Genomic DNA, 144179 nt, shown 5'->3' on the forward strand with positions numbered 1-144179 from the left:
GCTAGTTATACTGGCATAATTTCGTTGACTATACCTTATGCAAAACCAAATACGAAGTAAACAATAAGAAGCAACCAAACTTATCCATAGGATTATTCTCAAAGTCAACCAAAATTAGGAAATAATTATTAATCGAACAGATGGAAATATGAAATTCTAATACTTCATAATGTCTACTCCATAAATGCATGACAGACTTAAATTATACAAAATTCAAAATACTTTCACTGATTAACTCCACCAATAAAAATCCAATAAGAAAAAAATGCATATCAAACACAATTTAAAGGGGTTGGTAATATAAAGTAGCTATCAAAGTATCAAGTACAATAAAAAAAATAGGTTAGCGTTACTGAGCCGCAATATTTAACATAACAATACGATTGAAAAATTACCACAAATACATGATCGATCACTCACAACAATTAACAAATTATAATGACTTGTTATACGTTACCCTAAATCTATAATTATATTCCCTCATTTACGTTTCTTGATAGGGGCTAACTGGGTAGGGCAATAACACAACAAAAAGATGCAACTCAAATAAAAGAAGAAATCATAAAGAGCCAAAGATCCTAGAGAACTCTGAACCGAACCATGCTTTCCACAAACACAAAATTAAAAATAAAGTAAAATAATAATAATACGAGTAGGATGATACGGAGTATATGCGTATCTAAACATGGGCATTGTGCTGTGCCGTGCCGCGGTGGGGCTCGTGCCGTGCGAAATTTCAGCACACCCCAGCCCACGACACGGCACGATCCATGTGCCTGGCGGGCCGTACCGTGCCGGGCCGCAGGCCAATCCGTTTTTTTTTTTAAATGTAGGATTTTTTAGAAAATAACACCATAAATTTTCACAAATTTTGATTATAACACCACATTATCTCAAATTTTTATTATAACACCAAAAAAAAACTAAAAAATTTGATTTCACCTCCAACTAACGGATTTTTGGATGAAATCCGTTAGTGGGACCCATTATGGACACATTTCAATACAACATTGGTTTAAAAAAATAAAAATTCATTTTTTTAAAAAAAAATGAAAAAAGCCCTAAAACCTAACCCAGCCACCAGCCCACCACCGACAGCCTTGACCCCACCACCAGCACTGCCACTGCCGGCATCCCAACCCCAGCCGCCGGCGCTCCTTTCCCTACCTACCCCAGCCGCCAGCGTACCACCCTAGCCCAAATGCGTACCTTCCCCACCTACTCCGGCCACCACCGCGCGTAAAACCACCCCATTTCCCCACCTTTGAAACGGTCAAATCGACCATCGAAATCCACCATCCTGGGTTTCCATGGTCGATTCCGTGATTCTAAGCTTCAAAGAGGAGATTACAAGTTCAGGATCTCGCTCTTCGCCGGTGAATATCGTTGATTTAGCCTCTCTCATTCTCAATCGCGAAAACCATAACACTCCCTGCTCTTGTTCCTTCTCTGGTTACGCCGGCTGCGCGCTCCGACATCTCTTTTTTATGGTTGTGGTGGTGGGAGCTAGGGTGGGATTTGCTGGTGGGCTATTGGGCGCTAAGTCCAACGGTGGTTTGAAGGGGAAGAGGTGATTATTTGGGGAGAGGGACGGGGGTGGAGTACGCCTGGACGGTGATTTCGCCGGTGAAGGAAAGGGTCCCGATGGTAGTGACTGTCTCCGACGGCGGGGTCACGGTCGCCAGTGTTGGGCTGGTGGCTAGTTTTCGAGGAGGGCGAAGGGGTGAACGGGTAAGGGTGGTGGTCGCTCAGTTTCTCCGGTGTAGAGGTGGAAGACGCTCAGTTTTGCCGATCAAGGTGGGGGCAAAGGTGGTTTTCGGCTGGAGTTGTGTTGCCAGCGATAGGTGGTGCGGCGGTAGGGTTGGCTAGATTAGGGTTTAGATTTTCTTTTTTATTTTATTTTTATTTTTAAACTAATCAATGAGTTCTACGTGTACCTTGGTGGGTCCCGCTAACGGATTCCATCTAAAAATCCGTTAGTTGGTGGTGAAATCAAATTTTTTTTGGTTTTTTGGTGGTGTTATAATAAAAATTTGAGATAATGTGGTGTTATAATCAAAATTTGTGAAAATTTGTGGTGTTATTTTCTAAAAATCCTTAAATGTATACAAAAAAAAAATCAATATATATATTTTTTTGTACAACTTAAGTTTATATAAATAATGTTATTAATTTATGTTTATGTTATTGCTAATATATTTTTTTTTTTGAACAACTTTATTTTAATTAAGTTTATATAAATAATTTACGTTTAAGTTTATATAAATAATTTTATTAAATTAGCAAAAAACAACAATGAATATATTAAAAAAAAATTACGAGTGCGATAAGCCGAAAACACAAAAAATTGAAGAATAACTTATTTTATTATATGCCGATAGTCAATACGATAAATCAATAATACAAAAAATTAATGATAATCAAAAATCGTATAATAATTGGTGAATAACTTCATTTTATTATACAGAATACAAGGTTTGAAAATACAAAATTGTACAATAGTATGTAATGTAAATATGTAATTATTATTCTTCGTCTTCGTCTTCTCTTGGTTCAAGTTCATCGGCCAATTGAGTTGATTGAGAACTAATAGAACCTGATGTTCATTCATCGTCGTCGTTTTCTGCATAAGTACGATCTTGGGAACGAGTTTCGGCATCCAACCAATCCTTGAATCAAACACACATGTTTCGTCTAAAACCCGTCCCGACGCACTAAAAGCTCTTTCGGAGGCAACAGAGGAGACTTGGATAGCAAAAATATCACGAGCCATTGCCGCCAAAATTGGATGTTTCATGGCTTGTGATTTCCACCAATCAAGGATGTCGAGGCCGAACTTCTCTTCATCGTCCATGCCTTTCATGAAGTCGTAACTTAAGTACATTTGCAACTCCGAAACATCGCTTTGTGTTCTCCTAGATAATGATGATTTCGTACCTGAAAACTTAGACATCATGTTAGCAGCTTGTGCAAATAAACCTTTGGCCCTTTTACTTACGTTTTTGGATGTTTGAGAAGGGGAAATCGAGACACGGTTCCATATTTAGATTCATAAACTCTATATAAAGAGAAAAAATCATTACTGACCTTAGTTTTAAAAGTTTCAATATCATCTTCAAAATCCATGTTACAGTAATAAATATCAATTAATAGAAAAGTGTCATCATACTTTTGCCTTGGATCTAAAATAGAAGCAAAAATATAAATCATAGGAATATTAGTGTAATATTTACGCCATTTATCATCCATAGATGGAAGATTTCCATGATAATCTTGTTGTGATTGGTGTTCGGCAAAAAGTTGTGCAAGTAAACATGCATTGCTCAGAAAAGAATGGGAACAAGGATTATATACAGAAGAAAAACGATGTGTCATACTATATAGTAATTGTAAAAACTACATATATTTTTCACAATTAGCCCAATCATCTTCTAGTAAAACAAATTGTGGAAATTTTTTATTATAAAAAAGTGTTAAATGAACCTTGTACTCGATTGCCCGACTCAACATTTCATAGGTGGAGTTCCACCTAATTGGACAATCCGGTGCTATTTTTATAGCCTTTTTCCTTTGTTGCTTGCAAAAACCTTTCCATTCTTGATATCTCAAGTTAGAGCTATTAATAGACATAATAGCATTCCTTATTTTGTGATAAAATGGACCAATTGCTTGTGTTCCATCCTTCACACACAAGTTAAGAACATGACAAATGCATCTAACATGAAGTGCATCTCCATCTAATACTACATCGGTCAATTGGGGTTTAACTAAATTCGCACTATATGTCATAGAAGTTGCATTATCGAAAGTCATAGACATGATTTTATCCCTAAGACTATATGCATCAATAGCTTGCATTAAATGATGAGAAATGTTAAGACCGGTATGAGGGTACTCAAGCATTTTAAAATGAATAATGCGTTTTTGTAACAACCAATCACTATCCAACCAATGACAAGTAACACATAAATAGTGAAGTCCATAACCACTATCCCATGCATCGGCAGTTAAAGAAACTCTACTAGGAAGATTACTCAATTCATTTTCTAATTTCAATTTGTGCTCTTGATAATTCTTCATGGCAGCAGATCGAACAGTTTTTCATTCGGGAGATTTTTTTGTGTTTGGGTTGTAGTGCTCGGTTTATGTAATTGTTAAAGGCATCATTTTCGGCGAAAAGAAAAGGTTGTTCGGCATATGCTATCATTCTTCTAAGTTCATCCCTATCTCGCTCATAACTGTAAGTGAAGCCTTGTGGATGGAATTAAGAAATTTTAGGTTGGGTTGGATCACTAGATGGTCCACCACATTTTTTTGCATGTCTACCAAGGTGTCCCGTCCCCCCGGTTTCGTTCGAGTAAATTCTCTTACAAGTCCGACACCGGGCTTTGGTTCCATCTTTACTTAATTAATAATGTACCCAAACTTCACTCTTTTGGTTGAATTGGGCATATTCCTCTTCGGTACACCACTGTAATTAGGTGTTAGGCATTTGGGTGGATTGTTCACTCGACCCGGAGGCTTGTATTTGGCTACCTTGGTAAGGAGGAATAGAAAATTCATGTTGTGATCCATATAAATGAGGTGAGAATTGGGTTTGTTGAAATTGGGTCCAAGAAGCCATATCATCCATTTGTTTGTGCCCTCCCGTGGTTTGGGGATGAAAGAAAGGGGTGGAAGTGTTTGAAAAGGGCATGTTAGGGGAGGGAAAGGACCTGTTAGGGGGGGCATTGAAGTGTTTGGTTTTGGTGATTCCCTACGTTTTGACTTGGCTTTTCTAAAGGAGGAGGAAACGTTCGGGTTTGATGCCATGATTAATATTTAATAATAATAACAATAAGTCAATAACAATAATAATAACAACAACAATAATAATACAAATAACAATAACAAATTAATAATAACAATAATAATAACAATTAACAACAATAATAATAACAATAACAATAAGATTTAGTAAGTAGTTTTTATATAAATTAAGTTTTTAAAAATAATTATAATAATAATAACAATAGTAGATTACTTGGGTCAGTGAGATCCCAGGTAGGAGAGGTTAGAAACAACTTTGTCCTGAGCCCAAGTCCTGCCTTAGACAGATTTTACTAACAATCCAAATTATCCACAACAAAAATAGAAAGTAGTTTTTATATAATTAAGTAGTTCCAAGAAAACAATAATAATAATAATAATATAATAATAATAATAATAATGTAGGGAATATTTCAAGTCATCCTACACTTGAGCCCCACTGTGATCATACACTAAACCATGGTGGCGTCCAAAGGGAAGGAAGCTAGAGCAAAAGAGTCGCCAATAGGTTTTAGGAACTTGTAAACCTCTCACATGGTGAAGGTTACACCCCTTAACGATCCAGGAGATCGTCAACTCCAATAGGTCTGGAACCATGACTGGAAGTTCGGGAATGAAGGTACAAATCCAACCTAAAAAAGATTGAACCTGCCCTAAAAATAGGCCTCTACTTTATTCTTCTCGTATTCATGTGCGCTTTCTGACTAACATGCACGCAATCAATAGATTAACCCTAAACCTATTTAATCTATGTTGGTTAAATATTAATGCACAAATAAAACTATTACTGGCGATCACTTGAATTATAATCATATTAGCCTAAACAAGATTATTAATTATCTTATTAAGCGTGATTACAAGTACAAATTCCCTTTAAACATGCATAAAAGGTGTGATCAAGCAATAACAACAAATAAATATAATATCAAGTGACATAATAACAATCATCATCATAATAATAATATTCTCAATCTCAAAGCATAATAATATTAGCAAGATCCTAGGCATGATACTAACAAGATTAACAACAAACCCTGGCATGTCACTAAACATTAAAGATCAAAGCTTTATCCTAGCATGATACTAACATGATATTAGGAAAGAAAATAGGAAGCATTCTTTTAATCATACTTGATATTAGAAATTACCCTAAACATGATACTAGGAAGCAAAAAACATCCTAACATGATTTCTATATCAAAAGATCAATGAAACAATTAAATTACTTGCTTCGATGTCTCGTATCTCTTTCTAATAACAAAATACACACGTTAGTAACTTCAAGGAAAAATAATAAAACAATAAAATTAAATAATTGAAATAGAAATTTGGAACAAAACCCTCAGAAATTATCAACCTTTCACGTCTAGGGCGAAGGCAACTTCGAACTTGGCTAGGCGTGTCTAGAACTAATGTATGAGGAATTTTGTAAGAGGGAAGGTTTAGAAAAAGAATAGAGAGAGAAAGCTTCTAGCTTTTAGAGAGAGAATAGAGAGAGATGATGATTGTTTATTGTAGATTGTAGATGAGAGTTGATGATTGAAAACGGAGGTCCATGGACCCTATTTATAAGAAAATAGTCCGAAAACAGATAGAAAAGAGTCAGAGTTTAAAAAGGAATAAAACACGCTTCTGTCGCCAACGACAGGACTTGTCGCGCAGGCGACAAACCTGTCGTTTGGCGATACAAGACAGTTTTTGTGGATTTTGTTTTTATCATAACTTTTGATCCAGAAGTTCAAATAAGTCATATAATATGTCGTTGGAAAGATCTTGAAGTCTGCTTTCCAACCCAATTAGAATCCGATTAAAATATTGTGTAGATAAAAAGTTATGGCCGAAATAGTGGGACAGTGTCAATTTTGGATAGAGTTTCGTATTCTATTCATATCTTTTTCTTTATAGCTCGGAATCAATATTATAATATATCATTGGAAAGATAATTTCAAGATCTATCCAACCATATAAGATTTGGATAAAAATTATGAGGCACGAAAATAATATCTGACTGTCTTTGAACATCTTTAAATTCGAATAGAATTAGGACTTAAAAAAGGAAAGTTTTATTCAATTTCAAACTCTTTGATTTTATCTTTTCAAAAGGATAATTAAGATCTTTTAGAAACTTATGGAAGCTTCTAATTAATCCTAATTTTTTTAGGAATAGGATTAAATCTTTGGACCCTCCACATGATCATTGGGCCATAGGTAAGATCTGGTTTGAGCCCAATTTAGTATTTTGGCCATAACTTCCTCATTATTCATCGGAATTGGGCTTATAATATATCGTTGGAAAGGTCTTTTCAACCCCATCCAAATACACTATTATTGGACCCATATCATGGACCAAACTAAACTAGAATGCACGTTTTTCATAAATAGGATAAGAAAAGAAATATTTTCAAAAACAGAAAGAGAGATATTTTAATAAAAAAAAACATCCTCATCACTAGAATTTTCACATTTTCGCTTTGTTCGATAATCAAATGATATTAAAAGGTATTCATCACTGGGTTTGGTTTTGGGGAGACACATTTGGGTGTCTACAGAAGCCCTTACTTTGGCTGAGTTTGGAGAAACACAAGTTTCGAAAACAAAAGTCAAAGTAGCGATAGGGACGGAGAATGATTCAGAACGTTTTGCGATCCTAAATCATTCTTGTAACGCCGATACCTGCAAACTAGCGTTAGTTAATACAGATAAAAGAGTTAAGAAACGCGTATCTTGCACCATCGAGCACACGTCTCTGGAGTAACCGATTTTTGTTGTTGCATTGTTGTTGTGACAACCTTCCAAAAGCTAGGGAATGCCATCTTGCCGTTGTTGATGTTGTGGTCGTGCTTCGTCGCCATTGATGTTCACTCGTTTCTGAACAAAAGAGCTTCTTTTTTAGGAATGTTCACTCATCACTGAACAATGGATCTTTTAGAGGGATGTTCACTCATCTCTGAACAAAAGAGCTTCTTTTTTAGGAATGTTCACTCGTCTCTGAATAAAAGAGCTTTGATAGGATGCCCACATGTCTCTGAGCAAAAGAGCTTGAAAAGCAATGTCCACGCGTCTCTGAACAAAGAGCTTTTGAATGATATGCCCACGCGTCTAAGAAAAAGAGCTTTTTGATAAGTCCATGCGTCTCTGAACAAAAGATCTTGAAACAATATGCCCACGCGTCTGTGAGCAAAAGAGCTTTGAATGATATGCCCATGCGTCTCTGAGCAAAAGAGCTTGAAAAGAAATGTCCACGCATATCTAAACAAAGAGCTTTAAATGATATGCCCACGCGTCTCTGAGCTTAAGAGCTTGAAAAGAAATGTCCACGCATCTCTGAACAAAGAGCTTTGAATGATATGCCCACGCGTCTCTGAGCAAAAGAGCTTTTTGATATGTCCACGCGTCTCTGAACAAAGAGCTTTGATACTTGAATGTTTGTTGCGATCGTTCGGTTGGCTGTGAACAGGAGCTTTGATGAATGGTTGTATCCTGTAGAAATCAAAAGATTGCCAAAAGACTTTGCTGGTGTTTTTCTTAGGGTTGACCTAAGGTGATTGACTGACTTGAGGTTGACTCAACGTGTTTTGACACGTGTGTGACTCTTATGTGATTTAATGTGTTTTGACACGTGTTAGACTCAATTTGAGGTGACATGACTCAACGTACATGACTCGTGTGTGCATTATAATGTGATTGTGCGACTCGAAAAATGCAAAAAAGCAAAAAAATTTCCGTCATTTTTTGTGGAGGGTACCGACTTTCTCCCGAAAAAGAAAGACACAAAAATGAAGAAGTGAAGTGTTGGATGGTATGTTGAATGAGCTTAGTCAAATGTATGCGCCCACGTTGTATCTCATAGTGAAAGGATTAATTCATCCTAGGCTATCCTAGTTGACTCGATAATGGAAGTATTTAGGTAACTTAGGCGCGGAGGCTAAGTGATTCATACTTTGTGATGCAATTATGATTATGATTGATGAGTGATGTTGATATGACAAGGCATGCTTCAGCGTTGTGCTAAGATTTCATGACAAAGGGTTCCTAAGGGAAGTATATTTGGTCATGTATCTGTGATGTGTGTGATAGTGACACTAAAGTTAGGCCGCAAGGCTAAGTGTGTAGAAAAATATATTGAAAAGAGTCAAATGGTGGTGACTCTTAGGCTGGGTAGGCTAATAATGTAAGGATCAAGCCCCCAAGTCTAGCTCTAAATGGAAAAGGATGAGCATTGGAAATTCCTTGATATGATCAATTATGAATGTAAATATGAATGCATTTTTATTACGGTCGCACCCCAATGTGAGGTTGCCTACGTATCCGTTAGGAATCAGGCCGTACGTAGCTCTAGCCGAACCTCATACAAGTATGTGTATACCTCAAAGAGGTCTTTTAAGGGTTGTAACGTGGTTAGGCTAAAGGTTGAAGAAGAAAGGGATAAAGGCTCAAAACCCTAGATAAGCCCCCCCCCCCAAGGTGTGCAACATTGCTTTTGAGTCTTTGTATTATTATACTTGAGGTTTCTCACTTTTGAGCTCTTTCTTTTTTTATTTTTGCTCTCTTTTTTTTCTTTTGCATTTTTTTTTATTTTGAACCTCTTTGATAAGTGTGGGCAATCCCGATCATGCGGTCTATCACTCACTTGGCATTCATGTTTCTCAGGCACAGTACCGAGCACTCGACCAAGATCATTGCTCTAATAAATAGGGTTGCTAAGCTCGATGATCCCCAGTGTGAGTTGTTGTTGCTTAGGGCATGTACTGGAGTTTCTAAACTCTACTTTTCTTTGCATACTTGTCCTCCTAATACTTTTGAGGTGGCACAACGCAATTTTGACGAGGCTCTTCGATCTTCATTGGAGCGTATCGTTACTTCTTTAGGGCTTGGGTTTGGCGATTGGCAATGACGGCTTGCCACCTTACCATTTGCGTTTGGCGGACTTGGAGTTTATTCCGCAGGTGATGTTCATCATTATGCCTTTCTTGTTTCTCGGTTGTAGTCTGCTGGGTTGCAGACGAAGCTTCTGCGTCATACTGGTATTGTCGGTCTTGGTCACGCTTTTGAGGATGCGTTGAGTCCGTTTAATGGAACGGTGGAGTCTGAAATTTTAGGTAATCCTTGTGAGGTCGCTGCCCCTAAAATCATGAAGAAATTGGCAGATATATATTTCACAAAGGTTACCGCTTCTACAGAATACGCCTTTTCTTTGTCTCCTCGTCAGTCGGCATTGTGGAAGTCGCAGCAGGGAGACCACACCTCTGCTTAGCTTCGGGTAGTCCCTATTTCTGGGTTGGGTCAGACGATGAACGCAAAGACATACCGATGTGCGCTGTGCTACCGGCTGTCTCAACGTCGTGCTCTGCTTGCTCTCGGGTTTTTACTGGGGATATTTTCAACGACCACGTGGTGTCGTATGCTGATATTGTAGGTATTAAACACCGGCATAATGTTGTTCGAGATACAATTGTTGATATTTGCTACAGATCTGGGATTTCGGCAAGAAAGGAGGTTGACATAGGGTTGTCTGGAGGGAATGACGAGGCCCTCAGACCTGCTGATGTGTTACTTTATTCATGGGATCGTGGTCGTGATGTATATGTCGACTTCACTAGGTCTTCTCCTTTGACATGGACAAGGCTATCTGACTTTTTTCCAAGACGGGTTGTGGCTGATGCGGCTCATCGGAAGCGGGTTAAGTATGAAGCTCGTTGTCGGGCGATTGGCTATGGTTTCATTCCCTTCTCCTTTTCTTTGCTTAGCTTGGGGAATTGGAGAAGGAAGTTGTTGCGTTGCTGAAGCGGATTCAGAGGTTCTTGACGACGCAAGACATTGGGGCTCGTGCTGCAGCTCATATCTTCACTAGGGTAGGCTTTGCTATAGCTAGAGGAGTGGGGGCCCAGATTATATCTCGGCTTCCCACTAATTTATTGTAGGTTGTATGACATTGGGTCTTATTTAGGTGAAGTTTTGAGCGATTTTTCGGCGACTATTCAGGCTGTTTCTGGCGGCTTTTGGGTGCGATTCTAAGGTGGTTTTCAAGGGGACTTTCAGGCGAAATTAAAGTGGCTATAAGGTGTTTTCCGCCGGCGGTTTTTAAGGCGGTATTAGGGATTATTTCGGTGCAGTTGGCAGGCAGTTTTAAGGGTTGTTTCTGGTGATTCTGATAGTTTCTAGGCGTGTTTCTGGTCGTGTTTCAGGTCGTTTTCTGGTAGTTTCTGGGCGTTTTTTCTGGTCATGTTTCAGGCGGTAATTTGCTAGCGTTCCAGGCTCGTTTGTGGTGAGCGTTTTCGGGGTTATTTCCGGGCATTTCTAGGCAGGTTTTTGGGGCTATTTGCGCGCTATTTTCAAGTTGGTTTTCAGGCTAAATTCTGGTCGATTTTGAGGCGAATTTCAGGTTGTTCTGCTTGTGTTTTTTGTTGTGTTTTGCGGAAGTTTCTAGTGCAGCTTCGGCAGCTCTTGGGTGCAGTTTTCTGTCTGTTTCTAGTGCATTTTCTGGCGTGTTTAAGGTCAATTTTCAAGCATGTTTCGGTCGAAATTTCTAGCAATTATATGGTCTATTTGCTGCTGTGTCTGGTACATTTTTGGTGTGCTTTTCTGCTCAGTTTAGGTGCTGTTTTGGGTGCGTTTTGGGTGCAAGTTTCTGGTCAGTTTGGGTGCTGCTTTGTTGTGTTTTTGGGACATTTTTTGTGCAGTTTGCGTGTGGTGTATTGTAATTCTCTTGTGGCAAGTTGTGGTGGATGTTATGCCTCCTAGTGTTCTCTTTCATTGCCCGTTCGTGGGTCTTAATGTATGTCAAGATGGTAGGGGTAATGGGCTCACTAAAACTTCTTTGATCACTCATCTCTATGACCGCCATTGTTGTGCGAATGCACGGGATTTGACCCGAAACTCTCTTACTTCTGATTTGGCAATTTTCTTAGAGGCGGAGTCAACTTTTCGTCGTATGGGCATTCGGCTTTGTGGGGAGTGTTTCAAAACACATTCTCTTCATACGAAGTGTCAGCATGGTACTGGTTCTGATGACTTCGTGGCCCCTCCTGATTCTGGGATGGTGTTGTTCGGTTTGTTCTTTATGGTTTCCCTAAACTGCAGGGTCCTGCTGTATCTGATCAGGGTGCCTAGTGAGCCTCATTTTGCTTTTGAGGTTGCTCTTCTTGATAGTTTTCTTTCTAAGCGGTTTCGTTCGGTAAAATCTATCCCTCCTAAGTGTCGCTTGGGTTTTTCTCGGGTTCTCAAAGGGGCCCTTGATAAGGTGATTGGCAAGCCCGATGACATCTCTTGTTGGGTTCAATTGCTTATGTTGCCTCTATGTGTCCTTAAAACCTTTTCTCCGAGGAGTAGTCGAGAGTGTTCTTCGGGTGTCAGGCGATTGCGGCAGGAAGAGAGCATCACCGCTGCTATTCGTTCTTGGTGTGATCCTGGTGGTTCTGTGTAGCTTGTGCGTGACACGTTGGCTGATGTGTCTCCACCTTTGTTAAACGTTGATGAGTTGTCCGAGCGTAATATTAAGCAGTGTAAGAGAAAGATTTCTAACGGGCATTTCACTGCTGCGGTTAGGGTTCTTCCGTCTTCTGGTCTTGCCCCTTACAATGATGCTACTCTTGCAGATTTACAGATATTCCCGTTGATCAGTGCCTTATTGCACTCCTGTTGTTGTTTTGGATCAGATTAGGGGTTTTCCGCGAGGCGCGTCATGTGGTAGAGACGGCCTGCGTGCTCAACACCTTATGGATTGTTTGAGTGGTGCTACAGTTGCTATTTCAGACGAGTTGGTGGACTCTATTACGCAGGTGGTTAATCTTTTTCTCGTTGGGAAATGTTCTGCTGAGTTGGGAGAGTATATTGCTAGTGCTCCTCTTACGCCGCTTGATAAGCCTAGAAGTGGTATTCGGCCTATTGTTGTAGGTACAGTTTGGAGGTGTCTAGTTTCAAAGGTTGGGGCTGCTTTAATTGGTCCGCGTCTGGGAAGCTATCTAGGAGGTCTTCAGTTTGGTGTTGGGGTGCCGACGGGTGATGAGGCTATTCTTCATGCTGTTAATCGTTTGGTTGAGGCACGTGGTGGTGATGTTGGTTTCTCTATGTTGTTGGTGGATTTTAAGAATGCTTTTAATTTGGTAGACCATTCGGCTGTGTTGCGCGAGGTTCGTCTCCGTTGTCTAGCTTTCTCGCGATGGGTTGAATTCTGTTACTCTACTCCAGCCAGGCTGTTTTACGGGGAGCATACCTTGTGGTCATGTCAGGGAGTGCAACAGGGTGATCCTCTAGGCCCTTTGCTTTTTGCTTTGGTTCTTCATCCGTTAGTGTGCCAAATCAGGGATTCTTTTGACTTATGTTTGCAAGCTTGGTATTTAGATGACGGGACTATTATTGGTGACACCTTAGTGGTAGGAAAGGTTTTGGAGTTGATTTTGGCGGAGGGACCTCGTCTCGGACTCCATGTCAACGTTGAGAAAACGGAAGTATTCTGGCCCTCGGAGGACCCTCGTAGCTGTCTCGTCGGTGTCTTTCCTCCGGATATTGATCGTCCGGTGCATGGTGTTAAGTTACTAGGTGGTCCTGTCAGTGCTGATTCCACTTTTTGTGGTGAGCTTGTTTCACAGAGAGTGTCGAAAACCGTTGTACTAATGGATGCTGTTGCTAAGCTCGATGATCCCCAATGCGAGTTGTTGCTTCTTCGTGCGTGTACTGGGGTTTCAAAACTCTACTTTGCTATGCGCACTTGTCCTCCAAGTCTTTTTGAAACAGCACAGGTTTCTTTTGACATGGCCCTTCAGGCTTCTTTGGAGCGCATTGTAACAGCTTCGGGGCCTGGTTTTGGTGATTGGCAATGGCGACTTGCCACCTTACCTTTTTCTTATGGTGGTTTGGGTGTCTATTCGGCGGGTGATGTTCGACATTATGCTTTCCTTGCATCGCGTCTGCAGTATTCTGGTCTTCAGGCTGCGCTTCTTCGCAATTCTGGTATTGTTGGTCCGGGACCGGCCTTCGATGGTGCTTTTAGAATTTTTAACAGAGCTGTGGAGACTGACCTTATGAGTAACCCTAGTGAGATCGCTGCCCCCAGACTCATGAAAAAGTTGGCAGATATATATTTCACGAAGGTCACTACATCTGCAGATTCCACTTTCTCCTTAATTCCGCGTCAAGTAGCCTTATGGAAGTTCCAGCAGGGGATCACTCTTCGGCCTGGTTGCGGACGGTCCCGATATCGGGTTTGGGTTAGACTATGAATGGTAAGACTTACCGTAGTGTTCTTTGCTACCGGTTGGGTGTTCCTTTGTTCTACGTTTCAACACCGTGTTCAGCTTGCTCAAGGGTTTTTTACGGGGATATTTATGGGGATCATGCAGTTTCTTGTGCTGGGATGGTGGGTATTAAACATCGGTACAACGTTGTTCGTGACACCCTTGTTGATATTTGTTTTCGGCCTGGGATTTCTGCTCTAAAGGAGATTAACGTTGGGTTGACTGGAGGGAATGACGGGGCTCTTCGACCAACAGATTTGTTGCTTTATTGCTGGGATAGAGGCCTTGATGTATGTGTTGACTTGACGGGGTCTTCACCTTTAACGCAATCAGGGTTTTCTGACTTCGTTCTTGGTCGTGTTGTGTCGGTGGCGGCTCAGCGAAAACGGGACAAGTATGGGGCGCGTTGCAGGGCTATTGGCTATGGTTTTCTTCCTTTCTCCTTTTCTTCGTTGGGGGAATTAGAGAAGGATGTTATTGCGTTGCTGAAGCGGGTCCAGGCATTCGCTAAGACTCAGGATATTGGTGCTCGTGCAGCTGCTCACATCTTCAACAGGATCGGGTTCGCTATAGCTAGAGGGGTGGGGCCCAGATTGTATCTCGGCTCTCCACCAATTTCTTGAAAATTGATTGACTTTGTAGGTTTTTTGAAATTTTATAATAATAATAATAATAATAACAAATTAAAATAAAGTTAAGTTAGATCTTACAATGATGCTTCAATTGCTTTCCCAAACTTATAATTTCCCGAATTTAAATATAAGAATTTTTTTTTTTTTGTAGTAGTAGTAGTAGACTAAGACTAGTAGAATTTATAAGAGAGTAGGAATTTTTTTTTTCTCTGCACAAAAGAAAGTAGGATTGTAGGAATTAGAGAATAAGAGAATTAGATAATAAGAGAGGAGAGATGAGTTGATGAATTGTGAAAATTTTAGGAGGAAGAAATGGGGTATTTATAGGATTTTTGGGTGGGAAAACAAGCCAAAATCTAGCCGTTTATGGCTGTTGGAAGCAACGGCTAATTTAACAGCTCTTTTGGCGCGGGTCGTGCCGTGCCGTTCCCTGGCGGGCCGCGTGCCATGCCGGGCCGTGCCGTGTCGGCGTGCCAACCCACGGGCCGGCGACTGTGCCGCCCGTCGTGCCCGTGCCAAAATTCTTGTTTTGTGTTCACGGTCGTGCCGTGCCGATGGCCGTGCCGGGCCCGTGCCGCCAGCGTGCTGGCATGGCCCGTGCCCATCTTTATGCGTACCTTATGATTTCAATCAATATATCAACAACACAAATAGCAATTTAGGTAGACTTTCTCTAATTATCTATACTAATATATTGAAAGACGTTACTAAGAATGTCTTTATGCCACGTAGATCACGCTGCGTCACCTACTCCATCTTTCATCATACCACATCATCAGAGGATTCGAACACCCAACCTATTAATTATAAGAAGGATGGTTATTTAACCATCTAAACCAATTGCCAACTATGTTATAAACATGAAAATATATGTATATAATTGATAATCATAAGCATTAATCTTTTAAAAAAAATAAGACATTAAAGTAGCAACTCGGTACAGCGTCTGGGCTACACACTAGTTTGGAGCTTAAATTCCGATTGAGTTCAGGACAATTAATTGCCTAATTCAATTTCGAATGACACGTGGAAAAACCGGAAAACACTATAAGAATGCCTTTAAGATATTCATCATCAATTTCATCAAACTAGATAATCGTCAATCGAAATTTCGATCAGATCCCCAAATTCACAAGGCTACGATCCTATTGACTCGTCTATATATATGGCTAAATTTCTAGAAAATTTGACTTAGAGCCACTTATAGAAAATTGGTCTTTAGTATCGGAAATTTATCGATATTAAAGAGATACTTTCCGATACGAAAGGTCATTAGTATCGGAATTAATTTCCGATACTCAACTGATACTCGTACCTCCGTGGCTAATGTGTTGGTATCGGTTTTTAATTCCGATACTAAAAACGGGTGCCTATAGTATCGGATATACCAATAGTATCAGAAAACTGGTAACCGAAATTCAAATGCAAATATCATGTCTTGTGGTATCAAAAGATCTTCTGATACCATAAAGATACTATGTGTCGGAAATAATTGATACAAAAGAGTTGAATCTTTAGTATAAGATTGGTATTTGATACTAAACTAACCCTATAGTGTCCGAAATTACTGATACAATAATTATTCCTAGCTTTGAAAAATCTCTTTAGTATCGGAAATTTCTGATACTAATGATTAACTTTACAACAATAACAATACTCTAGTATTTGAAACGTTTCGATACTAGACTAAATATAGTATCATTATTAACTTTCTGAAATATTAACTTTGGTGCTGATAACGTGTTATGAAATTAACGAGAAAGAGGAGAAAGGAGGGGAAAGAATAGATTGATATTCTTATTCAATAATATGTGGAACTATACATATATTTATACTGGTGATGCAACTAGGGTTTGCTTGGACAACAATAGTATCTAGAATATTCCTAAATAATCTTAAGGATATAATGGACATTCACTAATACATATATTATAACAAAAACTATTTTATTAATACTTTTCTCTTTTAGATTCTTATATATAGCCCTTAGCTTTATATATAGCATTTTTCTTTACTATAGCATTCAATAAAAAAAATTTAGAAACCCCAATAATACAAGGAATCTATATTATTATTGCACATTTTTTTCCTAACTTCTCCGCACAACACTTGAAAATCAATCTTTAAATTATGTATTCTTCATTCTTTTAAAAAAATAATAACATAATCACCATAAGGTCCACTATTTTCAATCACAATTGTTTTTCTTTTATATTTTTAAAAATCACTCAATAACCACCATTTATGAATAATCCGACCACATATGAAAATTTGTGAAGCATAAAATGTATACTTCATGTTTTTTATACGATTAGCCACAACGTGTGACTACTTGCAAAAGAACAAAGTAACCTTTATAACATTGACTAATACTTCTTTCGTTTATATTTACTTAACTAACATTCCTTAAATGGAAATGTCATATTACTTAACTCATACTATATGTGGTAAGCTTTTGGTGGATAAATTCTCTAAATTACCCTCAAAAAGTGCACATGGAGGGAACTTTTAAGGGTAATAAGGTAAGTCATGTGCAACATGGGTCACAAAACTACAATTTCTCTATCCTCTTCTTAAATATTGTGCCCAATGCTATGGGTAAGTAAATAGAAATGGAGAAAGTATATCAAATAATCATTTAGTAACTACCTTATTATTAATTCAATAATCATCAGCACACAATAAAGTAAACAACACCTTTTTCGTATGATAAGACACCAATGTGGCTGCTTGCAGAAGAACAAATTCACTCTTACAACACTAACGGAGTAACCCTTATCAACTTCCCGTATTTAAAATACAATTTTTGTTACTTCCTTCGTTTTTTTTTTATTGCACCATAAGAGTTGGGCACAAGGTTTTTGGTAGTGCAAAAAAGGATGAGAGAAAAAGGTAAAAAACGGAGGAGGGTTGCTTAAAAAAAAAAAAAATCCGGAGGAGATATTAGATATTTGTATAAGGATATATTTGATATTTGTAGTGTGATCACAAATATTTCTTTTCCTAAAATAGAAATGGTGCAATATTTGTGATATTTCCTTAAAAAGCAAGTGGTGCAATATTAAAAAAACGGAGGAGGGTTGCTTTAAAAAAAAAAAATCCGGAGGAGATATTAGATTTATTTTTACTATCATTTTGTAAAATATATATCCTGTGCATTTTCCATTTTGTATGGGTACACTCTACTTAATAACAAATAAGTTGAAATTTTATTTACTTATTTATTTCCTTTTAAATTTTTTCAATTTGAAATTTGAAATTTGAATTTGGGATTTTTTTTGTTTTTATTCTTGCGGATATTCTTAGATTATTTTCAAGTTTCGCCTAACCCTAAACTTAGTTTCCTCAAAAAAAAAAAAAAAAAAAAAAACAGAAACTGGAATAGACTGGAAGAGAAGAGAAGAGCGAGAAAGCCGAACAAGGTATGCAATCGTAGCCGAATAAGGCTCATTTCTATCCCTAACCCTAAATCAAGTTTTATTTCGCATTTTCGACCGATTGTGATTGTTTCATCTTGATTTCTTCACCAAATTTTACCCTAAACGGTTTTGCAGGAATCAACTGTGAGCATCATGCAAACAAGATCAGCATCTAGAAAGAATTTAACTGATACTAGGTATGTTTTCTTGTATTTTATACTTAAAATCAATTCAATCTCAATTTTGTTTCTCAACTGATTTACCTTTTTTGATTAAGCATTGAGGTGAATCGGAATTTTGCTGAGGCATCGAACAAGAACACCGTGAATCAGAACAAAAGGAAGACCGAGGCTGCTCAGGTTTGATAGAATTTTGTGTACAAAGTCAATTATCTTACTGGTTGTGGAAATAAATATGGGTGTTTGAGAGGTCTTATACATATCAAACTCAAGTAGAGGTCTCATTACTCTACTTACTTGAAGATTAACAAGGATTTTGTTTTTAATGTGGTGCTAACAGTTTATGATTCTTTGTTTCTTGCTTGTTTGTATTACAATGATTCTGTTAGTTGTTGCAGGCTAACATTATTACAGATTTCTTAGGGACTTTTTCTTTCATTTTGCGTTATACATGTTCTTGTTTATCTTATAATGAATAATGGTTGCCCCTGTTTGCTGAACCAATTTAATTATGGGGTTTACACAAATAAATATGTTTTTTTGCTTGTTTATTTTCTACTTGAGTTTGAATTCAGGCAATTATTTCTTTGCAAAGCTCAGAGAATTTTACTTTTTTTTTTTTTTAATTGTTTAAAAAAGGTTGGGAAATTCTAAAAATCCAAGTCTAGTAAGGAGTCAAAGCCAGTTTTGAAAGAGAGACCAATGACAGAAGGATATTGCTCGAAACGAGTACATGTAACATTCTTCTTTTTGTGTAAGTTCATTCATTTTGATCGAATCGATTTGTGTAAGTTCATTCATTTTGATCGAATTGATTTATTTCTGTTTTTTTACAGGGAGGAGTATCTCCGCAAAAACCCTGATAGGCTGGTAACTTCTCTTTTTTCTTTTTTTTTTTAATTAGTATATAACAAGTTTTTTGTAGCAATTGTTGTATTTTTTTTGGGCGTCCTTTCTGATAACTTTGATTTTCTTTTATTGTTGGATCTCATTAAAGCTATCACGAGAGGAAATTAAAACAGTAATCGATGAGTTTCATCGACTAGTGAAGATGGTATGTTGTTGTATATGCTTTTAAACCCACCCCACCCGTAAAACAGATATATGTTGCTTCTTTTATTTTCATCAAGTTGATCGATCAGATTTGATATTCCATCCTACTACTTGCTTATTAATTAATTCTTATTATTGTGTTTCAGCCTGGATCAAAGATTGTTGAAGAGTATTTTGACAAGCACATTGCTGAGAAGGGAATCGACTTCACCGCAAAAATCTTGTTAGATGAGCGTAGTAAAAAGTGATCACCCCTTTCTGTGTTCGTGCGTGGATTAGAATGAATGGTGTGACAATCTCTTTTAAAATCAAATAGCTCAGCCTGACTTCTTGGCCTTTGATATATGTAGTACCCCTTTAATGTATGCGGCTATGGGCATGAGCAATAGAACAAATCTCTAATGAGTTTGTTCACTTGCCACATCATCATCATACAAACTCCCCATTTAACAAAACCTATTCAAAGATTTATGTATGGGACTCATTGTCAATATAATTCATCAAAATAAAAACAAAGAAGTTAAATGTTTAAAGCAAAAAAAAATTAATAATTAAAAAAAAAAACTAAAAGTGGGCCATGGAAGCCTCTTTGAACCGGTTTGTATAAACAAACCTGTTGAAAACAAATCTCTTTTCACAAACCTCTAATTTATTCCCACAAACCTCTAAACAAACCTCTTATTGTGGATGCCCTAAGCTAGTGCTACTTAAGTAGTTAAGTACTTAACTATCGATTTGTTAATTTTGCAACATTCTGGAATTTGGATCCTTGGGACAGAATTATAATTTCATCTACGTTTTAGGACCCGTTGGATATTAAATTTACTCCTTAGCAAATATATATATCTTATTATTATATTCAATCTGTGGTCAGCCCAAGGCTAATCTTTTGATCAGGTGGCGTGGTGCGGTCACTGAATACATTACAGGGTGTCTCAACATCTGTAGCCAAAATATAAAATTTTTGGCAATAATAAGTAATCTTGGGCAACGTTTAGCACTTGAATACACATCCACAATATATAAATTACATGGAGTAGGAATATATACAAGTTTATTACAGAATATGTCACATGTTTATATCATACTAGTTTGTGGATTGAAAACAAAGGTTAGCATATGGAAACATAATCACTTGGAGTTGGCCTCGAGAGATACTCCCTCCATTTTTAAATACTTGCTTCACTTTCTTTTTTTTTTTTCGGCCGTTTTAAATACTTGCTCCATTTCCTTATTTAGAAAGTTCTTACAATATTTAATTCATTTCTCTCACCTAATGGACTCAACATAAATCATATTTTATTAATTTCATATTATCTCTCCTCTAATTCTCTAAACTACTTTTGTTTTTTTACAATATTTTATCCACCATCTACCTCACTACTTCCATCTTTTATTACCTTTTTCAATTTCTCTCAAAACTCCGTGCGTGGAGAAATAGAGCAAGTATTTAAAAACGGAGGGAGTATTTAAAGGAAAATCAATTATGAGATATAGTCTTGAAGATATTACTAAGATTAAGGGCATGTTCTGATTGACTGAGTTGAACTGAAATGAACTGAATATTTTATGAGAGAAGGAAATTAAGAACTGAACTGAACTGAAAATAATCTGAACTGAACAGGTCCTAAAGGCGGGAAATTATTTTCAGTTGTCATATACGGGGTGCAGAGTAATACATTACATATATCGAGAAATCAATCTTACAATAAATTATGCTGTAATTATCAGTTATCAACAACTTATTGAATAACTAGAGATTCCAACGCGCGCGATGCATGCGGTATAGCTAGGCTTTTGACAAGAATTATTATCGATGTTTTTTATGCCTTATGCTTGTTTATGTAATATTTTATTAAAATTATTTGCATATACACGATAAATGTGTTGGATGTTGTGTAGTTGTGCAATGTTCTAAACTTTAGGTTTTTTTTTTAATGATGTTCTAAACTTTAGTTAGACTACTTTGATTTAGTGATTAAACGCTAGGAGAATTAAAACAAAATGAACTAGAGAGAGTAAAAGATGGATTTAAATATTGAAATAAAACATACGAAGCATTTTTTTAAATCAATTTAGGGAATTCAAGAGACAATAATTATAAGGCTTTTGAAATCAAATTGGAGTAAATATATAAAAGAACATTTTTAAGCATATATATAAATGTCCATGTACTATTCATAAGAGTTTTTTAAACTTTTTTATAAAGGTAGGGAAGATGTTAGTTACCAACAAGTTAAAAATGCATTAAATCGACACTATATATAACGATATGGCTCTATTATGAAAGTCTTAATGAATTTTTTGTACTATAACTTTCATTGTAAAGAGCATGATGATATGGATCGGATTTGAAAAACAAATAAAGTTAAATATAGTGAAAAATTCACCTGCATATGGATGAGATCATAAAACTACTTAAGCCATGTTTAGGGCCTGTTCACATTTACTGAATTAAGCTAAACTGAACTGAACTGATTGGAGCTGAACTGAACTGAATAGAGCTGAAATGAATATTTTATGAGAGAAGGAAATTAGGAGCTGAACTGAACTAAAATGATTGGAGTTGAACTGAACTGAACTGAACTGAATAGAGATGAAATGAATATTTTATGAGAGAAGGAAATTAGGAGCTGAACTGAACTGAACTGAACTGATTGGAGCTGAACAAACTGAACTGAACTGAAATTAAGCTGAAGTGAACAAGCCCTTGGTTCATCTTATTTTAACTTATTTCAAATCAGGTTGAAAAAAATAAGTTCAGATAATATCAAATCAGAAAAGAGACATAATTTATCGTTTTAAATGTGCTTTTTTCGCTAAATATCTTAAATTTTGTAATTAAGAAATTAAGAAAATTACATATTAATAAAAATACAATTTATTACAAATCTAACAAGACTCAACTTAATATATATTTTTTATATAAATTATTGTACACAAAACGATCAAATTATATAAGACCAGATCAGATCAATCAAGAATAATTCAAATTAAATCCGACAAATAAAAATGCGGTCAACTATATAAGCCCATAGTTCTTTCAAAAAAAAAAAAAAAAATAAGCCCATAGTCATTGATAGTTTTAAATCGAGTTACAATTGCCGAAAGCTAAAAGCTAATTGTGCAACAGAGTAGCCATTTGTCATCTAGAGTTTGGAGTTCCTACAATGCATTTGGATTTGAATTTTTTTTAAAAAATACTGGGTTAATCTCATGCGATGCACGGTTTATATAATTAAAAACTTGTATGTATGTAATATACATATTTTAAGCAAATCATAATACATTGTGATCGATCCCTTTAGTAAGATTAATTAAGCTAAAAAATATCCTAATTAACTTCATAGTTACAATAAATTTTTTAAAATGTTAGCATTTGTTTTTGATTCATTATACAAAATATGAAGAATTAATAAAGAGGGAAAAATATTCCAAACTCTACTATCACTAATAAATTGTGTAATTAGCCACCCCCATTTTAGTCATAAAAGCTTTTAGAAAAATGTATAATTAATCAATAATTTTTAAATATTAGCTTTATTTTGAAAAGGAAAAGAGAGAGAGAGAGAGAGAGAGAGAGAGAGAATGATGTCACAAATAGTTTAGGAGGGAAAACATTTTATAAGAAGGTGCGTGACACATGTATAGTGGTGATGTCAGCGGTAATTACTTTAGTATTTACTAGACTAGATTAACCCCGTGCGATGCACAATTTTAAAATAAGAATTGAACTACTCCGTATAAACTTTTAACCCGTACTAAAAGAAAATAACTTCCTCATTTTTCCTAACTAATTTTAATTAAATATGAATGTACAATTCCCGAAAGTGCATAATTTTCATATTTAACAACTCGTAAATAACTAAATAGCATATTTGTAGAAAATCTAAAATTTAAATATTCAAATGGAATATAATTTCAAAGCTATGGTAAATAGGGGAGCTTAAAAAGAAAAAAAAAATAATGACATCATCCTTGCATTTTGGAGGGAAAAAATTAAATAAAAAAGTGACACGTAGGCAATGATGATATCGGCGGTTGTTATTTTAGTATGTATATAGATTGGTTGACCAGATATAAAATTCGTGCATGTAACGGAGACAATATAGCAAATCGGCTCCAATTAGGGATGATAGTGGGTCGGGTTAAATGGGAGACTAAGGAGGGGATGGAGGGAGGTTTGGCGGGTGATGGGGCGGGGATGGGTATAAAATGTATACCCGCCATGGGTGATGGGGCGGGTATGAATTTTAGAGTAGACCCGCCCCATATCCGCCCCGCCCCGTACCCACCTTATACCCGCCCCATATCCGCCCCGCCCCGTACCCACCTTATACCCGCACCATATTTCTTTTAGAAGAGTTGAGAATTTATGAAACTTGATACCCCCTAAGACCCAATAAGCTTGAATAGTGAAAGTCCCAATTTTCTTAACCTAATTTGATATAATCGTCATTAATGTGATACAATAAAGCATCATGGCAAAGGGTTTGGGACGATTTTGGGGCAGGTATGAGGTGGGTATGAATATCCAAGTGGGTGATGGGGCGGGGATGGATCCTATCTTGTACCCGGTGGGGCGGGTATGGATGTGGATATTGTACCCGCCACGGGTGGTGGGGTAGGGATGGGTATAAGATTCTTAGGCAGGTATGGGTATGGAGGTACCATCATCCGCATCCGACCCGCCCCATTGCCATCCCTCGCTCCAATTCAATTTCATAAGTGCATGACAATTGGCCCTATCCGGCGGTAGTGATTTTTGGTAGAGTGATTAATATTTTGACCAATTTAAAATCGGAAAAATTGAAACTAATAATCTTACCTTTGTCACTTCTGTTTAAAATAATCTCACCTTTGTCACAAAAATATAGAGTTTTTTAAATCATGTAAAAATTAATGGCATTTAGCAAAAATTAAATTAGGTGAAGAGAATAGGATCACAGAGATCCGAAAAAGGAGCAATCTGAAATTAATTTTCCCCCAAAGTTTTCTTGCTTTGGCTGAGATTGATTTGATTTAATAATATTGTCCAGCTAATGTTTCTTCAAAAAAAGAAAAGGCGAATAGGGTCGCAGAGATCCGAAAAGGGATTAATCCTAGGCTCGTAGCTATGGTAGTCCCATACTCCTATAGCCATGTTCTCTTTTTCTTATTTTAAATATACTATTTTAAAATAAGTTTTGTTTAATAAAAACTAAAGTTTAATCAACAAAGATTTGCAATATCAATGAACAAATATAATATCGAATCACTGAAAATACACTTAAATCGATTAAAAATAACTATGTATTCTGTAGTAAAAATAATTTCTCTTTCAAGAAAAGTTATTTAATCCTAGTTAAAAAAAAAAAAAAAAAAAAAAATTTAAATTAGATTTAAAGTTCAATACGTGTTAAGTGAAGAGAACATAGACATAATATTGACTAGCTAATTAAGGTCCTTAATCAACAATAATATGGTCTATGCTAATTAAATGCTATCTTTAATAATATTCAATTATTGGAGAAAAGAAAAGAAAGAATAGAATTAAAGATACACTACAATAATTCACCACCAAAGCCAAATTGGTGGCCAGAATGAGTTAACAAGTTTGGTAATATTGGTAATTATTTAAAATCATTTTTGATACATTTTTCAATAATTGAGAATCGAAACAATAATTTCATGATATCTGTTTACAAATCTTGATACATGGTATAAATTCATGCTTTATTTTTGTGTCATTTTATGTAATATGCATTTGAGGTAATCAATCAACAAAGATATCGTTATTTTAAGTTTTAATGGCAATAAATCATATTAATCTTACATATATAGTAAGATATCAATTGTATTGTTTTTAGTAAATGTGAAACGATCACAAGTAGCATAATTTGACTTAACACTAATAATGACACGCGGATTATCTTGCATTATTTGATCTTAATAACTAAGGATACAATTATATACAATAAAAATAAATAAGCACTCTTAAAACAAAATGGAAAATAATAAGCCTTATGAATTTGCTTATGATTAAATTGAATTGATACTCGTAATTTATTTTCTTGAATTAAGTTGTCACGAAATTGACATTAAAAAAAAGTTTAGTAACAATAATTGTCCTACATCTTTTATTGGAACAAATTATAATTTAAACGGTTATTGATGTGGAGTAAATCTAATATTAAACAACACAATTTTAATTGTACAAATTAATTAAATAAGCGAATCCTAAGTCACTTCACGATTTCCTTAAAGAACTTTAAAGTAGCTAGAGATCCACTAAATTCACGTAATTTTATTTTTGCTATTTTTTTGTGTTGAGATCACTGAATGAGACACGGTATATACTTTAGAAAAGTAGTGACAAAATCTATCTTTTATGGCTTAGGCAAGTTATGCAAACAAAACTCTATTTACACTAACAAGAGACTTAAACAACAAGATGTAATTAAGACAATTTTTTTTAAAAAAAAAAAAGATATATAAGAATTTTTAGAGTTGTATATATAAACTCTTGCCAATGGGTGAAAAGTGTGACATACATGTGACTTTTTATATTTGCATTAACATATCCAAGTAACGGAGGATGGGTGACCTTAATATTTTAATTTTTAGTTTGACACCAATAATTTTCTCATCATGGTAATTAATATATCAAATTCATTATATATATCATTTTACTAAAAGACCCTTAGCCTTATATATATATTTTTATATAAGTCTAGACGTTTCTTATGTGTTTTCCTCTTTAATCCTTCTTTTCCATTCTTACTTCACATTTTTCATCCTACTATCCTTCTTTCCCATTCTTACTTCACAATTTTCCATCCTTCCATCATTCTCTCATCCCATTCTTACTTCATATTTTTCATCCGATCCTTCTCGATTTTGAGATAGCACTTTTACATCTTAAAAATTTATATGGGGAACCCTAAAGAAATTTCGCCCCCAATTGAATGCACCTTGTATGAACTAGAAGACCTACAATTTTTGCCTATGGGTGAATTGGTATGAATTTTTAATTCTCCTATTCAAATTCAAATCCCTATTAAAGAGTATAATATTTTATGTTTATTTTTTTTTTTTTTTGTATATGTTTCAATTGAAAGATGGTTTAGTTTGGGATAACTATTTGTTTATGAGCTGGATTGGTATCTACATGCATATATGCTTTGTTCAACTATTCTTTTTCTCTTATTAATCTCTTCATTTGTTGTTATTTGTCCAATTTGATGATGTCAATTTGAAGATTAATGTTTGACGTTTCAATACCAAGTGCATTTATCTTAAACATGCTTGTTCTCTTTCTTTCATGAGTGCTCTCTATTTTGATTTTTAAATTGATCTAACTTTAATCCTCTCTTATATTGATAGATCGATGAATTATTGTAACAACCCAATTATTTTTAATTTCTTTTAGGGATAGTTCAACTAATCAAATTTTTGTAACATTTTTATGTCACAAATTTTTTGCTATCGCGTGTAAAATTAATCAAATTAAACTTCACTTTCTTCTAGTGATAGATCAATGGATTGTCCCAATTATTTTTCTTTTTTTTTTTTTGGTAACGTTTAGTTATCTGCTATTGAGTGGTAGACCAATCAATTGCTTGTACTTGATTACTTCTAGTGATAGATCACCGAATCAACCAATTTTTTTATCTGTCAACTTTATTCGTAACGTTTTAAGTCATGATTTATTTGCTATTGCTTGTTAAACTAACCAAAGTTTTTGCTTTCTTCTAGTAGAAAATCGATGAATCTATCCGATTAATTTTCGATTCATCAACTTTATATTTGTGACATTTGTGTGTGTATGTGCGTTTGTGTGTAAGGTGTTTTTTTTTTTTTGGACAACTTTGCGTGAAGCGTGAGTTACAAAGATTAAGCATTTTTAAAGTTCTTTTCGCTTCTGAATTTTGGGCATACATGCTCACAAAGTCCGTTACCACACTGTTGGTTCATTTTTAAACACGTTAATTACATTGGCTTACCAAAATCAAAAGCAAGAGATTTTTCTTTTTTAATAATAAGATGCAAAGTAGATGCGTACATCAGAATATATAGTGATGATTTTCATAGATATACAAATGCTTTTGTCTCGTAAATCATGGATGTAAACTTGTATTAAATCGACATTCCAATATACCTACTCTTGTCAACTTTTCTTGTCACATTTAACATTTTTTTTTAATTTAGATGTTATAATTTTTAAAAATGTAATCTCTCTTCATCTCTTGTACTACTTATATAATTATTAAGATTAAATTGATGTTATAAATTTATTATATGTAGATATAGAGTTGCATTGAATCAATACTTAAATTTTCTTTTTTGTTGATACATAAATTCAAATTTTAAAATCCATTTGTATGGATGGAAGAGATCCCTTTGGGTATATATGATTTTGTAATTGCTGATTTGAACTCTTTGGCTGATTAATAAATCTCTTTGCTCGATTTTTGTCAAAAAAATAAAATAAAATCCATTTATGTCAATGTTGATTACTCCAAAACAGGATTAATAGGAATATAGTTTAATTAACGGTAAAAACGAACATATATAGTCAAATTATTTGAATTTAATGTTACTTAGATAGTTATTCTCGTTGAAATTATTGTCTTTTTATTACTCTACGTTTTTATGACACTCATCTTTAAAATCCATTATTTTGTGACTACTAAAATAAGATTACATTGCATGTAATATATTAACTAAATTAACAATCATAACGAACATATATAGTCAATCATATAAAATTAATTTTTTTTGTTATTACAGTTACTCTTGTTCAATTATTGTCGTTTAGTTACTTTAATACACGTGTGTTTGCATGACACTTATCGTTAATTCCGTTAGTGATTATTACTTGTCATTATACTCTGTAATTAATCTTATAAATAATTAAACCACATGTAACTTTATTATATATTGAATCCATCATTTTTGTATCCTCGGTTGTAAGTACCGAGGATTTATTTCTAAAATCTATGTGTATTTGATATCTATTCATACATGCATTTACATAAAATATCTATGTTTAGTAAATTATGTTGTATTGTAATAATTATTGTGACAATTGCTATATTTAATTGACACCGTTATTCATATTTTCGCATAATAGGACCCATCAACGGAAGTATTCACAGAAGATTATGATATTGGTATGAATATTCCGCCCTCTAATGTTGCCTCACCCGAAAAAAGAAATGATAATACCAAGGTAATTATTCATGTCATTGGTAATTATCTTGTGTTAATAATTTTTTAAAAATAAATAATTTTTTAAGAACACTTTAGAAATTGATACTAATATAATATTAATTTGTTTAGGTTAAGTAGAAAGTAGAAATTAATAACATTTAAAAATTAAACTAACTTTAAATCAAAAAATTTACTATATGTTACAGGATAATATCACTCAAGCGGATGGTGATGCTCTAAATATGTCACTTATGGTAATCGAGCTTACAATTGAGGAAAATGCTAAATCTTTTGAGGAAAATGTTGAAGTTGTTACTAATGCTATCGCCACAGCTGGATTGGTATGCTTTTATTGTTTAATTGTGTAGGTTACCTACAAATTACAATTAATTACTTTCTAAGAATTTTAAATATGATTTTATAAAAAAAATTCACGTTTATATAGGCTACTGTCGCCTAATTTAAAATAATGGTGATACCTTAACTATATGGCACTTTTGGTAATTAGGGCCACAATGAAATATAAAAAAAAATGGCAATTAACACCCTAGATAAGGACATCTTGATAATTATAATTACTAGCCCCAATATAATTATAATTATTGATGTATTTATTAAATGATTAGAGTAAATAATTTTCTAAAAATAATTAATTTTTAAGAACTTTAGAAGTTGCTACTTATATATGTTGCAACATCACAACTAAAGCAGTAATAATTCTAACATTATATTGTTTAGGTTAAGTACAAAGTATAAATTAATTACATACATTATAAAAAATGAATTAACTTTAAATCAAAAAAATTACTATATGTTACAGGATATCATCACTCAAGAGGATGATGATGCTCTAAATATGACACTTATGGTAATCGAGCCCACAATGGAGGAAAGTGTTGAATCTTCTGAGGAAAATGTTGAAGTCGTTACTAATGCTATTGCCACAACTGAATTGGTATGCTTGTATTGTTTAAATATATAGTTACCTATAAAGTATTAAGTAATTATTTACTAATAATTTTAAATATGATTTTTTTTAAAATCTTATTTGTATAAGGTAGCATCGCCCAATTAAAAAAATGGTAGTGATTCCCTAACTATATGGTACCTTTGGTAGTTAGGGCCACAATGTAATATAAAAAAATGTCAATTAATACCCTAGAAAAGGACGTCTTGATAATTATAATTACTAGCCCTAAAATAATTATGATTATTCATATAGTTATTAAATGATTTGTGTTAATAATTTCTAAAAAATAAATATTTTTAAGAGCTTTAAAAGTTGCTACTAATATAATGTTGCCACATCACAACTAAAATGGTAATAATTCTAACATTAAACTGTTTAAGTTAAGTACTATACAAAACATAAAATAATTACATTTTAAAAATGAATTAAACTTAAATCAAATTATATACTATATATTACAGGATATCATCACTCGAGAGGATGGTGATTCTCTAAATATGGCACTTATGGTAATCGAGCCCACAATGGAGGAAACTGTTGGAGTTGTTGCTAATGTTATTTCCACAACTGGACTGGTATGTTTTTAATATTTAATTGTGTACGTAGGTTACTTACAAAGTATCAATTAATTAATTTCTAGGAATTATAAATACAATTTTTTTTATATCTAAAAAAAAATTCACAGTACAGTTATTTAGGGTACCATCGCCCAATTAAATTAATGGTGATGCCCTAACTATGGTAATTTTAATAGTTAAGGCCACAATAGAATATAATAAAGGAAAATGTGTCAAAATAATACCCTAAAAAGGACGTCTTGATAATTATAATTACAATCCTAAAAAGTTTTTTTTTAAAGTATCCTTAAAAGTAAAAAAGCTACTAATTAATGTCCTTATAATAAGTGAGTAATTTATATGATTATTACCTCCAACTACGTTATGGTGACTTAGCCTTATATTATGACGTCACTTATCAACCTAAATGTAATTGATATATAATTTCATTTTTGTGACCTATCAAAAGGTTTATTAGCTTAAAAATGTAATTATGACGTTACTCATCAGCCTACAAATGTACTTTATGTCATTTTAAATTAATCCCATTTACAAATGGTTTTTCCTTACTAGCCTGAATTTAAAATAGATTTAAGGTGATAAGTGATGTCATAAGCTAATTCGTCAGAAAATGGCTAAATTTATTAATCGTACAAATTAATCACTTGATTAACAACCTTTTTAGGGATAGTAATTTACAATACACCCTTTTCCGGGTTGTAATTGACAAATTTTCCGGAATTGAATGTTATACCATTCATAGCAACTTTACACTGTTTAAGCATGCACAAATTACAAAGTATGAATTGAAGTATAATAATTATTTTCAAATAATTTTCTAGTTTTCTTTCATTTACATGTCTATTTTCAATTGATTACTACTCTTATAGTATCAGTTTGGTAATTTGGAGTAATACTTTTTATTGTAGGAGATGACTATTACTAATGATGATAATGTGCAAGATGTTGAAGTTATTATACATTTAGCTGCCGCTACTGCTCAAAACTCAGCAATGGATAGGGTAAAATGCAATGTGGTTGACTTTTTATGCATGCCTATATATTGACTTCTTACACTTACTCTCTAATGTTCATAAATAATTAATTAAATTATCAAAATTTATTATTTTTACTAAAATGGATGGATCATTATATAATTCCTAACCTTCATGAAAGTTAATACTAAAAGAAATAAGGTTAAAATAATTGAAGTAATAATGAAAATAAAAATAAAACACGTGGATTAGAACTGAAGAAAATTTGTTATTTCTTGAAAATCATTTTTATCCTTTTGTGCAAGCTGTTTAATTTATAAGTGTTAAATTGATAACAATATAAGCGTTGTTGTTGTTGTTGTTGTTGTTGTTGTTGTTATTATTATTATTATTATTATTATTATTAATATTATTATTATTAGTGTTGTTGTGTTATTTTTTGTTGTTATTGTTGTTGTGTTGTTGTTGTTTTCTCTCTCATTTGTTTCGTAATCTACTCTTCAACCAATTGACTATTCTTGAAAACTATGAAGGTTTATAATTCAAACCAAGTGCAAAAAAAGCTTTCAAAAATTTCACTAGAAGGACGTTTACAAGGTTGGTGGATTAAGTATGCTCCGCGTCGAAACAACAACAGGATTGATAAAGTATGAAAATAATTCTTCTTTCTTTTCAAGATACTCAGATGTATTGCAGTTAGTTTACTAAATTATATCTTCGTTCCTTTGTAGTTTTATATACATATAGGGTCCAATAATCGACATTTTAGATCCTTGAATGAAGTCGATGACTTCATTTACTTCAGCCATCTCCTTACAAGGCCAGAGAAGATTGCGAAACCAGTTGATAATGTAAGTTTATAGAAGTACTGTTATTAGTTTCTATTAAGTTTGTTTTAGTAGTGTTAGGTTAATATAATGGATGTAATAATGCTACTAAAATTTTATTTTATGATTGATATATTAATCATATTTTTTTTCTAATTGTTTATGTATGTAGTCTGCAGAAGCTAGCACTTCCAAGAGAAAGCGCTCAATTAAAAGGAAAATAGATTGGGAGTTTCAATTTAGAGGACTTTTAGATCTACCTGATAATGGTATCACTAAAGTTTATGATATCAGTTTTCTGAAACTCAATGCCAACCAAGATTCAAACAACGTAAGTAATTGTTCTTTTTAATTAATTAAATGTCGTTTTTGTTGCTATTATTATGTATTGTGTGTCTAAAGTTACGTGATGACTTAAAAGTTATAAAAGTTGAATGTAGAAATGTAGAATGCAAATATATGTGACAAGTTTTTTATTTGTATACATTTTTAATTTCTATATTGTTTTTTGGAAGTTGCAGGGCTTTATGGTGAATCAAGAAACATCATATGCTAGTGAACAAACGATAAGTGATTCTGAAATCAAACCTAGGCAACATAAGATAAGGAAGACAATGGTGCAACTTGTTAAGGAAAGGGTGGAGAAATTTCCTACTGAAGCATATCAAAATCTTATCACTAAAGAATAAAAGGTAAACAAAGACGAAGACAAGGACGAGGATAAAGGCAAAAGAGGCAATGACAAATTAATGAGAATAATATATGAAAATCAAGGATAGCAAAGGTTTGCATGAACCTTTTGACAATCGACTTCTTTCCAACTTAAATTCCCCAGCTTCAAGCTCTCTTAACCTCTTTTTAAACCTCTTATAATTATCATGAGTAAATTGTAATGCAAAATTTTGAGGCTAAGATTAGTAATTTAATTATAATGAACATGGAAAGTAATTATTTAGTAGGATAAATTAAGTAAAGAAAAGGGATGTAAAACAAGAAAGCAACTCTGAACCCTTATAATTCGATCTTAACGTAAAAGAGATATAAATGCGCTCGTCACTCTTTTTAAAAACCAAACTAAAATTAATTAAACTAAGTCTTCAACTAGACTAGGATAAAACTTAAATACTCCCTCCGGTTATTTTTATGTGCAACAAAGGGGGTTGCACAAATGCCTAAGAAATTTTTTTATAGTGTTGTTTAAAAAAGTGAAGGGTATGTCAAATAATCACATCCAAATCCTCATATAAATTGTTTAATGCTTGTTTGACATTAATTTTTTTTTTTTAAATTTTAGTTTTTCTTTATATATATAAAAAAAAAAAAAATTAGAACAAGAAAAAGGTGTTTTCATTTTTCTGCTGCCAGCTTTCAAAATTATCATGACTTTAATAAGTTTGACTTATTTTTGATTCATTAATATATGACATATATAATAAAATTTTGAAAAACAAAAACAAAAAAACCACGACGATACCAAACAGTCCCTTATATGAAGCAACTAATTTGCCCTCAAATCACTCAATATCCGATATATAGGAAATGCAACATGATCTTCACCTTGAGATGACCACTTACCTATAAATATCATGTGACTACTATAGGTAAGTGACTATCTCAAGACGAGCCCTATTTCCTGTGGCTACTATAGGTAAGTGGCTATCTCAAGACGAGCCCTATTTCATGTGACTACTATAGGTAACTAGCTTACTAACAAAACAAGCCCTATTTCATATGACTACATATAGATAAGACTCTAAGGTACAAAGTGAACCCTAAATTTTGTATTACTTGTCTTCCATAATTTTGCAAAAAATCTTATCCTTCTTTCTATTTTAACTCTTGATTTTGAAGATTGCATTCTTAAATTTTGACATTGTTTTATTTTTTTTATTTTTATATGTACATTCCATCCAAGAGCAAGTAGATGCGAGTAAGGTAGAAAATAATGTTAATTCTAATGCATGTGAGGCTTAATGTGGTTATTAACAAGTGTCAATACTACAAATTTGGAAAAAATTTAACATGCTAAATTAACGATTACATAACTTGTTGTGTTCCATGGGGTTTGAAGTGATGACAAACATACACTTTAGTTGATTGCTACTTGCTTTGTATTATCATCTATTTAGCATGTGTAGTAACAACTATCCCAAGTCCTTGAAATGTTTCAATCCTTTTGACGATGATGAAGAAAGAAGTACGTGATTTAAAGTGTTTTTGACAAGTGAAGTTTTAAGACTTGAATAAACATGAAGACTTCGATAGGGCTTTTTATCTTTGTTAATGTGATTATTTGTAAGTGTGCATGAATGATTAAGTAAATTGGCGAAGTATTTTCCTTAGAGGAATCAAGTGTTGTAAGTACCAGAAATAGTTGAGCAAGTACTCTAGAATCTAGACAAAGGAGGTACTCTAGACACTACCAACTTAAGAAATAGAATAAAAAGTTTGCTTGTTGAATATATATGGCCAATTGATTGGCGAATACTTAGATTTTCCAAAGCATACGTTAAGTATTTTAATTAAGCAAGCAAGATGAATATTCGCTTAAGGAGATTATTGCAATCAATTATTTTGCATACATCTTAGGTAATTAGTCAGGCCAGACTCTTTTTTTTTTTTAGAAAAAGGTAGAATGAGAAAAGTATCATGTCTTAGGCAAAGATACTTTCTGTAATACACAAGTTGCACATGGAAAATACCTCCTAAATTATTTTGTTTCCATAAATAGAACCTGGCCTGGGGGTTTGTAGTCAGGCCATGTTCTATTTATGAAAACAAAATAATTTAGGAGGTATTTTCCATGCATGTGCGGCTTGTGTATTATAGAAAGTATCTTTGCCTAAGATATGATTTTCTATGTTACGAAAAAATTCATGTCGCAACTCTCAATGATAAATTAACACAATTGATTCCTCCAATTTAAACTTAAGCTTTTACGTGCAAATAATAATTACATATTCTAAAAAATCTCAAATACTTATGGAGTTATGGGAATTGAATCAACACGTTAGTTTAACAATGTTAAGATTTTCATTGTCTCCTAAGCTTAGCTTTGTGAGAAATTGTTATTGAGAGAGTTTACGTGTTATAATTGGATCACGAAGATCACGAAGAGGGTAGTGATTAGGTAGCATTTATGAGGTCGAGTGCGGTAAGGTCAAGTACGTACGCAGTGCATAACTCTAGAGGGCATTCCTCAAATATAATCCTTAAGGGTTAAAGTGACCCCAACAAAAAACTTTAACAAGCAAATTTTCTCTACATGCAAATGGCATATGTTAATTATCTTTGGTTATTTCATGGTTTATTTTTTGAGAGAAATATAATCACATGAGATCTTGTTAGATTCATCTCTATTTAATAAATAAATAAAAATTAATTTACAAATACATAATGATATATATTTAACGGTTGAAGTTACAACATTGTCAAACGTTGTAAAAAAATAGTAATGTTACACCCCCCATGAAACCTTTACCCCCCCCCCCCCCCCCACCTCCTATCGATCTAACTCAAAACCCTAACCCTATTCCCCATCTAGACATAGAAGTATAGAACCCTAACCCCACCCCTTTACCTGATCTGAGTCCCCAACTCTACCCCCTTTACCCCTTGCTCAAAACCCTAACCACCAAGCACTTACTTGATGCAAAAGAGCAATAGTATAGTAGTGAGGAAGAAAGCAGTGCAGCAGCGCGGAAGAGTGAAGCTGAAGGAGAAGATAAGTGTAATAGTGACATATTTGACAGACATCTTCTTAAAATAGAATTAAAAACTAATAACATGTTTAATAGGTTAAAACAGAACATGTATCGCATTGTGATTAGTTAGAATTTTTTATTTTTATTTTTACATTTTAGTGTTTTAAAATTGTTTCTTAATTAATTTTTTTTTTTAAAAAAAAACTCTTTCTTCCCTGTGACCACATGAACCCCCTCCCCACCACCACCCATCACTTCCCTAGCCTCGCCTCCTTCTGGATCATCTCCCCTTACCGCTAAGTCACCGACCACCCTTCCCCGCCTGCCAAGTAAACCCCATCCACCTCCCCACTAGTTGTCACAAAAAGTCCCCCTACCCCTGACCATTGCAGACCCTCTTCTCCACCCAAAACCAATGGATCGGGTGAAGCCGCAAAAAAGACAGCAGCGATACTACTAGAAAGAACGATGATTTCCATCATCTAATCCACAACAAATCGTTTTTAGGGTGTGGGAAAGGGAGGGGGGCGTGTTTTGAGGTGCAGGGAATGGAGAAGGACGCATTTAGGGTGGGGGAAGGGAGGGGGTGGGGGAAAGGGAAGGGAGACGATGTCAGGGTGGGGAAAAACAGGGCGACTGACGAGGGAGGGGGTCTGAAAAGGAAGGATGACCGGTGGGGGAGGGGTTGGGGGCTGTGAGGGAAAAGGGTTGTTCAAGGGGCGGTAGGGGTGCTGTTAGATGTGTGTTTTTTTTTTTAAAAAAAATATGTAAATAAAAAAAATTAAAAAAAAAACTATCATTCCCATTGCTAGAGGTGTCACAATTAACCAATAAACAGGTTATCAACCAGCCACATTCTACTTTAAGCAGTCTATCAAAGATAGTTTTAGTATGGAAATACTCCCTTTGTATTTTGTTAGTTATTCCATTTCTTTATACACGGAGTTTTAAGAGAAATAGTAGAAAATAATAAAGTATGAGAAAATGGGGTTGGTGGAAAAATTAAGGGCATGTTCACTTCAGCTTATCAATTCAGTTCAGCGCCAATCAGTTCAGTTTAGTTCAGCTCCAATCACTTCAGTTCAGTTCAACTCAGTTCAGTAAATATGAATAGACCCTAAGTATTATAGTTGGGAAGAGAGGGAATTTAAAAATACTAAAGTATGATAGTTGGTAGGAATGTCAATGGGGCGGGGCGGGGCGGATGTTGGCTCTTCTTATCCCCATCCCCACCAAAAATTTTATCCCCATCTCCACCCTCGCGGCGGGTCCAAAATTCATCCCCATCTCGCCCCGACGAATACAATCCTAAAAGCATCCCCGACCCATCCCCCACTTGGATATCCATCCCCACTTAATCCCCATCTAATATTCGCCTAATCCCCACCTCCCAATACACAATCCAACATAATTAATATAGATTACAAAAAAAAAAAATATTGTTAATATTACACACTCTTTTAGTTATAATATTAGTGTATTACAAATTATTATATGTAACACCCTAGAAATTTCTTCCCTTTAAAATACCTGCTTTACTCTTTTTAAAATACGAAATAGGAAATTCTAAGATATTACCGCCACCGTGTATACGGCTAAGACAATTATCAAAGACACACAACGGAAGACTAATTTCAAAACCATTCAAAACAAGTCAACTTAAGAAGTCAACCAAACGAAAGTAAAGTCAACGAAAGTCAAATAAAATCAACTTACATTTTTGAACCATTGTAGGCCCTTTTTAAAACCAATTAAATATGTAAAACCTTTGCGTTAGTCTCATGAGTATCAATAATATAAAATAATCAAAACATTAAACACATCATAAACTAATAGAAACTAGCATGATTCGCTCTTCACTCATGCCCAGTCATAAATATGCTTCAATACCTGAAAAGCTTATCTCTACTTGTTTTCCACTACTCTCCATTAAAAATGGGTCATCATAAGGCCAAGATAAAGACAAGGCCAACAAACACACAAAACACACAATCAGCAAAGCTGAGTACATAAGCGTAATTAACACACTAACATGCATTTACCTATCAACACACAACTTACCTTGTTGCACCTGTTTTTCAAGCATACAACATTCAACAAAACTTCTCAACTAGAAAACTACATAATTTATTTAGCGTTGATTACGCATCGAACGGGTTTCCCACTCAACCTCCCCCAATAAATGAGGTTAGTGACATGGGAGCTAACCGTGCCAGCATCAAAACCACTCATATGTGGCGGAATTCCTGTGCATAATAATAATAAAAGGAATGTACAGCGTCCTGTACTCCAGTAGAAGTTATGATCAAATATAAAGTCACATAACTCCCCCCATATGTTCATACTCAAGGCATATACATTCCAAGAGTTTTGGTGCGTAATATCTTTCACTTTACGTTATTTATAGATTATTAGACTTGGTGATGACTCTCAAACCATAATCATTCAATCAACAATAATTATTCAATCAATCAAATATACCAACTTAATTCTTGAATACTTAGTGACCACATAATATTTAATGTTGAATCCTTTTTAATTCTAACTCGGTGCCAATGACACCTTAAACGCATAAAGCGCCACAAATCCTATCCCTCGGTGTTAAAAACACCTTAAGTGCACTAAGGCACCAACATACAATTTATTCCTCGTGTACATAGACACTTATATAGCTCTTTCCTCATGCTTATAGCATCAATAAAAATTATATGAACCGTAATAAAATTCGTTTTCAATATTCCAAACCAAATTAAACATTTAGTTTAATTAAACATGCCCTCTAACATGCCACAAATAAATATGTGGTTCATAAATAATATTCCAAACTATTATTTTCCATTCAATAATCCATCACAAGTAAATCATGCTTTATAATCCAATCACCAATAACATCCAAATCATAATTTCCATTCCAAATCTAGCATGATACTACTTGAAATCAATTAAACACCTTTAGCATGCTACTACATCAATATAATTATGCTAAGTACGTGAACGTACCTCAAATAAGCTCTTAAAATAGCCGAGTACACAACAACAATTCCCGAACCAAGTCTCTATATAAAGGGACAATAACACTATATTACTTCTCTTAGTATATACAATTTCCAGCAATTTAAACTCACTTTAAACCACTTATAATAATCTGAAATTTTTTTAAAAACTCCTAATTAGTCTCTCTTATATAATTAAACCCTTTCATTAAAATCACAATTATACTACTTTTAAATAAAATTCCAGCACTTTAAACTAATCAAAAACCCTATAAAACTTCATCAAAATACATCTTTATACTTAAATTATCCATAGAAACATTAAATATATAAAAGCCCCAAATTAATTTATACAAGAACCCTAAAAATCAAGTCTTGAATAAATTAAAACCCTAACTTTTAATACTTTATAAAATTTGAAATTAAAACTCTTTATAATATGAAATTTATACTCTTTAAACATTAAGACACAATTATAAAACATACTAATAATATTTCAATAATTAAAATCAAAACCCAAAATACATACTACATAAAAATAAATTAAAAACAAGAGGAGAAAGAGGGAACCACCATGGGCGACGGCCGGCGGCTGGTGGGTGGTCGTCGGCCGTCGGTGGTGACGTGGCAGCGGTGGTGTGAGGTGGAGGCAAGGTGGGGCTTGCATGGAAGCCTTACCATGCGTGAAGTGGTTTCACGCATGAACCCCAAAGAAAAATACAAGGAAAGAAAAAAATAAGAAAAAGAAAAAAAAAAAAAAGAAAAGAAAAGAAAAGAAAAGAAAGAAAAAGAAAAATAAGGAAAAGAAAAGAAAGATTACTTACTCTTAGAATTTTGATTTTGAGCCTCTTTGTATGGGAAAATTTTGGGGTTTTAAGGAGTAAAAAGCATTTTAGGGGATTCACCTTCCATACTTTTCATCCTTTGGGGATTCACCTTTCACTTTTCATCGTTTGGGGATTGTCGGTAGGTATTAAGCGTTTTCCAGTGAAATATATATATATATATATATATATATATATATATATATATATATATATATATATATATAGTACAGCTAAATAAAAATAATTCCTACAACCTCCGTGTTTTAATAAGTGTTACAATTTGACTTTTTTTACTATTCACATAATGGGTTTGACTTGATTAATTTACTAATCTAATATATATATATAAAGGGGAGTTTTTTCCCGAGTTTTTAGAGAGCCACGTAGGATTTAATTTTTTCAATGCGCCATGTAGGATAATAAATTTTAGTGGTAGCAATTAAATACGAGATTATTAATTTCTTTTAGAATTAAATAATTTAAATGACACGTAAGCAAAATTGGCGAATGAGATTCCAGTTTAAAATAATTAAATATAAAATATTAACTTTTGATATCAGGGATTTTATCTAAATATATAATAAATTTTAGCACATAAATATATATATGTTAAAAAAATTATTTAAAAAATTCAAACAAACCGTGCATCGCACGGGATTCATCTAGTATATAAAAAAACAAATGTTATTGTATAATACATTGTTGGATTCGTTATAACTTATACTTTCATAATTTCAATTTTCCTATAATTTTATTAACATATGATTAGATAAATTAATGGTCAAAGTCGTGTCTCGGTATGCGTTTTTAGTCAAATTGTAACACTTATTAAAACATGGAGGGAATAATAAAATAAAACACTCCTAATCAAAATAACCTAGATTAGACTAAAGTCAAGCAACTTGTAGTCCTGTATTTTCTCAAACGAGCAACGCTTTCATAGTAGACGAAAAAGCTTCTCCAACACTCCTCAAAAATATTCCATTACTCTTCATTACAGGTATATATTGTATCTAAGTAATATTGGACCTTACAACCACAAGGCACAATCTCAATCAATGATATATGAGAAGTTACATAATAAATCAAACTTGAGGTAAACCCACAACTCTGTATAATATATGCTATGGGTTTTTTTTTTTAACAAAATATTATTGTTATTAAAAATAATTCTCGTTACTCATATACATTTTTAATATTTTAATTTTTAATTTTTTAACTTTTTAATTTTTTTTTTTTTTTTTTTTTTTTTTTTTTTTTTGCAGAAATATTTAACATTTTGGGGTTATCCAGTTACAATTTTACCATTTCGGGCACTACAAGATCTTTTAATATTTTGAAGTTTTCTTCTGCAATGTATTTTTTTTGTAGAGTCAAAGACTATTGAATAATTTTATATTAAGAATTTTATCTCTTTGACAGTTGTAATCAACAAATTTAGGGAGAATTTTTTATGAAGTGACCAGATTTTTGAGTTCCGACGACCGATAATCCCGGCCCCAAACGATGAAAAGTGAAAGGTGAGTCCCCAAATGATGAAAAGTATGGAAGGTGAATCCCCAAAAATGCATTTTACTCGGGTTTTAAGTGGTATTTATAGAGTAGAGAGTATAGGGTTTAATTTTAGGCTCAATGAATAAATGGACTTGAATTATAAAACATTTGACCCACAAGGGTTCAAATGAAGGGTTGAGCTTATTTAAATGAAATGGATTATTCCAATAAGAGGATGTAGAAATAGTTTACATACAATATTTTAAACAAGGCCTAATAATTAGTAAACGTTTGACCCAAAACATATATTTTACTTTTATAAAAACCTTATAATTAAAATACTTTAACCCTTTAAAATATTTAATTAAAATACTTGAGCCCTTAAAATATACTTTATAAATACTTAAATACTCTATAAAAATATGGAGTATTACATTATATCTACTATTTTATTTTACATAATTTTTATTTATAAAATTGTATAAAAGTATATAATTTTATTTTAAAAAATATACAGATGTGGGTGTAAGGTGGGAATGAGGCGGGTACAAAGTGGGGCGGATGGGGCGGGGCGGAGATGGGGCGGGTACAATGTAAAATCCACCCCCGCCCCATCACCCATGGCGGGTATGATTTTTATCCCCATCCCCGCCCCATCACCCGCCAAACCAAGACCCATCCCCACCCAATTGGGGCGGAGATGGGGCGGGTCTCCTACTTGACCCGCCCCACTGACATCCCTAATAATTAGGGGTCCATTAGGAGAGAGAATTTAATAAAATATTGTAAAAAGTTTCCAAAAAAGAAAATGAAGCAGGTATCGTAAAAGGAAAGTGGAGCAAGTAATAAAAAAAACGGAGGGAGTAATCAAATAGTCGTTTTTTTAGGATACCAATCACAACATGTATTGTATAAGACGGGTGTACACTAATTTTATTGTAAGACGGTCAGTTTGAGGGTAACTTTAACCACTAAAAGGGTAACTTTAATTTGTCGTTAATTCAGTTCAATAAGGGGCCGTTTGGTTGGGGGTATTCAACAAAGGGAATGGGAATCAACTGCCCCGATTCCCTTTGTTGTTGTTTGTTAAGCACTTTCTTTCATTCCCTTTACCCTCTCCATTACCCTAAATCCTTCCAACTTCATTCCCCACCCCCCTAGACTTTTCCATTCCCTTTCCTTAGCCACCCCTCCATCACCACACCCACACCTAGCCACCACCCTTTTACTTTACCTCCACCACCCAGTCGCACCTCCACAGCTCCACTAACGTTCGCCGCCCCTTCTCCTAGCCTCCACGACCATCGAAAAACCTAAATAACCCATCCTCTTCACTGTTAAACGGCCGAACGACCCTCCCCCACCATCGAAACCCTAGGCGCTAAGGTTTCGAGGGTGGGGGAGGGCCGTTCGACGGGTTTCACGAAGGTTTTTCAGCAGCGCTAGGTTTTTCTGGGCTAAGGAGGTTTTCGGGGGAGGACCTCCATTGGGCCGACGAGGGACGGGAGAAGGCTGGCGAAGGGCGGCGAACGATGGGGGAGGTGCGGTGAGTGGTTTGGTGGCTGAAAAAGGTGGAAAGCTAATGAATTAGGTGGTTGTGCGGTAGTGGGACTAGAGGGATTGTTTCCCTTTGTTTTAAAACAAATAACATGGCAAATTTTAGGTATCTTCATTCCATTTTTCTCTTTTCCCTTTGTTCATTTCATTCCGATCACCTCGTGTGAACCAAACGGCCCTTAAATATAAAGAGGCCCTTAGTTGTTGAATTTGCCAACCTGAAACCCGACCTGTTTAGCCAACACACGACATACATTGATTTTGAGAGGTTTCGTCTCTCTAGTCCCAAGCTCTCTACTGAACCAACTTTGAAAAGCTTCGACAATCCTCAGTTCCTCATATACCTGCTGATTGATTATGGCTGTCAAAGCAAACTGAATTCTACTACGATTTTTTCAGAAATTCTCCATCAAATCAAAGTCGCTCTTCAATCCAAGATTATCTCTGTAAGTTTAATTCTTCGTTATTTCGAATGAACCCATTTTTTAGGAGAAATATTTGCTATTTTCTTAAGACTAAATTCATTAATAATGAAGCTTTTAGCTTGAAATCATTGTACAATGCGAAAATCCCAAATCCCAGAAATACCCAGTTGGGAAAATCCCCAATTTTTGATTCTAGGGTTTATGGGGTTTATTGGGTTCGTTCATTTTCGACGCAATCTAATAATAAACTTCCTGAATATGAAATGCCGTCTGTTACTTGGGGAGTTGTTCAAGGTCGCAAAGAAAGACTTGTTTCAAAAGTTATTATATGTGATTATTTAAAGACTTTGGGGATTATTACTGATGAATTAGAGGATATTGAGTTGCCCTCTACTGTTGATGTTATGAGGGAAAGAGTGGAATTTTTGCAGAAGTTAGGGTTGAGTATCGACGATATTAATGAGTATCCGTTGATGCTTGGTTGTAGTGTTCGAAAGAATATGATCCCGGTGTTGGGGTATTTAGAAAAGATTGGGATACCTAGGGGGAAATTAGGGGAGTTTGTGAAGAATTACCCCCAAGTTTTACATGCTAGTGTGGTGGTTGAGCTTGTTCCGGTGATTAGGTTCCTTCGCGGGCTTGATGTTGAGAAAGAAGATATTGGATATGTGTTGCAAAAGTATCCTGAATTGTTGGGGTTTAAGCTTGAAGGTACGATGAGTACATCAGTGGCGTATCTTGTTAGTATTGGGGTGAATCCTAGAGATATTGGGCCTATGGTGACACAATATCCGTATCTATTGGGGATGAGAGTAGGTACGATGATTAAACCACTTGTTGAATACTTGGTTTCATTGGGTTTGCCAAAGAAGATATTGGCGCGAATGTTTGAGAAGCGGCCATATGTTATTGGTTATGATTTGCAAGAAACTGTGACACCTAATGTTGAATGTTTGATTAGCTTTGGCGTAAGTAGGGAAAAAATTCCTTTTATTATAGCACAATACCCACAGATTCTTGGGTTGCCTTTGAAGGCAAAAATGTCAAGCCAGCAGTACTTTTTCAATTTGAAGCTCAAGATTCATCCGGAAGGTTTTGCACGAATTGTCGAGAGAATGCCTCAGATAGTTAGCCTTAATCAGCATGTTATTATGAAGCCTGTTGAGTTTCTTATAGCACGGGGTATACCTGCTGAGGATGTGGCTAAAATGCTCGTGAGATGTCCACAAGTAGTGGCCATGCCACTTGTGATCATGAAGAATAGTTTTTACTTCTTCAAGAGTGAAATGGGCCGTCCCATAAAAGAGCTAGTTGAGTTTCCAGAATACTTTACTTATAGCTTGGAATCCCGAATTAAACCTAGATATCAGAGATTACAAAGTAAAGGGATCAGGTGTTCCTTGGCATGGTTTCTCAATTGCAGTGAGAAAAGGTTTGAAGAAAGACTTCAGGCTGATTTCTTTGAAGCTGAGAGTGCTGGCCCCACATTCAACATGGGTGGGAAGTTAGAACTGCCAGGAAGTTATAATGTAACAGATGAAGAAGATGAAAGTGAGGATGAAGTGCTCTATAGGCGCACTGTTTCTGTCTAGTTTTGTTTGTGTTTCATAGCTATGTACCAAATATGACAAAAGATTTAATGAAAGTCAAACTTTATTCATTTTCCCTATATCTTCATTTTTTATTTTTGTTTTGCTTGCTTCACAATGCATTATGCTATTCTCGAAACTAAGTGTTATAATTTTTTTTTCTTTACCCCGGTAAGATCTCCGTAGTTGTCAGAAACAGAGAAACAGAGAGTAGTCTGAAGTTTGGACAATGAAATTAGTAATTATGTGCCATTAAAATAAAAAAAAAGGAATGAAAATGAGTTTAGTTAGATGTATTCAAATGTTGCCTACTTGTCTTGAGGTGTACTTGTAACATAACTTAAAACGCATAGGTAGAGTATGACATTATGTGTGTGCTAACGGCGAAGGTTCTATTGATTTGTATGGCTGTGAGCCTGTATGGTTGTGTTATGTGAACTTGTAGCACACTGTATGACTGAATGAAGCAGGTTAGTGATTTGGGGATGGGGATAATGATGGCCTATGATTGTTTGATGCATGTAACATCTTATTGGTAGCCCTTTATCAATGTGATCTTTTATTCTTGCTCAAGCTCTACTGACTTTGCTGTTGTTGAGATGTGTAGATTGTTGATGCTTCTTGGTATGCTACAACTCATTATGCATTTTTCCCCCTTTTCTTTTTGAGGCTGCGGTGGTGTTTTTTTTGTTTGTTGTGGTTGTTTACTTTGGAAGTATGTATTGCTGTTTAGTGGCAATACCGTTTCTCCATATGCCAGAGTGACCTCCCCCCCCCCCCACAAAAAAAAAAAAAAAAACTGAGATTTCTGTCTGTCATTTTTGGGCTAGGTGGTATAGGCTGCGCGTTTAGGGTAGGCAATGGGCATTTGGTCAGGGCGTTGGGCATTTGGTTCTCAACTTGCTATGAATAGCAAGCTTTGCATGGAATTGTGAAAGTTATTTTTGTCAGTGTTGTAACAAGCTCCAGAGTCATCTCACTGGCAACAGTGTATCATGTCAATGTTCTACAAAATAAGTTACGATTAAATTGACTTAAGGAATCTCGTACAAGCCTACTACTTCAATACCAGTGGGAGTCATATTAAGCTTCATGGTAATATTTACGTTTTTATTAGCTGTGACATACTTTTTTTTAAAAAACTATTTTTATGCACTTTTGGAAGTAAAAGTGGCTGATTTTGTCCTTTTTTCATGTTGAATTATTGACAGTACGAGGTGAGGTTATGCATCGTTTATTACAGTGCTCAGGAGTTTGACAAGATAATGTGTGCCTTATCTGCCAACAGGGCTGAGTTGCTCTCTTAGCATGCTATCTATTAGCAGCTAGTTCTGCAGTAACCTAACATTATTTTGCTGCAAAAGTGCAAAACCATTTTCACTATCTTGGCCATTTATGTCTTGGGAAGGCTAATATGATTTTTGTTTGGAATTTATAGACATTTTCCCCCCATCCCCCTTTGTAGAGGACCCCGGAGGGAGGGGTCGATAGTGTGAATGAAATAGCTGACTAGTGACTACAGTACAAAAGATTTTATATTAGTTTTTCATATAAACTTCCCTACCTTTGTACTAAAGTGAAGTGAGGAGGGATCCGTTTGACATATGGAGCAAATGGACCCAATCAAATCTGCAAGTGTGACGTGATGGTAAGTGAAGCTTTGAAGTTGAGTATGTTTTTGCCTTTTTGGTTATATATGTTTACATTTTATTATCTGCCTATATTTGGTTGTATGTGTTGCCAATGTCGCTTTGAAATATGTTGCTGAATACTGATATCTAATAACTAACTAATTGCTAAGCACAGGGTATTGTTGAGGACTTGAGGGGTTAGCTGAGCGCCTGAGCCATGGTTTATATTTGCAACTTAGTGTATTTAGGTAATATCGTGACACTCAAGTTCTACATTTGTAGAGTGCAACTTTCAATTCTTAACTATCATGGCTTCATGTTTTTTCCTGCGTGCAATATCAACATTAACAGCATATTTCTTTTCTCTTTTTATCAACTCAACAATGCCAGGTTGAATTTGATAAATCTCAGATTAGTATGAAAGAAGAGGAAATGCCAAGTGGAATAAAGAAAGATGTAATAGTCGATAGGAGGATATGATACTACTTTTGGCTCTCATCCTTATTACTTCATTGCGCTACAACTCCACCCCCCCCCCCCCCCCCCCTCCCTCTATTTCTGTTTTGAAAATACATTGAAAGTGCTAAACCGTTAAAGGTGTTACTGCAACTGAGGCTATAGTTTTGGTGCTTCTTTGATGGTATTGAAGCATTCTTATTTTTTATTTTTTATTTTTTATTTCCAGATTAGAGAATACCCTGTTGAGATATTCCTGTAGACTTTTTTATATGTCTGGTGTTGAAGTGAACAGAAAATTCACACGGCATGACAGTAAGCCTAAACTTGCTCTAATGCCTGCAAACTAAATACAGTATAACAATTTGTATGTAATTCATCATTTATCATACTTTAAAGTATATCGTTTGCCTCTTTGAAAGCATCTTTTTCCTTTTATGCTCCTCTGGACATTTTTTAAACTTCTTGATTGGTTTCTTCTTCACGGCCTTAACAATTTTATCATGCTTTCCATGCCTCGCTGATGATTTTGTGTTGATGGTAATTCCTCAAGACTCAAGTTACCGACTCTAAATGATTAAATATTTCACTTCTAGGGGCTGCTTAAAATCATATCACGCTCAGTGTGTTGGAAAGGATGATTCAGCTCTGGATTGTGACGAGAGTTTCAGATGTTGTAAAAAACTTTTTCTTTACTCTGTGTCTCACTGAGATGAATTATCTTTTCTATCTTTCCATGTATTGTGTGACAGGACACTTCACACATCTTCAGTTGCTGAGTAAAATTTGCATAAACTATGTTTTGTTGATTAACTTGTGATGTTACATCTGCTACAACCTTGGTATTTATTTTTAGGAATACAGTCAAATGTGAAAACATTGCTCCTTCCATTTCATGTATGGAGGTTAAATCTCTAATATGAATCAATCATATCATAGCCTTGAGTTTATATTATAAATACTTTCATAGTGAGCTTTGTTGTTATATTATATATTACCAACCTCAAAGGGTGTTAGTAAGTTTAAAGGGTTTGAAAGAAAATCAGAGGGGAGAAGTGCTTAGACATCTGGGAAACTAATTTTTTGACTAACCTGTCATATAAGTGATTTACAATGGGTGGGCCATGTTAGGAGAGATACATACTCCTAAGCCCTTAGAAGTTTGTTATCTGGTTTAATACAAGGTAGGTAAAGAACGTGTTGTTTTATCTTTTATGGTTGTAAGTTTTGGTAAGGATTGACCTTTTTCCTTTTCCCAGCCTTTGTAGGTTATTTGGGTCCAACATACTCTTTCTTATCCTTCTTATCTTTCTTGGTAGGGAATCGAATGAGTGTTTTATTTCTTGAAGGAGTTCAAGGATCTTACATTTTTAAGATTTCTAGTTTAGAGAAGTCAATATTCTTACTTAATAGGTTCAGGGGCCAAAAAAGACATCATATCCTAATTTAGGCTCATCGTACTTACTTGTAGGGACTGGGGAGGCAAGAATTCACTCCTTGCATATGCCAGTTTATGTGTGTCCTTAGCTAATCAGTTGATTATTCCTTATCTCCAAGCCAACTCTCTATTTAAGTGATGTTTGTTAAAGACGAACTTTGATAATTCTCAAAAAGCTTTATTCTTAGGACTCCTGGTTCTCTTTCTGACGTATTTATGTTTTGTAATAGGAAAATAGAGAAGTAAATGGAGTCTCTCTAGCAATAAGACCTTTCTTTGAACTTCACAAAACCTTCATTTAAAAACTTTTAAGTGACCCAAAGAAGGTCTTCGGTTGCTAAAACAGTAGACAGGTTCCAATAATGGCCAGGAGTTGACAAACACAAAGTTCGAAGGGGAGGGAGAGGAGAGACATACAAAACTAACATGTGGCCCCTCCTTTTTGGTAGGTTGGTGACAGAATTGTGGGCTATCATGATGCTCTCTGTTGATGGTGTTTCCAAAAAGGCTTAGACAACGTTTTACTAAATTTGTGTTGGCCAACATGATCTCAACGTAAGCATTCCAAACTATTATTTCGCTCAAGTCTTTCTTCTTTCCTGTTTGTCTTGGTTAATAAGAAAGCTGCACAAGTTTACTGCTTTTGCTGTCCACTTGCTGTTTGTGGACACTGGACAGTGTATGGGTGAAGCATAATTCAATTTTGTTCGAGGAATCAAAGGATTCTGTTGCAACAGTATAATGTTTGCCTTGTTGTGAGAGGGAAAAAAAGATTTCGACTCAGATGGGGTAAGCTTGCTCTTTGTAGATACATATTTTGTGTGTGAATCATGTCATTAAATTAAGGGGTAATGCAAGATTTTCAGCATTTGAGCCTCTCTTTTCTCTCATTACCTTTATAGGATAGCTAACTGTACGGATTTTAGTCTGGCATTCCATTCTCATCTAGCTACGAAATCGTATCTGCTGTCATCTGGATGATTTTAGACAACTGTTTAATCAAGGTGCCTATGAGAGAGTAAACCGAGACAATTATTTTAACATTCTATGTGCTATTTTGTCATGAGTAGCAAGAATTATACTACTATTCATATACTGTTTGACATTTTATGAAATGTTAAACTTTTTTTTTATGAAATTTAAATTCCAACATAACATTCTTGCTTCTTTCTGTCATGAGGTTTTGGTCTTGCTTCTGTTTTATTAGAATTGTTTTTGCTTACTTTTCAGCAGAAGGCTAATTTTACAGAGAGAGGGACTTGTCAAGTTGTGATTATTGGGAAGTCATCAAGAAAACTAGAAAAGTGAGGGTTTGGGATTGGAAGACCTCCAAAAGGCACGTTCTTTGTTGAAAAAAGGCAGAAACTATAGATACTTAGATGATAGAGACGAGTTTGCAAATAGAGACCAAAATTTTGAAATTGAATAGTTTTGAAGACTGGGAATGAGAAACTACAGAGGATTATAGTCCTTCAAAAAAAGTGGAAAAAAAAAAAGTCATTTGTGAGAAGGAAAGTCTCTGTGCAATCAAAGGACAAGGCGAAGTCCAAAAAAAAAGGAGTTCATAAGCCGCTTAACCACTCGTGTTTTTTTTTCTTGCATCCTTAGGTGTTGATGCAAGCACAGAATTGTCACATTACGATGTAGTAGTGGACATTACCAAGTATGTAAACGAAAAAAGGCTCTTTGATCCAAAGAAAATGATTGTTTGTGATCCAAACCTAAGAGGGGAAAAAAGGGTGAATAAACATACTGGAATATATGACCTTTAAGAGGTCCATCTAGCTGATAATCAAGAAGATTCATTGGATGATTTTTCATGCAAGGTTGGTAGGGAAGGGATTCCCTTGTTTGGATATGACAAGTAGAAAGGAAAGGACAGAGAAGTGAAATTCGAAAGCATTCATATTCGTTGCCTAATAAACCAAATCCTACAAGTTTTGGAAGGAATATGCTAGTCCACTCCATCCCCTCCCCTTTATTTCCTTAACTTTCCTTCTCCTCCCTTTCCTTCTATGATTGCTATCCTAGTACACTTGTAGTGTTATTGTGAACTCGTTTGATGTATTGCTTTGGTAGAGTTCCTTCATTGTATTCACCCTACAAACATCTACTATGGCTTTCAAAGTTTCAACTCAGTGTAGTAAAAAGTCATTGGCTCATTTACACTGATTCATTAGCAGAGCCTGCACCTGACTTTCTATTGTCAGATGAATGATTGTTCAAGGCCATTGTCAGAGCTAACTCATGCGCATTTTACTTAATTAGTACTCCGTATTTGTTTTGTCTTTTGTAGCAGGAGACTTGGAATTTGTTTGAACACTGCTAGCAGGCTAACAGAAAGGAGCATGTCAAGCTGAGGCTCACTGTAACTGCATGAACCTGTCTTAGTCAGCGTAAGGTCAAAGAGTTCACTGTGAAATCAGACATTTTAGAGTAAAGAGCGACAAATTGTTTGGTGAATGTGGAAGATTCAAGTCAATAAGTGGGTGTATAATTCAAGAGCGATCATAAGAAAGGGGGGAACGATTTTTGGACCATAAGATTCGCGATTTCATACTTTGTCGAACTCACATTCCCAAGACTTGTGAAGAGCTCATTTCCTCAATGCTACAAAAAATGCAGCATCCTTATCGTCGCTTATAATGAACATTGAGCTAATCCTATATCCTTACACTATTGTATATTGTTATCAACTCGTTTTCAAATTAATGTTGCTACTATAAAGGCTTTGTTGTTGTATGTTTCATAGGTTGATTATTTTGTTCTTTAACCTTTGTATAGTACTTCTTCCTCCAAGAATTTTGCCATAATGTATACCATATTTGTACAGATTGAATGATCGGGAAGGTACAATTTGTACAATTTTGCACTGTGGAACTAGAATGTAAAACCTAGTTGTTTTATTATTATTTTTTTTACTGTATAATAAATAAAATTCTTATGAAACTTTTATAGAGTATGGGAAGTATAATCTTTGAAAATTATTTTCTATTATCATATCATGACTAGGTTGATCAGTTGCCCATAAAATAGGAATAATACATCGAACTCCTCCAATTTTTATAGGTAATTCTTCAATTATTTCCGTATGCATCACTATTATTAGCAATTCTAACTTGCATAGGATTCTTAGCTTTTTTCCATAGAAATTATGGAAATAATGATCTTTTTCCAAAACATGTAGAACAACCACTATCAATATATGCACATAATTTATATTTATTATAATCTTCAATGCATATATCAATTGGAATATAAATGCTATTTGGATTAGTACTGGTTACTTCATTACAAGCTTCCATTTACATATTAACTTCATCTTCATATACTGGTTCACTTACAGTTTTGGTCTTATATTCAATTACCTTTCTTTTATCAATAGGATTATTTGGATCTTCATTTAACTCTAAATTAGAATATGACCCCATATCAATGCTATGTCTTGCTGGTTGTTTTAAGGATTTTTTACTCTCATATTTTTCATTTAGCTTCTTTAGTAGAATTAATATTTCTTCTTCATCCTCTTCTGGCTTTTCATCACCTTGTTTTTTCATCCTTATTATTGTTGAATTTTGTCTACTTAGAATTGGTGTTTTAAGACTCATATTTCTCTGTATTTTAAGTTTTGTAGTCATCCCAATATGAAGTAATCTTGATTCATCAATTAACATCTTACTTGATCTATTACTAACTGCAGGATTCATAAAAAATTCTTCCCAGGCCAAGTTTTTTCAATTTCAATTTCCTTAGGATTTACTTTTATAGGTGTAATTTTCTTCATAGGGCCTCCTCCTTGCTCATATTTATGAGCATTGACTATTTGTTTCTTAAAAGATGAGTCTATAGTATTTACCAACATATAAACCAACGTCCATCTTAATTGTATGGGTCGTGTTCCTTTATGCATTTTCACTCCTTCTGTTAATAGCAGTATAGCTAAAAACTTTAATTTGACGCAAATGAATCCTCTAAGCTCACATAATATCTAGGTTCACATATATAGCTTACTGTTTCTTGACTTAAGTTACATGTGATACCACTAATTATTTGATCATAAAATTCTTTATCACAAATAAAACTTAAGCATTTAACATCCTTGCCAAAATCTTGTAAAGGAGTTATGTACACTTATACTGCCCCAATACAAATATAAGTATAATTTCCTTTTTCTTTATATTTTTTTTATTACTTTTCCAGTTTATGATATTAATTTCGGCTGCCTTTTGTTCACAATCTTCGGTTACTATACTTCTTTCCATTTCTTCACATACATATTTGGTTCTAGTTTTATAGAAAGAAGTTTTAAATATTTTATCCTTTGTAAACTGGGGGAAATTCCAGCTTTCTTTGATTATCTGATCTAGGTCATTATCTTCAAATGAATACTCAGCTCTTTTTAGTTGACATATAGTCATTTTGCTTTTATCCTCGTCATTGTCATCTGATTATGAATTTTCTAATTCTTCTCCTTTCATCATATTATTTATTTCTTCATAATTTTCTTCTTCAATTTCGCTATCTTCAAGTTCTTCATTATACTCATTTTCTTCCTCTATTATCTCTACTATTCCTTTATTATTACTTAAAGCCAGTTCTAAAGCCTCGTCTTCTGGTATTTCTATGTAATCCCAACTACCTAAGGCTTCCATTAATTTATAATTAGCTTTCTTACATTCATTAGCATAATGTCTTAATTCTCCACAAGACCAATACTTATATGTTTTCTTTTTCTCAGGGCAATATGTTACCTTTTTGAAAAATCTACTTGGTTTTCTATACTTGTGTTTATAGTACTTCTTATAGGCTTCTCCTCTTGATCTATCAATTTTTTTTTTATATTTCATTTTCTTATTATAGTTTTTTTTTTTCACATCCATAGTTATTTGGGAAATCCCAACAAGTGAGAAATTGTCTTTTCATTTGTTGAGTTCCTGCAACCTCTCTATATTTCTTTTCAATCCACTTTCTTAAGAAGGCAATCCTGTTACCTAAGGCATCCCTAGCTAAATATTTCTCTCTCCATTCTTGTTACTTTTCACTAATTTCATCATTAAGAGAACTTGGTAATTTATCATAGAACATTCCAAGATTTGTTTCATTTTCACCAATTTTATAATAATAAGTTTCAAATTCCATAATATAGTTTTCTACATATTTCATATTACAGATGGACAAATTACTTAACTTTCTTTGATATTCCATTCTTTTCTCATTAGGATCAGCTCTAGGACCAATAAATTCCAACTCAATGTATTAACATAGTTGTCTAAGCATTCTAGTAGGAGATTCATTAGCTCTTAACGTAGTTTTGACTTCTTCCTCTATACCATCATACCAATCTTCTACACAGCCATAGAAACTATGTTTGATATAATTTAAGAAATCTTCAGAAGTCCATTTAGTGTTTAGATTAAGTACACTACCCATACTCTTTTTCCATTGATCTAAAACATCTTGTCTATTTCTTACACCATCTATTTTAAGCTTATAACCAGTTTGACTTATAGGTTCAAGAGTTACTTCTTCCTGTTTAGGAATTTGGTTAGGCATAACCTTAATACTAAACCGGGTAGTCTTCCCTGGTATGTATCTTGGTCGTGTGCAACTTCCTTATCCTTGGTACCAGGTCTTTGGATAACATTGTTTACATTAATGTTTCATTAATAATTTCTTCTCCAACATTATTATTATTCATTACTCTTTTACCTAGTTTATTTTCAATCTTTGGTTGGACAACTTCTACGGGTAGAAAGTCTAGATCTTTTAACTTCATTAATCTCATTTGTTGATATAAATCTTCCTCTAAAGTAACATAATTATTTTCTTCTATTTCATTATCAGAAGCAATCCCTTTTTCGGAAATGAAATTCATGATTTCGTTAAGCTTATCAGGGTCTTTTTCCTTATCGAATAGGGCTTGTAATCCTTCAAGCATTTTCTCCTGAAAATGATGGCTCATTTTTAGTTTCCTTGTTCTTTTCTTGGTTACTAATAGGTCTTTTAGGGAGTAATACCGTAAACTTCTTATTTTTATCTAGATTTTGAAAAGGGTTTTTATATTTATAAGGAATAAATTTTTTCTTTACTAGTTGATACTTCTTTGTTAAACTGATGTCTACCTTTGTTTGTCAAAGCAAGTTGTACTTGTTTAACTTGTTCTTTTAGCTCACTTAAATTTTTATTAATCTCTGATATTGTTGTTAATAGCTTATGTTCAGTGCTCATGCAACGGCAATGCATGCTATCAACTTCTACTTTAAGCTCACCAATTTGATCTACAATATAATTAAGAAATGGGCCAAAATTATTAATATTTTTAGGAATATGATAGTAATGCTTAAAATCAGGCTTCTTATACTGAGTCGAAGGTCTAGTATTCTCCAGTTTTACTTAATTATTAATTTAATTACCAATGTAGTTTAAATTTAATTGTAGGGCTCTGATACCAAATCGACGCAGCTACTAAAATTAAGATTGAAAAATTTTAAAATAGCTGTTACCAAGACAACTAGTAAATTTGCTTAAGAAAAATCGGGTTATTTAAGATCTTTTACTGGATACTATTTTTATACTACTGAACCGTAATTTTCTACTACTGAGACTAGTAATAATACTACTGAAGATTGAAAAACTTAATAGCTTATTTGAAATTTTCTCTAACTTTTAAGATGAAATCAGCTATCTACTACTATCAAATAACTTAATATTACTGAATAACAAATTTGTACTACTAGGAAGTAAAATACTACCACTAAGAACTACAATGGTACTAATTCGACTTACAGAAGTACTTTAGTTATTTATGGTTTGCGAAAAGTCTGAATTACCCTTTGTTATATATTTTCTCATACATCACAGACCTTGATTGGTACTTCCTCAAACTTTCAGTGGTATAATTAGAAGTGATCCCACACATCTTTTTCTTTCTTTCTTTCTCTCTTTTACATGTGACTTTTAATATTTTAGTATTTGTTATGCATTTGCAAATGCATAACACCGCATTAGTACTACTAATGGTATTATATAAACTTTCAGTGGTACAATTAGAAGTGGTCTCACACATCTTTCTCTTTCTTCCTTTGTCTCTTTTCCATGGGACTTTTAATATTTTAGTATTTGTTATGCATTTGCAAATGCATAACAACATTGCATTAGTACTTCCTCGCATTACATTGCAATAGAGATTAGAGAGCCTCTTTCAGTGGCCGAGCAAATATTTGCACTAGTAATTGAAGCCAACAATGGACCTTCAACTCACTAAATGCAGATGTTGGCTTCGATCACAGGATAAAAAATTCTGTAGCTTATTTGACCAGGAGAGTACGACATCACCTTATCTAACAACCTTGTTTCATCAATCTCTCATTTCAGATTTAAATTTCTCTGTTTTATTGATCGTTCTCTATTCTTCATTGTCTCTGATGTACAATAAAAAAGGGTGTTGCAGGTTGATTTTTTTGCGAATAATTTGCATTTCGTCTTAGTATTATGTGGATATGCGCATCTATGTTCTCACCAGCAGGCTGTTTTAGCATTCATCATATAACCTACTGAAATTCAAGGACACAGCTAACTTGTTTCGCCTTTCTTGAGTTCCTGCCCTTATAAACCTCCTCCATTTGCATCTAAGCACAGTGTTCTCCAAGTATTCTCCTACATTTGTGTCTGTAGCACAATCTTCTTTCTATAGCTAAAACAAATACATGCTCTAGATCTTACAATATGTGAAGAAACAAATAATAAAGATCCATCGGGAAATGAAACAAGTGTTACACAAGCACCGTAGCACAACATCAATTCACACAATTGGATTCCATAGAGCAAAAACAGACCGACCTTAATAAGTTTTCGATTGGATCAACGAGGATGGGACACCAATTGAAAATATTGCTGACGTAAATTTAGAGTACGCAAGGTTACAGAAACAAGTTATGTAAGTTCACTCAAACCTCGACTAAACTTTACATTTTATAGTACTCAAAGACAGATTAGCTGCTGATCTGCCATCGTTCTTGTTAACTTATCTAGCTCAAATCTTTTAACAAAATTCTACAGAAGTTAAATCTGCATCAGGAATCACAGGAGTGATACATACAAAACCCGAATATGGCAAAAGGAGACCAACTAGGGGGTAGGAAGGTAAATCCAAACTTTCTATGTTATAATTATTCCTTGTAATTATTGTTCTAAAACAGAGAGCTAACACAAAAACATCAGGGTTAAACTTTTTACGAAAAATCAGTTCACTAACTGCTTGGGACTTCCTCGCCCCACAGATATTCCAACTCAGAATTTCTGGGATATTCATAAACATGTTGAGCAAAAAACCTAACAATAAAAAGGTCATAAGAAGTGTCAAAAGTGTATCTGAGATACACGGTCAAGGGTTATTTAAGGCTTGTTACATAAATTACACTACTTAGCAAGAGCCAAACACAACCAGTGATGCAAATGCTCATATAAGAACATTAGCAGGGAAGCTCCAAAAGGACACCAAGTATAGCACCTGCACAAAATTACAGAGAAGGCAAACCAAAAATAAGAGAGAGGGAGAGCTAACTCTGAACCGATAAGAGAGTACATGACTAAGCAAAACTAGAAGAGAACAATGTCTAAAAGACAATAGCAATAACATAGTAACAAAATAAATTGCATGATAAGAAAAAGATACACAGAAGTAGTGTCAATATGATTGTCAAAGGTGCTTGACAAGCACAATGGGCAGCAACATTTCAGAAGAGAAATACTCATTATACTTGAAGAAAAATATCAAAACTATATGCTACAAATATTCTTCACAACACATATGCAGGCAACATTATGATGCATGAGATACAATTTCAATGGTTCGACATCTACACTCTCAAAATTATCAAACACTAGTTTCAAGCAAAATAGACGCATTTGGAAATACTAATGTAACAGCGCAAGTACCAAACAAGAATCTTACAACCATACACAACAAAATGACAATAAATTACGGGAAGCCATAGGCACAACAAGATGTATATATAAAGAAACAAGTTAAAGAAGCCAAGCAAGAAGTTGAACCTCAAGATAAATTAAACCCAATCCTCCTTCTCCAACTTCTTGTCCAGATATTCATTATGGATGTAGTTTGAGTCTATGCTTGTGCCGCGGTTGGGGTTTATAAACAGGAAAGGCATGAAGATAAGGTGGTCTTGGAGGCGCTTCAGCTCAGCCTTCCAAGCTTCTTTCCTGCAGAAACTAGGATCACTTAACAGCTGATCATTCACCATTTGGAAGTCACTTTGATACTGCTTCCATGAATGAGCCTTAAAGCAAGCACCATAGGTGTCAATGTTAGAAGGCCTTAGGCCGAGCCATTTGATGTTGACAGTGTTGTCCTGTCTCACACCTACACGCCTACATTCCTCTGAGAGATCCAACTTGTAGTGGGTAAGGAGCTCATTGGGAGGTGTGTCAAGGAAGGAAAGGAGGGTAAGGTTGTGGTTGTCTGGATCGGTGACAACTATAAAGGTCAAGCCAGGCACACATTGGGCAAGTTTTCTACGGAAGAAATAGCTCGACTTGTCCCAACCAACCCTAACAATCACATAATCATCTAAATGTTTGACAACATAACGCAGGAGCTCCTCCCATGTGTGGTTATTAACAGCCAAAAGAATGCGCTTACAGTTGGTGGTTATGTTCACAAGGTCGTCTACACCGTGGACATCACCACCAACCCAAAGGGTATTAGTTCTAGGGTTATACCCCTGAATGTGGCCAACGACCTCCAAAAATGTCCGACCCTTCACGTCATCTATTGAGATAGGTCTCTTGTCATACTTGAAAATATCAACATCAACATTGTCATGCTTGAAGATATCAACATCAACATTGTCATGCTTGAAGATATCAACATCAACATCATCATTACTAGGACAGCTCTCCCAGTCATCATCATTGTTAATGTTCTACTGCTTGGTAGTAGGCTCCGATCCTTATCAATCATCACAGAGTCGTGATTTGATGCACCAACTTTCTCCAATAAATAAGCCTTGACGACTGGTTCTCTGCTACCCATTATTGCAAGCAGGTCATCAGACGCTAAAAATTGGAAAGGTGTGCCTTCCTTGACGGGTCTTATGGATATCTGAACCAAAGGTTACAACAAGATGAATATAATAATAAGCCATTAAATATCAGGTGCATGAACCACATAGCACAATCATCGTTTTTAAAATTTTAGCTATTTCTTCAAACTGACAAGTGATGGATGGGAAATGAATAAGAGGTTCATATGGTGCATAGCGCCTAAGTGTAAGCCTATATTCAACTACAGTTTTCCAAGTCATCAAAGAGAATCCCTTTAATTGAAGCCATCACATATATCAAATTAATATTCGAATAGTTGAAAGTGAGGTTCATATATATCCAAATTAATACGTATACTTTTGTCAATTAACATTCTCTCAAATTAGCTATGAGTGAGAAATTCACATAGAAAAAATAAAAATAAAATAAAAAAAACCCTAGTTTGTAATCAAGTTTTGAAAAACTGAGATATGGATGGAAAAATTAAAGTATTAAACAATTACCTCTAGTTGAAACTTGTTGGGAAAGCCTTCAATTGCTTCGAATTTACTGAAGTCCAATAATGGTGTGTGAGAGCAGAGAAAGAGGAGAGAAAAGGAGATCGAGTGTTTAATTGGAGGGAAAGGAGAGTGAATTAGGCCAGGAAAGGGGGTGTGATTAGAAATCTAGAAATCACGTGACACGCACATGTGGGAACAACAGTGGTCAACGCCGAAAAAACAGGAGTCAACGTAGGAAAGTAGCCTTTGGCTGTCTTCAACAAAAAAAATTAAAACTGGCCAAAAAAAATTTACTTTAAAAGGTTTTTTTGAATCAAATTTCCAAAAAATGAGTAGTGGTTCACAAAACAGCGTATACACAAAATTTCCTAAACCCGATCCACACATACTCCTTCCGTATTTTAATAAGTGTTATAGTTTGACTTTTTTCACTATTCACATAATGGTTTTGACTTGATTAATTTACCAATATAAAAAAAAAAACAAATGTTATTGTATAATACATAGTTAGAATTGTTATAATATATACTTTCATAATATCAACTTTTCTATATTTTTATTGATATATAATTACATAAATTAACGGTCAAGTGTCTCGGCCTGCGTGTTTGGTCAAACTGTAACACTTATTAAAACACGGAGGGGGTATCGATTTTTAGAGGTTTCGTCTCCTGTTTCTAGTCTCTAGCTCTCTACTGAACCAACTTTGAAAAGCTTCGACAATCCTTATTACTCCATTGCAATACAACTCTTTTTATCCCCCCCCCCCCCTTCATTTTCTGTTTTGAAAGTACATTGATGCTTCTTTGATGGTATTGAAGCATTCTTATCTTTTCTTTCCAGATTAGAGAATACCCTGGTGAGATATTCTTGTAGATTTTTTATACGTCTGGTGTTGAAGTGAACAGAAAATTCACACGACATGACAGTAAGCCTAAACTTGCTCTACTACCTGCAAACTAAACTTAACAATTTGTATGTAATTCATCATTTATCATACTTTGGATTATATTGTTTGCCTCTTTGAAAGCATCTTTTTCCTTTTATGCTCCTCTGGACACCTTTTAAACTTCTTGATTGGTTTCTTCTTCACGGCCTTATCAATATTATCATGCTTTCCATGCCTCGCTGATGATTTTATCTTGATGGTAATTCCTCAAGTTACCGACTCTAAATGGTTGAATATTTCACTTCTAGGGACTGCTTAAAATCATATCACCCTTAGTGTGTTGGAAAGGATGATTCACCTCTGGTCTATGACGAGAGTTTCAGATGTGGTAAAAAAAATTTTCCTTTACTCAGTGTCTCACTGTCTCACTGAAATGAAATATCTTTTCTATCTTTCCATGTATTGTGTCACAGGACATTTCACACATCTTCAGTTGCTGAGTAAAATTTGCATAAACTATATTTTGTTGATCAACTTGTGATGTACATCTGCTACAACCTTGGTATATATTTTTAGGAATACGGTCAAATGTGAAAACAATGCTCCTTCCATTTCATGTATGGAGGTTAAATCTCTACTATGAATCAATCATATCATACCCTTGGGTTGATATTATAGATATTTTCATAGTGAGCTTTTGTTGTTATGTTTATATATTACCAACCTCAAAGGGTGTTAGTCCTAAGTAATTTATAATGGGTGGGCTATGTTACGAGAGATTCATACTCCTAAGTCCTAACCCAAGCCCTTAGAAGTTTGTTATCTGGTTTAATACAAGGTAGGTAAAGAACATGTTTTATGGTTATAATTTTTGGAAAGGATCGATCTTGTAGTTTCCTTTTCCCAACCTTTGTAGGTTATTTGGTTCCATCATACACTTGCTTATCCTTCTTATCGTTCTTGGTAGGGATTTGAATGAGTGTTTTATTTCTTGAAGGAGTTCAAGGATCTTACATTTTTAAGATTTCTAGTTTGGAGAGGTCAATATTCTTACTTTATAGGTTCAGGGGCCAAAAAAGACATTATATCCCAATTTAGGCTCATTGTACTTACTTTGTGAGGAGGCAAGAAGTCACTCCTTGCATATGTTAGGCATTACTTGTGGGCGAAGGGAGTATTTAATCTATGAGGTTTAGGAGGCGAAGTGGGTAGACACACACACACACACACAAACCAAAAAGCCAACTCTCTATTTAAGGTTTATCAGAAGATTATTCCTTATCTTCAAGCCAACTCTCTATTTAAGTGATGTTTGTTAAAGACGAACTTTGATGATTATCATAAGCTTTATTCTAAGGACTCGTGGTTCTCTTTCTGATGTATTTATGTTCTGTTGTAATAGGAAAATAGAGAAGTAAATGGAACCTATCTTGCAATAAGACCTTTCTTTGAACTTCACAAAACCTTCATTTAAAAACTTTTAAGTGACCCAAAGAAGGTCTTCTGTTGCTAAATTAGTAGACAGGTTCCATTAATGGCCAGGAGTTGACAAACACATAGTTCGAAGGGGTGGGAGAGGAGAGACATACAATACTAACATGTGACCCTCCTTTTTGGTAGGTTGGTGAGAGAATTATGGGTTACCATGATGCTCTATGCTAATCTTTTGGTACACAAAAATGAAGCTCTTAATATAATAAAGGATAGGTTTAAGAAGCTTAGTACAAGTGGTGTTTCCAAAAAGGCTTAGACAATTTTACTAAATTTGTGTTGGCCAACATGATCTCAATGTAAGCATTCCAAACTATTATTTTGCTCATGTCTTTCTTCTTTCCTGTTTGTCTTGGTCAATAGGAGGTCACCCATCCTAGTACTACTCTCAATCATTGTGGCTCATGTCAAGCGATGTGACAAAGTTTAACACTAGCTGTCATTAGCCTGCCGTAACCCTCCTCCTTTATCTATAGGCTTGGGACTGGTAGCAGGAAACACACTGGCGGAGTTAGAATACACAATTATCTTGAAAAAAAATTAGAAATATATCAGGATTAAAACAGGTTACTAATAGAAAAAAGAGTAGCAGATTAAAGTTTAAAACCCTAATTACAATCCCTGTTTAAGGGTCGCAATGGAAAAAACCCATTTAAGATGATATGTTCACAGTTAATTCTTTTTTTGACACACACAGTTAATTCTCAAATAGTCAGATTCAATTGTTAGAATCTGCTATTTTTCTGAGCCACTCATATTTTACTAACATTGAGGGTTTTCAGAATTGTTAGTTATACATATGTGTTTAAGTGTTTTTCCATGATTTGATACAAATTATAATTTATCTAGTGATGATACCCTGCTATATAGATTGACATTTATGTTTCAATTGTAAGAAAGCTGCAAAATTTCACTGCTTATTCTGTCCACTTGCTGTTTGTGCTGGATACTGTATGGGTGAAGCAGAATTCGATTTTGTCCGAGGCATCAAAGGATTCTGCTGCAACAATCTGATGTTTGCCTTGTTTTGTGAGCGAAAATAAGATGTCGACTCAGATGGGGTAAGCTTGCTCTCTGTAGATACATACAAATTTTGTGTGTGAATCAATTCATTAAATTAAGGGGTAATGCAAGATTTTCAGCGTTTGAGCCTCTCTTTTCTCTCATTACCTTTATAGAATAGCTAACTGTATGGATCATAGTCTAGTATTCCATTCTCATCTAGCTACGAAATTGTATCTGCTGTCATCTGTGAAAGGGATTAAGAACGTGCTAGCTAGTTTGCGATTAACGGCGATTAACAATAGCGAAGACAGAAAAACAAGCAATAAACAAGACAAGGAGAATTTACCGTGGAAAACCCGAGAACCAGGAGAAAAACCCACAAATCCACTATGGAGTAATAATTTGATGAAGAACAATGTAGATCACAAGCTTTCAATCACCATGAAAGCTCCCACCCCAAGCTCACCCTCTCAAACACTCAAACCCTCAGTGTTTGGGTTTTACATGAGGCTCTCTCTCTCTCTCTCTCTCTCTCTCCACATCTTTCCCTTCATCCTATTCATTACTCTATTACAATGACAATACAAGAGTATATATAGTACAAGAAGATCAACGGCTAAGATTACATCCCGAGTGAAATAAAAGAAATCACGTCGCTAAACAGGGGCTCGATGGTTCGACTGAACCTTCCTAGAGTTCGGTCGAACATGAGGTGGTTCGGTCGAACTTCTTCCTTGGTTCGACCGAACCTGCTCTAGAAATCAAAAGGCTACACAATCTGCCTCAACTCAGAAGCAACTAGGTTCGATCGAACTTTCCATAGTTCGGTCGAACTCCCGTAATGCACGGACAACTCTTCTTAAAACAGCCATAACTCCCTCGATTCTTGACCAAATCGAGCTTATGACTAGTCGTTGGAAAGCTCTTGAGACGAGCTATCACCTTCAACTTGAATCATCTCAATATCACTTCTAGATCTTGAGATATGCCCATTTGAAGTCAGCCTTTTGTCATCCACCATTGCTTAACACCAAGCAATAGCCCAAAGCTTAAACTCCTAAGCTATGCACCCCCTTAGCCTTCTTGAACCGTTCTCCATACTCTCAAACCCAACAATCTGGATGATTATAGACAGCTGTTTAATCATGGCGCCTTTGAGGGTCAACCGAGACATTTTTTTCACATTCTATGTGCTATTTTAGCATGTAGGCGACCCCACTTATGGGATTAAGGCTTTGATTGATTGATTGATTGATTTGTAGCAAGAAACTTGGAAGAATTCTTAATATGCTTGAACACTGCTAGCAGGCGAACATAAAGGATCTTGACAAAGATGATTCCATATCTAACATATGTCAAGCTGAAGCTCACCGTAACTGCATGAACCTGTCTTAGCCCGTGTAAGGTTGTCACTGTTGATGAGTTGTTCAGAGCCTCAGGGTCAAAGAGTTCACAGTGAAATCAGATATTCGATAGTAAAGAGTGAGAAATTGTTTGGTGAATGTGGATGATTCAATTCAATAAGCGGGTGTATGATTCAAGAGCGATCATAAGAAAGGAACCCGTCCTCTGATTTTGGGAACAATATTTGGGCCATGAGATTAGTGGTTTCATAGTTTGTCGAATTCACATTCCCAAGACTTCTGAAGAGCTCAACTTCTCATGCTACAAAAAATGCAGCATCATTATCTTTGCTTATTCTGAATATTGAGCTAATTGTAGATCCTTACACTATTGTACTCCGTATAAGCCCTATAAGCTCTTGTTTCCAAATTAATGTTGCTAATATAAGGGCTTTCCTGTTGTGTTTCATAGGTTGATGATTTGGCCCATTAACCATTGTATAATACAAAGTATTTGTAGAATTTTTTAGATTGAATGATACACCATAGCCTCCGTGTTTTTTTAAGTGTTACAGTTTAACCGGCACATAGTTTTAGGCAATTTAATTGACTTAAATAAATAAGAGGTAAGTGGGGTAGTTGGAGTATTAAAAATTGTAAAAGAAATTCTCAATGGTAGCTCTCTGTTTTTGCTTTTTCTCAATGGTAACCAATTTTTTTTCAATTATCTTTGGTAGCTCTATACTCTTAAAATTTCCCAATCATAACCTTAATGATATGTTTCTGTTAAGAATCAGTTAAATCTAACTTTATTATGAAACAAGGTTAACTTTAACATTTAAAAAAAAATAAAAAAACAAAGCAAAAATCTACACTCAGCAGTCAGCACCCATGAGGCCACGACAACCCACAAGCTACAACCCCCTTCATTTTCCTTTTTTTTTTTTTATAATACATTTTCCATTTTCATTCTCCTCCTATATCTCTCCTCTTCCTTCAATCTCCAACCTTCCCCTTCCAATTCTTCCTTTAGTGCTTTTCATTTCCCCTCTTTCGTCTTCTTCTTAATTAAAATTTAGGGTTCTTGATTTTCTCTGTCCTCCTCAAAAATGTTTGTCTAGTATAGATGCTTCGTAGGATCGTCTATGGCCTTAGGCCACCACCGACCAAGGCTTGAGCCAAGCTTTCCCTCAGTTCATGGATATCGTTGATTTGAAGGTTTTGTTCTCATAAAAAAATTGAGTTTGTTCGATTTTCATGAGATGTAAAAATAGAGTAATAGGTGAGAGAAAAATGGGGTTGGAAGGGAAGAAGCAGGAATAAAGGGAGATGTGATTGAGGAATCCACCATCAATGGAGAGGATTGAGTAGTGTTTTGACTTTTTGAGGCGGGATTAGAGAGGAGGGATCTGTGAGAAGGGCTAAAATGAAGGAGAGAGAAAATAAGATTGTGAGAAAGAAGAAGAAAGGATGAGGAAGAAGGTGAGTGTTGAAAAATGGAGGGTATAAAAAGAGATATTGCCATATCATTAAAGATGGAGCTGAGGTTCAAATTAAAAATGGCGTTTTGAAGCTTAGTGGTAAAGTTGACTAAGTTGGGGACTTGGGAAAGAAGGGTTGAAGAAGGTAGGTTGATATGACTAACCATAGTTAATAAAAGTTAAATTTAACAGATTTTTAAAAGAAAAAACACCATTATGGTTACGGTTGAGAAGTTGTGAAAGTATGTGGCTACCAAAGATAATTGAAAAAAAAATTGGTTACCATTGAGAAAAAGCAAAAACAGGAGGCTACCATTGAGAATTTCCCATAGTTTATTAAAAAGTAATGAATGTGAGAGGAGAGATATAATAAAAAAAAAAAAGTAATAGTGGGTTTGGGTGGAAACCATGAGAGGAGAGAGAGATAATATTTTAATGTAGCTTTTTGTCAAAATAGGAAGTGTAACACTTATTAAAACACGGCCGGATTTGATAAGTGTAACACTTAAAAAAACACGGAGGGAGTAAAAATGATCTAACTATTAGGTTGAGACAAAGGATGACTAATTTCATATGGATACATTTTTAAAGATACAATATTATGCGACTTAATTCTAGCTAGTCTAATACAGTATTACAGTATATAAAACTAGTTTTACAGAATACTAGTTAAAAATGGTAGTATGAAATCAATTATAGACTCAATTTATTCCCTTTTTGTTTTACAAAATTGTTAGACAGACCATTTATTTCAAATCATACTTCGTCAAAATAACGACACTTTGTGAGACTGAGTTGATCATATGTAATACTTTGTAATCTGTATATTGTTAATGTTACAAAAATTAGTAAGAATTTGTTACGAGTACTTTGCTACTTTGATCATTAAGGCCTTTTAAAAAAAAAAAATTCAGTCATAAATTTTAATATGAAGTATAAAAGTGAGGTTAAAGCTTTAAATTTAAAGATTAAAGAAATAAAAATTGAATGACAATGAATTATGTATACTCTAGCACTTCTTTCGCTTCAAAATGATTTTCTCACTTGTAAATTTTACTCCATTTCAAAATGACATTCTCAATAATCAAAATGTAGTATTCATTACTTACTCGTAAATTTACAGTTGACATATATGTATAATGCAACTCATTAATGTTACTCCTCTGTTTTCACTTTTTTTTTTTTTTTTTTTTTTTTTTTTTGTTTTTCCGTTTGAAAATTTTAACTTATCCGCTACCTTCCCTCTTTCTCTCCTCCACTGAAGAGTGCACTGAATTCTCCATTGAACCAACTTCCGAGCTTTCTTTCCTCCATTGAAACAACTTCTCAGGTAACATTTTCTTTTCCTTTTTTATCAATCATCGAATTCAAATTTCACAATTAGGGTTTTGTTTTACACCATCCTTAATTTAACTGTTATTATAACAATTTAGGGTTCTTCCAAATTGAACTAGTGTATTATTAATTATAAATACTCATGTTATTTAAGATTATAACCAGCAGTTTTGTTGCTAGAATTTTTCGATATGCATTTAAAGTTGTTGTTCTCAAGCAAGAAGATTTTTATGCAATTTTTTCCGCCTAATTTGATAATTGAGGCAATTTAATTGCTGATTTACTTCATACTTTTGTTTATAAAGCTCTAATGTTACTATGGAACTATGGAAATGAACCATTTCTCCCTCGGCCGAGGCCGGCCGCCTCTCCTGCCCTGGCTCTGGGCAGGCCTGACTTTGCTCCATCATGATGCATTAATAACAATATCATTTGTGCACATTGTATTTAATTTATATGCTCTCTTTCAAGTTTCAACAATCGTAGTTTCGATTAGGGAAACATATGTTAATTCACTTTGTTGTGTATGTGTTAGATTTGAGTTTTCTTTGTAGACGTCTTATGTCTTTTTTTTTTTTTTTTTTTAATTTTCAGACACACTACTTCTTTGCTGGAATATTTTTACTAATTAGCGGAATCTTGAGATCTTGTTTATGGCAAAATACTATGACATTGATGATATACTTGCAGAAGAGGAGGTAAATTCGAGTATTTGTTTCTTAGCGAGTTAGCGTACAGATAATCAATCGCTAGTGATAAAGTAATCTGTGTTAAGAATCCTTATTGATTCTTTGTTTTGATTTTCTTGAAGTTCATTCCAGTGGTGTTCCAGAAGGCAGCAACTGGAGTAGGACTCCTTGACCCCAGTGCTGAAACCAACAATGTAAGATTTCTGAAGTCGTAAATTTAGATTAAAGGAAAAAAATTACGTTCCTTTCTGACTGTTTGCCCTGGACATATTTCCAGATTGAACAGGGAGCAAAAGTGGAATTGCCTTTTTGGCTTGCTCATGAGTTACATTCAAGACAAGCAGTGGTTATGAACATTCCACCCTGCTTCAATCAAATGTAAATGAAATTTGCATTATTACATTATTGAGTTAATAAGTGCTGCATTGTGTCTCGTAGTCTCGTCATCTATAGACATTTTGTGTTATTGCTTAATCGAGTTAACTAGTGCTTGGTATTAAGATTTTGCATGACTTAACATGTAGAGTGTTCTATTGTAGTGCATGTGATTTAATCTGATTTAGATCTTGTTACCTGTTTCCTTCTTATTTCAGGACAAGGAAGGAAATTCAGGCTGATCCCGGATCTGTTGATCTTCGAAATCGATGTCACTATTTTTATGAATTAGGATGCAAGATAGCTCCTATGTAAGCTCTCCTTCCTTTTGTTTGCACATGTATATGATTTCTATTCCTTGCTAATTTTGTAAAAGATTGCACATCTGTATGTACTTGCTACTTGGTAACCCTGTGATGTAACAATTTGGTCAGCCGAATAACTTTGCCTCATGCTTTATAGGGTATAATACTGCAAATCCTCACCTCATTATTTTTCGCCTGTAATGTGGTTTCAAATAGCTTTGTACTAATCTTTTGCTCACCTTGTTCTTAAGAAAATATATGGCAAAAAAGCCTAAACAAGCATTCATGCATCAGTATATTACCCCGCTCTGAGGATTGGCTATAAGATCCCCGAAGGATCATGATATTTTATTGTTTCTATTTGCCGTCAAGAGTCAAAAAAAAAAATTCAGGTTATAATTTACATCTAGGTTTGAGAAAAGTCATAATCATCAAGGTTTACTTGATTAGGTGTTCACTATTGGCATTAAACACTAGGTATTTTGATTGTTCAGATTTGGCCTTGTTTGGTAAAGTGAGATTTAATGTTGGCTGTCCTTTGAAAAAAAAAAAAAAAAGTTGGCTAATTGCCTAATTGGGTCTTTTTCTTTTACTGATGCTTATGATGGATAAATTTGACTCTCATTTTACTCATTCAACTTTATTCGCTTTTATCTCAGCCTAAAGGCCGTAAATCTTTCTTTAATGGCGGGTTTTATTATTTTCTAAAAATTTTATCATACAAACTGCTGGAGTTGTCTTGCAAGTTTTGGCAGAAATCTTACTGTTTGGTTTTACAATGATTAGGGTTGGTGATAGAACAATTGGGTCCTTCCTCTTGTACGCATTTAAGAATAGGTATAAGGAAGTGCTCAGCAAGGCCCATACTGCTACTTATGTTGCTGCATCAAAGCCCCTAACTCTACTAACTAAAGAAGAAACTCATTGTAAGCTTTTTTCTTCATCACTAAATACAGCATGTGCACCCCGAGCAATCATCTGAATACTGAACCTGTTTCTCTGTGTTTGTGTAGTGTGTGATGCAGCTCAGTCCTCAATGACTGCCTTCAAGAAGTGGAGAATGGGAGGCTCTCGATTCGAAATGCCTTCTGTGCTTGGGAAGAGAAAGCCTTCTGAATAGTTTGTTGTTTCTAGCCATTGGTTTCTAGTTCTGATTTGATTCCAAGGGGGGAATAGTAGCTCCTATATCTAAGAAGATGAATCTCATCTAGTGTTGCCATTTCCCTCATTTCTCCTTCAGTTGAATGGATGCTGTGCTTCATTCAGGAAAATGCTTGCGACAAACAAGCGTGTTTTCCATGTGCTGTATTCTGTGTAGCTTAAAGAGAAGAAAGCCCTGGAAGAACCATATAACAGCCAGAAGGGATTCAATCTCAGACCTTGTGGACAGGCCTGTAGTCTAACTGAGCTATTCCTATTTCTTGAGAATATAATTTATATATATGTTTTTGTGTTTTTTTTTTTTTTTTAAATTTAATTATTGTTATTATTATTAATATAATTAGTGCCCTTCCTCCGATAATGGCTAGGAAGTTACTATTTGTTACCATTGATCATGCACATTGTACATCTTGTAGCTGTAGAATTATTCTTGTATTGATCTCTTCCATTCTTGAGTCTACTTATTCATGTTAGTCATAGTAGAATTTAGCAATGTGATTAGCCTACTCATTTCTCTTGTTTTCTTTTATACTAGCTTAACTGAAGATCATATTATATGAATCCCTCCAATCCTCTCTGTTGTTTTCATTACTTGGACCATAATTTTCATTACTGTAACTATAATTTTACACTGACAAAAAACAAAATATTATAAAAATAAAATATTACTGTAATGAATCAAATAAGTTCACTCGACTATGTTTTTTTTTTCTTAAAGATGAATCATATAATAAAATGGAAGGGTAGAAGTATGTACCATCAGGTCCATCACAACTCACATGTCTTGAAAAAAGGATATTAAATCTTCCCCCGTAGTAACAATTGCTCCTATATATTCATTCCATTTTACTATAATAATTGACACATTTAAACTTGCTTGAGTAATTTTCTTTAAAAAAAATATTACTACTTCCGATTTTTTTTAGTTGCAATTTTAAGGTATTATTTGAGAGATATAAAAAATTTCAAAGTTGCAACTAAAAAAAATCGGAGGTAGTATTAAGAATAGAGCCTTAATCAGAAGAGATTTTACCCAAAAGATGATGTATTTGCCATTAAATTAAGCTTCACTTGATAAGAAAATCCTTAGTATGACTGTATGAGAGGTTAGAATTTAGAAGACTACTTTTTAAATAAGGAAAAAAGGACCGTTTGCCTCGAATCTCCATAGCAAAAGAAAAAGAATCAAACGGTGGGGAACCATCTAACACACACATGTCTCTATATTCAAAGTCGTAGACTTAAACTGCCATTTTTTATATATCTTTTTTTTTAATTATTATTTTTTTAATACTTTATCCGTTTTTCTAGTTGACACCGTTTGACTTTTACTCTATTCACACAATATGCTTTGACTCGCTTTTGTGGTTTATAGATATGATAAAACATATTCATGTGGAATCTTGTTGAATCGTTTTAATGTATATTTTGTTAAAAACTACTTTTTATAATTTTACAATGTTGATAATTAATTAGAGATATTAATCTTAAAAACATGCGTTGACAATCGTGATAATAGAAAGGTGTCAACTAAAAAAAACGGAGTAAGTATTTTTTTTATTTTAGATATACTTTTTTTTTTTAATAAGCTACTAGAGTTGGGATTTTTCACTACTCATATATCATCATTGACTTAATTTTTTTTTACCAATATATCACATATATATATATGTATATAATACTTCGTATGTTGTTGGATTTATCATAATGTCAACTTTTATAAATTAATTTTTCATTATTTTTACTAACCTCTAATTAAAGGAATTGATGGAAAAAATTGTATTTCCACAAATGCGCAAACCTAATTATAACTTAAATAATAAATAAATAAATAAATAAATAAATAAAACAGAAAGAGTACCACTTTCTAAATACTACACATGTATGATTGTATTAAACTAGATGCATCATTTCGAAAGTTAATAAATTTACTCTTTTTTTTTTTTCTTTGTAATCTCATATTATATGGATCCTCTTTTTTCCCTTTTAGGGTCTATTCTCTTCACATTATTTTTAGTTCACTTTACTTCAGTTCCATTAAGTTAAGTTCAGTTTAATTCTTAATTTCCTTCTCTCATAAAATATTCAATTTAGCTTCAATAAGTTCAGTCAACAGACCCTAATAATACGCCTATAATTACAAATACAAATATTAATAGTTAAAATTGTACAATGGTATTTAAATCGGTTAAAATGTTGCGATTGTTATAAGACGGAACGTATTCCAAACACAGCCTATCTCACGTGTCACATAACGGGGCCCAGTCTACCCCTATTATCCTTAACGGAGGTTTGCCAGTTAGTCAGAGAGTAGCGGGAACCCGTTTTGACTGTCTTGGGGCAGCGGTCAGCTTCCCCTTTTCCCGTTTCGGGCAGCCCTCCAGCCTACCTGCACGCCTTCACTCATTCCTCTCACTCCCCTTTTTCCCCCATTTTCTCTCTCCTCCTTTCTAGAGAGAGAAGCTTAAACTACCTTTTCTTGCATTGTTTGTTTCTTAGATAAGAGTTTTTTAGAGAGAGAAACTGATTTTTTTAGAGATTGAAACTGGGAAAAGGTGTACAGTGTAAAAGGTTTTGGAATGTGAGATTATTACATAGAGAGAGAAAATAAAGTTGAAATTTTTGCTCAAAGGAAGGGAAAGTAGTTTGGTTGCTCTTAAACTATGGAATGTTGCTTTTAATGGGTTTTGTTTGATTTTTAAGATCAAGTTTTTGTTTGATTTTTCTGGGTTTTTTTTTGGAATTTTTGTATTTGGTTGACAATGGTGGAATTGGGGATTGTTCTTCATTTGGGGTTTTAGGGTTTTTTTTTTAAGTTTGATTTTTTATGGTTTGAGAATGTTGGGTTTTTGGATCTGAGCTGAGGTGAATTCTGAAGTTGTACAAGAATCATGTGGGTGGAGGTGTTAGCTTCTCTTTTGTATATTTTTCTCGCATTCAAATTCACTTCTGCTAATGTGGAAGGTATTTTGTTCTCTTTTATAGTTTTAATTTTTTTTTTTTTTTTTTTTTTTTTTTTTTTTTGCAGCTGAATTTTTCTGGGTTATGTTCAAATCTGTCAAATTTGATAAATTAAGTTTCTAATTTTATGGATTTTGTCTAATTTTCTGGTTTTGTATGCTTTTTTATGTTGTTTTTTTGAATGGTGTGGCGTGTTGCATATAAGAATTTGTATTTGCTTAGTTAGGGAATTTAGTTTGAATGTCATTTTAATCAATTGATGGTTAAAAGTCCTTAAATTGACTTGCTAAAATTTGGATTTATATGGGACTGTTTTTGTTCAGTTTATAGTTGAGGTGGTCCCTCAATCAGCTTGTTGGGTATTTGATGGTTTGTGAATTGTCAAAGCTTGAAGTTAGAGAGCTGGTTAAGACTTCTGGCTTTGCTGATCATTGTTTAGTTTTTGCGAATAGCTCACCTTTACTTCTTATGGACTGAAAGTGACGAGTACAATGTGGACTCACTTGTTGTCTTTGATTTAGTTTGAAGTACCTTGTTTTGACCCTTGGACGATGTAATAGTACATGATGCTTGGATTTCCATATATGGTCCTTTAATCCACTCGTGTGTTGACCTTTCTTCTTGGGTGTGATGGGTGTGTGTACTGGTATGGTGTTGACTGATCGTGTTTCTGGGGCTACTGGAGAATTAAGAGTTCCTTTTGACTTTAGGAGAGTGTGTTATACATCATTGTGAGTTCTATATAGGCATATATAACTGTTTCTAGTTGTTTGTTGTTATTGTGATTTAGGGGTTTTGCATTCTCTCTGCTCATATCTTTGTCAACATCCATCAAAGATCATTGAAATAAAGTGGCAATTTCAAAAGGGAAGGTTGTGGCTTGTGAGCAGTGGGGCTGGGTTTCACTTGATTAACATTGAGTTCAATGGTTTATTTATTTGTCATGTCATCATGAAATGGACTTGTAACTATCATTTGTTTACACCTCTCTTTATCAGCTACTTGTTATTAATGCCCATTTTCATTACTATATATGTCACTTAACTGAATTTTATATGTTTGTTGCTCTTATTGTTTGTGCTTCTGTAGTATATTTTTCTGGCTCTTTAGGTGCAATTCTAATACTTCGTATCATACAAATAACTGAAATTGTATGCTTATTTTGAACTTTCTCAATTAATTGAACAGGGGATGCTCTTCATAGTTTGAGAAACAACCTAGATGACCCTTTCAATGTATTGCAAAGCTGGGATCCCACCCTTGTAAATCCCTGTACATGGTTTCATGTCACTTGTAACCCAGATAACAGTGTTATAAGAGTGTAAGTATCCACCTTACATGGTTTTGCTTAGTATAATTCACGCTTCCATCCTAGAATTTACAAATTAAAATCTATTATCTTACATCATTTTCTCTTCTGCGTTTGCTCAGAGATCTAGGAAATGCTGCATTGTCAGGTCAACTGGTTCCAGCTCTTGGCTCACTTAAAAATCTTCAGTACTTGTAAGTCATAACTTGTACTTTAGGCAGAAGCTGTCTTCTTTTTATTATATATTGGAGCTTTGGTCTGCTGATATTAGCTAAGTATAATATATCATGATAGTTGCATGATCTTTTATTTATTCTGTTATTACTCATACAGTCATACATATTATGATGACATCAGCTGTGATTATGATTGACATTCTTTGGTACGTTTTCTCATGGAATTGTAAATAGAGCCTAATTTTGAATGCCAAACTGCCAAGAAGTGGTTTACAACATCACGTTGATGTTGGAAAACGTAGCCAGAACTTTTTTTTAAAAAAAAATGTGTATAAAGAGATTTTAATCTTGTCATCCATGTTTGTTTGTGTTGGCCTCACACTAGGTTTATGAGTGTGGTGTTTGGAGGTATCATCCAAATACGTGAATTCACTGAACTGTTGTAAGTTTGTAAAAATTTACTGTATATCAGGAAATTGGGTTATGGGACTGGTTTAAATTTTCAGCTTGGATGGGTTTATACTTTTTACTGTCAACTAAAGGACTTTTTATGGACTTCTGTCGCTAGTTGAGCTGGATGGGCATAGTGTTAAAGGGTGACCCACGAACTAAAGAGTGGCTGACCACAAACATAGAAGCTTTGATGGGGGAAGAATTAGAAAATCAGCGACCACATTTCTGTTGGTATTATCTTTCCACTGGAGCTCAAGCTCAAAGGATCTATAAAATAGTCAGCTCTCCTATGTAATGCCAATGTTTTAATAGGCATTGTCTATATCTGGGTTGCAAGAGAACCTTGATACAAAAGCTAGAGGTGTGGGTGAATTCACAAAATAGGCTTATAATATAAAACCACATTTATAGTGTAGCCATTTAAGTTTTTCAAAGTACACCTTTTACATGTGTATACATCATTAGTTCTAGTAAAAAGAAAAATAAAGGTAATAATTGCATTTTTTTTCAAATTTTAGAGTATTAAAATCTTTGTAATGATCATAGAAGTTGTGAAGTTATTCCCAAACCTGACTCGCATGTTATTGATTTAAAAGAACCTCTCTATAGCTCTATAGTGATTTGGCATAGCTATTATGTGTTCTTGGGTAGTTGGGTGTAAATATGATAGTCACAAAAGAAACTCTCCAATCCTTGATGACTAGATGAGTGAAGTGCAAGTGTCCCAAATTTAGTGTAAATGCAAGACTGGTGAAGGACAATATTACGAAGAGGGAAAAAGATCAAAGTTTAAACACATTAACCTGTGTACGTGTATCCAAGGTTATAGTGTCTACCAAGATTTGAACCATTCAATTGCAATGTACAATGGCTGACCATCTAAGCTATGCTATTCTTGTATTTGTTTAATCAAACTAACCATTATTATCCTATATTTGAAAGGTAAATATTGTTTTTAACAAATAAGTAGAACAACAAAGTTTTAAACATTGATCAACTAATGCATAGATACTCCATCATTGTTATCCATTAAATTAAGTCTCATATTACAATTATTTGGGCATCCGGGCTATTGAGTAGTCTTGTGAGCTAAGTGCCATTATTATACTGTGTAGTGGAAGGCAGACTGGCTTGCTTAATCAAAGTTGGGATAAGCCTTCACTAAAAATGCATGGGGAACCTATATATTGGGATTTCTAATTATGTTGGATAACATTGCATAGGTTGAAGGATTTCTAATTATGTTGGATAACATTGCATAGGTTGAAGGATTTCTAATTATATTGGGATTTCTAATCCTTGAGCCTGGTTTAATGGGAAATCAACTGAATTATTATTGCTTTTGCGCTTTTAATATGTATCAGCACAAATTTAATTGTTTTCTAGTTCATTGGAATGTGACTTTTATCATGTACTTATTCGAGTATATTTTTATTCTTAGGGAATTGTACAGTAACAATATCAGTGGGCCAATACCTAGTGAGCTGGGCAATCTGACAAATTTGGTCAGTTTGGATCTCTATTTGAACAGTTTCAGCGGTCCAATTCCCGAGTCTTTGGGCAGGCTATCAAAGTTGCGCTTTCTGTATGTATACCAATCTCTTGCCTGACTTTATTTTGTACAAGAAGACTATACGTTCTTTTCCTTTGACAGTTATATTGATATGTACCTGTGTTGAATTTCCGCGTGGCCTTATGCTCTTATGTTATCTGTCTGCTAGTTGATTTGGCTTTCGCAGTTGCTCTTGCTTAATTTATTATGGCTGGTGATGAATTATTGACTCAGTGTAGAAGAAGTGTCTCTTAATGCTAGAGATTTGTCATGGTTTTAATATGATTTTACATTTTGACAATGTTGTTCATAATAGTAAGTGTGATGAACTGATGACAATTACCTTATTTTATGAGACCATCAGCAGTTCGCTTGATTTGATGATTTAAGGTCCTATTTTGCACTAGTTGCATTTGAAAGTCAAATTCTTTGCCTGTCAAATAATCTTCACATCTCCTTGTTAAGGAAACTTGAGGTTTGGAATTGGATGGTTGAAGCTCTTGAATGAGTAGTGAGAGAAAAGGGGGCAAGGCAGAATGTGATGGGTCATGGGAACTAATCACTGTTGACTCTTAGGATCTCCTATGGGGGGCATCTTATATGTGAAGGAGACCCTTTAGTGGTTCTATCAGTTTTAGTTGTGGAGGGATAAGCGACAAGTGAGGTTGGTGTGCTATTTATGGCTTTCTTTTCAGTTTCTTTGCCAGAAGTATAAAATATATTGATGTGAGTGAAATGCAAGCCAAGTTGCAGTAGTTGGACAGATTTTTTTATTTTTAATTCTCTCTAAATTATTTCATTTCAAGGTTGTAAAGTGATAGGGAAGCTGCGGAAAAGAGCCAAAACAAGGACCAAACATATGTCTGATAATTTTGTAACATTTGAGCTGTACAATTATTTTCTGCATAATTTAACAGAACTCTTCTAGGATACTCCCTGTGTGTGTATTTTTTGACATGAAAAGAATTCAAATGACTCAGGACATTGGACATTACTTGACTCAAATTTGCTTCCAAGAGTGTTGCTAGTGAAGTTTGCTTTTGGATTTTGTACTTTGAATATTAGATCTGTTAAATTAGAGTGCATCTCAGTTGATTGAAGAACTATAAGGTCCTAACATTTTATTTTAATTTTGAAATTTCTGTGCAAGGATAGTCGGCTAAACAACAATAGTCTGACAGGCCCTATTCCTATGTCCTTGACAAATATCACCTCGTTGCAGGTCTTGTAAGTTTCTTTGTACTTTCACTTAGTTGGTCTAGTCTTATTGTCCCTGTTACTCAGTTTTTATGAATTTTTGAGACATGGAATCCTTTCTTTGATCAGGGATCTATCAAACAACCGTCTTTCGGGAGCTGTTCCAGACAATGGTTCCTTTTCCTTGTTTACGCCAATAAGGTCTGTTTGGATGTGAATTTTACGTGGAATAGACATCAATATTGTTGGACTTCTAATATTTTCTTTTTGTAATTGCAGTTTTGCTAATAACTTAAATCTATGTGGTCCTGTCACTGGGAGGCCATGTCCTGGATCTCCGCCTTTTTCACCACCGCCTCCTTTCATACCACCACCACCAATTAATAATCAAGGCAGGTTCTTGCTCTGAATCAGAAACCAATTAGTTATGGGTTTCCATTTCTTGATTGATAGACATCACTTTGAATGAGCTCATGGATCTTGATAGTACTCCGTGGGTATATCATTTATGTTGTCATTAACTGTTGTCTTAGCTCATAGGAAGGCTGCTACTTGCTGTGTTTTAGTTTGTGAACTGAATTCTTCTTTAGTGCTAATGCATTGGAACTCAGTTGTAGGTGATTTGATTCATCTACTTGCCCACACTTCCACTTATCGGATATAGCTCTGAGTTTGTTATGATGTAGTATGCCCTTATTGATTCTTCATCATTTGGATTTTTAGGTGGTGTCAGTGCCACGGGAGCAATTGCTGGTGGAGTGGCTGCTGGTGCTGCTTTACTGTTCGCTGCTCCTGCTATATTATTTGCCTGGTGGCGGCGTAGGAAGCCTCAAGAGTATTTCTTTGATGTCCCTGGTAAGTCCTCAAAGTTTTCAACCTTTTATTTAGGCTCACATTAAAAGTTGCCATCACCTACCATAAATATACTTATTGCTTCCATTCTGCAGCTGAGGAGGATCCGGAAGTACATCTGGGGCAGCTTAAAAGATTCTCTTTACGAGAACTGCAGGTTGCTACTGATAGTTTTAGCAACAAAAACATACTTGGGAGAGGAGGATTTGGTAAGGTGTATAAAGGACGCCTTGCTGATGGATCATTAGTTGCTGTAAAACGTTTAAAGGAAGAACGTACTCCTGGTGGTGAGCTGCAATTTCAAACAGAAGTGGAAATGATCAGCATGGCTGTGCATCGAAACTTGCTCCGGTTGCGTGGATTTTGTATGACACCAACAGAACGGCTGCTTGTTTACCCCTACATGGCTAACGGGAGTGTTGCCTCCTGTTTACGAGGTAATGCAATCTGGTGTGCTGTTGCTCTTTCAAATAATATGTTCATTTCCCTGATTGCGAATCAGTCAACCACCTTTTCTTTGTGTGTGTGTGTGTGGTGGGGGGGGGGGGGTGTTGGAGGATGGAAGTGTGGTAGTGGTAAATAATCCATATCTGACTGGTAGTTTATTTTTGTTTGAGGTTATATCTGATCTTATTACTGACATTAACATTGTTTCTTGTCAGAACGTCCACCAAATGAACCGCCACTGGATTGGCCTACACGCAAACGAATTGCATTAGGATCTGCTAGAGGACTTTCCTATTTACATGACCATTGTGACCCAAAGATCATTCATCGAGATGTAAAAGCTGCCAATATATTATTGGATGAGGAATTTGAAGCAGTTGTTGGTGACTTTGGCCTGGCTAAGTTGATGGACTACAAGGACACTCACGTGACTACAGCTGTACGTGGGACCATAGGACATATAGCTCCTGAATACCTGTCTACTGGAAAATCTTCAGAAAAAACTGATGTTTTTGGTTATGGTATAATGCTTCTGGAATTAATCACTGGACAGAGGGCTTTCGATCTTGCTCGACTTGCGAATGATGATGATGTCATGTTACTCGATTGGGTATGCCACTTGCAACTTTTGGTAGATTATAAGTGGAATTTGACTATATATCTTTAGTTCATGATGTAAAAAAAAAATTCTCCAAGTTTTTATGCACTCATTAATCTGGCTGTTTCATCAACTAATGACTCCACAGGTTAAAGGACTTCTCAAAGAAAAGAAATTAGAAATGCTTGTTGATCCTGACCTTCAAAATAATTACATTGAGGCAGAGGTGGAGCAGCTTATTCAAGTTGCGCTTCTCTGCACACAAGGCAACCCTTTGGAACGACCCAAAATGTCAGAGGTAGTAAGGATGCTTGAAGGTGATGGTTTGGCCGAGAGGTGGGATGAATGGCAAAAGGTAGAAGTTCTTCGGCAAGAGGTGGATTTAGCTCCTCACTCTAACTCAGATTGGATCGTCGATTCAACTGACAATCTGCATGCAGTTGAATTATCTGGTCCTAGATGAATGCCACTCCTAAGTGACAGAATCAAAAAGAAATTAATTTAATTAACTCCTTTTTTTTTCATTATATTTATTATTATTATTATAATTTTTGTTTTTCTCTTCATCTTTAGGCGTGTTCTTGTAACTGGGAAGTCGTCCCGAGTGCCTATTTTTTTGGGGCTACATATTTATTTGTGTATATGGACATGGACCTGTTTTGGAGGGGCAATTTCACTGGAGATTGCATATTGTTTATGGGACTATTTTGTGACCATCTGACAGAAGTGATCAATTAAAAGTAGATTCAACAACTTCTGTTATAATTTCTTGCATAGACACAAAACTTCGGGTTGTGACAAAACCTTGCCATTCATACACACTAATATGCAAACGCTTCTAACTCGATAGAAGACTATCCTAACTTGAATCCTTTTAAGTAGTGCAGGAATTTGAATACCTTAGTTGAAGGTCTTTTTGAATTGTCTTTTAGGGCCTGTTTACTTCGGCTTAATCTCAATTCAGCTCAAATTCAATCAGTTCAGTTTAGCTACTAATTTCCTTCTCTCATAAAATATTCATTTTAGCTCTATTCAGTTAAGCTCTAATTAGTTCAGTTCAGCTTAGCTCAAAAGTAAATGTGAACTGGCCTTAATGCTTTATGTGAGATAAAAGTGGCATAAAACATTGATGACAATAAGAAAAATAAAATTAAATGTAGAGATAAAGTTAATATGTTGAGTCTTACTCTTTTCAAAATTCTTTGTATTTTGCCTTTGGCACTAGCAACCTAATGGAATAAATTCCTTTCATCGTGCCTTTTGCACGGTGTTTTAGGATTTGTTCTTATTTCAAAAGGTATACTCCGTAATAAGTTGATATATGAACATATATATTGAGAGTTTGAGACTGAATCTATCAAGAATTTATATGACCAATTTTCCATGGGTATTGTTGTATTAATTATCAAAAATAGTATGTAAATATCATAACAGCAATTAAGTAAAGAGATATTATTGTGATATTATCTCATATAAATCAATGACAACATTTTGCGTGAGATCGGACTCACTGAGTCACTGTGAGTCCAATATATCTGACATTAATAATCTATTATCTAACCTGAGAAATCTAATTTCTGATATTAATAATTTCTGACATTTGATTATTAGATTATTAATGTGTTTGATATATTGGATTTACCGTGAGTCCGACAGTCGAACTCACCTAATTTTTTTTCATAAATCAATAGTATATATGTTGGGGTCATGTATGACCTTATTTCAGACAAAGAAAACAAAAACTTTATTTAATTTATTCCATTTTCATGGGAATAATAGCCTATATAAAACAATTTTGCATTTTCGGTGTGTATAGAAATCTCCTTGTCTATTTGTCTTATCTAGTTCGGAAGAGGAAGAGTGCTGGAATTTAGCAACTTTATAATAAAAATCCAAAAGTATATTATATCATAAATGTAACATGTTAATCTGGAAATGACTTGATGCAGGAACTCATAACTTTGACACACATTTATGCACTTGGACTTACCAATAGAATATTTGAATAAATTATCTTATTAAAGAATAGTTGTTAGGAGTTAGCTGAAAAAAGACAATGTATAAACCTCCATGCAGTTAAATGTCAATAGAATTCCTGATCCTTAAACTTTATCATGATCCTTTTATATTGTTTACTTAAATTAGCTTAAATCCCGTGCATTGCACAGTTGTTAATTACTTTTAAAAATAATATTATAAAAATTATATAAATAGAATGATTCATGTATTAAAAAAGGGTATATATTATTAAAAACTAAATATTTAAATTACATGTAACATTTACAATGGATAGTTTAATATTTTTGAAAAGGAATTATATTTTATATAAAACAAAGATCATAAAAAATTTTGATTTATTTTTTATTTTAAGAAGGTACTTTTGGAGGGAAAATTTTTAATGCAATATTGACAAGTGTCTTTTTTATTCGCTTTTAGTTTGACTGTTTGCGTCAATGTGTCAACCTAATCTAGGAGGAAATTGTGTAAAACTTAAAATATATTAGTACCTCCATTAAATGTTATGTACAACAACTTTGGAATATTTTAAATCTCATAAATAATACCCCCAAAGTTACATTTAACATTTAACGGAGGTAATATATAAAGTACGCAAAGTTAATTAAGATTCAACACGTAATTTATTAATTAAACTTATTAATACATATTGAATTTATTGTTTTACAACCATTATACTCTCTTCATCCACAAATAAAATAAGTTCGCCCATATCTTTTTGTGTAACGACTTAATGTAGATCTGAAGTATCCCATTTTTCTTTTCATTAAAAACACAAATGTAGATCATGAGGTACTAGTAAATGTGAAATCCCTTAAAATAAAATTGAGAAAGAGTCTTAGTTGACTGCCAACAAATTCATATCAACAGCTGTTCTATAATAAAAAAAAAAATAAAAACTTTCATTGAATCTGTGTTATTATTTTAAAAATAAAAATAGAAGGCAATAACCACATAACTGAGATAGTGTAACATATAAAAAAATGATATTACCATAAACATTAAATAACACTGTCTGAATATACCTACCATATCATAAATCCTCATTTATAGCATTTAGACAAACACAAACAACAATCCATCTAAAAAAAATGAAAGAAGAAATAAGCTCAACAAAAAACATGGAAGAAGAGAAACAACAACAAAACTTTGGTAATTATTATCTTAGTAACATGTTGTTACAAGGTCCTTGTGAATTTCTTGATGAACTTATATCAACAATTCTTAGATGTTTAGGCCTTCAACAAGACTCTCCTCCTCCTTCTCCTCCATCTCCACCTCCTCCTCCTACTACGATTACGACCACGACTGATGATGTTGCTGCTGCTTGTACTGATGTTACTACGACTATTCCGAGTTCATCCTCAACAACAACTGTAATCGACAACGGTGGTGATGAAGAGACGACAACAATAAGTACTACTAGTGTTGGTTCAAGTGGAGTTATTGTGATTGTTCCGAGTTCAACGCCTGTGATAGATAAGGGTGAAAAAGGAGAAGATGAGACGACTTGTCCGACTCCGGAAACACCAGATGTAGGTGGTGCTGGTGACGGTGGCGGAAGTGCAAGTCAGCCGGGAGGAGAGGGTGATTATTTTCCACCTATAGACACGGTAAGTCCAGCTAATGATGATTTGTTTTTCTTTTTGTGATTTATTTCTTGGTAATCAAATGAGTTTATTATATGGAACCCTATTATTAGGCTACTATGCTGGAAATTGATGGAATACATATGATTCTTCAATTTATTTCTCCCTTTATTATTGTTTTATAATTAACCAAGTAGTACCATCATTAATAATTATTATAATTGTACTGTACATCTTTGGGTAACAATGAATTTAAATACGAGTATATGGTGTTTTTTTTTTTTTTTTTTTTTTTTTTTTTTTTTTTTTTTTTTTTTTTTTTTTTTTTTTTTTTTTGTGGGGGTTGTTGTGTTGTTAATTGATGAAACCATCAATTGATTGAAATAAACAACACAAATAAAAGAATAAAAACAATGTTTTAAATGGCTGCAATTAAAATTTTTACTTCATAATTAGTAGATTGATCCTGAGCCTGCTGGAGTTTATAAATTATTGATAATTGAAATATGGAAGTTTTTAGAGAAATATAACACAATAATCAATTATAAAAATAAGTAAATATAATAATTATAATGAATTTTCCTATGCAAATAAATGTTTTAACAAATATTATAAAAAAAATTAGAGTGTAAATTTCCCTGAAAAAAACTCTAATTTAGTATAGTGTAATAGATTTTTGATTTTTTTTTTGATTTTTTTTTTTTTTTTATATAATTTGAGAGGGAAAAATGAACAAATTTTAATGGCGTTAATTAAATGTCAAAAAATCCCAAATGAGTAATTGTAAAGTACTCCATATTAAAAGTATTCTATTTTTTTTTTTTGGAACGGAAGTATACTATTTATTTATTACTATTACTCCGTATTACTTTTTATTATTATTATTATTATTATTATTATTATTATTATTATTATTATTATTATTTAAAGAAGCTAAGTAAGAAAAAAGTAAAAAAAAATTTTAAAAAAATGCATTATTACTCATCTTATTCTCATATTTGAACGTTTATAAGAAAATGAGGAAGTTATTTTATTTCTTTCACTACGTGTTAAAAGTCTATAATTCAATTCTTATTTTAAAACCGTGCATCACACGGGGTTAATTTAGTACTATATTACTATGAACACCTAAAGGTCATCAAGAGGTTTATTACAAATATTTAGATAGTTCATGGATATTGATCATTGGTGATTTAGAGAATTGTGGTTGAAAGTTAAAAAATGACTTTAAAATTAATATGTAGATTATTGTTGTTGTTGTTGTTATTATTATTATTATTATGATTATTATTATTAAGCATTTACACTAGTAGTACCAATTTACTTTTACATTGCTTTTTTTTTTGACAAGATACTTTTACTGTTTTACATTGCATTGACTCTTTATAATTACTATGGAGTAGGAAGTAAAATATATTTGGCACTAGTTTTGGACCCGTGCAATGCACGGATTTATAAAGGTATGATTTATTAATAATAATAGTCAATTGAGATGGGGTTAATTGAAATTAAATGACTTATGTAACACTTTTTTTTTTTTTTTGAAATTTAAATTTATTAATATCTATCGTTTAAATTTTTATGTGTAACAAGTGTATATAAACAATATTTATCAAAAGAATTTTTAATTTTTTTTAATAGAATCTTTTTAAAAAATAAAAGCATTTTGGAGGGAAAATTAATCACAAAATTATGCTAAGTGTCCCTCCGGTGATTACTTTAGTATATAATATAGATAGATAGATTATAAGTATACATATTACAATATCCGAATTATACTCCATATTATAAGTAACACTTTGTTTGAATAAAATGTGTAGGAGGGAGGTTTAGTGCCGCAACCAAAGCAGAGTAGAATCAGGGTTCCACCAAGGCCTGGAGTTAGTACTGGAAAAGGAGGACAAACTCACTAAACTAACTACGACGACTACGAGTACGTACGTAAGTACAAGTTTCTCTTCATGCCACAAACTTTCATATGTGTCTTTCCCAACCCAATAATTTCGCGATATCCTTGGGAGCACCGTGCCCTAACCTCTCTTGTAGACGTGTAATAACTTGGCATCATCAGTTCTTAATTGAGACAAAATGATGCAGTAGTTCATCATATTTTTATTTCAGTTGTGCGTGTGTATATTGAATTATGGCTTGTGAAGTTGTGAATGTGTATATCAGTATATGATGATGATGATGATATGCAGAGATTATATTCAAGGACAATCCCCTACCCAAAAATATTGTGTAGTTATCAGTTTTGTGTGAGATTTATCGAAATTTATACTTAGTATGTGTTACTAAGTAAGTTAAATTTTTCCGTTCAAAAAAAAAAAAAAAAAAGTAAGTTAATTTTTTTAGCTTGTTTAATTTAATGTAGGAGTATTTCCTCAAAAAAAAAAATAAAAAAAAAAAAAAATTGATGTAGGAGTACTCCATAGATTATACTAATTCCATAGATTATACTATTTTGATAAACTCGCTCGTTTACCTTAACTAAGCATCTAAAAAAAACGGAGGAAGTATGTGTATTCCATAGATTATACTGCATGCTTAAAAGGTATGTTGCAACTTGCAAATAAAAAAAACGGAAAAAGTATGTGTCAAAGATTAATTATATTGACAATTTTTTTTATACCGAAGTATCATTTATTGATATAATAACGTCATATTCCGGTAAAAGTGGCTGAAAATCGAATTTTCGTTGTAGTTTAAAAGGTTCGGGTGACTTTTTTTTTTTGTTGTTGTAATTTGCAAAAATTGGCTTTGATGGGTGTAACCCAAAAAATGAATACTTTTACTGGTTATAGAATTTTATTATTCTAATTGTGCGTTGGTAAAATAATTATTAGTATAAATTTTTTGAATAAAATTAATTTATTAATAAGAAAAGACTTCTGACATCAGACATCTACAAATGAATTCTAATTAACAAATACATAAAATAGAATCAATTAAAGGTTTCCTTCATCAAAATTACGATCGTTGAAAAGACCTTGCACTATGGTACATCCCTTGCACTCATCATTGAAATAGGTAGCCTTTTTGGATACACGGTCTAACGATTTGTTGTAGCCGCAAGAATGATTATTATATGATTCACTTGAACGTATTTGAGAATTGGACAACCGTAACGATCCAAAAAAAAAAATTTACCATGATAATAGGGTAAAAGATGATTACTTTTTTTTTAATAAGCTCTAGCCCACAAATAAACCCTAACGAAAAGCAAACAACCAGGGTTCGTTTGGCATCACTGTGGTTTTCTTTTTTTGTTTTTCAAAATCATATGATATCTGTCATATAATGAATCAAAAATTATTCAAACTTGTTAAGATCATGATAATTTTGAAAACTGACAATTGAAAAGTGAAAACACCTTTTTCTTGTTTCCTGTTTTTGGTTTTTTGTTTTAAAAAAAACTGAAAAATAAAAATAAAAAATGATGCCAAATAAGCCCAACTAACAAAAATTAACGATTCCAGACCATCATAACGAGATACACCACCATAGGGAGATGGAAGAATATCTACACTACTTGTGTAGATTTATTATTGAAACCTAAAATGCAACGCTATAGAAAAACAAGAAAAAAAAAGGGGCAGAAATTGTCTAATTTCTAAATGAAAAGAGGAGAGAGGAAGGGACGTTTTTTTTTTCTTTTTTCTAGGATAATTTTATATTATTAAACTAGAAATTATATTAAGGGGGCAAGCATATCTAATTGTGTCCATATTTTAACTACATAATTAACATGGGTTTTTGCAGAAATTAAATTTATCATGCATAACGACCAAGGCCGTCTCCGACAATAATTCGGTGGCCCTGTTCTAACTATAAAAATTAGGCCCTTAAATTTTTAAAGGACTATTTTTAAAAGGTTAAAAATATCATCAATATAAAATGGCTTTCTTTCATTAATAAAAGTCTTCTTTTTAGTACATTACTTCAAATTAAAGAAGAAAATATTCATCATATTACTAAGTTTAATAATAATTTAATAAAACAACAAATAAAAACTTTTTATTTAAAAAATGTCATCCTTCTAACATTCTTTGAAGCAAAATCCGTAATTATATCTTCATAATTTTTTTTTTTTTTTTTTTGAAATAATATCTTCATAATCATTTAGGATGAATTTTTGGGTTTCAGTTTGGAAATAGTGGTCTTTTACGGAGAAGAAGGTGAACAGGTAAATTATGATTTTTTTTTAATTTTTTTTAATGAGTCGGCGTTTTTAAATAAAATAAAATAAAATTATGGGGCCATAATTTTTAGAGATCTTGTTCTGTGGGTGAGAAAAAACATGTTTAAAGCCGGGCCTGATAATGACCTTCAACCATTACAATTGATGGCACTAGGTTAAGAATCCTAGGATGTAAACGTAATATTTTTGCACCAAAAACCGAAGAATATATATAAAAACAAATTAAATAATAATGACAAAACAAATAATATAAGTAATAAAACAAAATTGTTCCAATAAGCTAAGCGAAAAAAGAAAAGCTAGAAAATAATCAAAGTTTCACAACGACAAAACCGGGACGAGTAGCAAGAGGAGGCTCGGGAGCGCGGTGTTGTGCAACTTCTTGATCATTATCGACTGGTAATTGGAAGACCCAAACTTGAACTATGTCTCCAACATTAAGATTATTATTACTGCTTATAAAAAAATTATTCCAATTTTTTCCATTAACATACCAGTCGAGGCTATCCCACTCGGTGAAATTTAGCTGGCTTACGATCAAATTACAATTGGATTGTATTAAATCTACCGTCACGTTTTTACCAATGTAATCTAGATTTACGTCACATCTAGTTTTGGACATTGGCAATCGGTGGCTATCCTTATTTAAATCAGAGTTACTCAACTCCCTTTGGATCACAAATTTAATATCAAACCCGCCCAACTAGTTAATTTTTTGTCTGACTCGATCTGGTAGTTGAGGTCCTTCTTGTGGTAGAGCCTTCTTAGCATGCAAGGGACAACTAGTTTCACCTTGTGGTGAGACAACTTTAACCGCTGTTAATATTTCTTTCTTTTCCTTCTCATGGTCAAAAGCCTTCTCACAAACATCAACCAAGCAATCAAACGGAGAATGATGAGTACCGTCTAACTTGATTAACTCCTTATAATCTTCTTCGCTTATTATATCCATCATAAACTAATAATTCTCGAGTGTTTGACTCAAGTTGCTTGGTGTTATCACAAGATTGAGAGTTTTTTTTTTTTTTTTTAGTAAAAGGTTTCTTATAACTTTAATGGAACTTTAAATCTGTTTAATTTATAAGTATTCGATTATGTTTAGAAAACGTAATCTGAATCAAATTATATACTACGTATTTGCAATAGGATTTGTCTATGAAACTATTTTTTTTAAAAAAAAGATAAAAATTTAAATTCTTCTAAAAAAAAAATACTCCGTAAGCTAAAAGTTAGATAGAGAGTAAAAAATCGCCCTCTTTATTGCCGTCTTTGAGCAAATACGGAATATTAGAAATTATAAAATAAAAAAAAATAAAAATACAAACACCTGCCAAAACCCTAGATATGTCCTCTTTCTCTTTCCATCTCTCGCAGTTTCCCATTGAAGCGCACTCCTCCTTCTCCATTGATTCATCTATCATCCATTGAAGCAGCTTTTGAGGTATTATGTTGTTTTCTTTTTCTAATCATCAATTTTCAATTTCACATTTTAGGGTTTACCGTCAATTTAATCTTCAGTGTACTCAATTTAGGGTTCTTCTTAATTCGATTATTCAACTATTCTTTATAATTATTAAACTTGATTTCGTTGCTGGATTTGATATTTAAATCAAATTTGCGTTTAATATTAGGTTGGAACTGTAAAATTGAACCATTTCCCCCAAAATTATGAGCTTAATTTGATAATTGAATCAAATTTGTTTGCTAATGTGTTGCAGAGCCTTATTTACAAATGTGATTGATATCCTAATTTCGCGTTTGATTTATGTATGTCTAGGGCTGTGTTTGATTCGGTTTATGTTAAATGTATTTGAATTTCGGCTATTAAGCATCCATCGATTGGATTGATTGGCATTGTGTACTAATTTGTAATTGTTTTCGATGTAATGCAGGAAGATTAGAAGTTCTGATTGTAGGAGTGTGAGATGAAAACGGTGTGGGGGAAAGTATTATCTTGTAAGCCCGTCTCTATTTCGAAAGCTGCTAAAGTTCTGTCGAAGTTTGTGTCTACAGACAATGGAGCGTCCCCTGCGTTTGCTGCATATTTGAGGCGCGCTTCAGCCTCATTTAGTGAACTTGCTCAGCTTCATAAAGAGCAGAAGAGTTCAGGAAGTCGACACAAAGTTCAGAAGCAACATTCACATAGTAGTGTCACTGAAGGGACTGTTGAGTCTGTATTGACTCAGAGTAAAGATGGGTTGCTGGGGAAGGAGTCAAGCACGAGCAAGAGGAAAGAGGTTCGAGGGGTGAATAAGAGTGAAGGAGAAGCCAGAAGTATTGAGGATGATGGGGAGACAAAGAGGCATAGGAGCAAGAACAGGGGAGAGGAAGATGAGGGGAAACATATTGCAAGGGGGAGTGCAATGAAGATGGAAGTTCAGGAAACTGATGGGATTGCGGATGGAAATGCGGAAATTGTAAGAGAGGCTGGGAAGAAGTCAAAGATAAAGAGGGAAAATAGTGAAAGTGGCGCTGTTACCATCAAAGATCAACCTTGCAGTGATTATGATGCTATCAATTCGAGTGAGTTGAAGAATAAGGAAACAAAGAAGAAGAAAAAAAGAGATAGTCTTGAGAAGGGAAAGCATGATGTTAAGAAGGAAGTTCTGAAAGATGAAGTCGATGAGCAAGCAATTGAGAACGAAAAAAGTCAAAGCGGCAAGAAAAAGAAACACAAGAAGGATAAACATCATGGTGATCAATCTGATCATGCTGCTGTTAATTCGACTAAGGTCAAGAATGAGGTAGAAAGTTTTGATGGAAGTAAAGATGGGAAGAAAGAAAAGAAAAGAAATAAGCCTGAAAAAGAAAAAAGTGATGATCATTTAGATATGGCAAAGGAAAAGAAACAAAAGAAAAAACGAACTCACGAAGAAAGAGATATAGAACATGAAGGCAAGCTTGAAATTGAGGCAGCCAACAACAGACAGAGAAAGAGGAAGCATGAAAGTGTTGTAGACGAAGGATTAGAGAATTCACAGGAGAAACATAAATCAAAGAAAAAGAAAAGGTGAAGTAGACAATTAGAATAGAGTGGTTCTTGACATTTGTTACACCAATTTTGGCATAAAAAAATTTAGTGAATATCTTTGGATTGTGTTCATTTTAGATAACTTAAGTTATAACCTTGTCTGAATTTTGGAACATGTTCCTCATAGTATTATTAACTGTTCCTGAATCTGGTACCTTTCGCAGTGTGTTATTTTATTTGTTATGAATCAATTTTTCAGCCATGTTAGCTGCCCATCAATTCATTTCAGACTGTAAAAATGTAAGTTTTAGGTTTGTTTTGTGAAGGGAAAACCGAGCCTACACCGGTATGTAGGATCTTAACTGAATCTCAACCCTTGTGTTTCTTAGTCCACCTCTTAAATGATCGGACATCCCTCCTTGTTTATATGAAATATTCCATAGTAGTTATCAATGCTTGAAGCTAATAGCTGCAGATTATCTGTACTCGGTTGGTAAATAATTCCAATGGGAACAGGTTGTTACACTTGAAATGCTGTCAAAGGTTTAATGTATCTGAAATAGAAGGTGGCATGCCTTTTGGGCCTGCAGATTACACCATAGCTTTGTGATGGCCTGTGAAAATTAAAGATGATTCATGCATAATAAGCTAATAAATTTTCAGAATACACAGGAACTTCTAGATTGATGATGCATATTTGTCTTGTGGCATCAATGGTTTTTCTCGTTCTCGGTTTGCAAACTAATTCTAACTTGCTAAGTATGATCGTAATCATCTCTGTGGCTATTCCATGCTTATTTTTACTTTTTCCAGGGTAGACTGCAGATGGATCATAAAATTCTTCGCTCTTGGTTGTTATGCCTTTTTTTCTGATGCCTGGTTTTATTCAAGGGATGTCCTTGAAAGAGTGCTAATTTAAAATGTTTATACTTATGAAGTAAGTTGGATCTATAATCTGGGTATTGTTTGCTAGCTGAACCATGGGAATTACATTCCTACAGTCGGGTGTAAGTACTTCTGATCAAGTCGTATCCGCAGAGGTATAGTCTATGGTGATCAACCTAGAAACAGGCATGTAAAGTGTTATTACTAATTGTGTATGATTTTCTTCTAGTTTGTTAACATTTTCTGTATTCGTTGATTTTTGAAATGAAGGTGAAATTGTACATTATCTGTTGAAAATGGTACTATGCTGTTGGTGATTTTACCAGTTTCAGCTGGCTGCTTGTTTTGCACTGTCAATTATATGAACAGGGGACGCTCTTCATAGTTTGAGAAACAACCTAAATAAGATGGCCCTTTCAATGTTTTGCAAAGCTGGGATTCCACCCTTCTATATACCTATACTGCTACACATGATTTAATGTCCTCTTTTTTTTTTTTTTTTTTTTTTTTTTTTTTTTTTTTTTTTTTTTTTTTTTTTTTTTTTTTTTTTCTTTCTTTCTTTTGAACATTTTCATGTCATTTGTAAATTGTAATCCCGATAACAGTGTTATAAGAGTGTTTCTACCTTATATGATTTATTTATTTATTTTTCATGCTTCTATACTAGAATTATATTAGTAATAAAGATTTAGTAGCTTACGCATTCTCTTCTTCGTATGCTTAGAAATAAATTTGGATAAATTATTCTTTTCATTCTGAAATTAATTTTTTTATTTTTTTGTTTTAAACTTAAATAATTAATTATTGTATTATGACGTTAAATTTTTCTCACTAGGCAAAAAGTTACGAAAAATAACAAGTTGAGGCACCGTTTGAGACATTCACTTGTTTAGAAATGAAATGAGCTATTAGTACATGTATTAGTAATAACAAGTCCAAAGTTATTAAGTACTTGTATTTTAGATTAGTTTAAATCCAAAACAATGAAAAAGATTCGATAAAATGAAAAACAAACGAATAAGCAAGTATTGCAAATTTGCAATAAATCGAAATAATGAACGTAATTATATGGAGTATAATGCCATTTTTAGATATATTGTCAATAAACATGTTCAATGGTCAAGTAAGGGGCACATTATTAAGGGTTTGGGAAAATTTAAACAGAGACCGGTCGAGATCAATCATTTTTGCCCCCAATCATTTTACTTTTGAAAAAAAAATTACATTCATTTTTTTTTCCTTCTTGGTAGATAATCTGATACTCCTTTCGTAATAATCACAACACTTTGACTTTTACACTATTTATATGCTTAGGATGACTACATTTTTTATCAATATACACGAAACATACATTACCATATAAAATATTTTTAGATTAGTCTTTATTTTTATTTTCATCGGATCAAGATTTCTAATAATATATAATTATAAAAATTAATGGTTAAAGTTTGTATATTGACATGTAAGTGGGTCAAAGTATTACGAAATTATTATGAAACGGAGGAAATATGTAACTTTTTGACTTTTTATGTCGTCAATTCAACCATGGAAAAAAAAATTTAGAGAAAAATCATAAAAATATGCAATCCCTTAAATCCCTTAGATAAAGGGTTGTCACTTCTCCTGGAAAAAAAAAAAAAAAAAACACTCAAATTTTAAACACAAAATTCTTATTTGTGGTTGACCAGCCATAATGGAATTTACTTCGTTAGTGTTCTAGAGGTTACTCGGTGGCCAGCTGTAAGACCCCTATTGAGCCATACGCGGCATGGCGTGCCTGGACCAGGGCACACTACGGCTTGGCTATGGTGCTAGGCCTTGTACATAGTACTATACGACCCTATGGTGTGGTTAATAAGTAAATAAAGGCATATGGTTGCCTTTATATATTAGCTTGGTAAGCTAAGGTTTGTTGGATGGACGTTGGACCCAAGGGTTGGGGCCAATAGTCCATTATTGTGTTACTGTCATTGGCGTGTTCACTAGTATTACAAGCCTAAATCAATATGAAGCTCTTTAGGGGGAGCAGTGCTACTCATGGCTTGGTGCGGCCATGGGTGCATCATTGGCTAAGGCCATGATGCATGGTCCTAGCGTGGCGTGGGCTACCTAGACCTTAAGCACAAGGTTGGCTTGATTACATAAGTGGGCTTAATGACTTGAGCTATGAGCGAAGGCTCGCGGCGAGCCTTTGCTGGTGCGAAGCGACGTGTCGGTTGGGATACGATGCGTAGCATCGGAGTGACGCGACGCTTGGAGAAGTGGCGCCGCTCCGAAGCGATGTGACGCATGGGCTATGGCACGGGACACTGAAGCGACGCGATGCTTGGCTGTGATGCGGTGCGGTGAAGTGACGTGTTGCTCGGTCGTTGGCATGGTACCAGCGAAGTAGCACATTGGTGCGATGCAACGCGAAGCGTTGCGTTGCTTGTTGCGGATCAGCACCAATGTGCGAAGTGGCATCTGGTGCGAAGAGGTATCTGAGCGAAGGGGTGCTTTGGATAGAGGCGTTGATTGGTGCGAGACGACGGTTAGTGAACCGTTACGTGCCAACGGAGTTGACACTATGCTGAAGCGACGCAGCTTTTCACACTAGAGTGACGGTTTGTGGATAAAGGCAAAGTGAAGGGACACGAAGGATAATGGTGGTGATCCGTATTGTGTGTGGGTTAGGATTGCTGACTTGTATTAGATTACGGTTAATTGCATGAGCGCCACTTGGCATGCATGCGTGAGTAGTGTCTATTCGCATAGGAGGGGGTTGTCCTCCTTTGCCTATAAATAGATGACCTTGGGGTCTGTCCAAGGCATCCAAAAACTATTGTGTAAATATGCTATTAATGATATTAATAAAAGTATGCTTTGTGTTATATTCTTAGTGTTCTATCGTGTTTATTATATTGTGCATTCTTATATAAAGTTAGTGTGTGAAGTTTGGCTGGTTAGTGAATCTAACGCCATCATAGTTAGCGAATTAATTCTGACACCAACCATAATGGAATTTACTTCGTTAGTGTTTTAGTGGTTACTTAATCAGCATCGATCAGTGTTACGAGGATTACTTCGTCAGTGGTACAGGGGTTACTCGTTCAATATTATAGGGTTACTTCGTCAGTGGTTTAGGAGTTACTTAATCAGTGTTAATATGGGTATTTCGTTTATTTACAACCGGCTAGACGGGTTGAATTTTTAAAAATATCGAATCGAATTTAGGGCTTATTAGTCGGGCTCCAAGCCTCCAACCCATTGAATTGCTTTTTGTTAAAAAAAAAAAAAACCGGATGAACATAAGCCTAGCCCTGCCTCCTCCTCCTTCTCCATTTAAGCTAACTGAACGTCGTACTTGACGTTCTCCATTACAAACTATTTGTTCTCAGCAGCTTCTCAGGTAACTTGTTCTTTCATTTTTTTTTATTTTTTTTTATTTTTTAACAATCATATCAATTTCACAATCTAGGGTTTAAACTAGATTATGTTTATTAAAGTCTTACTAGTTAATCAAAAAATTATAATTAATAGTTTAAGTATAGAGTATTTATGTCATGTTAGTAAATTAAGTTTTTATGTTTAATTAATTGATTTAATTTTATGTACTCTGCTCATGAAATGATTTTTAATTTTTTTGTTAATTATTATTATCAGTTCATAACCATCTTATGTAATGAGAAATTCTTTTAATTACTAACAAATCAATTATATAAGTAGTAGTATTTGATTATGTGTGAGGCTTCAATTGTGCATTTGGGTTATTAACTTTAATTTTGGATTATCTTTTATTATTAATTTGAGCATTGTATATCACTTTAAAAAGTCCCTATTACAAATGGTGAGGTTTTAAGATATTGAATTTTGTGAAGGTTTATTTTAGTTATAGCTTTGGTTTTATTCAAAGTTTAATACTTTGTATTCAAAGTTTTAATATACTTTGAATAATTTTTAGAAAGATAAAATATGGCTGAATTTTATAATTGATTTGTTAATCTTTTCTTTTCATTTTAGGGTGCATAAAGATAAAAAATAAAGAACACTCTTATATTTTGAGCGTCTCAAATCTTACTGGAGATGCCTGCATTTTCTGTGGCTAGTGCATGTAAAGCACCATCGACCTCGATTTTCAATCGTTCTGGACTTCTTCAGTCTTTAAGCTCCCAAAAATTACACACTCAATTGGTAACTCATAAACCTCTTTTTTAAATTACCTTGTGTTATAGAATTATGGTTATCTAATTTTGATATGGTACCAGGCTGCAAAAGTTTCAACAGTTTCAACTGACGTTGAGTTGTTGTCGCTGAAATCAAGCTCGAAGAAAGTTAAAGCTATGGCTGTGTCCGAATCGATTTCTACATCGCAGTTGGAATCTGCCTCTACAGGTTCAGGTACTTTAATCCTTCCTTTGTTCTTTTATTGTGCAAATGTTACTGTACTCTTCTATGTCTTTGGGTATTTACTTTTCAAATATGTCATATAGGATTAGTACATTCATGATTGAGTCTAGTAGAGTTTTTTCTTCGGAATTTGTGAAAATTCTGCATAATTTTTGATTTGATTATTTGTTTTTTTAGGCTCGGGGACAAAGCAGGTGTTGATTTCATTATCTGATAAAAGTGACTTAGCTCTGCTTGGAAGTGGGTTACAAAGCTTAGGGTCAGTTTTGCGCTGCTTTTTAGAACATTGCTCTCTTCTATTGTACGCATGCGGTGTTTAATTATGTTTCATAAATGTTGTTCCGTGTGTTACATGTTCTTGCCAAAAGTATACATCTTGTTTTTATCTAGGTAAGCTGCATTATTTTGAAGGGTCACACCCATGTCTGACTAGATAGGAAAAAGAGCCAAGTAACGTACGTTACTTCTGTATGAATTATTATTTCCAGTTATTTACTGAATTTAATTTAATTGTTATACTCAATTCTAGCTTGATTGGACGTCCTATCTGCCTGTGTAATCAGTTTACTGTCTATGTTCTTAAATTTATTTAGTGTGTATCTAATTCTCGTCCCTCTCCAAGATGCTGGCATATATCAGTAAGTATATCTTATCCACTTGTACATGTATATTTGTAAGCTGTAATCAGCTCACTCTTTATATACAAAAATAAAAGAGGTAGAAATTTTAGTGTCATTTTCTCCAAGATGTGGTCATTTTAAGAAATTTAAACTAAAACCTAAAACTGACTATTTCCGAGCTGTAGTGATGCTTAAATTATTTATGTTGGCTTCTAGGCTAATATTTCCTACTTTATGCTTGAAACAAATTTACTATCAGAAGTTGAAGATGAATTGCACCTCTGTTTATTCTGAAGCTTCCGAAATTTTGGAATAGTTTCAGTACAAAAGGATATTTAACAAATTAATTTAGATTAGAATAATGAACAATTTATGAATAGTTAATGTTTGTTGCCTCTTTTAATGTAGAGGTGGAACCTGGTTAAATTTGTTGGGTGTAATTATAAATATATGCAATCTTAATTAATGCTATCCATGGCTTGTGATGCAAGTTATAAGTTTTCAGATATCACTGTCTTCACGGTTAACCAAAATTGTTTTGAAAGCAAGGGCTCTATACATGTTTCTGTTACTATATTGTGTCATGAAGTACTCAGACAAGTTGTATAATGGCTATTTATGCTTCAGAAAAGTCTTCAGAGACTTGCAGTTGAATTAGTCTCATAATCTGTGTGTGTGTGTGTGTGTGTTTTCATTGTTAGTGTTTATTTGCTTTTCTGTTGGATCCACCTGATAGATGATAATGGCAAAAAAAAAAAAAAACTTTCCATAAATTTAATGTGGTTTTTTCCCATCTAGATTCACAATTGTTTCAACCGGAGGAACTGCAACTTCTCTGGAAAATGCTGGTGTGGCTGTTACTAAAGTGGAGCAGCTAACTCGCTTTCCTGAAATGGTGAGCCTTCTGTATGTTTTGCACAAAGCTCCTAGTCTTTATCTTCACCATATTCGCTTTTCTCCCAACTGCATGATTTTATACTTTGATGTATAAACGGCATAGTACTTGGTCTTTTAGTAAGTTCCATATGCTGTTTAAGTGCCTATTTGATATGATCTCTCTTCCTACTTGTAAAGTTAGGCACAAGTAGGAGAAAACAACATTTTACCCAGTTTCAAGTATCTTCCCTGCCCTATCTACTAAAACAGTAGATCTGTGTTCCTATGCCCACATTGCATCCGACAAAAGAAATAGACAGGGTAAATCACTGGAATTAATGGTCTAATTCCATGAAATAAACTTTGAAGGACTGCTGTAGGGAGTTTGTGTACCGGCAAATGTATGTCTTATTATTTTTGAGCCTATGCCGTACTTGTTTTCAATCGTTTAGATTCATGAAAATGCTTATGAAAGCCACATTTTCTGTTTAGAAAACTGGAAACTTGGTTATGCTCATAAGTCATAATCTCACTTGTAACTTCAGAGCCAACATAGAATTGTAACTTTTTATTTTTTATATTGATGATGATCCAAGATTCTCAATATCGGGCCAAAAGAATTGATTATTTTCTGCGATTTTGTATTCCCACATGTTTCTCATTTGTTTAGAGATTTTATGTTTCCATGTTTTCGCATTGTTACGTTTCCATGTCCCATTTCAATTTTCTTGTATTCTAATGTTTGATGCCTTTCATCCCTAGGTTCCTGCATAAGGTCCAAATTAGTGAATGATATCTACTTCCTTTTTCAAATTTACACACACAAAAAAAAAAAAAAAGGAATCTCTAGTAATTTCTTTTCCTTTAGCTACATCTAGAGAGATTTAAAGTAGAATTACTAATGCAAAGGGGTTTATGGGACATGTGACCATATAAGCAACACACCATACAATCCTATAACACAGCCATCTAGCGTTGTACAAGTTATCTTTCTAGAGAGATTTAAAGTAAGATAACTAATGCATAGGGATTCATGAGACATGTTATCCTACTTATAAATGCAAAGTAGGATAACTTATACAATCCCATTACACAGCCATTTAGCGTTGTATAAGTTATCTTTCTTACCACTGTAAACTGATGCCCTAGTGGTAACTCATAAATTGCCTTTTGTTTCCACACGTTTCTTGAAAGTCGAAGTTTGGCATGCATTGTGTTCTGAGTTCAATCAAATATTACCTGGTCAGTCAAACTCCCTTGTCTTTACCACGTAATAATGAATTTTGTTAAGGAAAAAATGCCAAAAATATTACAACTTTTGGCCCATTCTTTTTTAATGATACAATCTTTTGATTATTTTGTAATAATACAACCTTTAAGGGGTGTTCATTTTAAACAAGACAAAATCGAATTTTCGGTAAAATTTGTGGTGGGAGAAGGGGAGGGGATATTCCTCCCTTCCCCATCCCCACCACCAAAAACTCATCCCCTTCCCTTTCCTAACCTCAAAATCCACCGAAAATTCGATTTTGTCTAGTTTAAAATGAGCACCTCCTAAAGGTTGTATTATTACAAAATAATCCAAAGGTTGTATTAATAAAAAAGAACCGGCCAAAGGTTGTATTAGTTTTGGCAATTTTTCCTTTTGTTTTTCCTATTCATTGAAAGCTTATTATATATCAGTGCATCCTGATTCTAAGAGTGACAGATCTTTCAGTTGTTTGTTTTCTTGGAAGATATGTCCCCACACATACGTGCACAAACTATAGGGACATAAAAGGGTATAACACTCACTGAACAGACTGATCATAATGAAAAATCATTGCGTTGCCTTTTACAGCTGGATGGGCGTGTAAAAACTTTGCATCCTTACGTACACGGAGGCATCCTTGCTAGAAGAGACCTTAAGCATCACATGGATGCTTTAGAGGAACATGGAATTGGTCAGTTACACTCTAGATTGATTACTGACTTTATTTTCTTGTGATGCTTATATGGTTTATATAGTTTGATACAATGTACTTGCAGGAACCTTTGATGTTGTTGTTGTAAATTTATACCCCTTTTATGATAAAGTGACTTCTTCTGGAGGAGTCCATTTTGATGAGGGAATTGAGAATATTGACATCGGTGGACCTGCAATGATCAGAGCTGCCGCAAAGGTAATTTTACTGCTTGGAGTATGATAGAAATTTGGTCATTTGTTGCTCTAAATAATTAGTGAAACTTAAATGGCAATTTTTATCTAAGTTATAATTTGGCTGCAGACCAAGTTTTAAAACCTAGAATTTGTTGTCCACATACAAATCCTAAGTTGACTTTTCTTATCCGGTGCTATTTACTGACTTCTGAACCCCTAGTTGATATTATGCCTTTATGGGTTCAGTCATATCTTTCCTGGGATCATGTGATGCTCTCCATTTAATTCTTTTAGTTTTTGTTTGGTTGATTTGATTCAAAGTTTAATTACATTAGTGTTTTCACTGCTGATACAATAAACAGAATCACAAGGATGTACTGGTGGTGGTTGATCCACAAGATTATGCTTCTCTGTTAGATTATCTTAAGGGAGATCAGGATGATGAGCAGTTCCGGAGGAAGCTAGCCTGGAAGGCTTTTCAGCATGTAGCTGCTTATGATTCTGCAGTTTCAGAGTGGCTGTGGAAGCAAACTGGAGGAGGTATGTCTATGAATATGTAAATCTTGATGTTTGGACTATAGACAACACTATCTATTGAAAGAATCTTCATGGATACATTTTAAAATTAGGATTCTGATGGGCTAAAATCAAATTTATTTATTGTTGCTGTGTAAGTTGTAGGGGCAATCAGCTGCCTTTGCATTTGCAAAGCTTAGTTTGTAGAGGCCTCTTTGTAGTTAAATGCTACATTGCTGTCTAGGCAGGAGCCTCATCAAATGCATTATGGGTATTGATGTGGTTGTCTATAGACTGAAAAGGCTTTCAGTTCATTGCCTAATATGTTGTTTAGACACCTGGTTTTCGAAATTCTCCTTATTGTGCACTGTTTACTGTCATTTGTTACCTCTTTGATTTACTATACTGGAAAGGGTATCACAATTACATGTTAATCTCTTTGATTTACTATACTGGAAAGGGTATCACATTTACAAATGTTATGAGAGAACATCGTGATCATGCTGATTTGCTAGTTCTTCCAGTTAATTATTCCTCTTTCATCCTTAATGGTAATTTTGTTTATCGTGAACCCTTATTCACATGTGTATCCTCTACAATCATATGTCTATAATGTTCATCATAAATAATTTTAAGCCATTATTATAATCATCATTATGGATGAGACTAATATTCTTTCTTTTGTTGAAGACAAATTCCCACCCAGCTTTACAGTGCCATTATCCCTTAAAAGCTCTCTTCGGTATGGGGAGAATCCTCATCAAAAAGCTGCATTTTATGTTGACAAGAGTCTTGCTGAGGTTAATTCTGGTGGTATCGCTACAGCTGTTCAACACCATGGAAAGGTGAGACAAGTATAGAATTCTTATGTGCTCTGAATTAATGCCTCGAGAAGTTATCTCTTGCCCTAGCACTGAAAAATTCCACTCAGCATTAAGTATTCTGAGAGGTTTTTTTTTTTTTTTTTTTTTAAATTTTTTTTTTAATTTTTAATTTTATGATTTTATTATTATTTTGGGTAAAAGTAAATTTACCTTTGTCTTTATACCTGGGTTGTCCTGTTTACCCTTTGTTGCCTTTTAGTGTCAGACCTATTGTTTGGAACATAGTTCTTTTAAACTTGACCTAAAATTGACAACACTTTTGATGAAGGATTGTCTATGCTGTAGAAATTTATAATGCTTTAAAGTAGGGGTGAGCGTAGCAGGGTACCGTTTCGGGTCCTGTTGCATCAGGTTCCTTGATTGTAGGGTACCCTGTCTTTCAAAGTAAGCTTAATAGTTACTTGATTGTCTGAACATTTAATACAAAATTACAAATACTTATATTAATACCATTAATTAAACCATTAAGAGTAATAAGATGAAAAATGAATAAGATGAGGGAGAGAGGTAGGTGACGACTTTTATACAATTTTGATATAGGGCTTTTATACTTGGCTTAAATGATAGGTTTCGGTTTCATGTATCCTATAGAACACCTATACTAATAGGGTACCCTACAGATTTCGGGTCCAAAATTTTATTATTCGGAACTGGAACCGGAACCTATTGCAATAGGTTCCTATTTTTATTACCCGGAATCGGAACCTGATTTACAGGTTCCGGTTTTGAAACCTGCGGTTTCGAGTAGGTTCCGGTTTCAGGTGAGGGTACCTTGAATTTTTGCTCATCCCTACTTTAAAGTTAATATATGACTTCACATTTGTAAATTCACTCATTGGTAGTTCTATGAGATTTTGGTAGTGGTGTCAGGTGTAGGGCTACTCCCATTGTGTAACCCTTACTCACATGAAGCTTGAGTACATTGCAGACAGAAAGAAGAAACATTAGGGGTTTTGACCTCGTTTGATAGGAATTGAGAAAGGATTTTTTTTATTTTATTTTATTTTTTATTTTTTTTTTCAAAAATCGTAACCTTGTTTGATAGGAATTGAGAAAAGATTTGATTGTTTATGTTTTTTTCAAAATCGTAATTGGAGGGAGTATCATATCGCATTATCGCATAACTGAGTCACTGTCCAAGTGTCTTGGGTTGTTCAGACTTCAAAGCTTTTGTCTAGATGTTCTTTCATCTCTCTGTTTGATAACTTGGTTGAAGTCCTAGGGATTTTTGCATCACATGATGTCTCATAAATTTTGGGTTTCTCCAGCTAATCGAGGATTTTATGCAGCCTAAGAGAATCATCATATTTTTTCTTTCTGCAGGAAATGTCGTATAATAACTACTTGGATGCTGATGCAGCTTGGAATTGTGTCTCTGAATTCAATGATCCAACATGTGTGGTGGTGAAGCATACAAATCCTTGTGGAGTAGCTTCACGCAATGACATTATCGAAGCATACAGGCTAGCTGTCAAAGCAGATCCAGTTAGTGCATTTGGCGGCATTGTAGCCTTCAATGTAGAAGTTGATGAGGTAATCACTTGTTGCAGTTAAATCAGCTATGGTTGTCAGAATACATATATATTGTGGTAGGAATAGGTTTTAATGACCATGTGAATAGTATCATATCATTAAGGATTTGGCTCTACAAATCAAACTTAGGCTATTCATCATGAGGCAAAGCAAATATTCTACTAAATTCATTTTGACTGAGAAAAAGCATCTTTCTTCTTATCATTATAGTTTCATTGTCCTAAATAAAAAAACTTCTCATGATTAGGCCGTCCGAAAAAATAACAGGCCTATCAAAACTTACTGTCATAAAATGTATAAATCTTTTTAGTTTTAACTGTCTAAATCTGCAAAAATGTTTATGTCATTAATTTGTCTCTAGCTGTACCATCTCTACATGGTACTGGGAACTTTGAAGCTAAATCCATCTCGTGAAAGATTATTTTGGTGATACTTCCAACAATTTATGTAATCGTTCCTTGGTGCAAAAGCAGCTGTTAACGCTTTTCACTACTGCTAATCTAAAAATGTTTGTGCTGGTGTTCTGCTGGAAACAACTGTACTTCTCTTAAATTAATTTTAGGAGTGTAACTGCTTCTCTATTGGTTTTGAACTTCTTATCTCAGTCAGATTTCCTTAAAATTCATTTTTATAGCAATAAAGGACTGATTCTAAATGCCGTTCTTGATTTGAACACTTTGAAGGCTCTTGCAAAGGATATTCGAGAGTTTAGAAGCCCTACAGATGGTGAGACTCGGATGTTTTACGAAATTGTGGTTGCACCCAAATATTCAGAAAAAGGACTTGAAATACTACGTGGAAAATCAAAGACCTTAAGAATCCTCGAGGCAAAGAAGAATGACAAAGGGAAACTTTCTTTGCGACAAGTTGGAGGTGGTTGGTTAGCTCAGGAGTCTGATGATTTGACACCTGAGGATATCCAGTTTAAAGTTGTTTCTGAAAACACTCCAACAGAGAAGGAGCTAAGTGATGCACAGTTTGCCTGGCTTTGTGTGAAGCATGTGAAGAGCAATGCTATAGTGATAGCAAAGGTGAATTCCATTATTTATTCTGTTAATTCATGCATGGCTTAGGCGACTTTTCCTTTTTATTGTATTTTTTTCAAGTACTAAGCATTAATTGCACCAATGGATTATTACTCATAGTCAGAAGAGTTTCACATTTAAAACTTGCAATATTCTTTCTCAATTACCAAAATACTTCTTTGAAGTGGGTTTTAAAGGTTGGCTAGGCTTTGTTTCGTTGCTTGGTTTATGCTATAGCCTTGAAAGTGAACTGAAATGGTTGTTTATATACATAGTATTTTTCTTTCTTTCTTTGGATTTTATTTTATTTATGTATTTTTTTTTTTCCAGAACAATTGCATGCTAGGCATGGGTAGTGGGCAGCCAAACCGCCTTGAAAGTATGAGGATTGCTATGAGAAAAGCTGGAGATGAGATCAAAGGAGCGTCTTTGGCAAGCGATGCTTTTTTCCCATTTGGTAATTATCTTTCATATGGTCTGTATTTTCTTGTCTCTTAGGAAGAAAATATTCTTGCAAAGTTAGCCTGCTTGCAGTCTTAACTGTTAATTGCTATCCATAGGTGCTACGATAAGTCGTCGTTAAGTAGCTACGTTCAGTATCTTATATCTTGATGTATCGTTAGCTCATAGGAATGTACTTTGTACATGTTTTGAAGTTAGTGGAAGGTCAGATGATGGGCTTTAATACGATGTTTTGTGAACAGCTTGGAACGATGCAGTGGAAGAAGCTTGTCAGAGTGGCGTAAGTGTCATAGCAGAGCCTGGTGGCAGTATAAGAGACAAGGATGCTGTAGACTGTTGCAATAAATATGGCGTCTCATTAGTTTTAACTGAAGTAAGGCACTTCCGTCACTAACCCTGATGCTAGTTGTAGACATTGTTACCTTCTCCTTTGCCATTATAGTTTAATTAGAGGGGAAGATGCTCAAATTTTCTTGGAAAATAATGTTTATTCTCTTCGAGTCTGCATTAGTTGTTGAAACAAAGTATAAAATGACGTGCATGTTCTGGTTCTCGGCCATATCACTCAGGTTTAGGTAGTACTTCCCTCATGAAATCAGACTTGCAGGGAAGGCAAGGTCATGTATAATTTGCTGTTGTATCTCATTGATGCATACCTATTAATTTAGCCTATTGTTCTTAGACATTTTGCTCGTCTAGTTATTTTCTTTAATATTTCAGCACTTTATATAGTATGCTTGCTAATGGAATTATGATCATATATCTTTGATTATTCATTATCAAAAAATATAAAAAAGGTGAAGTTATGAAATACTAAGTATATAACGAAACTGCTCTGTTAGAACTTTTGAGACTTGTGGAAATAGAAGACCCTGAATCATTGCAATTGCTAATTACCAGATTGATCTAATTCTTTTTGAGAGCACATAATGTACCATATACTTCCCGAATGAATTAATGAGGGAGCATATCCATTATACTTCTAAATACTTGAGAATGATTTACAAATATCCAGCCTTTCAATTACTTATATTTCCTCCGTTTTTAAATAATTGACACGTTTGATTTATTTTCACCCTTCATATATTATTCTGCCCATCCTTTTTAGTGCCATATAAAAAATGAAAAAAGTTTTATGAAAATTTTTGTTAAATACGAAGTAGCTATTAATATAAAGTTTCATAATATCAACTTTTATATATTTTATTATTATATTTAATCATACCTATCTAGGACCAAACTAGTATATTGTCATGTGTGTTAAGTTTGATTGGGTCAATCTTTATTCTAGAACGAAGGGAGTACAAGTCCAAAAAAAAAAAAAAAAAAAGTACTCTCTCTGGTTCATTATATTAGGGTATGTTCTCATCAGATTATTTTCAGTTCAGCTTAGCTCTAATAAGTTAAGTTAAGTTCAGTTCATTTCAGCTCCTAATTTCCTTCTTTCATAAAATATTCAATTCAGTTCATTTCAGTCAATGAGAACAAGCCCTTAGTCCCATATACTATATTGGGCGTTTCAAAAAGATTTCTACCTTGAATTATGCAATTATGACCTGTGATTTCCCAAAAAATAATAAAAAAACTTAAATAAGGTAAATTAATTATGAATTATTTTGTACTTTAATGTTAGATTCCACATATAATTTTTTTTCTTCTTATTTTATGTGATTGATTCCATATGGAACTAACATTATGTAACGGAGGGAGTGTTAATAATTGGTGTGAGCTAGCTTCCTCTCTCTCTTCTCTCTTCTAAACTCTAACCTTCATTGTTAATATTGAAGGGGCTTCCATCGAATTTTACCGGTGGAAAGCTCCAATCTTTATTTCTTTTAAGCTTTTTGTTTCTTAGGGTATAATAACATCTCCCTCAAAAGAAAGAGTTTATCTCCTTCGAAAGACAAGATTTTGCTTGCGTTTAATTTGGTCTCTAATTGTGTGGGGCTGTGATTATTATGGCTCGGATTCGGGTTACAAAATCAGCACAAGAATATACTTTCTCACAAAATTGCGAAGCGACGACAGATCTACACAAAAAGTTGTATGAGACAACAAATCGAGAATGCGTCGAATTGTTATATTTGTATATTTGAATCCTTAGCCCTTCCATGATTAATTCTTGTTTGATTTTGTTAAATTCGTTTTTATTATCGTTAATTGTTGATTGTAGATGTCGTATTGGTATGGCTTTAATTAATGGAATTTAGTGTCCTTTAGACTTTTTTCAAAGGAAAAAAAAAAAGAAAAAGAACGAAGGGAGTGCAAGCAAAGAAATATATGCAATATAATGTATTTGTGTGCAATACAGTCTAAAAAAGATTATTTGTACAATTTATATGTTACTCGTATTATTGAGAGGTTGTTATATACACCCGGGTGTATCGTACAACCATGAGTATTTGTTTTTATTTTGATAATTGTTTTTCATTTTATCAAAATGAAGAGCAAAAACTAACTTTAGGTTAGTTGGGTATACGGTACACCCGGGTATATATAACAAATTTTACGTATTTCCTTTTCCTTGGCTTCTATTTATTTATTTATTTATTTATTCTTGAAAGAGGCTACTATTCATTTTATTTTGTTAGTTGCTATGTGGTGGCCACAACGTGTGGCCTGTCATCATAAGGGCTACTTCATTAGTGGTATAGGGGTTACTTGGTCGGTGTTACAGTATTACTTCGTCAGTGTTATAGAGGTTACTTAGTTAATGTTAAAGGCATTACTCGATTAGTATTATAGAGGTTATTTTGTTCTTTTACAAGCGGTCACATGGTGTGACCAGCTGCACACAAGACGGACTAATTTTTTTTTTTTTTTCTTTTCCCTCCAAAAAAATAAATAACATTCCAGTTCCTTAATATATCTATGTTTTCCTCTTATTTTTTTTTAAATTCTACTTTGACCACTAATTTCTATTGATAGATTTTGAAAAAAGGCTATAAAAATTACTACTCCCTCCGTCCCAAAACTTCGACCCTTTTCCCAAAATAATCGACCTATTTGCATTAAAATATCCACCAATTTACAGCAATATTTGTGCAAAATTAGTTTTCCCATATAAAATTTTGTTTTTCATGTATTTTTAATAATTTATCTCTCTACTTTTTTACGAACCACATGTAAATTTATCTTTCTAATACGAAGTATGTTTTTATTTCTTTTTAGGAAAATTTGCAAATTACAGCCATTTAAAGTTCGTATTTTGCGAATTGCAGCCATTTAAAAAAAAATTACAAATTGCAACCCAAAAGTTCGTATAAATTGTAAATTGCAGCCCGATTCAATTTTTTCATCAGTTTACATGTCGAAAAATCTTCAGTTAAAGTTTTAGGGGCCATTTTAGCCTTTAGAGGCCCGAATTGAGCTTGAAATCAGCAAAAAAAATAACGTTAGTGCCTCGTTTTGCGTAACAAAAATGTATCGATTAATGGAAAACTGTAAAAATGAGACACTTAGGTTATTTTTTTGCTAATTCCGAGCTCAATTCGGACCCTTAAGTTCTAAAATGGCCCCTAAAACCTTTACCGAAGATTTTTTTGACATGTAAACCGATGAAAAAGTTGAATCGGGCTGCAATTTACAATTTATACGAACTTTTGGGATTTAATTTGCAATTTTTTTTAAATGGCTGCAATTTGCAAAATACGAACTTTAAATGGCTGCAATTTGCAAATTTTCCTTCTTTTTATTTAAGTTTCATAATAACCGCGAATCAACTCAAAAGGGTCAAAGTTTTGGGGACGGAGGGAGTATTATATAATAAATGTTCTACCAATATGTTAAATTGATATATTTAGGAGAAATTAGTAGTCAATGTTCGCCTTAATTCTCATACTCGGCTTTGTGACACTCTAAACAACAATTGAAAAAAATTGCCCTGAAAATTGTAAACGATAGTAATAAGTTAATGAAAAATGGACTAACAATTACACAATAAATATTACAAGATTCACAACGACAAGTAAAACTGTCAAATAATACATGGTCTAATTTACCTAATTCTAATCTAGAACAAAAAGTTGTTAGTTTGTTATTCCTCAAATAGTCAAATCTATTAAGTGTTGGATTAGTCAAGTTGATTAAGAGTATCGAGGTTATGACATTAGGGAACAAGAAAGCATGCATGACCAAACTTAGCTAGCTTCACAGTTGAAAAAAACATCAACATTGAAACTACGTAATCTTAGGTTAGTCGGTGGACATTACAATTAAATTAATCCTTAATTGTTATTGTTAGCTGTGCAAAGATTGACCCATATCCCATATCCATATATGATTTTTTTTTAATAGTACAAATCATACTTTCAACAAGTATATTAAATCTTTTCAATAACCTAAGATTTATCGTTTAGTGATAAAGATTATACCTTCTAATCTTGAATTATTGAGGTTGAGAGTTTAATCACCATTAGAAAAAAAACATGTACTTTGAGGGAGAAGATTTTTTATCTTTACTCTCCCCTTTCCGAATTTTCTAAGTTCTAGCCTGCTAACACCAATTTGCAGATTGACCCATTTAAAATTTCACTTTAATTAGTTAGAATGTACAATTCTCCTTATCTTTTTTCCTTACTTTAAAAAGACACCAATTGAATTCAAACCTATTCAAGCAAAATGCCTAAAGTTTATAATTTATAAAGGATCATTGTGATTTAATTATATTGAAATACTTACAAAGTTAGCACTTTTAAAATAATTAAAAAGTGTTTCCTACTCTATACATACATGTAATATATAAATAATCTTATTACAAAGTTAGCATTTCAACATCCCATAGTTAAATTTTGGATCCGCCACTAGTCACCTAAACTACACTTTAACCTAATACTTCGTATTCATTAGAAGCATTATAATGAACAAGCGCCGTAACATAAGGCAATCAAAATTCGCTTTCGAATGGGAAATCAACTAATTAGACTGTATTATAGAGGTCGATCAATAAGAGGCAAACATTAGACAATAAAATTGAGAAAATGTAAACTAATTAATTAGGTATGATTTTAAGTACTTTCCACCATATCCCTATAAAAGCATAGGTTAAGAAACCTAGCTAAGGCTTTGTTAAATTAATTAATTATTAGTACCCTAAATCCGATGTTAAACATTCGATTTCTTTAATTAGTTTAGCATAATAGAGTGTCAAAAAAGTATTTGTCCGTGTAAATTACTTGCTTAACACTAGACTATGCTAAAAGAGAATATATAATTAGTTTAACATGTTAATTTGCATAACTAATTGTTTGTTAACTAGGTTGCAAACCAACCGACCTACAACACTTGAATTAGAAAAGTTTACTGCCTGACTAAATTTGTTGTGTCTGTTTTACATAGGGAACATTCTGAATTTGTTGAATATAATGACAACTACATTTTTTACTACCTACGTATATTTTAGTTTGGAATACTTGATTTGGTTGTGCTTTAATGATACATGGTTATTATTTGTGTTCTACTTGGTATATTTAATTTGGTTTGTCTGATGAGTGCACAATTGTAAGTTTATAAGAAAAATGTTTTTTTTTTTTTTTTTTAATTTTTTTTTTTTTTTTTTTTATCACAAACTATCTAATAAAATCCAGATTTTGTGAGAAACTACCTATTAGAAAAAATATTGTAATAAATTATAAAATAAGGTAAAAATGTTGTAAAAAATTATCTAAGAAAAGGTAAAATAATGTTGTAAAATACTACTTACACCAGATTTTCACCGTTGACCGTCTTCAAAACACTCTTCAAACCACTTTCATTTCCAAAACTAACACAACTTGCTTGAAACCACCTTTTAACCCCAAAACCACCACCTCTAACCCCAAAAACCACCACCCCAAAGCACAGATCGACCCTGATCCCCAACTCAGAATATCCTCCAACCACCCCGAAAATAACCTTACCACCTTCAAAATAAGCCAACCATCACAGTGGTTTGGGGGGGGGGGGGATCAACGTTGTAAAATTAAGTCAACGGTGGAAATTCGGTCAAAGGTAGTATTTTATAATATTTTACTTTTATTAGGTAGTTTCTTACAACATTTTTTTTATTAGGTATTTTCTCACAAAATCTAAGTTTTATTAGCTAGTTTCTCACATAAAATCCTCAGAAAAAAGCGGTGATTTTGCAGTTAAAGTAAGTATGAGCTAGATTGGTAACCCCGGACCTAAAGAAAAATATATACATAAATATGAGAATGGTTATTAATCTTTTCTTTATAGAGCTTCTTATTATGTAGCTATAAGAATTGCATTTATCATCTTCCTAACACATGAATTATTAATCTTATTGTATTAGTGTTGGTGTGATGAGGAGACTAATTACACACCTACGAAGTATTTCATTTGAGTGTGTGAACATCACAAATTAGACCAAATACATAGCTTTATAAGTGGCGAATGTTGGACTACAAAGTAAGAGGGGGCCAAGGTTTGGACCTTCAACCTCCAATTAAAAATACTAGTATTGAAAAACTATAATAAAGTACTCAACTTAGCATCAATATTTATAGCAATAATTAAACATTTATTTTTTATTTTTTATTATGAGGATTAGAAGTGTGTCTATTTGGATTCATAGGTTAGGTTTCATGAGATCAGGTCGGGTCTATTTCAAAGTTGAGTTATACTATATATCCATACCAGTAAAAATATGAATTGATTATTTATTTTTCTTTTTTTAGGCTGGTCGGATCAATTATTGACATCATGAGTCTCAACAAAGATCCTTCCTCTGAAATTATGGAGTACTCCGTATTAGGTCCTGTTCACTTCACCTTTCAACAAAAATAAGTTCAGTTTAGTAAAAATAATTTCAGTTAAAAAAAAAATCATTTCAGTTCATAAAAATCATTAACTTTAGGCCTCGTTCACTTCACCTTATTTTTGCTGAATTGAAATTATTTTTACTGAACTGAAATTAATCTTGCAGAACGAACTTAAATTATTTTTATTGAACTGAAATTAATTTTATCGAACTGAAATTATTTTTACTGATTTTCTGTTATATTTTCTTCTTTAAGTTTACTGATTTTTACCGACCTGAAATTATTTTTATTGAAGTGAATGTACTGAACTTAAATTAATTTTATTGAATATTATTTTTTTTAAGGTGAAGTTTCATGAGTTTCTATAAATCTAGACAAAATAACTATAAATCAGAGATATTAATATTATAATTAAAAATCTAGCTGGAATTATAACAACAAGTATTGGACTTTCAAACAATGCCACAGAAACATCAAACATTACATAACATTGTGGATCCAATTAAATTCCAGGTGTCAAATGTCCCTAAATTAGAAGTGTTGAAATTATAAATTTGTAACAGACGTGCAAAAACAGTATAATTTGAGCAAACAGAGAAAAAAAAGAAAAAAGAAAAAAAAAGGTACGTCCATCGATATTTGATGGAACAAATGACGAACAACTTAACAAATGGAACATCTAAATGAATGTCGTCTTAGCTGTCTTAAAAAAAAAAGAAAAGAAAAAAAGTCGACTTATTATTTAATTAAGGCTTCAATCTTTAGAAACTCTGTAATCTTTTAATAAAGCCGTAAACTTGTAGAATGATATGTATTTTTCGACTTAGTTCATGTCCAACTCTAGTAATGTACGGTGTAAAAATGCCCTATTAAGTTTAATGCAAGAGAAATTAAGGTTGCATATTAAGCTAGATTTCCACGGTTTTTATTAAGGAATCTATAATGAATATTTTTTTAAAAATAAGTACAACAAAAATAATCTAACAATATAAATCCATTTTGATGCCATGCAATTTCAGTAATTCATATTTGCAAAAAATCAAAGTCTTTTTTTTCGTTGTCAAAAAAATACTTTGATATCTTATGGTTTTTATTATATCAATTTTAATGTTTTTAAAGCACTCCAAAAAGCCGTTGATTCTCTCAATTCCAAAATTTCCCCCTAGTGTTCTTAAACTCCTTTCAACTCAAAAGTAATTAGTCAAACCCATTAATGCATGATTAGAAATGTAGATTCAAGTAACTGGTTGAATTTGATTAGGTTGAATTTGATTAGGTTGAATCGAGTCAATTAGGTCTATCTCAAATTCGAGTCATGTTAATTAAATTACTGTCCATACAAGTCAAACTTTATAGGGATTTTTAAAATCAGGTCGCCTTAGTCAGTTTAGTTTTAAACTACTTTAATGGCTTTATATGCCATCTCCTATCAGTTTAGCTTTTTAAGACACCTTTAATGGCTTTATGTGCCATCTCCTAAAAAAATTCAAATCAAGGAGAAATCCGGGTCAAAATAGATGAAATTTTGAAGATGGCGTTTCTAAATGTAGAATTTTCTTTAAACATATGTACTTTTTAGTTATTAATTATTACTTAGTTTGTATATGTTTACATACCTATAAAGAAATTTGTGTTTTAATTTTCTTTCTTTTTTTTTAATCAATAGGTTAAACAAGTCATTAGGCAATCTTATTAGCTTTAGGTTAAGGATTAGTCTTTCAAACTCATTCCATAAATTAATGAGTTTTGGATTCAAGCTGTTCATTAGTGACATGACACAAGCCAACCCGCCATGCATGACAATTTTGCTAATTCTTAATAGAGTACTATTTGTTTTCAAATGATTAGTAAAACAAGATGTGACAATTTTCTTAAAGAAAAACCTCTAATAGAGATAGTTACAAAGTCCACATTAGAAAACTATATATATGAAAGAGATACAAGTTCATCTCCATGATAAACAGAAAAACGTTTATCTATTGGCATTTTTGTAAATAAATCAAAAACTTTTGTCAAATATGGATTCTACTAATGTTGATTTATTTACAGAAATGCCATGATAATTGAGATTTTATATTGATTTATTTACGGAATTGCCACTAGATAAACATTTTTTGTTTATCACGAAGATGTACTATATCCGTATTTGTCTAATATCACATAAACTCCACCAGAAAAAATTGAATTTAGGGAGGGTCAGTTGGATCAACAATAGCTATTTCTATATGTTACATAGAAATATGTTATGTTTTTTACACCTAAGTTTTATGCTTAGGGAAATTTCTTGTTTAGATGGTAAGCCAATCCTTTTCTTTAGCAACCCGATGCAATCGCTATATATCCGTGTGTAATTATATAAGAGAAATTTTGCAAAAAACCACCTTTTAAATCTTTTTTTTTGCATATAACCACCTTTTAAAAAAAATGTTGCAAAAGACCACCAATTTTAAAATTTTTGTTGCAAATTACTACCATTTCAATGTAAAACAATTGATAAATTTGGCTTAAAAAGTGGTATTTTGCAACAAAAATTTTAAAATTGGTGGTCTTTTGCAACATTTTTTTAAAAGGTGGTTATATGCAAAAAAAACAAGATTTAAAAGGTGATTTTTTGCAAAATTTTCTTATATAAGAGTACCTAGCTTTGAACAATTAATAATAATTAATTGTATTTATTTTCTTATTATTGATCCATAACTACCTCCCCAACATCCCAATATTATTAAGGGGTTTGAGAGAAGGTTGCATGACTCACTAGAATTTAACGCAACCACAATTGCTATATAGAACATTGCAAAAGAGGAAAATATTAAAATATAGAATAAAACTTTAAAAAAAAAAAATGATGGGAAAAACTTTTCAACTTTTTGACTTATCATAAGAATATAAATACTTCGTGTTAAAGCATATACTTAAATTGATTACAAAAATATAACAAATAATCCATAGACCAAAAGTACTAAAAATATAAAATAACAAAACTTTTATTATTCTCGTTGTTGAGTATACAATTGCACATAAAACCAAGCTAACATATATAAAAAGGAACACACGCTTACAAATAAAAAGGTTTACATAGCAATATGAAAAGGTAGAAAACATAACACTTGAACGTTGACATATGTATAGGTGTGTGCTATAATATAAAGTATTTTTGGTGCATCATTTCCATGCAAAACTATATTGTATATAGTGTAACGTAATAACACGTTAAAGTGTATGTAGATAGCTTAGCATGATTGTACTTTGTTGATTTTGTTAATTAGTATTTGTATTGTTTTGTAACAAAGCAATTCCTTGGAATAGCCACAGCTGAGAGAGGGCACTTCATTTCACATGACAACTTCAACACTTCACTTAGATCGATTGGGTTTGTCTCGTGTTGGATCCACTTAAAGTTGTGAACTAGCATGGCCACCCATTGGCTCACTGTCACGAGTGCTAGGTCTTTTCCAGGACAGACTCTACGACCTGCCCCAAACGGGGCAAGTCGTAGGTCACTTCCTCGGACATCAATATCTATGCCAGTAGTGGCTGAGTTGTGTAAGAACCTTTCTGGATTAAACATAGCAGGATTGTCCCACATGTTAGGGTCATGGGTTATGGACCACATGTTAACCATTGTGGTGGTTCCCTTAGGGACAACCATGCCATTGCTAAGACCGACATTGGTTGTGGACAGTCGAGCCCATGAGAGAAGTGGACCGGGAGGGTGGAGACGTAGGGTTTCCTTTACCACGGCTTGTAAATAAGGTAACTTGGCAATGGCTGAATTTGTGGCTGCACTTTCCATTGCGTTGGCAATCTCATTTTGTAGCTTGGATTGTATTGTTGGGTTCAATACCAATTCAGCTATAATCCACTCAATGAGTAGTGCAATTGTGTCTGTTCCACGGAAAATCATTTCCTATATAGATAGAAAAATGTTAATATATATTCGCAAAATCAATAAAAAAAAAAAGAATTTACTACGTATAACAAATTAAAACTATCAGTTTAAGTAATAACAGTAACAAGTACTAATAATATACCTAGTGCTTTGCAAACATTTCTTACTTACAAAGCATATCTTAGCCAATATAATTTAATAATAAGATATTGTTCGCTATTTAGTCTATCTAACCTTTCTGGTTTTTCTAAGTGTAATTATTTTTAAAATTACGGATATAGTACTAATAATCAATTTTTTTATTCCTATTTTTTAAGGCTAAAAGACTATTAATTAATTAAACCTTAGTGATTATTTAGAATCTATTTTATTTCCCGTCAAAAAAAAAAGATTATATTTTATTGACATACGTGAAAAGTGGTATGTACAAAGAAAACATTGTTTTGGATAAATGGACTACTATATGAAGTATGAACATACCCAAAGTACTGCGACCATGTCATCCTCTTGTAGTTTTTCTTCACCTTCCAAGGAGAGCAACACATCAACAAAATCTGAATTTTCAGATGCATCACTACCATTATTCATCCTACGTTCTCGATGTTCGTCGATGATTTGTTGTACCAATCTTCGAACACGAGGAACAAGGGACGAGCAACGTTGTACGATCCCACTAGGGTCACAAAAATGCTTCAACCATGGCAAATGATCACTCCAATTGAAGGCTCCTAACAACTCAAAACCCTCCTTTACAAGCTCATTTAGCTCTTTCGCCTCGCGACTCATGTTGCCTTCTCCATTCATTAGGTCATATCTTTTGCCAAAAACACTCCCCATTATATTGTTTAGGGCAGCTGCTTGGAGATGCTTCCTAATAGAAACAACCCCATGCAAGACTTGCTCTTTAAATATTGCATTAACCGTGTTGGTGCATTCTAGCATGCGCCCACTTTCATGGGCTAAAATGCGCCTTGGTGAAAACAAGTGGGAGGCAGCTATTCTCCTTAGGAGCCTCCAATGGGCCCCACTAGGAGCGAACCCAATGGCTCGGCTAAACATGAGTTGCTTAGCCGACTGTTTGATTGGGCGATCAGCAAAGTACGGTGATGTTAGGATCTCACGGGCAATCTCAGGGTCCGAGGTCACAACCACTGGGGTTGAGCCAAGGCTAAGAGCCATGAGCTGCTTACTTCCTAAACCCTGAGCCATATAGGCTAGGGTTTGGTGAGCCAAGCCATGGCTTAAGGTGAATAAGCTACCAAAAACAGGCAGGCCTTTCGGGCCAGGGATTGGGACTCGGCCCATATGGTTGTGGCCTTTTTTCCAGGCCGGACCTCCAGGTGAAGAGAAGATAGCCCAAGTAAAAAGACCAAGAAAAAAGAGTCCAATAAGGGTAGCTAAAAAAGGGAAACTTGTTAAATTGGTTGAAATAATGTTTTCAAAGGTGATAATTTGTGGTAGGGTGAAAAATAACCAAAGTTTTTCATCATTTGGGATTGTTGCTGCCATGTTCTTAAGGATTGAGAGAAAAAAAGATATTAAGATAGAGTATGAGAATGAGAAAGAGTAGAGAGGTGAGGTAGACAACACTATTGGTCTCTATATTTATAGGCCTCCAAATGCTAGAATTAGGCTGTGGATTAGGGTCATTTGGAGACAGTGGGGTGGGGGCCATGTTTTAGCAGTTTCACGTAAACAACTATGTATATGTAACATGATTAAGAAAAATAAATTAAAAAAAAAACCTTTTAGTTCTTAATTATATAATTCACTAGATTAGTGCCCGTATGCACGGTAGTAATAATTTTTTTTTTTTTTAAAAAAAAGAGATATAATATAAATATGAGGCAACTCATTATAAAAAATAAAAAAAATAAATAAATAAAAAAGAGGCAACTCATGTGGAATAAACAATACAATGTGCATAAGAAAAATGAAATACTAAGGCCAAAATTATTAATATTAAAATTGAGAAAAAAAATTATTGTTTGTTAGAGGTGTTTAAAATTTTTAAAAGTAGTATACAAGATGTTACATTAATGATTCATATTTTTCCCAATAAAACTATACAACATACTTCCAAAAAGTAAGTTAAAGAGAATAAAAAAAATATTAAATTAAATTAAAGATGACATCATATATTGTTTTGGAGGGAAATTTTTTAATGACAGCTTGACATGTGTCATAAATGACGTAAACATGTTCTATTTTAGTATTAGTTAATAGATTCTTTGTCACAATAGTTACATCATTTCTATCCATCCCTCTTTTTCTTGACTTAATGTATTTCTATAAAGTCCATAAGTGCTGTATTACATTTTATGTTGTGACTATCATCTTACTTAATAATAATTTATAAAATACCTTATGGTCATTAAAGTTAATTTGGTATTCTTGTATTGCATAATTAATGATTTGCTTTATACTATAATTAAAACATAACTATCATATAAGTTTATGTATTTTACATAACCCTATTAAGTATAATAATGCTAAATGCATATAGATCGAATCACTTTGATTTTTGTCAGATTACAGTTAGACGGACAATTTTTGACAACCGTTCTGTAGGTCCACATATGTTCAATCCACTCAATTTGACGTAGGTCCACTCGAAAATACGTACAATTGATAAGTCAATTCATGAAATGATTGTAAAATTTGTGTGATTTGTTAAAGATGTCTATTAACAACCTAGCTTAGTAAGGGAGTATAGCCGTATAGTATGCATATCAATTCTTTAAATTAAGATAACAAATTAGTAGAACTAGCTTTTTAGCTAGAGAAATAGTATGGCTGCATAAAACTTTCCATCATGCACTCATGCGTCCTTGAATGCACAATGTCTTGAAATGAAATGAATGATAAAATATCAATAATATTCTAAAAAATTACCAAGAAATCAAGTATGTAGCCATTTTGGCTTTTAAAGTGCCAAGCCATAGTGAAAAGGCTCTACTTGCGTTAGACTTGGTTATTGGGTGAATCGGATCAAGGTTATTGGCTCGGTGCTATGCATGTTGACAGTGAGTAGGCTCAATCAGAAGATGGTCATTTTATATTGGATTAAAGTAGATCGGGTCAGATCGTGAGTTAAACAATGGACAAATCTATGAGACAGATAAAAGTAAGTACATGTGAATACGAGACCATATATGTAGCCATTTTGCGATATGTCAGTTGGAGCTGCCTGTATCATCCCGATTTTCTTTTTCTAGTGGGCAAGCCTTTTTAAACTTGTTGTCCATCCATTAAAGAATTTGTACAGTCTAATAAAAATCCTTTAACTTTGATTTATACGATTTATGTATAGCTCGCACAAACTAAACTTGAACTTGTCTAGGGTTCAAAAATTTTGGACTTGTCTTACTCACAAATATCATTTTTAGCGATTGACTAGCATAATTATTAACTAAGATTATAATTTTGTTTACCTTATTTTCACCTATTTCAGAAAAAAAAAAGTGTCTATAAATTTGGAATTAATAAGTTCACATAAATTTGAAATTAATAAGTTCACATAAATAATAATTTTCACCTATAAGCAGGTGCGGGCCACGAATGTTTATATCATGACAAAAGCCCCATGCAACTTTCTAAAATTTGACTCTTAATTTCTTTTTCCAAAGATGTACACATACAATTTTGATACAAACATTTTTTAGTCAATTAATTTTGTGATAATAATGAAGATCGATTTAACAAGTAAGATTTAAAAGACATCACAAATCCTACCAATTTAACATTTGATCCAGTGGTTCCTCTTGTACGTATATTGTACATGTATGGTAAAAATAATATAATATAATATAAATTTAAGCCCTTCTATATTGGGATCCTTTTAGTCGTCTGGTAAAAATTAGATGAATAAAACTTGCTTTATAGAAAATCATTTGCAAAATGCATTGCTTTTAAATGGACAATTGGGTATAGCCCCTCAATTGCTAAACTTCAAGCCAAAGTTTTTCTTTTTTTCCAACCAATTAAGGCGTCCAATAAATTTAAAATTACGACAATTAAAGGTCACCTATAAACTTATCTTCTTAAGATTAATCTTGAACTTTTGTGACTAAAAAATGGTTGCAAATTAGCTCTTAGCATTGAGCTAGCAATTGACACCAAATCAAACATGGGTTAGTGGATACCAACTAGATAGTTAGTTAAGATTTGTACGATAATGTTCAATATTCACGATCATTATGCAAATTCCATCCATGCTACTTTTTTTTTTATTATGACTATCTTATTGATCAAGAAACAGCGCGAATTACATCCAAGATTCAAGATCAAATCCCTCCCATAATACTGTCCTTTATGAATACCTACACATCACGAAACAAATCGAATCGACCATCTCAAAACAACAACCATCCCAAGATGAATAACCGAAATAAATGGAAGTGATCACACTACATCACTTGGCATCCACATGTCTCAACAAATTGGTCCTTACAATACGTATAATAATGGTAATTAGTCATTACCTAAAATTGTTTGATTGATTAACATCTAAGAAAACAATAAGAAAGACGGCGGTAATGTAGCAAGTAGCAACCTTGGAAAGAACAAAGTTAATTGTCCATGAAACTTACAAATGTACTCCATTGCTTGTGCCACGATTGCTTCACTAATCCCAACATTATAAGGCAACATGTTTGTATGTTTCCAACGATTTTAAAAAAATCCCAAGATTAGATCAATTTTATTTTGGTGTACCTTACTTGCTCGTTTCTCTAATTGTACATGGAATTTGTGAATTTACACTTCCTAGAATATATATTGAACCTTACTTATTGCTTCTAATTTCTTCTTGTTAATTTTTTTTGCTCTTTGTTTGATTTAGTAACTTGTTATTTTCTTGAAAGTTGTTTTATGAAACTATTATCTAGGTCACTCACACGTGAGCTCTTGCTTGTTAATTTTGTTTTTTTTTTTTCCATGGATTTGGTTGGTTTATAATAGCATAATAGGGATAGTAAAATGGATACTGCACCACACCCGCCCTAGTTGGAGACGAGGAAGGTATGGACTTGGGTTTCTAGACTGTGTAACGTGACTAAGTATAAAATTACACCATCTCATATTGTATTCAATATGTCATTATACAAGAAAATTGAGAAGATATTGTGTTTTGTGTAAGTTCAGACTCACAGTGAGATGAATATAAGGGTGAGTTTATTGGTGAGTCTTAAGTGGAGTCTTGACTCAAGATTAGACTATGGTTGTGTTTGGTAACCAGCTAATTTAAGCAAAATTAGCTTATTTGACCAATATTAACTTATTGACTATTAAATAAGCTAACATAAAGTGTTTGGTGGAAAACTTATTTAAAGAGCTTATTCCACTAAATAAGATCTTTTACAAAAAGCTCCTAAAAGGAGATTTTTCAAATAGCTTATTCAATTATTATGATGAAATGACACTTATACCCTCATTTACTTTAAAATCCTTTATGAACTACCTACCCCACAATTAGCTTATTGGTCATTTCACATACTCAATTAGCTTTAAACAACCAGCTATTTACCAAACACTTTTATACAATCAACTAATAAAATAAATTAGTCAAATCAGTTAATACAATCAGCTAGTCAAAATCAGCTAACACAATCAGCTTCAGCTTTCAGCTTTAAGCTTTTCACCAAACAGGGCCTATATGTTTTTTGCAATAAAGTAGTGCAAGACTATTGGGAGTCTTGAGATGAATCTTAAGACTCTTCTAATTCACAAAAAGCAATCTGATTTTTTTTATTGGCCAATGAGGAGCTGCCAACTCATCGGCTAAAAAAAGTTGTTAATTTTTATAAAAGAAACTAGATTAGTCGTGCGATGCATGATTTGATAAAATAAAATTTTCTAAATTTAATAATCTTTTCATACCAAAATTAAAAACAAAATTATTATTAAAACATGAAACATAAAATATTAAAAAGAAAAATAAAGCTCATAGAAAAATTAAATGTTGAAAACATTATTAATTACGAAATGTTTGGTCAGTCTGGACTGAAAAAATGTAGATTTTTTATGTCCTCTATTGGCTGAATAATATCCTCTATTGGCTGGATGATATCCTCTACTAACCGGATGATTTCCTTTATTGGCTATATAATATCCTTTATTGGCTGGATGATATTTCTATTGGCTAGATGATATTTTCTATTGGCTAGATGACATCTTTTATTGGCTAGATGATATTTCTACTAGCTAGATGATATTTTCTATTGGCTATCCTCTATTGGCTATATGACATCATGACTGGATGATATAATAAAGCCAATAGAGGATATCATCCAGCCATGATGTCATATACCCAATAGAGGATATCATCTAGCCAATAAAGGATATCATAGACACAATCATAACTGAAATCATATAGCTAATAGAGGATACCATCCAATCATGATATCATATAGCCAATATAGAATATCATCCAGCCAATGGAGGATATGTATAACTTGTTTGAGGATATGTATAATTTGTTTGATAATATGTATAACAATGGTTGAACCTCCATTGAAGTGCTCGTACTAAAGGTCATGAATATAACATAACTTGCTCATTTCTCAACCAAAATACATACATATGTTATCAAAATGCTCACAATTCAACATACAATCATCTGGAACAATCAATTTCAACAATTATACATCACATACAAAAGCCCCAATTTGATTTTTGGGCATTTTTCAAAAAATCCGAGAATCTCAAGCTTTCTCTCTCTTCCGCCATGGAGGATCTCGCTCCTCTCCTTCGCCGTAACCACCACCAACTTGTCATCGGGTGGAAACTTGTTCTTCATCGCAAGAAGATGATGATGATCTGATACTTTCTTGAGTCTCGATTGAGGAAACATGAATACTTTGTGAAAATATATATACTATGTATTAGTTTTGAGTGGGTTGGCTCACGGTAAAGTGGACTCACTTGATAATTCAATAATTTGTGAAATTTTGGGTAGGAGAATGTTAGGTAAAGTGAAGGGTAGGGATTAGAAGTTGTTTAGGGTAAAAATACCTTAGACACGTGGCCTTATTAGAGAGGGACACGTGTCAAGCCTAGACCGGTTCTACGTGGGCCACTCACCAGCTGACACATGTCAGCCTCATATATTGGCTAGAATTGTGGCCTTCAGGGCCCAATTCCCGAGAACGCCGCAAAACGGCGCAACCCATTAGGTCAGAATGACCTAAGGGGCACGTATTCCCATGACCCTATAAATAGGGAGATATTCCTCATTTTGGGGACACGATCATTTATTACACTACCTTACATTCTCTCACATCAGAGAAAACACCTGATCTCGGAATCCGAGAAGATCTTACTTTACTTTCCGCACCTTTTCGCATTTTCCAACACGTTCTAACTTGATCGTCGGAGGCGGAGCTCTAACCACCCGGAGTCTTCCTTATTTTGCAGGTACATGCGCCACCGAACCAGTCTTCGAGTTGTAACTCTCCCGAGGGACAAAAACACCCAAAACATTTGGCGTCGTCTGTGGGGAAAGTACCTCAAAGATGGTTCAAGAGTCTGTACCGCCGCCAGACCCCAGTCGTCCTACGGTTGATGGGGAGCTCTTTACAGACCATGAAGACGACCACGATGTGGACGTCGAAACATATGTGGCCACTGCCGGGTCACTCATTGCTAAACACATCCGTTCTAGAGACAAGCTGGAACGAGTAAACAACGAAGCTGGTCCCAACAAGTTTGCTGGACCACCGCCTGGAAATACCAAGGCGGCAAGAGGTCAGGCTCCATTAACCCGAGACAAACTCATGAAATTTATGACAAGTTTCAAGGGTGAGATCAAGGACCTGATCAACAAGAGGACGACTGGCTCTAGCAAGGGTCAGTCGGCCAAAAATTCTCCTCAAGCTGCAAAGAGGAAATCAGTTAGAGACAGGCAGCCTACTCCACATCCAAAGGAGAAGACTACACCTGTCATTGACTGGTCTAAGATCCTTCTGCCCTAGAGGGCAAAAAAGAAGGTCATCTGAGCTTTTCAGCCGGATGGCAGCAAGAAAACCTTCATCGATGCTTGACATGTCATCGAGCAAAATCGGAGTCAGCAACTGTCTAAGTCAGCTTCTACGTCGAGCTTTCCAGACAGTTTCAAAAATACATCCGCAAGGAATACTCAGTCCTTGCATGAGAGCCACACAGGCGGCAAGTCCGTCCAATCTGGCCCTCAGATGATTGGGAATGCCCCGTGTGTGCCTTAAATGGCATACGGGCAGTACGCCCCTCATTTCTTGCAGTCGGCCCTCTTTGGGGGACAGGCGGCATATAATGTCCAACCTTTGGACTGGCAGCTCCGTCTGCTCAAACTTGGTGAACAGACCTCTACGTTCACCATGGAGATAACTGAGGCGACATAGGCGGCCAAGGTCAAGAATGTTTTGGTTGGTGCCTATGATGGTACCTCCAACCCTGAGGACCACCTCATGGCCTACTCCAACCTTATGCACATGCAGGGGTTGGAGGATGCTATGTGGTGCCGATGTTTCCCGACTACCTAGAAGGGCATAACTCAGCAATGGTTCGGCAACCTGCCAGCTGGGTGCATTGATAGCTTCAGGAAGCTTGCCTTCCTATTTGCCTTTAACTTCTCGATGAACATCCCTGCCAAGAAAACAAGTCTTGACTTGAGCACCATAAGGCAGGGAGAGAGAGAAGGGCTTCGCTCCTATGTCAGATGGTTCAATCTGGTGAAAATTCAGATTCAAAGGCTGTCTGACGAGGTAGCTTACACAAACTTTTTCAAGGGTGTGAAGGATGGGTTAACCTTTAAGTTTGACCTCGTCTGAAAGAGGGTCTTCACCCTCCAAGAGGCTTTGATAGAGGCGGAGAGCTTTATTCAAGCTACCGACCTCTCCTCGTCCAACCATCAGTCAAACTCTAAGAAGTCTGACAAGCAAAAAGAGAGCCGGTCTGCTCGACCGGATCAGAAAGCTGAAAAGAGCAAAAAGAGAAAAGAAGTTTGGGCAGTTTATGAGCCTGATCAGCCGTCCAAAAAGAAAAAGAAAGAATTCAAACCGTACGTCCCGAGGTACGAGTTTAATAATGAGTGCCACTCCATCCTCAGAGAGAGAAAGGACCGGCTGACCATTGAGAAGCCGAATCCGATGAAGAGTTCCGTCCAATCACGGAACAAAAATAAATACTATCACTTTCATGAGGAAGTCGGTCATGACACCAACGACTGCTATAGCCTTAAACGGACATTGAACCATCTGGCTGACAAGGAGGTGCTGAAGTCCTATGTCTTGAAGTCCAAAACGACTGCCAAGACGAATCCGGGACAGTCGTCTAAGACTGCCCAGCCTACTAGTAGTTCGGACACTGACAAGGATCCGATCTACATCATAGCTAGCAGATTCGCAAGTGGTGGCCCGACCATCCGGGGCACCAAGGATCATCTAAAGAAGATGATCCACTCAGTTGATGATGGACAGGCGTCCACCAGTGGTACATTTCCAAACGTCCTCATCACTGAGAAGGATCGAGGTAAAGTCCGCCGACCGCATGACAATTCGGTCGTCATTGAATGTAAGGTCGCCAACCAGCTGGTTGGTTGGATCCTTATTGACACGGGTAGCTCTTGTGACCTCATCAACTACAAGTGTCTGTCCAAGCTAAATTATAAGCTAGACAGCTTGCACATCGTATCCCATCCCCTTGTTAGCTTTGGGGGAGGGGTCGTGCACCTAGTCGGACAAATTGACTTACTCATCTGACTGGGGCAGAAGGGAAAAGGGCAACATATGATCGTCCGATTTTTGGTGGTTGAAGAGCTGACCGCTTACAACATCATTCTAGGCCAACCCACTCTTAACGAGTGCAAGGCCGTCATCATCCCAGCTCTCATGTTGTTAAAATATGAAAAGGATGATGGCTCTGTTGGCTCCCTGAACGGGGATCAGAAGACGACAAGGGAGTGTTACCTCTCAGACGTCAAACCAACGGCTGCTGCAGCCAGTTAGCCGAAGGAGTCAATAGACCTTGATGATGTCAAGAACTCTGACCCAGCCCCACCAGTAGCCAGAAAGAAAAGAAAAGCTGATCAACTGATGGAGGTGAAGAAAGATAAAAATAGCAATCATTGACCGGGGAACGATCAGATGAGCTCCGTTCCCAGCCGGCTGGTGAGCACATTGATATTCCTCTAGACGACAGCCGTCTAGAGCGAACTGTTAAGGTGGGGACGCTGCCTTTGAAAGGTTGGGTGTAGACCTGCACCTTCTACTGAAAGAATTCAAAGAAATTTTTGCCTTTGAAGTGGAAGAGATGCCAGGCATCAGCCCGGATCTTGCTTTCCACAAACTCACCGTGGATCCAAAAAAGAAGCCCATCCGGCAAAAGAAAAGAAATCACGACGAGGAGAGAGGTCAGGCGGCAGCTGCCGAGGTCAAAAAGCTGTTAGACGCTGGGTTTATTCGGCCATGTAACTTCCTTGATTGGGTTGCGAATATGGTGCTTGTAAAGAAGCCGAATGGTACTCGGCGCATGTGTGTAGATTACATTGACTTGAACAAGGCATATCCAAAGGACAGTTACCCGCTTCCAAAGATCGACAGCCTAGTCGACTCTACACCCGGGCATGCCTTGAAGAGTTTTGAGTAGGCATCCACCAGATACCCCTGTGCAAAAAAGATTAAGAGAAGACGGCCTTCGTCACTGATCAGGGGTTATTCTGTTATACGGTGATGCCGTTTGGCTTGAAGACTACGCCGGCTACTTTCCAACGGATGATTAATACTGTCTTCATTAATCAGATTGGGTTAATGTAAAGGCGTACATTGATGACATGATAATCAAATCCAAGCTACAGACGGATCATCTTGCTAATCTCCGAGAAACTTTGACCACACTCAGGTGGTATAAGGTCATGTTAAATCCAAAAAGTGTGTTTTTGGTGTTGAGTCTGGGAAGTTTCTCGGATTCCTAATTGATCAAAGGGGGTAGAGGCTAACCCCTAGAAGATACAAGCGGTAATTGACATGAAGTCACCCCGCACTATCAGGGAAGTTCAGAAACTCATCGGTTGCCTGGCGGCGTTGGGGAGATTCCTTAGCCGGTCAGGTGACAAATGTCTTTACTTCTTCCAAGAAATTAGGAAGAAGACTAGATTTGAATGGGGAAATGATGTTGAGGCGGTCTTTCAAAAATTGAAAGAACATTTACACTCTTTGAAAAGGCTTGTTAGCCCTCTACCCAAAGAGACGCTTTACATGTACTTAGCCGTCTTGGATCATGCCCTTGGTGCCGTTCTCCTTGCTGAGAGAGACGGCATCCAGCTCCCGGTCTATTTCATTAGCCATGTGCTCAAAAATGCTGAACTACGGTACCCCATGGTTGAAAAATTTGGCCTCGCCCTTTACATGGCTGTCAAGAAGTTGAAACCTTCATTCTTGGCACATTTGGTTGTGATCTACACAGACAAACCTCTCAAGCGGCCAATGACAACCTTGGAGTCATCCGGTAGGATGCTCAAATGGGCTATTGAAATGCGAAGTCTTGAAATCACTTACGAACTAAGAAAGGCAGTGAAGGATCAGGCGTTTGCCGACTTCATTGTCGAAATGACAAGGCCGGTTGCTCCGGACAATCCAGATCAAGTTTGGAAAGTGTATGTAGACGGGAGCTCTACTATGAACAGCTGTGGTGCAAGTATAATCTGTCAATCTCCGTGTAGGAAATATTTCAAACATCCCACACTTGAGCCCCACTGTGATCATACACTTAAGCATGGTGGTGTCCAAAGGGAAGGAAGGTAGAGTAAAAGAGTCGCCAACAAGTTTTAGGATCTTGTAAACCGTTCACAGGGTGAAGGTTACACCCCTTCTCGACCCATGAGATCGCTAACTCCATAGTGGTCTGGAACCATGACTGGATATTCGGGGACGAAGGTACAAATCCAACCTAAAAGAGATTGAACCTGGTCTAAAAATAAGCCTCTACTTTATTCTTTTCATATTCATGTGCGCTTTCTGACTAACATACAATTAATATATGAATCCTAAACTTGTTTAATCTATGTTGGTTGAATATTAATGCACAAACAAATATATTATTGGCGATCACTTGAAGTATAATCATATTAACCTAAACAAGATTATTAATTATCTTATTAAGTGTGATTACAAGTACAAATTCCCTTTAAACATGCATAAAAAGCGTGATCAAGTAGTAACAATAATATCAAGCAACATAACAAATCATCATCATCAAAATAATAATCTCATCAAAGCATAATAATATTAGCAAGATCCTAGGCATGATACTAACAAGATTAATAACAAATCCTAGCATGTCACTAAACAATAAGAATCAAATCTTTATCCCTATCATGATACTAGCATGATATTAGGAAGAAAATAAGAAGCAACCTAAACATGATACTAAAAAGCAATAAAAACATCCTAATATGATACTAGGAATTAACATAAAATTATAAGCATGATTTCTATATCAAAAGAATAGTAAATAATCAAATTTCTTACTTTGATGCCTCGTATCTCTTTCTATTAAAAAAATACACACGTTAGTAACTTCAATGAAAATATTAAATCAAATAATTAAACTAAATAACTGAAATAGGGATTTGGGAACAAACCCTCAGAATTATCAACCTTTCACGTCTAGGGCGAAGGCTACTTCGAACTTGGCTGTGTCTAGGACTTGTGAATGCGGAGTTTTGTATTAGGGAAAGGTTTAGAAAAAGAGAGAAGAATAAGCTATTGCTTGAGAGAGTTAAGGATGGTTGAATCTTGATGATTCTAAGTGAATGAAAACGGGGAAAAACGACCCTATTTATAAGAAAATAGTCCGGAAACGATAGAAAAGAATCAAAATTTGAATCGAAATAAAACCGACCTCTGTCGCCAACGACATAGCTCGGCGCGAAACGACAAGCATCACGCATGGCGACAGGCTCTGTCGTTTGGCGACAGCTTTGTCGTTTGGCGCTAATTAAAAGTGTTTCGGGGTTTTTTGTGATTCCCTCGGATACTGGTCACGCTCTGCTGACAAAGACTCGGACACCTGCAAAATAACGAATATTCCGGTGTTCAGAATATTCGCCTCCGACGCTCAAGTTAGTGAACGGAAACGGAAAAGGCTAGAGAGAGAAAGTAGAGAGAAGTTGGAGCTCTTTAATGCTCTATATTTATGTTATGTCCCAATCCACCCCTCCCATCATAAATGATTGGGGTATTTATAGGGGTGGGAACATGTACCCCTCTAGGGTTTATGCCCTAGAATTTCGTGACGTGATTGGCTGCGCAATCAGAGGTCGCCACGTGTCGTGGGGGGCGCCGTTTTACGGCTTTCAAGGTTTCCTCGGGATTTGGGCCTGAAGTCATCAGGGCTCTTTTCTCATTCTGATTGCAGCATTGGGGCATTTAGGGATGGCTGACAGGTGTCACCATGACAAGTGGACACGTGTCACATTCTCATAGGGCCACGTGTCGCCTGTTTATTGGGCCACGTGTCACTATGAGATTGGGCCACGTACCTGGGGTATTTTTACCCTAAACATTTGCCCCTCAGAGGGGGTGGCTCGTACACTTACTGGCCGCCTCCTCTGATCTTGCACTCTGGACGTCCTGGTACTCTGGGTTGGGTTTGCTTCCCATCTGCCCTGGACGTCCATATACTTTTGATTCAAGGCTCTTTTTGCTACGTGGACGTCCATATATTTTGCCCTGGACGTTCTCGTAGTCTGGAATGAGCTTGGCTTTTTGCTTATCTGGACGTCCAAATTTTGTACTGGACGCTCTCGTACTCTGAGAGGCTTAACCTTTGAATTCATGTGGTCGTCCACTTGTTTCAAGCTGGACGTCCTAATACCCTGGGAGGAGTTGATCTCCTAACTGCCCAGAACGGCCACATCAACAAGACTGGACGTTCTGATACTCTGGGAGGAGCTTATCTCCTAACCACCCAGAACGGCCACAACAATGAGACTGGACGTTCTGATACTCTGGGAGGAGTTGATCTCCTAACTGCCCAGAACGGCCACATCAATGAGACTGGACGTTCTGATACTCTGGGAGGAGTTGATCTCCTAACTGCCCAGAACGGCCACATCAATGAGACTGGACGTTCTGATACTCTGGGAGGAGTTGATCTCCTAACTGCCCAGAACGGCCACATCAACGAGACTGGACGTTCTGATGCTCTGGGAGGAGCTTATCTCCTAACCACCCAGAACGACCACAACAATGAGACTGGACGTTCTGATACTCTGGGAGGAGCTTATCTCCTAACCACCCAGAACGGCCACATATCTTCTTTGGGGTAATCTGGGCTTCCATGATTTCAGACGTACTTCCTGGCTTTCTAATCATGCTTCGTACGTCTGAGAACTGGGCGGACGTTTTTCCTCTTAGATTTTCTCAAGTTTTGGAGACTAAGTGTTGAAGGTGTAAAATTCTTGAATTTTCCACTTATTTCAATTCACTTTAACGTGCCGTTAATTGTTCGTCTGGTCTTTTTCACAAGTTAACAGAACCCTGACGTCGTCCTGGCCCTTTCTTCGAGTAATTTCTCAAGAAATTACCGTTTGAATGTTTAGGCGGGAAAGACGGTTTTACCATTTTGCCCTCATGAATTCACTCTATAAATATGGGAGGTGAATTCTCATTTTCACACTTTACCCAATTGTGAATTCTAGAGAGAAGTCAGAGCGTTCTAGTGAGAGAAAGTTATTTTTTCCTTAATCTTCAAGAGCGCCGCCGTGAGTTTGAGTTTTCCGGGCATTTTTGAGTTTTCCGGTCAATCTTCAAGAACTTCACCACCACCTTCAGAACTTTCAGAACGTACAGAGGTAGGCCGTGTACATTTTCTCTTTTACTTTTACTTGTTTTCTTTTTCTTTTACTTCAATTCTGGATCCATACTCGGCTTCGTCCGACTCTTCTCATGAGGCCGGCCGTTCGCCTGGGACTGAGGAATATAGAGTGGACGGAGAAGAGTTGTCTCCTCCTTGGAGTGAGTGTATGTCTGATGCGTACATACTCACCCCCACTTATTCTTCTCTGTCCCAACAGGCAATGGCAAGAACCATGCGTACGCGTGAGCTTCACGCGGCCAGGAACCCAGACGGAAGTCTGGTTCATCCTAGGGTCCCTTATGACCCTAGTGACCCAAGTACAATGGTGGAGACTAACTCCACCACCCAAACAACGACCGCCTCCACTGGCTCTCATCACTTGGCCGTGGAGGTCACTTCTTCCTTCGAGGAACGCCTGCGAGCTGAAGGCGCCTCGTCCGCACCTGCTCCGGAACTTAGGTTCCCTCAATTTGCCAGTTCAGTCATGGATGGGGCCGAACTGGTAGCCTGCAAAGACAACCCTTCCAATCCTGGGGCGGACGCTTCTGGTTCGTCCGTCCCCTCTTCTTCTCAACCTCGGCCTCAATTGGGTGGGGCGGACAGACCCTTAACAGGAATCTCAATCCGCGAACTGTCCGCCCTTCCTATTCGCAACGCCCCTCCTTCGGGAAATGAGGCGGACGCTGCCAAGGACAAAGGCAAGCGTCCAATGTTCGAGGAGGACGTTCCTTCTTCAATGGGCGTTCCAAGCTCAAGGGGCCGAAGCTCGGCCGAGGCAGCAGATTTGGACAGAGTGCTGTCTTCGGAGTTTGGGAGTGCCCCTTCTCACCAAGTGGAAGAGGAAGAAGTTGAGAAAGAGGCCGTAGGTGAGACGGCCGAAGGCGAGGCGGCGGCCGAAGAAACTGTCGCCAACATTGATAACTTCAGGGACCCGTACGCCTGTACAGTTGGGGAGACAGCCCTGAAGTTTTTAAAGAAGGATTTTGAGAAGTATAAGGAGTCCCTCCATTTGGGGGAGGGATTCGAAATTCAAGTCCCCAGGAAGGCCATTGCTGTGGCTACCCTGGATGAGGAGAAGCCGCGCAAACGAGCGTTTTGCGTCTACAGGGCCGCCTTGGATGTGGGGCTCCGCTTTCCTCTTCACCCATTCGTCCGGACTGTCCTGGACGAGACGACATCGGCCTCTTCCAACTGACGCCAAACAGTTGGTTGAACATCTTTGGGTACTTAGTGACGTGCATCGCTAAGAAATTTACGCCAGACTTTGCGATCTTTTGTGAGATGCACTCACTCACCCGGCTGGAAAAGGAGGTGGATGGTTGGCTCATCTTGAGTGCAACCAGGGATTACATGGTCGTGGTCGACCGTGTCAGTAAGTGGAGGGACTGGAAGCACCGCTTCTACCGTGTCAAAACTCAGGACGCGGAGTTCAACCTTCGCATGAACAGGTGCCGTCCAGAGCCTATTCAGCTCGGACGCGGAGACCACAAGCCTGACAAGCCGCCCATCCACCCAAGCCACGAACACCAGCTCGAGTACTTCAAAGTTAATCGAGTCAGGCGGGGCAACAAAACTGAACGGGTCCCTAGCCATTGGGTTCCTCTTGCCAATTGGCTTAGGGACCCTATCTTCATGTCTGCGTACGGCCTGTACCAGAACATGCCCCAAGGTGGACACTTAGATATATAAACTTTTTTTTACGCACGTAGAGTTCTTCAGAAAAATATTCTAACACTTTTGCCTTTTGTTTTTGCAGCGGAGGCGTACGCTATGCTTGACTCGGCCCAAAAAGCAGAGGTTGAGATGTCCGAGGTGGACTTGGCCAGATACAAGGCTCGTTTCAAGATGTACGAGCAACTCAAAGAGGTAAACACTTAGTTTATTTTTTGAATTTCTCATTCCTTAATGTGTCCGTTCTGCCATACTGGGAGGAACCTACTTCCTGAGTTTGCACGGACGCTTTACGTCCGTTCACGCATGCTGGAAGGGAGCTCTTTTCCCAAATCGCACGGACGCCATCAAATTTTTCTAACTTGGTATTTTTGCAGACCTCCTCCTCTACCCCGAAGACCAGGCGGAAGCAGCCGGCCACGTCCACTCCTGATGCGAACGCATCCAAGAGGAGAAAGACGGTTGCTTCCAAGCCGTCTTCTCAAGCAGCGGCAACGGCAAAGTCGCAGACTGCTACAACGCAGTCTAAAGGAGAACAACCCCGGCTGACACAAAGCGGGGCCTCCAAGCCCATGGAACCTGTTGCTGATCAGGTCCGTGAGGAGTCCGTCCCTTCGGACGGTGGGGATAGGTTAACCCCAGAACAAATGACCGGTCGTTGGATCGGGACGGTGCTGGTCAACCCGCCGTCCAGCGACGCTGAAGGGAGCCGTCCAGAGGAGGGGGAAGCTCCTTTACCGCCTCCTCCCACCAATCTTTCTCCTCCAACCTTCTCCACTGGTTAGCCATCTTTTTTTTTCTCACTTTTTATAAGTCTTTGTTTACTTGTAAAATTTAGCTAACTTTTCTTACACGGTCGTCCGCAGATATATCAGAGGAGATGCAGTTGAAGGTACCCGACCAGTCACTGACTGGCGCGGACAGAAAGGCCATGCGCGAGGCCATGGTTCGCGCGGTCCCCCAAGCGCAGCGTGATAAGCTGCGGGGGATCAACGAAGGCTTCCTCGGCCCCATGCTAAACTGCAGCGCCGAGGTATACTTCTATCTCCTTATGTTTTTGCTTTCCAACGCTTAGCCAATTTTTCCATATTTTTGACTAAGTTTCTTCCTTCTGTCCGCAGCTCTTCCTCCGTTTGAACGCCTTCCTAGATTGGAAGGACAAGGAGAACGAACGGTTGAAGAATGCTTGGATTGAAATCAGGAAAGCCGAGGATGCTGTAACTGGGACGACCGCCGTCCAAAGGGTACACTTTGAGACCCAGATAACCGCGCTGTCCGACAAAGCGGCGCGGCAAACAGAGGACCTTGTCAAACTGGGCAAGGCACTCGAACAGGAGTCCTTGGCCAGGGAGGCCATGAGGGTTGAAAGGGACGAGGCCGTCCTGGAGAAGGAAAAATGGAAGTTGGGCTTCGAGGCGTCCGAGGCCCTGAAGAGTGAGCTGAAGTTGGCCCAAGCCAACCTTAAGTCTGCGCTAGATGAGGCGGACGCGCTGAAGGCCGAGGTGGAAACCTTAAAGAAGTCCCTTGCGGACTATGAGGAGAAACTTAAAGCTCCTCGGCCAATCAGTGTTGAAGAAGTCATCCACATCGAGCAAAATGCTGAAGACAGGCTTAAGGCATACTTCTTTGATGCCTTCAACTTGATGGTGGACGAAGGTGAAGCCGCCTATTCACGGCCAACTTGTGCACGGCCAGGTCAGGACTTATTCCTGGCATTTCACCAACTTCAAATGCAAACACATCTTTGAATTCTCTTAACAGCTGTACTAACTCATCCCCAAGCAATTCCAAGGCTATAGTGCCGACACTAACTGTCCGTTCTGGGTGGTTGGAGTCAAGCACTATATCCTGGTGGCTGCCGGCCGGCTGGGGCCTCAACTCATCTGGCCGGCCGACTGTCATTAGTTGCTAGGCTTCCTCTGCCCTGGTCGCCTTACGCTTCTGGCCGACCTGGTATGCTGGGAGTGAGGTTCCTTCTTCCTTAATCTCGGACAACTTTAGGCCGCGTGCTGTTGGCTTCACGGCCAGCTGATTACATTCCTTGGCCATTTTCTGACTTCCTTGAATTGTTCCAATTTTTCCGTCCGACCTTTCAAACTTCAGCAACATCAAATGGGGCACTATGACCGCCTTAGCTGCATTGAGAGTAGGGCGGCCAAGGATTACATTGTACCCAGTCAACTCTTTTACCACAAGGAAACGGACGACCATGTCTCTTCCTTCCCCCTTCTGCCCGAAACGGATGGGAAGGTCAATCCGTCCTACTGGATGAATGATATTCCCCCCAAATCCTACTAAGGGATGAGTTATATCTTGGAGAGCATCTTCTGGGAAGCTTAAATTCCTCAAGGCAGAGAGACTTATGATATCGGCCGAACTGCCCGTATCAATCAATATCCGTCCCACCTTCAAATTTGCTATTTTCATTACAAAGACCATGGGATCATTGTGCAAAGCTCTGACCTCACCACGGTCAGCCTCACTTATGATCACTTCAGGAAATGGCTCGGCTTTAACAACGTCCGTTTGCATCACATTTGACAGGTTTCGAGCGTCCTGCTTGATTCCTTTCATGGTAGGGCCGCCTGAAGCAAAGCCTCCTGATATGACGGCCACAAAACCTGAATCAGTGCTATTCCCATCATCTTCCTTGTCATTCTTCTTTTCACTTTGTTGCTTTTTCTCGGACGTGTTGTCTGTCCGCTTGAAGGTGAATTTGGACTTGGTCACATAGGGTTTCAGCAGACCCTTGTCGGCCAACTTATCCAACAGTCTCTTCAAGTTGATACACTCGTTCGTGTCATGACCCACATCCTTGTGGTAATGACAATACTTGTTTTTGTTTCTGTACTGGGCCGAGCCTCTCAAAGGCTGAGGCTTCTCAAACTCAAACTTGTCTTTTATCTCCATCAAAATGGAGTAACCATCCTTGTTGAACTCATACTGAGGCTCGTACGTCTTGCTTTTCTTTGACTTGGGTTGCTTATCATCAGCTACCCAGATTTCTTTTCTTTTGTTCCCTTCTTTCTTTCGACCGGCCGAGTTTTTTTGAGAAGATTGTTTCTTCTCAGCCCCCTTGGCCGGCTGTTCTGATTTGGTGAGCGAACAAAAATCCGCGGCCTCAATATAGGCTTCGGCTTCCTGCAATACACCTGCGTATGACCGAATCTTTTTCCTTACCAAATCAAACTTAAAACCATTATGCCTTAATCCCCGGAGAAATTCTGAGTAAGCCATTTCGTCCGGAAGATTATGAATTTGGGCTTTTTCTTGGTTAAACCTTTGGACGTACGAACGTAGTCCTTCATTCTTTCCTTGGACAATTGTAGCCAAGTTGAGACTTGTCTTTCTTGGTGGGATGTTGTATGAGAAGTTTCCCACAAACAACAAACTGAGGGTGGTAAAGCAATTGATGCATCCGGCTGGGAGGCTGTTAAACCAGTCCTGGGCCACCCCTTTGAGAGTGGCCGGGAAGCATCTGCACCATGTAGCATCATCTACACTTTGCAAGTACATCAAGTTCCTGTACGAGGTAACATGCTCTTCTGGGTTGCCCGTACCATCATAGGCTCCCACTAGTACACTCTTCACTTTTGCTGGTTGAGGGGATGCTAGTATATCTTGCGAAAACGGAGGCGGCTTATCTCCCAAATTCAACAAACGCATTTGCCAATCGATAGGCTGAGGCTGAGCGGACGTTCCAGCCAGGTAAGGAGTCTGGCCGAACATCTGACCATACGGCCCATATTGCCCAAAAACTTGGGGAGTTGGTTGTATCAACCCATTAAGTACTTGAGGGGGCTGATATTGCAATGGCTGAATTGGATGGGGAGTAATAGTATGACTCTTGCTGGAAGCAGCCGTGTTGGTGTATTGGGAGAAAGATTGGTTGGAGACTTCCTCCGGCATGGTTGGGGTAGAGGCCGTGTCAGAGCATGCGGCCCTTTCCCTTTGCCTGTGCCGAATGTAATCCCTTGCGTCTTTGAAACGCTGTGACGGCTCAGTCTCAACTCTATTTGGCTGTCTGCCCCTCCCCCCAGCCGACTGTGTTTTCGCCAGCAGGCTAGAGAAGTTGGTCCGTGGGACTCGGGGAGACCTTCCGTGCGGACGACGAAATGAGGTGTTACCAGCATCAGTTGCATTGGTCTTGTTGTTGGCTTTCTTGGAAGCGCCTCCTCTCCCCTTTTGCTGGGTAGCCGCCAACTCCTTGCGGAGCTTAGTCAGCTCGGCCATTAGGGTAGCTGGGGTGACAGGAAGTTGTTCGGCCTCTTCAAATGAGGCAGTCAAAGGATTGCTCGAGCGTATGGTAGTAGGTTCCTCTACATATCCATCTTCGCCTGGACGAGGTCCAGAATTAGGTGTCTGACCATCTATTGCCATAACGGACGAGTATCCCCACAGACGGCGCCAAATGTTTCGGGGTTTTTTGTGATTCCCTCGGATACTGGTCACGCTCTGCTGACAAAGACTCGGACACCTGCAAAATAACGAATATTCCGGTGTTCGGAATATTCGCCTCCGACGCTCAAGTTAGTGAACGGAAATGGAAAAGGCTAGAGAGAGAAAGTAGAGAGAAGTTGGAGCTCTTTAATGCTCTATATTTATGTTATGTCCCAATCCACCCCTCCCATCATAAATGATTGGGGTATTTATAGGGGTGGGAACATGTACCCCTCTAGGGTTTATGCCCTAGAATTTCGTGACGTGATTGGCTGCGCAATCAGAGGTCGCCACGTGTCGTGGGGGGCGCCGTTTTACGGCTTTCAAGGTTTCCTCGGGATTTGGGCCTGAAGTCATCAGGGCTCTTTTCTCATTCTGATTGCAGCATTGGGGCATTTAGGGATGGCTGACAGGTGTCACCATGACAAGTGGACACGTGTCACATTCTCATAGGGCCACGTGTCTCCTGTTTATTGGGCCACGTGTCACTATGAGATTGGGCCACGTACCTGGGGTATTTTTACCCTAAACAAAAAGATAAAATGTGCTTTTGTACAGAATTCTCTTCTTAATATAATTAAGTAATTAAAATCCGTTTTTATCAATTTAAATTCAGATTTTATTATAATAAAACACTTGTTTTATTTCAAATCAAAATCATTATTTTTCTAAAAAGATAATTATCAATCCTAACGCTTTTAGAACTCAAAATAATCTTCTAGACTATTCTAGAAAATTAGAATCAATCCTAATAATTTTAGGACTAATAATTAATGGGCCCTCCACTAGATCATTGAGCCATAAAACCATTTCAAACCCAATTTAGTATTTGGACCACAACTTCCTCATTATTTATCGGAATTGGGCTTACAATATATTATTGGAAAGCTCTTTGCGAGCTCGACCCAACTACACTATTATTGGACCTTTGTCATTGACCAAGCTAAATTGGATTAGGTATTTTCATAAATAGAGTAGATTTTTGAAAACAGAAAGAAAGATTTTTTTATTAAAAAACAATCGCATCACAAGACTTTTCACACTTTCACTTCATTCGATAATCAAGCGACGTGAAAAGTATTCATCACTGGGTTTGGTTTTTGGGGAGACACATTTGGGTGTGTACACTCTAGAAGGGGATAAATATGAATATGCACTACGGTTCAAGTTCCAGGCCTCAAACAATGAGGCAGAATATGAAGTCCTGCTAGCCGGCATTCGCATGACCGCATGTGCAAGGAGACAAGGGCAACATAAATTGACGCTTGCTCTGACTCTCAGTTGGTCGTTAGCCAATTCCATGGTGAATATGAAGCCACCCATCCGGCAATGATCAAATACCTTCAGGCGGTCAAAGCTGAAGCTGGGACACTTGAAGAATTCCATCTGAGTCAAGTGCCCAGGTCTGAAAACAGTCAGGCGAATGCACTGTCAAAATTGACATCTTTCGCCTCCTATGATACGCCTCGATCAGTCTTTTGGGAAGTTATGGAAAAACGAAGTATTATTGAAGAAGATCCCATTGGAGTACTTGACCGAAGCTCTACCTGGATGGATGGCATCCGGGCATATTTGACAGACGACACGCTTCCTGGTTCACCCCAAGAGGCAGCCGTTTTAAAGAAACGTGCTGCAAACTTTGAGATGAGAAACGGAGAGCTCTTCAAGGCGGGTTTCCTAAAACCTCTGTTGAAGTGTGTTACCCCGGAAAAGGGGAAAGAAGTTCTTGAAAAGTTGCACGCGGGATACTACGCCTCTCACATAGGCGGCAAATCTCTGGCTGTCAGGGCCAGGCTGCAAGGCTACTTCTGGCCCACTCTTGAGTCAGACGCCATGAAGATGGTAAAAAAATGTGACAAGTGCCAAAGATTTGGCAAGCTCATCCATTAGTTAACAACTGACCTGACAGCAATCCATAGCCTAGTCCCGTTTGCTAAATGGGGCATGGACATTCTAGGTTCGTACACGCCTGCACCAGGCGGAAAACGATATATTTTGGTGGCTGTGGATTACTTCACCAAGTGGGTGGAATCAGAGACGGTCAAGAGCATCAAGACAAAGGATGTCATCTCTTTCATTTGGAAGAATATCATCACCCGGTATGGGGTACTAATGTCTATGGTGTTTGATAATGGCCCTCAGTTCGAAACGCCTCAGCTTAAGACTTGGTTGGGAGATCAAGGGATCTCACATTATTTGCATCAGTCGGCCGACCCCAAGTAAACGGCCAGGTTAAAGCCTTCAACAAACTCATCTAAGACGGCGTCAAAAAGAAAATTGAAAGAGTCGGTGGTTTATGGGCTGAAGAATTAGTTCATGTCTTATGGGCCATCCGGACAACTGAAAAAGAGGCAACCGGTGAAATCCCATTTCTCATGGTTTACGGTGCTGAAGCCGTTTTTCCCATCGAGCATTATGAGCCGACTCTACGAGTCATGCTATATGATGAAGAGGCAAATTGGGAGGCCATGCGGCTAGCATTGGACTCCCGAAACGCAGGGGAAATGCCGCCTTGCGTCATGATTTACCATCTGAGAATGACCCGTGTCTATAACAAACGAGTACACAAACGACCCTTGAAATTAAAGTTGGGGACTTTGTGCTACGGAAAATGGAGGCAACCGGTAAGGCCAATGAGCATGGAAAGTTAACTCCAAATTGGGAATGCCCCTATCGGATCTTGAAGAAGTAAGAGACGACACCTACCACCTGGAAACTCCAGACGACAGGCGGCTACCTAGAACTTGGAATGTAGACAACTTGAAAAAGTACTACTTCTAAGACTTGTAAACTTTTGTAAATGAAAATCCTATCAATGAAAAGTTTCTTTTTGTTTTCAATTTTGTATTTTATTCATACATACATGCGCAGTATTAAAGTACCTCATGTGCAATGCATAGACGGTCGATTTACAATGATTAAAATTAAATCCAGTTAAAAACTTAGTGGCAAAATTGATGTTCAAAAAATGAGGCCAATGGTCGGATGATACTTATTTTATAAATTTGTCTGCTCCAACATGAGTAAGGCGTCGTCGGGTGGAATCGTCGTAGAGAGTATCTCCCATCCGGGTAACAAAGTGCTCTACCTAATCATACAGACGACAAAGATTGAACGACCTAATTGGTCAACTCATAGTCGTCTGGCCAAAATAATCTAAAGAACGACTAAGCTCACAAAGCCGGATGTCTAACGACATCAGCCGGTTGTCGACTGAAGTTCTAACTTAGATTATTTCCCGAAATTATACATGTCTACCAAATGGGGCAAAAAGACATTGAGTATAATTGGATTGCAGATACCCCAGGCGGAGGAGAAGAAGAGTAGTGTAACTACTTCTCCGCCTGGGCTGACGACTACTTGCTTGAATGTTTGGACGGCTGTGTACTTGGTTTGGGGCAATCACTACTGTGATTGATTGACTTAGGAACATCTCATTCTCTTTAAAGTATCAAAAGTTCCCAAGCCAATCAATCAGCGAAGTACTGAAACAAACCACACAACCGCCCAGGGGCAAGTGTAGCCGGATAATCGAAAGTCGCATGCTACTAAAGAGTTAGGAAAAAATTGCAAAAATTCAAGTATATACGTATGCAAAAATTTAAGTGCAAAAGTTGAAACAAATTGAACAAACTGACTCAGTCGGCATACTTCATAAATTCAAAACCAGTCGAAAGGCCGGGAGATATTGTTATCTGGATTAACATCCGGAGAAAAGCAAAGATTAAAATTGTTAAGTTATCCAACCCCTCAGTCGATAAATATAGAAATACACGGCTCACAGGCCAGTGAAAACATGATTGGCATATTGCTGCAGAAAAACTTAGGGCTCCTAAGTCTGCTCCAGCTGGTCTTGGCCGGCAGTGAGGTCTGCTTCATTTTGCTCATGGAGGACTTTAGTTTGGATCTGGTCAGCTTGGTCCTCTCCCTTCTCCTCTTCTCCATCAAAAACCTCAAAGCCTTGATCCAAGGCCCATTCTTTAAATGGAGGCAGGGCATGCTCCTTCAAGACTTTGGCATCATACACCAGTGGCGTAATCATACCTCAGCTTGAAATACTCAAAGTCAACAGCCGGGTGGAGAAGTTTCCAGGCAAGCTTCAGGCGGGCCTCTTTAGGCGGGCCTCAGTGTCCCGCTCATTCTCCGCCACCAGCCGGCTCTGTTCCTTGGAGAACTCTTCTTGATGATTGCTCCTCATCTCAACAATCTCAAGCCTAAGCCGGTTAGCCTCCTTTCTCAGCTGGGAATTCTCCTTGTCCACCTCCTTTAACGCCTTCATATCAGATTGGGTATTTTTTTTTAACTCCAACTCAAGGTTGAATGCTTTGGCGTTGGCGGCGTCTGCTGCAGCCGTCAGACTCTTTATCAGCTCCTCTTGTTTCAACTCCACTGCTTTAATTTCTACATCACACATTATTTTACCGTATTCAGCAGAGTTGAGAGCTTTAGAGGCCCTTTGTTTAGCATTGTTTACCTCGTCTTGCTTCCGCGTGAAGGGGACCCTTAGCCCGTCTACCCTCAACATTACCTAAAGGGAGCAGACGGTAAGTTAAGTACTTGAATAAAAAAGAAAAAAAAGAAATGAAGTACCAATCGAACTTTGAGTTACCTCAGCCAGCAGGCCCTGGATCCGATCAAAGTTCACCACTTGTAGATCAGGCACAGAGCTCTTCTCTGATCTAGTCAGAGACCTTACCATCCTTTTGGCAAACGCCTGGACATCAGGCGACTCTGAAGTACTTGGTGGGAAAGCAGCATATGCGATATCCAATTTTTGCCGGCTGCTTTGAACCTCCAGAGGGGCTTCCTCGAGTCTTCACTCGCATATAGTCAAGCGGCCAAGGAAGTTTGATACTAGCCTTACCTTGGGCCTTAGGCTGGGAGGTCTCCCATTCCCCATTCGCTGCAGCGATATCTGCAGCATTGAGTGGCACGCCACTCTTCGATGCCGTTCAGGCATCCGACAGTTTTCCTGCACGCTCCGAGCTTTCGCTCCGAGCCTTCATCACAGCCGGGCCCTTACCCCCGGTTGTAGGATGTTCTTGGTTTTGCTGGGAGGAGGAAACCGAAGGATTCTTTCTCAAGGTCTTAACCGGGTTTTTAGCAAGATCATCCCCTGGTCGCTTTTGCTTGATTATTTTCGTGATAGAGTGGGGAATGACTCTATTGCCACTCTGCAAGTGAGACAGAAGGGTTACAACCGACAAATATTTAGGTTAAGGATAAAAAGCCAGAAAGTATGGCAGGCGGTCTTCACCCCATCCTTCTTGGCCTCCTTGGCATCCAAGGCTTCCTTCTTCTGCAGCAGCTGCTCCTTCCTCAACTGGGCAGTCAGCTTGGCAGGCATTTTGTTGGCGTCTACCATCTCTAGTGCTTCCTCTGTAAAAAACAAGAAAACTGTTACTTCAACAAGAATAACAATATAGTCAATGCATCTATAGAGGCGGCAAGTCGCCGGATGTGTAGGTGAATCTACCCTTTGGAGACATGGGGCTAAGGTTGCAGGTGGAAAGAAACGCCTCATCCTTCAGGAAGTCCGGATGGGGTACCTAGTTCTTGGGTACAGTTATGTGGGTTCTATCATCCAATGGTTCAGTAGTGGTCTCAAAAAATCCTGGCACTATTATTTATTCCCAAGCTCGGGAGGGAATACGAGAAAGGGCACACATTTTGCCCAGTAAATCCGGATCTTTATTGTACCGGCGTAAAAATCGGTTGTGGCCCAACTTAGGCGAAGAGATCAAGTAAAACTTTTCTTTCCAGCCGGTCCACTTCGACGGCTTGTCCAATGACATCATATACTGCGGATGCGTCGTCAAAGTGTACCATGCCCTAAATTCGCCTGGGGCCCGGCTCATGTAATGCATGTGAGCAAAAGCCTCGAAGCTGGGCTCAAGGTTTTGGAACTCACAGGCGGCAATGTAGCATAGGATATTAATCCATGAGTTAGGGGTGAGTTGCCAGACGCCTAACTCGTACCCTTTCAATATCTTTTTTACCCCCCTACGGAGAGGGAAGCAAAGGCCGGCTCTGATAACAGCCTCATAGCATCTGAAGTAATTGTCTGCATTCTCTATGTCGTCCTCTCAAGAAACCGTTGCCTCGACAGGCGGCATCTCAATATGCCAGCCGTCTCCTAAAGGGTGGGTGTCCTTAAAAGATTAGAAGCTACCTTCCAAGGTAGCAATGTCCTTAAGGGACATGCCCGTTTGTGTAGGGTCTGAAGAAGAAGGCCCCCTAGACGGCTGCTGATAATCAGCTGTAATATCTTCTTGGTCAGAGCATGATGCCTTTGACCCAGATTGTTCAGCGGCCTCTTCGCCGCCTGACTCTTCATCTGAGTCATGAGAAGAGACGGCTTTCTCACCACCTGACTCTCTTAGAATCCCATCATTGGGAGTGGATGGGGCGCCACCTAGAGAAGAACCTGCTCTCTCCTCCAACCCCTCGTACTCCTCATCCGGAGTAATCTCTTCGACAGGAACTTCCAGAGCACGTCGTCTCCTTGACTTAGTAGCCGTCTGTTTAACTCTAGCCATCGTCTCCTGCATAGACACAAAGACGGAGGGATTCGGGGATGAGCAAAGCAGGTCAAAAAGTCCAGAACAGGCACCCCCGGTTCTAGACTCAGCCGTACCAGGGGACCGACTGAATGACTTAGGCAGTGCCATATGTGTTGACGGAGAGTCCATTTTTATTTGGAAATCTATGTACACAAACGTAAAAAGTGTAAAAAGCTTGAAGGGGGTAAAGGCGATTATTTTAAACTTTGCTTTGGAAAATCTGAAAAAGCCTTAGATGGTGACCGGTTGTGTTCGCCTAGAACGCAGACGAAAGTTTCAAAAGGTTGCTACAAAAGACGGAGTCTGATCCTCTATCTCTAGAAAACTTCTCTCTTTCTCTCTCTAGACTTTTGAAAAAGGGTCAAAGATGAAGGAGAGAGGGGGGTAAAAAACTATTTATAGAGGTGTAAAACGGGGGCATCCCCGTCACTCCTCAGAAGGTGAACAGTCGTTGTGCCTATTCACCACTCGTAGAGGGACATGTGTCACAAGCGCTACATGGCCTGCCACGCAGCCCCTGTGAAGGGTAAATGTTTAGGGTAAAAATACCTTAGACACGTGGCCTAATTAGAGAGGGATACCTGTCAAGCCTGGACCGATTCTACGTGGGCCACTCACCAGTTGACACGTGTCAGCCTCAGATTTTGGCTAGAATTGCGGCCTTCAGGGCCCAATTCCCGAGAACGCCGCAAAACGGTGCAACCCATTAGGTCAGAATGACCTAAGGGGCACGTATTCCCATGACCCTATAAATAGGGAGATATTCCTCATTTTGGGGACACGATCATTTATTACACTGCCTTGCATTTTCTCACATCACAGAAAACACCTGATCTCGGAATCCGAGAAGATCTTACTTTACTTTCCGCACGTTTTTGCATTCTCCAACACGTTCTAACTTGATCGTCGGAGGCAAAGCTCCAACCACCCAGAGTCTTCGTTATTTTGCAGGTACAGGCGCCACTGGACCAGTCTTCAAGCTGTAACTCTCCCGAGGGACAAAAACACCCAAAACAAAAGTCATACAAAACATATGTTACTTCCCCCGTTTCTTTTTAAATGACACGTTTCTTTAGTTATGTTTGCCTATACGTAAAGTCAGCCGTTAATATCTTTTATTACCAAGCAATTTGTCTATACGGATACACAAGACCGAAAATTGATTTTTACACACTATTAATTAATATTGGCAAACTTCTATGTGAGTAGAGCATAGAAAACTGTGCTCTTACATATGGTGTGCCAAAATCAATTTAAAGTGTTTCATAATCAATTCCCCACAAGACCAACTCCAAGTCAATCTCTTTGGAGCATTATTATTAGTATAAACAAATTTAGATCAATGCCCAAATTAAAGCCTTAGATGAATGAAAGGATATCAATCGGGTTAATTAGATCAGAACATAAACAAAGTAATTAATTGGGCGACTTTAATGACAACGTAATCTCCAACAGACACCAAATTAATGAAAGAGCCTGGTGCACAAGCTTGCTGTTACTAGAACCTCCCCTCTAGTTCTTAAACAAAAGCTAATAAACACTACGAGTACAATCAATCAATTACACTATACTAAAGGCAAAACTTAGCAAGACACTTGGTAACGCAATATAAAAAGTTTCCCTCCAAAATTACTTACCACTAACGAAATTTATTGTTACATACAAATAAGGTTCTATTTACTTTATACGTACAAAATCTAAGATAAATTTTTTTTAAATTTCAAATTGTCCATTATAACTATTAAATGTTTAATTAATTTCTTTCACATATATTTCATACTTTTTAATAATATATTTGTAAAATTTATTATCATTATAATTATTTAACAATCGCTCATTGTACGGAATTAATCTCAAGTAGTATTCTAATAATCTCTTCCAACCTTATTTTCAAGGTTATCTTCCTCTAGCAATTGCAAATCTGTTAAAATTTATACAGCTGAAATGCTCCAATCATGTCATTATCATAGAGTAATCTAGGTTTAATTATGCATAATTAAACATGCTCCTGAAGACCTGAATGAGCACAATCCCTGCAATACAAGACAGCACAAGATAAACAAGCATAAAGGCTAATGCAGTCCCATAATACAGAATGAAATATACTCTTTATTATTGCCAGAAATGGGGAACAAAAGATAAACAGGCATTGCAGTTACATTACAAGGACGATTATTGAAATCAATAGTTTACTTCGACTGGCTCAAAGCCTTTGTCAATGGAAGCAACCACAGCATCAATTACAAGTTGAGTTTTCCGACTAATAGTAGGCCACTTCTTCTCTGGAGCTAGACCATGGTGTTTTATGCCATAAACCAAAGCTGAAAACTCTCTAACCATAAGAGCTTCCTGGGTAAGATCCGTAGTAACAATGTGCTCACTCGGTTTTTGATTCCATTCCAAATCTTTGTCAGTGAACCAAGCTTCAGAGACTGTTGAGAAAGAGGCATCCACTTCTTTATATGGAATAATGAAATCATTCACTTGCAAGGTGCCTTTTGTGCCAATAGCGGTTATATCCATGGTTAAGTTGGAGAGAAAAGAGCAGTGGAAGGTGGCTACTTTGCCATCTTCCCAGTGCAAGGAAGCTTCGCAGGATAACAACACCCCAGCAGAGTTTTTAATAGGAAACCTTAAAGCAGTCACATATTTAGGAAGTTCGTAATTTGCAGCCCACAGACTTGCCCTGATGCAGTACCAGCCAGCATCACCTAGGGCACCAAGAGCATCGAGATCAGGCTTTACCCGGATGTCATTTTCAAGGAAGTCCTCATCGGCAGGAAAGGTGAAAGATGATTGCACCTGTAAAATGTGGGCCAATAATGAGAATAGAGCTTCTGAAAGATCACAACAATGTATTGACAAAGTACTCAACAAACATTATGGACGCCAATTGTACCAAAAATTTATGGTGAATGTATAAATTTCTTATGATATCCATAAATTAGACCATATAGTCTTCCAGAGTATAGAATGCTAAAAGGTTTCCTCAGTTCTTTTTGGCACTCAGGAGAGCCTAAATTATTGTCACTGGTCCCACAACTAGGATTCACTCAATATTTTCTTCAATCAAATTCACCCAACCTTCAGTAGAATCTGAATTAACAGTAATACAAGTAAATTTTCAGTACCTCAGCTAGTCCCAAAAGACTATCTTTGTAACAAGATTAACCCAATTACCTCCTGTAATTCACATACGTAAATGGAAAGTGTTTTCTGATCTATCATAATAGAAAGAGATCATGAGAAGGAGCCCCTGGAACTGAAAAGAGTTGAGAAACATCTATTGATGTTGTCTAATTTCACAAAAAAGCTAAGGGAATCATTCCCGGCTCTCTTTTAGTCATCCCATCATTGTTCATCACAGGGGCTTTTACGGCTAATTTCCCTAATCCTTTTGTTTGCACCCTTTTTTAACATACTATAACATCCTACACTTTTACTAAACAAAAGTTGAATGAAGTTCAATCATGGCATCTAATCCTAGACTTCACGTAGTACATTCAGGCTCTGACCTATGAGCTCTCATGGTCACACTCACCAGCTATGAGATACAACACATGAGATACCAGTTTCAACAAATAGTAGGAAGTCTCAAACAAAAGATGTAATCCCAGCCTTAGTTGGATGCTCACCTTTTTTCGAAACAGGGCCAATACTTCACAATTTCACATATCTTATGTAAAGAGCTCATTGACAGGGTGGAGTTTTGATGAATCAATTCAGCACCTATCTTTTAACTTTTCAAT

The 144179-nt window shown here is 35.7% G+C and overlaps 9 protein-coding genes and 1 long non-coding RNA gene across 10 annotated transcripts in view; 7 read left to right on the top strand and 3 right to left on the bottom strand.

Moving 5' to 3' along the window:
- The first annotated feature begins 18035 nt into the window (after nucleotides 1-18035).
- On the top strand, nucleotides 18036-19803 carry LOC145585121 (uncharacterized). Its single transcript, XR_014100567.1, has 7 exons — nucleotides 18036-18096; nucleotides 18229-18290; nucleotides 18371-18452; nucleotides 18912-19026; nucleotides 19109-19142; nucleotides 19270-19326; nucleotides 19472-19803. It is a non-coding gene; the product is annotated as an uncharacterized LOC145585121 (long non-coding RNA).
- A 22876-nt stretch (nucleotides 19804-42679) lies between these two features.
- Nucleotides 42680-44534, top strand: LOC145585122 (transcription termination factor MTERF4, chloroplastic-like). The gene has a single exon (XM_081641854.1). It carries the CDS (start codon nucleotides 42917-42919, stop codon nucleotides 44459-44461), a length of 1545 nt encoding a protein of 514 aa, XP_081497980.1. The 5' UTR covers nucleotides 42680-42916; the 3' UTR covers nucleotides 44462-44534.
- Nucleotides 44535-55849: 11315 nt separating this feature from the next.
- Nucleotides 55850-58037, bottom strand: LOC145584079 (uncharacterized). Its single transcript, XM_081641015.1, has 3 exons — nucleotides 57993-58037; nucleotides 57038-57927; nucleotides 55850-56492 (listed from the first exon to the last, which is right to left on the bottom strand). Exons 1-2 carry the CDS (start codon nucleotides 58035-58037, stop codon nucleotides 57049-57051), a joined length of 924 nt encoding a protein of 307 aa, XP_081497141.1. The 3' UTR covers nucleotides 55850-56492; nucleotides 57038-57048.
- Nucleotides 58038-65971: 7934 nt separating this feature from the next.
- LOC145585123 (DNA replication complex GINS protein PSF3-like) lies at nucleotides 65972-69227 on the top strand. The gene is made up of 7 exons (XM_081641855.1): nucleotides 65972-66087; nucleotides 66687-66790; nucleotides 66904-66975; nucleotides 67059-67159; nucleotides 67375-67467; nucleotides 68248-68387; nucleotides 68475-69227. The coding sequence occupies exons 2-7, from the start codon at nucleotides 66746-66748 to the stop codon at nucleotides 68579-68581; spliced, it is 558 nt and encodes a 185-aa protein (XP_081497981.1). The 5' UTR covers nucleotides 65972-66087; nucleotides 66687-66745; the 3' UTR covers nucleotides 68582-69227.
- Nucleotides 69228-71055: 1828 nt separating this feature from the next.
- On the top strand, nucleotides 71056-78872 carry LOC145586375 (somatic embryogenesis receptor kinase 2). Its single transcript, XM_081643199.1, has 11 exons — nucleotides 71056-71586; nucleotides 72772-72904; nucleotides 73015-73086; nucleotides 74963-75106; nucleotides 76229-76300; nucleotides 76400-76471; nucleotides 76550-76662; nucleotides 76994-77125; nucleotides 77218-77559; nucleotides 77785-78179; nucleotides 78316-78872. Exons 1-11 carry the CDS (start codon nucleotides 71514-71516, stop codon nucleotides 78628-78630), a joined length of 1863 nt encoding a protein of 620 aa, XP_081499325.1. The 5' UTR covers nucleotides 71056-71513; the 3' UTR covers nucleotides 78631-78872.
- A 2391-nt stretch (nucleotides 78873-81263) lies between these two features.
- On the top strand, nucleotides 81264-83795 carry PROPEP6 (elicitor peptide 6 precursor). The gene is made up of 2 exons (XM_081641856.1): nucleotides 81264-81796; nucleotides 83593-83795. Exons 1-2 carry the CDS (start codon nucleotides 81275-81277, stop codon nucleotides 83683-83685), a joined length of 615 nt encoding a protein of 204 aa, XP_081497982.1. The 5' UTR covers nucleotides 81264-81274; the 3' UTR covers nucleotides 83686-83795.
- Nucleotides 83796-87262: 3467 nt separating this feature from the next.
- Nucleotides 87263-89117, top strand: LOC145586378 (uncharacterized). The gene is made up of 2 exons (XM_081643201.1): nucleotides 87263-87414; nucleotides 87866-89117. Exon 2 carries the CDS (start codon nucleotides 87899-87901, stop codon nucleotides 88985-88987), a length of 1089 nt encoding a protein of 362 aa, XP_081499327.1. The 5' UTR covers nucleotides 87263-87414; nucleotides 87866-87898; the 3' UTR covers nucleotides 88988-89117.
- A 3946-nt stretch (nucleotides 89118-93063) lies between these two features.
- LOC145586377 (uncharacterized) lies at nucleotides 93064-102954 on the top strand. The gene is made up of 13 exons (XM_081643200.1): nucleotides 93064-93217; nucleotides 93829-93999; nucleotides 94074-94206; nucleotides 94393-94474; nucleotides 95634-95730; nucleotides 97552-97654; nucleotides 97740-97873; nucleotides 98214-98391; nucleotides 99058-99212; nucleotides 100575-100784; nucleotides 101468-101815; nucleotides 102140-102266; nucleotides 102514-102954. Exons 2-13 carry the CDS (start codon nucleotides 93892-93894, stop codon nucleotides 102663-102665), a joined length of 1827 nt encoding a protein of 608 aa, XP_081499326.1. The 5' UTR covers nucleotides 93064-93217; nucleotides 93829-93891; the 3' UTR covers nucleotides 102666-102954.
- A 9138-nt stretch (nucleotides 102955-112092) lies between these two features.
- On the bottom strand, nucleotides 112093-114477 carry LOC145585126 (cytochrome P450 78A7-like). The gene is made up of 2 exons (XM_081641857.1): nucleotides 113402-114477; nucleotides 112093-112939 (listed from the first exon to the last, which is right to left on the bottom strand). Exons 1-2 carry the CDS (start codon nucleotides 114428-114430, stop codon nucleotides 112295-112297), a joined length of 1674 nt encoding a protein of 557 aa, XP_081497983.1. The 5' UTR covers nucleotides 114431-114477; the 3' UTR covers nucleotides 112093-112294.
- A 28042-nt stretch (nucleotides 114478-142519) lies between these two features.
- The window catches only part of LOC145586379 (putative oxidoreductase At4g09670), a 4406-nt gene continuing 2746 nt past the window's right edge, over nucleotides 142520-144179 (bottom strand). The window contains exon 2 of the mRNA XM_081643202.1: nucleotides 142520-143232. Coding sequence (XP_081499328.1) covers nucleotides 142612-143232 — 621 coding nt within the window. The 3' untranslated portion in view covers nucleotides 142520-142611. The remainder of the gene's footprint in view (nucleotides 143233-144179) is intronic.

Source organism: Chenopodium album, chromosome 16, assembly GCF_948465745.1.
Source record: "Chenopodium album chromosome 16, dcCheAlbu1.1, whole genome shotgun sequence".
In the NCBI taxonomy this organism is placed as follows: domain Eukaryota; kingdom Viridiplantae; phylum Streptophyta; class Magnoliopsida; order Caryophyllales; family Amaranthaceae; genus Chenopodium; species Chenopodium album.

Coding starts and splice junctions, on each gene's coding strand:
- LOC145585122 (XM_081641854.1), top strand. CDS start 42,917: ATGAACCCATTTTTTAGGAGAAATATTTGCTATTTTCTTAAGACTAAA.
- LOC145584079 (XM_081641015.1), bottom strand. CDS start 58,037: ATGGGTAGCAGAGAACCAGTCGTCAAGGCTTATTTATTGGAGAAA. Junction 57,928..57,992: donor AGGCTTATTTATTGGAGAAA/GTTGGTGCATCA, acceptor ACCAAGCAGTAG/AACATTAACAATGATGATGA.
- LOC145585123 (XM_081641855.1), top strand. CDS start 66,746: ATGGCAAAATACTATGACATTGATGATATACTTGCAGAAGAGGAG. Junction 66,976..67,058: donor CCAGTGCTGAAACCAACAAT/GTAAGATTTCTG, acceptor ACATATTTCCAG/ATTGAACAGGGAGCAAAAGT. Junction 67,468..68,247: donor GGATGCAAGATAGCTCCTAT/GTAAGCTCTCCT, acceptor TACAATGATTAG/GGTTGGTGATAGAACAATTG.
- LOC145586375 (XM_081643199.1), top strand. CDS start 71,514: ATGTGGGTGGAGGTGTTAGCTTCTCTTTTGTATATTTTTCTCGCATTC. Junction 71,587..72,771: donor CACTTCTGCTAATGTGGAAG/GTATTTTGTTCT, acceptor TTAATTGAACAG/GGGATGCTCTTCATAGTTTG. Junction 77,126..77,217: donor GTATTTCTTTGATGTCCCTG/GTAAGTCCTCAA, acceptor TCCATTCTGCAG/CTGAGGAGGATCCGGAAGTA.
- PROPEP6 (XM_081641856.1), top strand. CDS start 81,275: ATGAAAGAAGAAATAAGCTCAACAAAAAACATGGAAGAAGAGAAACAA. Junction 81,797..83,592: donor ATTTTCCACCTATAGACACG/GTAAGTCCAGCT, acceptor TAAAATGTGTAG/GAGGGAGGTTTAGTGCCGCA.
- LOC145586378 (XM_081643201.1), top strand. CDS start 87,899: ATGAAAACGGTGTGGGGGAAAGTATTATCTTGTAAGCCCGTCTCTATT.
- LOC145586377 (XM_081643200.1), top strand. CDS start 93,892: ATGCCTGCATTTTCTGTGGCTAGTGCATGTAAAGCACCATCGACCTCG. Junction 95,731..97,551: donor TAACTCGCTTTCCTGAAATG/GTGAGCCTTCTG, acceptor TGCCTTTTACAG/CTGGATGGGCGTGTAAAAAC. Junction 100,785..101,467: donor TCAATGTAGAAGTTGATGAG/GTAATCACTTGT, acceptor AACACTTTGAAG/GCTCTTGCAAAGGATATTCG.
- LOC145585126 (XM_081641857.1), bottom strand. CDS start 114,430: ATGGCAGCAACAATCCCAAATGATGAAAAACTTTGGTTATTTTTCACC. Junction 112,940..113,401: donor ACATGGTCGCAGTACTTTGG/GTATGTTCATAC, acceptor CTATCTATATAG/GAAATGATTTTCCGTGGAAC.